The sequence below is a fragment of the Ochotona princeps genome, chromosome 31 (assembly GCF_030435755.1).
Source record: "Ochotona princeps isolate mOchPri1 chromosome 31, mOchPri1.hap1, whole genome shotgun sequence".
Lineage (NCBI taxonomy): Eukaryota > Metazoa > Chordata > Mammalia > Lagomorpha > Ochotonidae > Ochotona > Ochotona princeps.
Genome location: NC_080862.1, coordinates 1764898 through 1908110, shown reverse-complemented (window position 1 = coordinate 1908110; position 143213 = coordinate 1764898). Strand labels below are relative to the sequence as shown.

Genomic DNA, 143213 nt, shown 5'->3' with positions numbered 1-143213 from the left:
ATAACAGCTCAACATAAATACTCTTCAATCTACTGAAATGATTTCAATTAAATAAGACTGGCTTTCGAAAAGCACTTAAATGTACTGACATTGAAAGGAGAAAAAAAGTCTTTTCATTTCACTGTTAAAATCCCTCCGTTTATGTCCTGCCCACATAATTTCTGACTAATAACAGCCTATTTCACTCAATGCCAGTCAAGAATACAGGGCGCTGTAATCCACATGTGTGTTATTTTGTTGCACATGCTTGCAAGCTATAATTAGCAGATCTCTTCTCCAAACTTCAAGTCAAACATTTTTTTAGACTTTTTTCTTACTTACAGAAAATTCAAGAGCAAGCTACTTGGGAAAATATTTTTTAATTGTATGAAGAACAAATCGTGTTCTATCTTCTATCGCAATCTTATTTTGAACGCATCATTACATTTGCTAATTTTTTAAAACCATGATGAAAAACGTGTGATTTGAAGCTGAGAATAAACTCATCATGATACAAGCATCAAAGAAAAACACATCAAAGAACAGTTCAATAAGGGCGGGGGGGAGTGAATAAAAACTCCCTAAAAATAACTCATTAGATTCAAGCATTTGAAAATCATTGGTAACCTTGCAAGTGTTGTTTCGTTCCTGATAGATCTGGACGCACACTGCCGCGTGTTGAGAACATCACAGCACCTCCAAGTCGTAGATTAATTAGTGTGAAGTACGTGTACAAGTACTAACTTAGAAATATGGCTAGGAGAAAAGCAGCTTGTCAAACAACATGAATAGTTTGAGTTCATATTTGCAAGGGTCAAAATATCAGTGTACAGAAATGTCTACCAATACAAGTAGATAACCTGATTCATTCATTCGTAACTGCAGGATTGCTAACAGGATACCTACCCTATCACAGACCCTCTGGGGCCCGAGACCACATGCTTTCCGTCCACCTCTGCTTGCAGCACAGACCATCCCACCCAAGCCCCAACTCATGCTGATCATATTCCACCACAAGGACATCTTTTACCCTGCCCAGAGTCTTTAAGGGAATCTATTTAGCCTTGCAAACAAGAGAATCCTCAACCAATGCAGGATAAGACCCACGCCACTCTGCAGTTTGAACCGACAACTCCGGTTCTGTATGATGCTCCAGTGTACTCAGCATAAATATGCCATTGTAATCACTGTAGGTGTGTAAATCAGTGTCATTAAGTACATCCACAATGTTAGGTAACAATCACCATTATGAATTTCCATAACTTTTAAAAACATGTATTTACTGTTTTTATTGGAAAGTCAGATTTACAGAGAGAAGGAGAAACAAAGATCCTCTGTCTACTGGTTCACTCCCCAAATAGCCACAATGGCCGGAGGTGAGCTGATCTGAAACTCCCACCTTCCCAATCTCCCTCCTCCCATTGATGTTCTGTATATTATTACAATAGTCTAGTCCTTCAGCAACAGTCATGAATCCATCATTCTGCTATTTAAGTGTGTCATGACATTGTAGATATAGGTAAGCCAATCCCAAAAGGACAAATATCCTATGTTCTCTTTGATAAAAGGCAACCTCCATGAATAATACAAGATCAATAGATGTATAGGTAATCATGCATGCACACAAAGTCATCTGGAGGAACTAGAAACTATCATATCAATAAGCAAAGTTACATTGCAGCATGCATCTCTACTTCCGAATCAAAGATGGACTCCCAATGAAGCTGTTAAATACATCTTGGCAATAGGACCCCAGGCTTTCTGCCATTGCTAAAACATTCTTAAACAACAAAAACAAAGTGGAAGGCATCACATACTGGACTTCAAGATGTGCTAAAGGGCAACTGTAATCAAAACAACCTGACACTGACACAAAAACAGACAGGAGGATGAATGGAAGAAGCAGAAATTGCAGACATTTACCCCACATCCACAGCCAGCGACTTCCTGATTAGAGAGCTGACACCAAGGAGCAAGGGGCAGTCCCTTCAAGATACGGTGTCGGGAAGATCCAATCGACATGTGCAGAAGTGTGAATCGAGACCCCGATTCTACATCAAGTACCAAAAAGTCACCTGCAAATGGGTCAAAGGTCCAAACTCGCACCGTGATATTCTCACACTCCTGAGGAAGACACAGAACTAGGCAAGGATTTATAAAAGACACCTGAAACACAGCCAAGTGAAGTAAAAATACACCAATGGGATTGCATCAAGCTAAGAAGCTTCTGCACTGCAGAGGAAACATCAACAAAGGAAGAGTCAACAAAAGAGAAGATATTTGCAAATTATGCATCTGATTAAGGATTACTATCCAGGACATATAAAGAACTCAAGAAATTCAAAAGCAACAAAACAAACACTCCAGTTAAGAATAGGGCAAAGGACACGGGCAGGTGATTTGCAAAGGATGAAATACAAATGGTCAAAAAACATTAAAGCAGTGGTCAGTATTACTAGCCATCAGGAAATGCAAATAAAAACCACAATGAAATGTCAGTTCTCCCCAGTTAGAATGGCTATCATCCAAAAATGAAAACCCAGTAAGTGCTAGTAAGGATACGGGGCGGGGTGGGGGGGTACTGCATTAGCACTGTTGGTGAACGCGGAAGCTAGTATAACCATTACGGAAGTATGGAGACTCCCTGAGATCTGAAAACAATCTGCCATATGACTCAGCCATTCCACTCCTGAAAAGTTACTCACAAGAAATGAAATCAGCATATAAGAGAGTCATTTGTGGGTCCAGCACAGTGGCTCAGTGGCTAAACCCTCCCTTTGCAAGTGCCAGGATCCCATGTGAGTGCCAGTCTGTGTCCCAGCTGCTCCATGTCTCATCCAGCTCCCTGCTTGTGGCCTGGTAAAACAGAGGAAAATGGCCCAAAGCCATGGGATCCTAACCCACATGCGAACCTGGAAGAAGGTCCTGGCTCCTGGTTTCGGATTGGCTCAGCTCCGGTCATTGCAAGCCACCCATATCACACACCATTACTAGGTTACATTTGTTCGGTCACTTAAGAATTTGGAGAGCTTCTGATTTCGTTCATAAGCACTAAAAATCAAATAGCCTTGGTCACTTTGGTCACTTTTGTCATGAAAGGTTGAGTCCACTCCACCTTAAATATTGCACCATCTAAGCTGCACCAAACTTCAACCATCAGCAAGCTTTTCTGCTTAAGTATCCTTTCTTCAATCCAATAGGTCGTTTTAGAAATCACTGATTCTGCAAAATTTCTTTTCTTGCCACAGTTCTGAAGCTTTGGCCAAACGCTAAACTTGTGAAAATTTAGCTCTTACCTCACTGGATTGAAGCATTGCCTTGTATCGGTGGCTAGTGGGAGTGAAGAAGAAATGCAGCCAGAAACTAAAGTAGAGACTGTCTGAGAAATAGGATGGACATGTAAAATGATTAAGCAATTGATGTGACTCTAACATTCTAAGAAGGAATCTTGATCGTCACTTTTGTACGCAGGAAATGCTGTCAAAATTCCTTAGTCTTGTTTAACGACACATGGCATGGAACGCTGAACATTTCGGTTTAGAAGAAAATCCACTTAAGGAGAAATGATACGAATGTCCCTCGCATGAACGTAAACGCTACCGTGAAGTGATTTCCAGTGGGCAGAACAGAGGTTTTTCCGAACGTGTGCACCTGTACTTCCAGAGGACCCCAACAGGGACCAATGGGACCGCGGACGGAGAAAGCAGCAGGCCGTGACTGAATGTCACTGATCTGGTGGCTTCTGGACACCGGAGACACTGCAAGGGCAAGCACTATGGAAAATATCTTGGCCTCCTCTTTCCACGCTACTCTTGGCCACTAAACGTGTTCTTGTGGAAGACACGTGCTTGTGGTTAATGACGGAGAAACGGAGTGAGAACACAGTGCAGTCTCCTGCCCCATCCCCACCTACCGTCACTACCAAAGCACGCAGGTGAAAGTCCGCAGCTCGCTCAGATTTCATAAAAGCAGAGATGCCTTTCTGTTAAAAATGGTTACCTTGAGGATTACAGTCAGCCTCCCTTTATTCTGTATGCATTTTTATTGAAATTATTTACACATACCGTAAACAGGCGACTTTTATGGTGATGTAGGTAATCTGAAAATTAAGGAATCCTTTCTAAATCATGATGGATACATTAACAAAAGTTTTATCACCCTGGGTTTCTCGCTAATGTGAAAAGTAGACAAAGGAAGATGGCAGCAAACTCTGGCCAGAACCTCATGGGGAGGCAATGACTCCAGGTGACACCCGGCCTTGGCGATTCCAGGTGACAGCGGCCTTGGTGGCCCTGTAAGGAGTACGCGAGAGGAGGCAATGACTCCAGGAGACACCCGGCCTTGGTGGCCCTGTAAGGAGTACGTGAGGGGAGGCAATGACTCCAGATGACAACTGGCTTTGGTGGCCCTGTAAGGAGTACGCGAGGGGAGGCAATGACTCCAGGTCACAACCGGCTTTGGTGGTCCTGTAAGGAGTACGCGAGGGGAGGCAATGACTCCAGGTCACAACTGGCTTTGGTGGCCCTGTAAGGAGTACGCGAGGGGAGGCAATGACTCCAGGAGACACCCGGCCTTGGTGGCCTTGCAAGGAGTACACGAGGGGAGGCAATGACTCCAGGTCACAACCGGCCTTGGTGGCCTCGTAAGGAGTATGCGAGGGGAGGCAATGACTCCAAGTGACAACCGTCTTTGGCGGCCTTGTAAGGAGTACATATGAATTAGCCCGAAACTCGGGAATGCTTTGCATGCCTCAGCACAAGGAGCCAGGATCCTGGGGTCCTTCAAAATATTTCATATGACCATGATTCCACGCTGGGAAATGAGCAAAGAGGCTACTACAGTTCTCCTCAAATGAAAGATGTCCTTCTGAAGTGGGTTTGCAGCTGCTGTCCTAGCTGACCTCGGGCTACTCCACACTTCTACGAAAAACTCCGACCTGCAGGAACAGATCACTCCCTCTGTTGCATTTCTGAACCATAAAAGCATAGTGGGGGTTGGGGGAGAGCAGCAGGGTGGTATACCAGGCTACTCTGCCTGCAATGCCAGCATCCCATGTGTGCACTGGTTCATGTTCTAGCTGTTCTGCTTCCAGTCCAACTTCCAGCTTATGGCTTGAGAAACCAGTGGTAGATGGCCTCAAATCCTCAGGCCCCTGGACCCATGTGGAAGACTTGGAAGAAACTCCCGGCTCTTGGCTTTGGATTGGTCAGCTCTGGCCGTTGTAGCCATCTGGGGAGTAGTAACCTGCCTTTCAAATAAGATGAATATTTTTTAAAAGTAAATGATCAGACTTGAAATATATTCTTCCTCCTTATATCTTGGTTGATCTGCAATTTCAAATCCACTTATTCTAAAAGAAATTTAACCATCAATATGCTATAAACTGGCATCCCTCCTTAGTCTAGTAGCTGGCTGGAAATAGGAAATAACAAATAGTCAAACAAGGTACCAGTGTGAGTGATGACCGAGTAATCAGATAAACACCCATGGAAGGGTATGGAAATTCTCTGGTTGGTTTCATTTCGACACCAGAATACACAGTCACTAAAAAGGAGGAAGTCCTAAATCATAAAAGACTAACAACATTATAAAAACCTGATTGTCAAGTTTTAAACAATAACTTAGAGCCCAAGTTCCATGAAATTCTTATGTAACTGGTGGGGAAAAAAAAGATTAAGAAAGAAAAGGAGTACAAGAGTGATAAGAGCTACCAAGTATAAATCTAAGAGATGTAATATACATGCAATGGACTCATACTTTGCAACCATTAATTTTATTCCTCCCTCTTCCTATTCCTTTACAGTCTCTTGTACTTGTAAATTCAGAGCTAAAAATTCCTAAGTAAGACTGGCTAAATTCTTACAGCTGCCATTTAATGTAACAAGAATCAATTCCTACAAAGAGAACAGGTCCCTACACAGGGAAGGTAGTAACATTCACCTTCCCAGGGAAGTATGAATCTAACCCAAATTAAACAAGTTAAACAGACTCCAAGGGAAGTATAGGCAGTTGGAAGATTCATAAGGAGACACACAGGAAGGATGGACATAGCTGGTAATTCCTGAGTTAGGCCAAGGTTTGTTCATCTGAAATCCTACAGTAATAAGACTGGAAGACAGGTCAAGAAGCCTGTCTCCTACCAGCCTAGTTCAGATTCTAACCATGAAAGTGGGTCCATGGCAAGAGATAACTGACAGGACTAGTTACAAAGACTAGTTACTGGCAGGACTAGTATAAGACAGGGCTAGTTAGTGACAGGACTAGCCACAAGAACAGGATTAGTTATAAAGACAGGACTAGTCACAAGGCAGGACTAGTAACTGACACGACTAGCTATAAGGACAGGACTAGTTACAAGGACAGGAGTAGTTACTGACAGGACTAGCTACAAAGATAGTCTTCAGAACTAGAGAGAATCTATGTCCCTTCATTTTCATTCTTTTAAATCTCCAGTTCTAAAATTCTGATTCTTGTTTTTGACCATTTCTAAAAAGGCTCAGACCAAACACAAGTTCTGACTCCAGGACACTTCAGCTTGACCTGTTGCCATCAGTCACCTGAGGGCTTACATCTCTTCCCCTCCTCTCCAGATTAGCATTTGATTCTATCCAAAGTGTGTCTGAAATGTTTATTACTCAACCCCTCTGGGCCATTTATGACACATAAAAAAATACAGCCAGGCACAATGAAAGCACTTGACCCAAAACTTCAAGCACAAAAGAAAATGCATCACTTGGTATAATAGCACAAGCAGAGAGAGAACAATCTCTCAGATGAATTCAGCATAGCATGTTGATGATTCAAAATGTTAAAAACAAAATCCAAGCCTTTTCTTGCTTAAACCATAGCTTTTCATAATTTTGCATTACAATTTGCTTCATGCACATGAATGCATAATGTGTTTTCTTCTTAAGATAGGCTGTTATTAGGCAAGATTTATGAAGACAAGATCTGAAAGACTTAAAGGGGGCAGAGTTCACAGAGTTCTCCAGCTGGGTACAGCACCAGCAGCCTTGACCCAACAGAACTGCAAATCCCATCACGACTGGGACACGTCACAGTCCGCCTTTACTGCTACCTTCCTCCCTCTCCTTCTTGGTCCCCCAGATGACGAAAAATTTGGAGTACCCCAGAAATCTTTCCGTAGCTCTCTTTTATTCTTTATGTTTCAGATTTCGTTTAATTGTGAGATTTCTAAATACTAAGTAAATCCTAAAGAATATATCCCAGGACTAAACACTAAATTAAGACTAGTTGAGGCACTCACATTAATGGGGACACACACACACACACACACACACACACACACTTCTCAGTCAGGGTAACTCAGGTTTCAAGCCAACATTTAAAAATCAAGGCAAAGAATTTGGTACAGAAACTTTCATGCAACTTGGGACCCTCGCAGCCCATGTCGGAGTGTCTGGGGTTCAGTCCTGACACTTCACATAGCATCAGCCAGCTCACGTTCACCCCAGGAGACAGCGGGTAAGGGCTCGAGCTCCTGGCTTCCTGCCACCATATGGGAATCCCAAAGTGAGTAGCTTTTACAAGCATTCTTGTAAAAGGCTGCTGCTCACACTCTGACAGGGTCTCCAGGCATGAGGTTTTGTTCTTGAAAATGCTGCATCACAGGGCGCACGCAGCTGATGGTTACTACGTAAAGTCATTCTGTTATCCAAAATTGTTATGCTAGTACACCGGAACACAATATGGTTCCTGTCACTCCTCAAACCCAACAAAATCCAATTTTAAAACTTTTGCAAGGTCAGTACTGTAAATGCACCAGATAAAACCACAGCCTGTGAAGCTGGCATCCCATACAGGCACTTGTTCATTTCCCTGCTGCTCCATTTCCAATCCAGCTCAATGATAATGGCTTGGGAAAAAAACAGCAAAGATGTCCCCAATAGCTGGGCCCCTGAGACCCACATAGGAGACCTGGAAGAAGCTCACAGCCCCTGGCTTCAGCCTGGCCCAGTCCCAACCCCAACTACTGTGGCTATCTGGAGAGTGAACCAGAGGGTAGAATCTGTTTGTCTCTTTCTTTCTCCCTCTCTCTTTGTAATTCAGCCTTTTAAACAAATCTTTTGAAAAATTCTTGCTAACCTAGTGGGTCAAAAATGGCACTTTATTAATATTTTAGTTTGTGTATCTGTGACTCATAAAGCATTACTGCTGGGGCTGGTGCCGTGGCATAGTAGGTTAGGACTCCACCCACATGGGTGCAAGTTCAAATCCCAGATGCTCCATTTCTCAATCAGCTCCCTGCCACTGAGCCTGGAAAAATGCTGGAAGGTGGCCCATGTTCTTGGGACCCTGTACCCACGTGGCCGACTTTTTATAAAGTATTAACTAATTATATTAATTCATATATATTAATATATATTAAACGTATTGACAATGTGGTACGCTTGAGAAAGACATCAAGTTTTCTGGAAACATGGTCAAGATTTTAATAACCTAAACATCTTCATTTTATTCAAGAAGTATGCATAATAATATGTAACTATATATTTAGAAATAAAAAGTATTCTTAAAATTCTGCTCTTAAGATTATAGGTTTCTCTCTTTTTTGTTCTTTCTTCTGCCTTTTTCTTTTTAACAAACCATGACAAAGTAGTTTATGTAATAAAAAGAGTATGCCCACATGGCTATGCACAGCCCAATTAAATAATCACGGGCATAGTCCACACAGACATCATTAGCCAACTTACAATTACCTTAACTAATGACTGACTTAATTTTATTTTGTTAATTTCATGGCTAAGATGACTGATCAGTGATATTCCGCACAGATCAGAATGTTCAAGTGAAAATTTTCCTGTTGTCATGGGCAACTGTTACCGTTTAAGCCGTTGGGAATCTAGCTGACCAGGAACTTGCCTGGTGGCGTCAGTTATAACAGATTTCATCACGTAGAAATTTCACTTGTTGTGATCTTTTTACACAAGTTCAGACTGAAGGAAACACCCATGGGAAGAACTGGTGGGTCTGACTACCTGAACTGGTGGGTCTGACTACCTGAACTGGTGGGTCTGACTACCTGAACTGGTGGGTACGACTACCTGAACTGGTGGGTCTGACTACCTGAATTGGTTGGGTCTGACTACCTGAACTGGTGTATACGACTACCTGAACTGGTGCGTATGACTACCTGAACTGGTGGGTCTGACTACCTGAACTGGTGGGTCTGACTACCTGAACTGGTGGGTACGACTACCTGAACTGGTGGGTCTGACTCGCTGAATTGTGGCATTTCAGCCAACCTGACAACTCCTTCCTTTTCATTTTAGTTAATTAACTACTGTTAACTATTATAGAATGCATTTGCTACATAAATATGTTCTTTTTCAGGGGAAGCATTAACTTTTGGAGAAGATTAAATATTTTCCTTTTGGTTAATAGTTTAAGTTTTCTGAAGGAACATTATCCTGAAAGCATCCTACATACTATATTTTAAAAACTGTAACTCAGGGTAAAAAAAAAAATGAAGAGAGGGCGTGGTGTTGGGTAAGAATAATATAACCACATTTAATGTGTTCTGAAACTAAGGAAAGTTTTAATGTGAATCTTTGGTCCCCAAAAGCTCAGAGGTTGAAGGGAGGGATACCTTAGCTTTCCTCCTTCACAAGATAAATTTATTTGTACTTTCTTAGTGAGGCTTAGTTGGTCATTTCCCTTTGCCAAGTAGGTAACACAGGAGTAAGGCTGTAGTGGGTTAACTTGCCACTTGGAATCTCCGCTCCCTTTCTGAGTACCTAGTTGAGTCTTGGCTAGCTAGCTGCTGGCCCTGTTTCCTGTTAAGGCACACAGGAAGACAGCGATAGACGGTTCAGGCACATCACTGCCGGCCACACGGTAGGCAAGGATGGAGCTCCGGCTCCTGGCTTTGAACTGGACCGCCCGACCACTGCAGATACGCAGGGAACAAACCATCTACTCAAGATTTCCCACTAAATGTGCTTTCATCCATTCCCCACCCACTGACTTTGCTTTTCAAATAAACAAATATTTTTAAAATATTTATTAACAGAAATGTGTAACTTCCCAGGAAACACTGGATGGTGATAACACTCTTCCCCTCCATCCTCTCACGTCTGGAAATCTGAGAATGAGAAGGCTTATCTTTGGCGGTGGTTTCATTTTACTCTGCGTCTTATATGGTAAGTTAAGAAAACACAAATAGAGAGAAGGAACAATTACTTAAGACACTGCTGTGTTACAATATGACTATGTAGACACTGGCATTTAAGAAGGCAATTTTGAACAGCACTGCTCTCAAAGTCACCTTCTAAACATATTATTGGACCAATCAATTAAAAAAAAACACCACTAACTCTTGATTATTTTTCTCTTCGGGGTATTATTTTACCATTTTTTAAAAAGATTTTTTAATTGGAAAGGCAGATTTACAGAAAGAGAGGCAGAGAGAAAGATCTTCTATCTGCTGGCTCACGCCTCAAGCAGATGCAATGGCTGGAGCTGAGCTGATCTGAAGCCAGGAGCCAGCAGCCCCTTCCAGGTGCCCCACATGGATGCAGGGTCCCAAGGCTTTGGACCATCTTCTCGACTGCCTTCCCAGGCTACAGGCAAAGAACTGGATGGGAAGGGGAGCACCTATATGGGATCGTGGTACATGGAAGGCAAGGATTTAGACACTAGGCTACCATGCCGGGTTCCAACTAATTTCTCACTCTGATACACTCTACCAAGTTAATGTCTAGTGCCTAACCAAGGCCTGAGTAGGCACTCAACTAATGATAATAATAACAGCAGCTAGCATGGATTAAGCACTTAACTAAATTCCAGGTTCTGTCCTGGACATTTCAGCTGCACTAAGTCATTTAATCCTCAGGACAGTCCTGTATCTTTGGTGTCATTATTTCTCACTTCAGAGAAGAAGAAACAGAGTTGTAGGATTAAATGGAGGAACACATGCAACTATTATCATTGCTAATGTCATTGTTGTAACTAATATTGCTGGAAGCCCTAGTAAATATGTCCAAGGAAATCAACGGGAAAAAAAGAGGCACGGGAATGGGTTTCCTGGAATTTTCCTTTTTGCAAATCATCTTTGCTACCTACTCCAGCATTCCTTCATTTATAAAAGAATCATAAGGACTGGTATGTGGTGCAAAGATTACGTTGTCACCTGAGATGCCTGTATCCCATATTGCAGCACCTAGTTCAAGTCTCAGCTATTTTTCATCACAATCTCCTGAGTCTCCTGAGAGCGCATGTCTGAGAAAGTAGCAGCTCACGGCTGGAGTGGTTACATCCTGTCACACCCGCAGGAGGCCCAGACTGAGGGCTGAACTCCCCCCCCGCCCCCGCGTCCCGCTCCCACAGACCAGAAGATGGAACAAACTCTCCATCTCTCTTAACTCTGCTTTTCAAATACCACAGAAATAAAGGAGGGCCTGGCGCAGTGGCCTAGCAGCTACAGTCCTCAGCATGTACCTGCCGGGATCCCATATGGGCACTGATTCTAATCCCGGGAGTCCCACTTCCCATCCAGCTCCCTGCTTGTGGCCTGGGAAAGCAGTTGAGGACGGCCCAAAGCCTTGGAACACTGCACCTGCTCGGGAGACCCTGGCACCTGGCTTCAGATCAGTTCAGCTCCGGCCAATGCGGTCACTTGGGAGCGAATCATCTGACGAAAGATCTTCCTCTCTGTCTCTCTTCCTCTGTTTATCTGACTTTTCAATAAAAATAAATAAATCTTTTTAAAAAAGAAATAAAGGAATGTTTCAATTTAAACCATGAACATGCAACACAGAGATCTCAATTCCCTTTACAGAACTGCTACAGTCACTCATGGTAGGCAGGTGTTCATGACGGTAGTGTCTCCACCCGGTGTGTTCAAGCTCCACGGTGCAGTGTCTCAGTGGAACGTGAGATGGGAAGGAACTCAGAAGGTGACAGCACAGTCCTGCCACATGAGCAGATGGGAGAGGATGCAGCGGGGCAGCTTCTAAGGTGGCGCTTCGTAAATATATCTGTATGTCTTAGTCTTCCCCTTGCTAACAACGCCGTACCACAGCCCGGATACATTATAAAGGAGAGAGTTCTTTCTGGGCTCACAGCTCTGGTCAAGGTCAAGGGTTCCTCCTCGCAGTTTCCCAAGGCAGCACACGTAGGGCAGGAGGAGAGGAGCACACTAGAGACCTAGCTATGCTGGGTTTCACTCTGTGTTAACCTGGTCATCACGCACGCGGACTAACACATTCCTAAGGCAGACCCCGGTCATCACGCACGCGGACTAACGCATTCCTAAGGCAGACCCCGGTCATCACGCACGCGGACTAACGCATTCCTAAGGCAGACCCCTAACCACGTCTCACAGTGTTCACCAGGTGCTACAGTTAGTACACCACGTTGGTGGCAGACTTTACAAGTGTTTTGGGGAGGACCAACCACATTCAAACCATTTTATATAACATAGGACTCAGCCAATCTTGTTCAAGAGTCTGGTTTGGTGTATTTGCCATGAGACTGGAAGGCTGAGTTCCCAGCAACCTTTTCAGTGCTGCTGATGCTAGTCCCAAGACCACTGGACAGAAGGAACTCCACAAGGAATCCCAGAGGTAGCTACAACTCTAATATTGAGTCTTGGAGACTTCTGTGTCAAATATGGGAATTAGCAACTCAAATGCATAAAGTGTTTAACCAGAAAAATGAACATAGGGCCTTTCCATTAACCACCACAAAAGGGGAATGATTCTAATGGAAGGTGGCTGATACGAAGGCACAGGTATCTGCTGCCGTGCAGAAAGCAGGGCCCCCATTGCCAAACCTTCTGATTCTTCAGGAGAATCCAGAATCTCAGTTTATGGGTGAAACTCTCCATATTTTCAGACATTATCAGCCAACACAATTTTCAAAAACTCCAACATTCAATCTGGCGCACAAAACGCCAATCAGTGGTTCCACACAGTCTCATTTCTAAGTACAGCACGTGCACACAAGGGACTCAAACCGAGCCCCTGGCTCCTAGCTGCAGCCAGGCACAGCCCCAGCGGCATGGGCATGTGGGGAATGAATCACCAAGTGCAAGGCTCTCTCTCCTTAAAGAAATATTTTTTAAGAAACTAAGAGTTGGATTATAACGTATAGTAGATAAATAATACAGTGATAAAATATACATATAGTCATAAAATCAACAGTACACTTTTACAGACTAGAGGAAATTGGATCCAAGAACACATTTCTCAGAATTCAAACAACTGCATAGTCACCGTGTTCAAAGTGAAGGAGGTCAGGGCTGCGGACACGGGGCTCAGGGTAGGAAGGACGGACAGTGTGAGAGGCAGAGAGAAAAGCCAGCAAGTTCAGATCCCGCCCGGCCCGATGGTCCAGGGACCTCAGACAGGTGGGGTGATGCGGTCAGGGACTTGCCCCATCCCGAACGCAGGACGCGACAGATGAACAAACCGAGACAGCGGGGAAGCAGAGGCGTTCTACTGAACAGAGCGGAGGGACTGGAAGAGCAGAAAGCTCGCGGGGAGACAGCTGGGAGAGGCTTCTGCAGAGCGAAGCTGCCCAAAGGGGGTGGTGGATGCTGCAGACCTTTTGGGACGTTTAAGAAAGGTGTAGTGAGTCAACCCTGCTGTCTTGTCTCCCATTCTTGCCCTGCGGCTGTAACTTGGACAGGTCACAGGAAGACGTTCTGTCGTGGAGCTTGCTGGACAGGGCAAGGTGGCAGCATGTTGGTCTTCACCACATCCTGACTCTGCTTGAAGACCACTCCAGACCCTCGGCCTGGTGGTGGCCTAGAGGCCACGGCTTGCTCTTCTCCCAGCTATCAGTGACATTCTTGATATCTTTTTCATCATCACACTTCAGCTCCGGCTGTTTCCCCAGCTGGGTTAAGAAGACGTACGTTACCCTCGAGGGGCCGTTTGTTCTTTCTAACCGTTTCCCATTTACCATACCTGCTCTGACTCCCTTCTGTGTCCCTTCACTTTTGGGAGGCCTTTGGACAGTAAAGGGCTCTGTGACATGGTGAGTCTCTAAGGGGAAGTAGTGAGATTAAGTGAGCATAAACCTAGGAGCAAAACACACTCAAGGCTAACTTGAAGAACCCACAGCCCTAGTATTCCACTCAAGCAACTGACTGTTCCAAGAAAATGCCAAGATCTCCCACACCAGGAGGTTGATCAGAAGAGCTGGACTACGGAAGAGCCAGACAGTCCCGGGGACACAGTGTTCTCGCAAGAACAAAGGCCTGAATCCCACACACCTTTCTCTCCTTACACCTGCCACTTACTCAAGCTATTAAGGTCTCAGTTTGAAGTGTGAGCAACTGTAAGACTTAACTAAAAGGTGTACTTTGGGAAATAGTTGAGCTGACACATATGCAGAGCACTTTGCAGAGTCCTTGGGATTTGTTTCGTTATACTTTTTTTAGTCTTTTTAAGCTGTTTGTTGGCTATTTATTTGAAAGGTAAAATGACAAAAGGAGGAGAAAATCTTTTATCCCAAATGACTACAGCAATCAGACCCGAGTCATATCAAAGCCAGAAGCCAGGCATCCATCCAGGTCTCCCAGGTGGGCGGCAGGGCCATGATCTTGTGTCCCCCAGGTGCATGGGCGGGGTCCCAGAGCAGAAGCCAGGCATCCATCCTGCAGGAAGCAGGTGTGCTAAATGGATGTCTTAACCCACTATGCCCTAACACCCACAAGCACACGAGCTAAATGTGCTTAAAGCGTATTGGTTGACTGGTCAATGGTTATGGGTTGCAAGTCTGCCATGCTCAATGCGAGGAACAAAATGCAATTTGCCCTCAGCTGAGATCAAATCTTGAGAGGAGTCCAAGAGTTCATTTAATCACCAGACTGGTGGCTCTTCTAGCTACCTGTGTGGCCTAGGCAGATTTAAAGCGCGTTGTGCAAAATAGCTGGTAACCTCGCCTTTGAGATTAGCAATGAATAGGAGCGATACGGCAGTGGTTCTCATGAAATATGGAAACCTAAGACAAATTTCAGCTCAATTTCAGAATCTTCCAAGCGTCGCAACTGTTTCTAGTGATGAGAACAACTTCATCACTGGCCAAGGCTCCCTGAGACAAGCCACGACAAAGCAGACTGCTGACTCGGCGAATGTAGTGGTCCCCACGCTGCGGTAGAATCAGACGCCCTCGGCTCTGTCTCCACATGGAAGAGGCAGATTTCCAAGCCCCACCACAGGTTCTAGCTCAGCTCTGTGGCTGCTCGGCAATCTGTGTTTATTTAATTCAAACACATTTGATATCTGTTGCCTGTGTTGACGAAGTTCCAAGAATCAGTTGGGGTATTTCTCCATACCAAACTGAATTTCAGTATTGAGGAAAAGTAACTTGTAATAAACATGCAAGAGGAAGGTGCTGTGGTGACGCCCTTCTCGGCTATTGAAGCACACAGAGGGTAAGTGACACATTTTCTGATAAAATGACTTTGTCTGAATTAGGCCCTGAGGAACTGACTTGACCTTAGCAGCGCTGTCTAGACCAACTGGCTTTATTTCGGATTGCTGTCACGCGTTCAGGGAGCTTCCCAGTCATCAACGCTTTGAAGTTTCTCTTGTCGAGATCTCAAAGTGAAAACCACTTAAATATATGCAAGATTTTAGAGTTACATTTTAAATACTTATTTAAAAGGTAAAAAATCACTGATTTATTTCTGGATCTTTTCTTTCTCCCTCTCTGTTCTTCGTCCCTATTTACCCCTTATGTTTTTTGTCGCTACAACTGGAGATGCTGGAGCCGTGATCTGCAGGTTATGCAACCTCTCCATCCCCTTCCATGGATGTCTTTTAGACTTTGGAACCTGCAAAACCAAGCCTGGTCAGTTCTGTATTACAGAGGTGCACATAAAAGGTGAGTCTCAGCAGCTGACAGTATATATATAAGCATCCAGGGAAATCTGTGTGAGCAACTATTACAAACCGGATGTGTGCAAAGAAATGTATCAGGACTTCGTTACACAAGAGAAGAGTGACATATGTCACTGTCCCCCTTACAGATGAGAATCTGAGGCACAGAAAGACAAACACAAGGGTATTTCAAAAAGCTCATGGAAATCACATCATATAAAACACTGTGGATGATTTAAAAAAAAATTAGCACAAAATTTTGATTCCATTTTCTGCCAACTTCTTTTGTGTTGTATTTGAAAGGCAGGGAGACAGCCAGACCGATGTTTCCAATTTGCTGGCTTACTTTAAATGCTCACAGCGGTCAGTATGGTTGGAATGAAGCATCAGGAACTCCATCCAGACTTCCTAGAGGCACCTGCTGCCTCCTGGAGAGCACATTACCAAGCTGGACTGGGGAGCTGGGCAGGGCTCAGGCACATTACCAAGCTGGACTGGGGAGCTGGGCAGGGCTCAGGCACATTACCAAGCTGGACTGGGGAGCTGGGCAGGGCAGGCACATTACCAAGCTGGACTGGGGAGCTGGGCAGGGCTCAGGCACATTACCAAGCTGGACTGGGGAGCTGGGCAGGGCTCAGGCACATTACCAAGCTGGACTGGGGAGCTGGGCAGGGCAGGGCAGGCACATTACCAAGCTGGACTGGGGAGCTGGGCAGGGCTCAGGCACATTACCAAGCTGGACTGGGGAGCTGGGCAGGGCTCAGGCACTGCAGCAGGGGACAGGAAAGAGACAAGAAGCTCAGATGGCAAAATGTCCAATGGTTACAACGCCGACGTGGGAGGAGCAGTGTCCTCTCTCAGAAACTTTGCCATTTGACACGAACATGAAACAGAACCGAAGCATGCTTTGGGTAGTTCCTCAGCTTGGAAACCACGGCCATAACGGGCAGCGTGATCCCACGCCACGTGGGGGCTGTATTTTATGCTGTAAAAACACCCCTGGCCAAAACCAACTTCCCAGTGCATCCCACAGGCGACCAGCGGTGGCAGCGCAGCAGCTCTGGGCATCACCTGACATCCTGGAGGTGGACACGCTGACAAACCAGCCCAGGCCGAGAGCTGTTTTCCCGAGTTTCCAACCTTCCTGCGCTGTGCTGCCTTTGAGCGGCTCCTTTCTTCCTCCGCCCACACCGCTGACTCCCAGGGTTGCTGCATCTTCTACAGTGAACGTGTGCCGCTTCTTTAATAGGGGACAAAATGAAGTAAGGCCACGGGCGTGGACGAGCCTCCGTTTCTGAGAACTGTTCCCACAGCCTCATGGTCCCAGCATGGACTCAGTGCTTGGAAAAGCTTACAGCCTGGGCAAAGCCAGGGAACAATTCTGAGGAAGTTCCCAAGTTTCTACACAGGCATCTACCAAATGCATCTCAAAGTTATTTTGCCTAATTTCACGGCTTGTGGATTCCCATGAACTCGAATCACTGACGTGGGAGCTGTAGCAGGCAACACGCTGAGTGCTCCCTTCCTAGCAGGAGACCTGCAGTTCCAGTTGTGTTGGCTTTTCTGGTTTCCTTTTTTGTATGTATTTTCGTTGTTGTGGCTGTTTTTTTTTTTTTTTAAAGATTTTATTATTGTTGGAAAGCCGGATATACAGAGAGGAGGAGAGACAGAGAGGAAGATCTTCCATCCGATGATTCACTCCCCAAGTGAGCCACAACGGGCCGGTGCTGTGCCGATCTGAAGCCGGGAACCAAGAACCTCTTCCGGATCTCCCACGTGGGTGCAGGATCCCAAAGCTTTGGACCGTCCTCGACTGCTTTCCCAGGCCACAAGCAGAGAGCTGGATGGGAAGTGGAGCTGCCGGGATTAGAACCGGCGCCCATATGGGATCCTGGGGCTTTCAAGCTGAGGACTTTAGCCGCTAGGCGGCGCCGCCGGGCTCGTTGTGGCTGTTGTTTAACAACAGTCAAGTCAGGCCAGGTAGCTTGCACCTTCCAAGAGATATTCCCTCTAACTCTTCTCTTTCCTCCAGGTGGCATTCAGTGGTACGCAATTAAAGGCTGCACAGAGAACGTCTCCGAGTGCTTCCAGAGAGCTGTCACGGCTTACGAAATGCGGACCAGTCACTGCTGCAGTCACCCTATGTGCAACTTCTAAGTGTTCCTTGCCCAGACCCTGTGTTCCTGCAGGATGGCTCCTCCACCCAGACCCTGTGTTCCTGCAGGATGGCTCCTCCACCCAGACCCTGTGTTACTGCAGGATGGCTCCTCCATCAACTGACCCTGTGTTACTGCAGGATGGCTCCTCCACCCAGACCCTGTGTTCCTGCAGGATGGCTCCTCCACCCAGACCCTGTGTTACTGCAGGATGGCTCCTCCACCCAGACCCTGTGTTCCTGCAGGATGGCTCCTCCACCCAGACCCTGTGTTCCTGCAGGATGGCTCCTCCACCCAGACCCTGTGTTACTGCAGGATGGCTCCTCCATCAACTGACCCTGTGTTACTGCAGGATGGCTCCTCCACCCAGACCCTGTGCCACTGCAGGATGGCTCCTCCACCCAGACCCTCTGTTCCTGCAGGATGGCTCCTCCATCAACTGACCCTGTGCCACTGCAGGATGGCTCCTCCATCAACTGACCCACTTCAGAACTCTCAGAGGCTTACAGGTCATAGCGGTTATGGTCAAAAATTAACTTTTTTAAAAAATTTTATGATACAGTTCCATAGGCTTTGGGATTACCCTGCCCTCCCCAAGTCCCTTCCCCTCCAGTGAGTTGTACATGTTATTACAGTAGTATAGCACTCTGGACCAGTCCCAAGTCCGTCACTCTACCTAAGTGTATCCTGACATTGTAGGTATGGCCAATGGAAGAGAGCCTGGCATTCTCTTGTTAAGACATACTTAGCAGTTTCATTGGGAGTCCATCTTTGATCTGGATGTAGAGCATACTGCATTGTGTCTTCACATCTGGATATGGCAGTCTCTGCTACACAGTTAATATGTATCCCATTAAATGAAAAGCCATAAAACAAAATCAACAATAGGAAGAAAAATAGGAAATTTACAACAACACAAAGTTAACTAACATGCTACTGAATGACTAACGTGTTGCTGAAGAAATCAAAGGAAAATCAAACACCTCCTGGTAAGTTCAGCTTTCAACGTGTCCAGCTCTTCCACCGTCTACGGGCCACCTCAGGAACATCCCTGCTAAGCCTTCTTTCTCCTCTTTCTACTCGGAGCCTCTGTTTCCCAAACTGATTTCAATGTCACCACACATCTTTTGTAGTCAGTTTATTCCACGTATTTCCATATTCCAAAACATAGGAACCTGAGAGTGTCCATTTGGTGTCCGAAGAAAACGGCTCCTTCTCCTGGGCTGACTTACTTATTTGACGAATACCACAGGTCAACAACAAACCACGAATCAGCCCAGAAGGCTTGTGGGACTGTGAGCCTCAAGTGCACACAGCTGAGGGTGTGAGAGGTCAAGCTGGATTTGTTTTCCTTCCGGATCAGCCCAGTTTTTATATCCCCATACCGTGGCCACACATTAGTGCTTTCCTTGTCTAATCTGGGGAGATTCAACACCCCTAGGTGAGCAGAATAGATTCCAATTCACAAGATACACTGGGCTCAACTAGCCCAGCCTGCTCCCAACCCCAGTGCCCGTGAGTGTCACAGGGCTCCATGGTAGCTCGGCCTATCACTCACTACCTCCAGCTCTCAAGCAAATCAACGGAAACTGCAGTTCCCAGGGGTGGCCCCCACATTCCCCATGGAATCTGCCCCTGGAACTGGTTCTCTCTCTCGTGCTGGTTAGTGTCATGGCCCACACTAACATCGCCCGTCCCCTGTTCTGACTCACTGGTGAGTACTGTGATCTAGCACTGACTTCAGGAAGCTCCACTGAGCGGTGGTCAGCTCAGGTCCCCCACGTGGACGGTACACTGTCCCCAAACAGCCCTGTGACCGCACCCCTCCTGCTCAGCTCAGCCCCCCTGCTTACCTACAAGTGCAGGGGCCTTGTTGACGGGAGCCCTCAGAAGCCTTTCCTGCCACACTCCCCAGAGGTCCTCCCTCCCCTCCCCTTGCCCTCATCAGCCACAGTCCCTGTACCCAGCAGCACAAGGGTTCCCAACCCGACCCAGCAACACGGCGCGTTGGCATGCTAATCCAGGGCTCCCCGCTCCCTGCCCACCCTGGAATCATGCGCGTGGGGAAATCCACAGGCTCACTCTGCCCGCCAGGGTGTGACCCCCAGGACCCTGCCTCCCCATTCCCAAATCCCCCTACAACAAGCCTGTACCCCCAATCGCTAGGAGCCAGCCCAGAGGCAGCCACCAGGGCGGGTAGCAAAAGCAGCCAGTCTGCCCTGGTGGGCAGTGGAAGCCCAACAAATAATTTTCTACCAACTTTTAAGAAAAGCAAGCAGGCTTTTTAAAAGTTAAGAAAAACTATCCTTTTCTTTTCACACAGACCCTACTCCCCATCAGCCACGTTGGTTACCTTGGGTCAGGGAGAGTCACAGAAATTTAGCTTGTTTGTCTTGTTTGTTTGTTTTTCATATTTGTAATGTATCATTATTTACCCAATACCATGGGAGGGGTGGAAAGCAAGATTACAGAACCAGTGATTAATTTCAGTGGCTTCCTGACTCTAACCCACGAGCTCGGGATGCAACGAAGCAGAGCTAGTAGGGCTTGGAAGGGCGGTGGGGTGTGTTACGCTGGCCAGCTGATGACTTGTGCAAGTCACATGGCCTTCTGGCACCTCCTTCTCCTCTCATATAAAATGAAGAAGACTGGATCACACACCCTGTTAGATCCACCCAAGGTCTAACATCCTAGACTCCATACTCACAGGAGTTGGTATTGAACAGACACCTTAAGATAGGCCCTGGCTAGACAATTCAAGCCTGCCTGGACCCAATGATCCGGGAGTGTGCGAGGAGAAACACAGGCCACAGAAGCGACACCTGTCCCAGAAGCCATTTATCTGCAGGACAATCTGACCAAAAAGTCACGTCGGAAGCACAACGAGCCCTCCCAACCGTGGGACCTTCTCTTCCGATGAGCCAGTCTCCCTCTTGGTCTTCCCCCTCTCACTCCTAACTTCGATTTCCGGAAGCCAATCTTCTGCTGCAAGTAGATGAAGCTCACCAACGAATCCCATTTGCTACCTGGCTGAATCACATTTACCAGAACAGCACTGTGTTCCTACTGAGAACACGAAGCCAACCTTCCACTCTGACTCAGACCTGGGAGGAACCTGCACTGCCTCCAGCGCTGAGTGCCTCTGCCATCTGGTGGCCACACACGAGAACTGCACCCAGCATTCCCACCTACACCCAGCAAGGCCAGTGCTCCAGTATTCCGTTTCAGCGTCCTGCATGCAGTAAGTAATGTTATCAAGACACACGCAATAAAACAGTCCTTGCAACCACTAAATACACAGAATCCCGTGCCAAGTTTCATGGAGGGAGACAAAGTGTAAAACTTTAGAACGAGGGCCCGGCGTGCTAGCCTAGCGGCTAAAGTCCTTGCCTTGAACGCGCCAGGATTCCATATGGGCGCTGGTTCTAATCCCAGTAGCCCCGCTTCTCATCCAGCTCCCTGCTTGTGGCCTGGGAGAGCAGTTGAGGGAGGCCCAAAAGACCCTCCACCCAGAAGAGACTGAAGCCCTGAAGCCAGAAGAGACTCCGGGCTTCTGGCTTCACGTCGATTCAGCTCTGGCCACTGTGGTCGCTTGGCGAGGGAATCAAGAGACGGAAGATCTTTCTGTCCATCATCCTCTCTGTATATCTGGCTTTCCAATAAAACTAATAAAATCAATCTTTTAAAAAAATTAAAATTAAAAAAGGAGGGAAGATGACTACTGGGTCCTCGCGAGTTTTCCTGACCCAGTGGGTTCTGCAGCATGGAGTTGGAAACCTGGAGTTCTACATGCCCCGCTGGCACAACAGCTGGATTCCAGCCTGGCCGCACACTAATGTGGGTAAGTTATGTAACTTCTCTTACAGTGTGCCATTCTGAAAATTAAACAAAATATGCTTCATAAAAACCGTCTAGTCCAGTGACCAGCAGGACTGTTCAGATATTGGTGACTTTATTTAGTGTCGCTGGGAGGTGGCTCCAAGTGTCGGGCCCTTTCTTGCTTGCTTTTTACCTCAAGACTAGGCACGCTTGTGTATGCCATGCTTAAATATTAAAACTTCAGATGGACTTCTGCTGGGTGTGTTCTGTGCCTCTCTGTATGGGGCCTGTTAGAGACTCAGCAATGTCTTCACCATATGTATCCCAGAATCGAGGGTTCGCTGGGACATTTAGCACAAGTTTTAGGGCAGATATAATGCATTTCTAGCCCACTATCATCTTTTCTGGGCCTGCCATGCCCTAAAAGTTGCGCATCCAAAATCCAAATTCGTTTTTAAACTCCTGGACAAGCAGGCGAGAGGTTGCTGTCTCCAGCACACTTGCAGCTTTGGGCTCCCCCACCTTCCCCAACACCTCCTGGACCTTCTGCCTTTGGATCCATGTGTCCAGTCAGAGCACCATACTCTTCACTCCTGTCTGTTTCAAAGGCCGTGACAGAGCGTCAGTGACTGGAAGGGACTGGCACTGCATGCTGCAAAAGGCCAAGGAAAACAGAGTCCACGGCCAACACTGTGCATCAGAAATCGGAAGTCAACAAAAGATTGACGCTTGAGCCAGTTCACGGAATGGGTGCCGTTTTCTTGTATTATTGTGAACTCCTGCTGGGACGAAGATGACACAGTGTGACAACTGGGATTCAGGCTGCTGTTTGTGCAAGTCTGTGTAGGCCACCTTTATTCCTGCGCTCCATCTGGGTTTTGTGCAGGCTGCTCAGTTGAATCTATGTGGAATACGATGAGGATCCTGTAAGACTGCGTGCTCAGACCCTGCCTCCAACAGGTGTGAACAGCACCCTACAAAAAGTGGACGAGAAAAATGAAACTCGAGGGAAAGCTTATTTTGGTGTAAAAATTTGAAAGCCATGAATGAGGGGTTTTTATTTTTTTTATATATGTATTTTCCATGAACTTTTTGAAGAGTGTGTTGTGTGGAGACTGGAAGGCTGTGAAACCATGCTTTCAGGGACCCATGTTCCCATGTTTTGGGCCTGAGAATTATTCAAATATAAAAACACACCAACTTGTTGTTCATAATTTTTTTCCCGTTTATAATAAGGATTCATCTGGCCGGCTATGCACCTGTCTCATTTCCAAGAACGCGCTGTTCCAAGCAGCAGCATCACAGGTCCCTGAAGGTCAGTGCGCTTGCATTGACACTCCAGCCCTCCTGCCAGTTATCATGATCACGTCCAGGGCGGTCCGACACTCCAGGGCTGCCACTGGTCTCGGTCACTGTGAAATCTGACGGTCCTCACTGGCACCAGAGGGGTCAGCTCTCCATCACTGCCACCCACAGGACGAGCGCCACCGAGCCTTCCGCATTCCGACAAGCCTCAGTGGCCAAGGCAGCTGCTGGGCCCTTAGCAGAAAGCTAGCCAGCAAAGGGGTCCCATTCTGGCCCGCTCGCCCCTCGCAGAATAGGTGAACACCTATTTCAACAACACTGAGTGTTGAAGCACACGGCCTTGGCAACTGCTCTGCAGGCAATGAGCTGCAGCATAAGAATGTAAGCATTCGATCTCAGGAACCAAAAAAGCCACCTTTTGTCATGGTCACTTGAGGGACAGTCTTTTAAAGGACTCCAGGACAGGGCAGCTGTTCTCATTTGGGAGCAACAGTGGCAGCGTCTGCCAGCCCGGAGCTTCACAGGAGCAGAGCCAGCGGATCCGCACAGCATCTGCCAGCCCGGAGCTTCACAGGAGCAGAGCCAGCGAATCCACACAGTGTCTGCCAGCCCGGAGCTTCACAGGAGGAGAGCCAGCGGATCCGCACAGCGTCTGCCAGCCCGGAGCTTCACAGGAGGAGAGCCAGCGGATCCGCACAGCGTCTGCCAGCCAGGAGCTTCACAGGAGGAGAGCCAGCGGATCCGCACAGCGTCTGCCAGCCCGGAGCTTCACAGGAGGAGAGCCAGCGGATCCGCACAGCGTCTGCCAGCCAGGAGCTTCACAGGAGGAGAGCCAGCGGATCCGCACAGCGTCTGCCAGCCAGGAGCTTCACAGGAGCAGAGCCAGCGGATCCGCACAGCGTCTGCCAGCCCGGAGCTTCACAGGAGCAGAGCCAGTGGATCCGCACAGCGTCTGCCAGCCCGGAGTTGTACAGGAGCAGAGCCAGCGGATCCGCACAGCGTCTGCCAGCCTGGTGCTGATGCTACTGTGGATTGGTACAAGCTGTGTACTCAGCTCTTTGCTGCCCGATCGTTACAGCTGGGCCCGCTCTTGCACACTGCCCTAGGCCTGAGAAACGAGGAGGCCCACCTCGCTCCCACACAGAGAAGGCTCCTCGCTGCCGTGGCCTCCCTGACCTAACTAACTAACTGCGGGCTGACTAACTCCTTCTTTTCCCTCCAAGATGCCAATGCAAAAACCCAGCCAATTCTGCCATCTTTAATATTACCAATGTTCCATGCCACTCAAGTGCTAAGCCTCTGAACCATTCAGCATTCCACGTCTGCCACTGTTCACAAAGCAGCCACTGCGAGAGTCATTAAAGGCTAGAGGTGGACTTGAGCGTGTTTCACATGGCAAGGTGCTTAGTGAAGGAAGACAGAGCTGGGACGTTTCAGGAACAACAAATGGCCTGTGCCGAGGAGGGCTGAGAACAGCACCGGGCCGTGCCGAGGAGGGCTGAGAACAGCACCGTGCCGTGGAGGGCTGAGAACAGCACCGGGCCGTGCCGAGGAGGGCTGAGAACAGCACCGGGCCGTGCCGTGGAGGGCTGAGAACAGCACCGGGCCGTGCCGAGGAGGGCTGAGAACAGCACCGGGCCGTGCCGAGGAGGGCTGAGAACAGCACCGGGCCGTGCCGAGGAGGGCTGAGAACAGCACCGGGCCGTGCCGTGGAGGGCTGAGAACAGCACCGGGCTGTGCCGTGGAGGGCTGAGAACAGCACCGGGCCGAGGAGGGCTGAGAACAGCACCGGGCCGTGGAGGGCTGAGAACAGCACCGGGCTGTGCCGTGGAGGGCTGAGAACAGCACCGGGCCACGCCGTGGAGGGCTGAGAACAGCACCGGGCTGTGCCGAGGAGGGCTGAGAACAGCACCGGGCCGAGGAGGGCTGAGAACAGCACCGGGCCGTGCCGAGGAGGGCTGAGAACAGCACCGGGCTGTGCCGTGGAGGGCTGAGAACAGCACCGGGCCACGCCGTGGAGGGCTGAGAACAGCACCGGGCTGTGCCGAGGAGGGCTGAGAACAGCACCGGGCCGTGCCGAGGAGGGCTGAGAACAGCACCGGGCTGTGCCGTGGAGGGCTGAGAACAGCACCGGGCCACGCCGTGGAGGGCTGAGAACAGCACCGGGCCGAGGAGGGCTGAGAACAGCACCGGGCCGAGGAGGGCTGAGAACAGCACCGGGCCGAGGAGGGCTGAGAACAGCACCGGGCCGTGGAGGGCTGAGAACAGCACCGGGCCGAGGAGGGCTGAGAACAGCACCGGGCCGTGGAGGGCTGAGAACAGCACCGGGCCGAGGAGGGCTGAGAACAGCACCGGGCTGTGCCGTGGAGGGCTGAGAACAGCACCGGGCCGTGCCGAGGAGGGCTGAGAACAGCACCGGGCCGAGGAGGGCTGAGAACAGCACCGGGCCGTGGAGGGCTGAGAACAGCACCGGGCCGTGCCGAGGAGGCATATGAGAGGACTGCTTACTGAAGAGTTAATGGTATGAAGCACAACTAGAAAAAGGAAAGCAAATACTTATTCTTTAAGGGATCCTATGTCATCCGCCGTGAAAGGACTGACTAGTAGAAAAAGAACAGCGATGATCCTTAGTGACACTAAACCAGAGCCGGCAAAGCTGACCATGGCTGTGGCTAGGAAGGGCTTTTCCTCCCCTGGACGCCACCCTTCTCCCACGTGCAATGACCACACGGCCGCCAGAGGGTGCTGTTTGCCTAACTTCGCAGCCTAAGGATGCGGCTGCTGACCAGGAGCTGGACTGGCTCTAAGCTGGTATGGACACCTAATGGAGTGTTAAGCCTGTGATTTCAAAGTGAAATGAAAACATGCTATCTAAAAATTAGGGGAAACAAAAGGGGGTGGAGAGACTGAGGAGGAGGGTGGGCAAGAGGGAGGTGTCACTCCCAGGTCTCAAGTATGAAATACGTCAAAATCCACGCCCCGCGGCGCGCAGCCTGCGCTCGGCTCCCACTTCCCCAGCCCAGGTCTTCCAGGAGGACACACATCTCCTGGAAACGGGTTTTACTTCCAGATCAAGACTCTAGACAGAAGATGAGAACGCCACGCACATAGACGCACGACGACCCTGAGTTCCACGCAGGCAGCATGCGGAGCCCTCGGAGCCTTACAGCTTTGTGTGCACGGGAGCCTAAGGACGTCGGAAACGAAGCAGAGGCGAGCGCCCAGCCCTGCGCGGAGCAGCACCACGCACCTCACCGGCCTCACTCACTCGTTCTCGCGCAGCTCCATTTACCGAGGGAACTCTTAATCATTTATTATCTCTAACATTGCTACGGCTTCTCCTGATAATTCACGGGCTCGCTAAATACCGGCTTCTTCCTCCTTATCGCGACACTGTCTTCCTCGATTCATTATCTTGCCAGAGATGATGAAATAGGTGTAGGAACCTGTGCTTAACCACCAGCACTACGTCTGCTTCAGTCATGACTACAAGGTTTTCTCGTTTGTTCGTCTGGCCCCAGGTAGTCCCTGATCCCCCCGTGACCCTCATGGAGCTAAATTAAGCTTCCATACTGCTTCCCTGCTCTCCTTGTGGTCTACATCCCACAGCTGGGAACCACGCGCACGTCCCTCCTCTTCCCACAGGCCTCTGCTCCTTGGAACTCAGACCACAGCGGGGACGGAGGGAAGTGGGGAGGGTGAGAGCTGAGCAAAGCCCAGAGCCCGCGGGGCTTCTGTGGACGCAGCCTGGATCCTTTCCTCGTCTCAATGTTGAGTGTATTTTTATTGGAAAGTCAGGTTTAGCGAGAAGGAGAGACAAAGAGCGATCTTCCATCTGCTGGTTCACTCCCCAAGTGACCACAATGGCCGGAGCTGAGCCGATCCGAAGCCAGGAGCCAGGAGCTTCTTCCGGGTCTTCCATGCGGGTGCAGGGTCCCAAAGCTTTGGGCCGTCCTCGACTGCTTTCCCAGGATACAAGCAGAGAGCTGGGAGGGAAGTGAGCAGCCAGGACACGAACCAGCACCCATATGAGGTCCTGGTACTTTCAGGGGGAGGATTTAGCCGCTAGGCCACGGCGCCGGGCCCCAGCTTGGGTTCCTGATAAAGCAGATCAGGGCGGAGGTGACCAGGGCTGAGCAGGGGCCCTGAGTCTTCTCTGCGCTGCCCTGCCATGGCTCAGGGTAAAGCGCTGTGCTAATCCTCCGCAGGAAATGCTACAAATGAAGGCTGGTAGTCCAAACAGCTGCACGGACTGTGAGAACAGGAGCAGATGACGGAAACCAAGATGGAGAGACAAAGACTCTTCTAGAAAGATGATCTCTCACCACACACACACTCCCACACGCACCTCCCAGCTTCCTTGTCCTGGGACTCCAAGCCTCTGAAGGCTGACTCACCACCCAAGCCCTAAATAAACTACTTGACCCAGTTCCGAAGATTACTTTTAGCTTCAGTCGCTCACAGATTATTCCTTTATATGTTCAGAGTCTACCACGCTGACTAATGGACCAAACTCATTCTTACTGACACCAAATATAGGAACATCAACTTCATGCAGCAAAGATCATGGGATCTAGGGCCTAACTCGGGGCCTCTGAGTCTTCACCCAGGGGCCACCCACTGCAAATGCTTCCTCCTTCCCGGAGCAGGTCAGAGACACGAAAACAATAACACAATCCACATGCAATAGTTGCTTCCCAGCCCCTCCAGGAAGTCAATCTCTTCTGAATACCATGAAGAGCAGGGTCTTCCTGGGCAAGTCCAACTCCAAAGACAAAGCCAGCTTCTAAAAAATTACACTGGGACCTCACAATAGTCGAGTGAGAGAAAGGAGTTTCATTTACACCTGCGGACACCGGGGACCAGGCGGGGAGGTCACGACCTGTGATCACACAGCACAAGCCAGAACTGGATAGGCAAGGGCCTTCTCACCTGTGGGCTGGTCGCTGACAAGCACATACAGGCAGTGTTGGCCAAACAATTACGGTTAGCACTCTCAACATCCCCATGAGGTTATGCTGAAATTTACATTTGCCCGTAGGAAACACAGCTTTATGATAAAGTAAAAGGGTTATTGGGCTTTTTTCCAAATAAAGGAAAAACTGGAAGAAAGATGAGGTCAGGAACTAAAAGCAATTATCCAAGCCAGAGCTCGTCAAGTTCCCTCCGTTCCCCTTAGGGCGCACTGCCCGCTTCCAGCCGCCGAAGCTTGTGCAAAGCCTCAAGCAGAGTGGGGGACACACACCAAGCAGCCCAGAGGAAACGCAGGAAACAGAAGACGACATTTCTGAAGAATTACCAAAACTACTTTCAGCAAGACAGAAGATATAAACAGGATATTATGAAAGAGTGCATCTAGAATAGCAGGAGCTCTTTAAAATACAAAGCATGACTGGCAAAGTTAAAAATTCAATACAAGGGCTGGGCAATGAAAATTCAGTAAATCTTCAGAACACGAGACACTGAAAAAATAGGTAACCACAAGAGGCAATGGCGGGAGACTTGCAAGAGAATGTCTCCCAAGGGATTAAACAGTAGTTTTGGAAAAACTAAGCATAAAAGAGACAGATTTATTATTCTACTATTATTGTTACATTATAGAAATATTATTCTATTATTCTACAAATACAAATATTATTCTATCATTACTATTTCAGAACTAACAACAACAAAAGGGAAAGATTCCAGAATGGAAGGACACGAGGCTGCAGCCTGAGAGCTCGCCCAGCGGAATCCACCTGAAGCCCAGGAAGACGGTACACATGCAGTACAGCCAACAACACTCTGGACAAAAGGGGCCAAAAGCCTCCGAGTAAAGCAAACCGGGTCACAGAAGGGCAGAGTAACAACACGCGATTGACAGCCAACAGCGCACCGAGAGGCCTGGAGAGCCTTCGAAGCGTACTCTGCATTCAATTACAAATCGAAGCGAAGATAAAGACACAAGGACCCCGGTGGCCTGCCTCGTGTGGCTTTCCACACACAGCCAACTCCATAAACACATACAGGCTTCACGCCTCAGTCAAGTATCAAGAATAAAGAGGGTAGGGTCAATCTAGAGTTCGGGCGCCGTTGGCGATAGCTGCACTCCACTTCGGAGCAGGTGAGTCTGAGCCTCTGCTCTGCGTGCATTCCCGCCTGCTGCCAAGGAACCCTGGGAGGCAGCAGGTGGGAGCGCGAGCGCTGGGGTTCGGCCAGCCGTGTGAGACACGCATCACTCCTGGCTCACGCCTGACCCAGGCCTAGCTGTCGCAGGCGTCTGGACAGACGGGTGGATGGGCAAGAGCTTTTTATCATTCTCTCTCTCTCTGCTTTTTCAAATACATAAAAAGACTTTTGCTTGTTTTGAAATTAATTTTTAAAATATTTATTTATTTTTTATTGGAAAATCAGGCATACAGAGAGAAGGAGAGACAGAAAGATCTTCCATCCAGTGATTCACTCCCAAAGCGGCCGCAACGGCCAGAGCTGAGCTGATCCGAATCCAGGAGCCAGGAGCTCCCATGCGGGTGCAAGGACCCAAGGCTTTAGGTCATCCTCAACTGCCCTCCCAGGCCACAAGCAGGGAACTGGATGGGAAGCGGGACTGTCGGGATTAGAACCAGTGCCCATATGGGATCCTGACACATGAAAGGCGAGGACTTTAGCCACTAGACTACCGTGCCGGGCCCAACAAATACTTTTAAAAGTTAAAATACAGAAGTGGATTTTTAAAAATTAGTAAAGCCATTGCAAATTATATTGTAATAACGTAGGGGAAAACGGTGGGGGGGAAAGGGGAGAGGAAATCCCTCAGCCTATGGAACTGCATCATGAAAAATAAAAATTGAAAAAAAAAGTATATTTGTAGAGACATTGAAGAGTATATTTCAGCAAAATAAAGGAATTATAACAACCTTAACAAAACAGCCTGAAATACAGAAGACAGAAACCCTACACACGATGACAGCAGACTGAGTCTGAGCAGCCGCAGACGGGACCAAGAAAGGGATGAGAACAGCGCTCAGCCCAGGACCACGCGCTCAGCTCAGGACCACGCGCTCAGCCCAGGACCACGGTCAGCCCAGGACCAGGTGGTCAGCCCAGGACCACGGTCAGCCCAGGACCAGGTGGTCAGCCCAGGACCACGGTCAGCCCAGGACCAGGTGGTCAGCCCAGGACCACGGTCAGCCCAGGACCACGGTCAGCCCAGGACCAGGTGGTCAGCCCAGGACCATGGTCAGCCCAGGACCACAGTCAGCCCAGGACCACGGTCAGCCCAGGACCAGGTGGTCAGCCCAGGACCATGGTCAGCCCAGGACCACGGTCAGCCCAGGACCAGGTGGTCAGCCCAGGACCATGGTCAGCCCAGGACCACGGTCAGCCCAGGACCATGGTCAGCCCAGGACCATGCGCTCAGTGAGGCCTCTGCCTTCTCGGAGAAACACCGAGCAGGACTGCCAGGAGCAAGACCCACCAAGGTGACAGTAAAAGCGATTTCTGAGACGGCAGAACACAAGGAAATTAGAGATGGGTAGGGGGAAGAAACACGGAGATGAGGTATAATGAAGTCTAATCAGAGTGGGTGGGGGACGAAGATGGAGATAAAACTCTGACAAAAATAAAGTATAAGGCAAAGGAAGAGACTCCAGGAGCCTTCAGGTGGGCAGGGAGAAGACCGCAGAAACACTGAAGGACCTAGAGTTTGTCAAGCAGACATACCCAGTTTTAAGGGTTAAAAGGAAAGTAACTTTCATACTGTCTTTGAAATACATGCTGCACTTCCGGTCAGAACTGCTGCTAATAATGCAAGCAGAAGAAATAATCGGAAAGTACCACTCTGCAACCCTTAGTAAGAATTACCCTAAGACGCCAAGGTCATTCCGTGGCTTCCTGATGCGCAGCTGAATATCTGCCAAGTTACAAAGTGTCAGCCCACAGGTTACTTGTGACTCACAGGAAGGAAAACCCAACATTACAATGAGGGCATCAGGATGACTTCATCTAAACTCAGTGACAAACACCAGCCTCACTCTTAGAAACGGACTGAGACACTGTAACCTCCCCAGGTGCAGCAATGTCTAGGACGGTTCTCACCGACGAAGGCTAACCGGAACCAAATGAAGCAGAGGAGACACAGGGCTTGGCAGAGCAACCTGACACCACAAGGAAGCAATCAGACAGTTCCAGAATCCGGGACCTTCTACAAGGCAGCTGGGCCGGCACCTACAACTAGAAACGTCACACAAAAGCAAGCAGGGCGAGGCATTCCAGATTTCAAAAAGGCTTAGGAGACGCAAGGGCTGACGACCAGAAACAACGAACAGATCAAGACTGGATCTTAGTTCAAACAGAAAAGCAGCAAGAGGTATTTTTAGAAACTCAAAAATGTGAATACTAATTGGGAACCAAATAATGCTAAGGAATTAATGCTATTATGATCACCATCATATATATATACGTGTATCACACATATATCAGATATATAATATAGATCACATATATATTACAAATATATAGAAATTTCCCTTTTTGTTGTTGGAACATGTAAACAACGCATCATATACTGCCATAAAAATAAACCTGTCTGTGCTGACACGGAACTACTCTCCCAGATACTGTCACACGTGGAAAGAATAAGCCGACCTGCACACATCACTCCAGCTCTGCAAGCGAGCACGCTCCACCCTGCTACATAGCGGAAGCTAGTCTATGTGGCTTCCAATCGCACATTTTCAATGGGACCCCTTGGAGGAAAGCTCCTGCTTGCCTTACTGTGGGGGTCACCACGGGCAGGCCGGGTGGTCTTTGGACCATTATCTTACAGGTTCCACTCTGGAAGGATATCTGACCACCCCGTCAGTTGTAGGCGTTGAGGTATTTGGCCAGAACAGTAAGGCAGGATTTTGAAATTCTGATACGATGAGTTATTCAGATGCTCCGTCCTGTATTTAATCCACTGCTCGTGAGCATTTTAAGCAGCTTACAAAGGACATCAGAAGGATGGGAACACAACAGCACAGAGCACAATGTTTCAAATGACTGACAATCCTCCCCTGACCAACACGCTGGGTCTCCTTGGTTGATTCACGGAGCAGCATCAGCCAAGCCACCTTCAGTCTTGGTTAACACTGCCTAGTCACTCACCCTAAGATCAGATCCCCCAGCCTGTGGCTTTAAAGTGATGGCTGAGTAATGGCTGGCAACTCCCCATCTCTCCCTTTTGGATGGACTTTGGTGCACTCTGCTAAGTGACTCTGGTTTCCATTTCCCTAGCACGTATTTCTTTCTTTCCTGAGTGCCCTCTAGATTTGCTTGTTTTGATAGTAAGTGACTTAGTACCACTTACAGGAATCTGTTTCTCCCTGCTACAGATTCTCCTTATCTCCCTTGGATTTATTAGGCTGCATTTGACCTCCTGTCATTGACAGAAGACGGGTGAGGTATTTTGCTACATATAGGAAGAAAGCAGGCAGTTTTATCACAAGCTCTAAGAAGTAAGGAAGAATGAGAGGACCTTCTTAAGAGCTTCAATTACCCAAATGCGTTGGTGCAGAATGTGGGCCTCTGAACACACAAAATATTCAAAGCAAACCAAGGTTTTAATAAATAGAGGGATGATGTTGTGACACGGTGAGTTAAGCCACAGCTTGGGACACTCACACCGCACAGTGGAGCTCCTGGAATCAAGCCCTGTCAGACATGTGCACAAGGGAGGCTGCGCGGAACGTCCCAGTGCCTGGGCCCCAGACATGTGCACGCTGGGAGGCTGCGCAGAACGTCCCAGTGCCGGGGTCCCAGACATGTGCACGCTGGGAGCCTGCACGGAACGTCCAAGTGCCTGGGCCCCTGCTATTTAACATAGCACAGAAGTGCAAGTCAGAACATAACTTCTTAGGAACATATTTTCTTCCTCTTCACACACAAAGGCAATTTTGAGAAACGCCTCTGTCTATTACAGCAGCACCCAGTGGCCTCAGAAGGCTACAGGGAAAGGCGCTACATTCACAACGTCAAAACACTGATTCCTCGTTTTGAAAGAGTTCCGGTAGCTTCTAGACATCCGTTAGAGCCACATTATGATGTCCTGACCCCCCCTGAACTCATCCGAACCTCTGGAGGCAGAGTCGTGGACTGAGATTAGAAAGGTCACCCAGCGGGTTTCAATAAGCAGCCGTGACCGGGAACTACTGATCTGGAGGCCGACGTCATACTGTAGCAGGTTAAACCACAGCCTGCCACACCTGGCATCCCAAATGGACGTGAGTTTGAATTCCGGCTGTTCCACTTCAGATCCAGCTTCCTGATAATGCATCGGAGAAAAAACCCAGTCTCTCCCCCTCTCTCTCTGCTTCTCAACTAAATATATCTTTTTAAAATACAGCTGCTCATCTGGTCCTCAAACCGTCATGAATCATCAGTCACCATGCAGAAACACACTGATACCCCCCGGAGTGTGTTCCAGAACCCCCACATCTGCCTTCTAAGCAAGTCCCCAGATGCTGACACTGCTGACAACATGAGAACCGCTTTAGACCAACTATTGCTTTATACATGGAAAAACTGCAGGCCAGAGCCCTGAACTGATTTATGGAGACACAGAGTCAGTGACAAAGTTGTAGTTAAACCAGGCTGTAAAATAACCTTGCTCTCATTTGATACAGTAGAAGCCGGATATTGCTGAATGTTAATGAAACCACAAGAAGGAACCACTTTCCCCGAGCAACAATAACAAAAGATGTCTGAGGAGCCATGCAGGTGAGTCTTTTGTTTGGAACTCCATTTGCAAAACCTTAACTATCCTGAGGACAGTAAACAGAGGCACACACTGCAGGATTGGGGAGCAGAGGTGGCGGGGTTCCTTCCAGCACGGACATGCTGGCCTCTGCTAAGGAAGAGGCGCCTGCCCTCCAACACTACTCTCCACCCCCAAAGGCTCATGCATTGCCGCCGGCCTGGGACATGGGGTCACAAAGGAGCCCATCTGGAGACACCTCGACCAACTGTTCATCCGTTTCTTCCATGGCTCTCAGGGTACAAGACTTGCTCTATCTCACTGTGTTTCCCTGTATCTCCCCAAGCCGACCAACATTCACCCCTTACAATAGGATTTTCCTCAAATATGGCCAGCTTGACTTCACCAGTTGTGGCTCACACCTGGTGTTTAGACAACACGGTGCGTAAATGCCTAAAGCCCAACAGCTGTCGGGCTGGCAGGGAGCCCATCCTACCAGCTGTGCTGCAGTATGGACTGAGCTTGGGCATGACTCAGCACCTACAGAATATCTCTGTCTCTCTGCTTTTTTTCTTTTATCAAAAAGATTTATTTATTTTATTGGAAAGGCAGATGTACAGAGGAGAGACAGAGAGGAAGATCTTCCGTCCGATGATTCACTCCCCAAATGGCCGCAACAGCCGGTGCTGCGCCAAACCGAAGCCAGGAGCCTGGAACTTCTTTTTGGGTCTCCCATGTGGGTGCAGTGTCCCAAGGCTTTGGGCCGTCCTCGACTGCTTTCCCAGGCCACAAGCAGGGAGCTGGATGGGAAGTGGAGCTGCCTGGACTACAGCTGATGCTCCTATGGGATCCCAGCATGTGCAAGGCGAGGACTTTAGCTGCTAGGCTATCATGCCGGGCCCAAGGCCTGATCCTTTTTTCAGTAGATCCCAACCATTTCCAGACCCAGAATCCATTTTTAACAGCAAAAACAGTAACAACACTACAACAAATTAGACCATCAGTATGAACTGAGGAACTCCATTATTTCAGAAACACTGTAACTCAGAAACAATTCTTTTAAAGCCTTATTTTTATTGGAAAGGCAGATTTACAAAGAGAAGGAGACGGAGAGAAAGATCTTCCGTGAGCTGATTCACAACCTAAGTAGTCACAATGGCCATAGTTGAGCTGATCCAAAGCCACGAGCCAGGAGTTTCTTCTGGGTTCCCACCATGTGGGTGCAGGGTCCCAAGGCTTTGGGCCGTCCTCAACTGCTTTCCCAGGTCACAAGCAGGGAGCTGGATGGGAAGTGGAGCAGCTGGGACGTGAACCGGCCCCCATGTGGGATCACAGCACAAGCCAAGGGAGGACTTTAGCCACTAAGCTAACCATGCCAGGCACCAGAAATAATTTTAATTGAATTTTGCTTAACTAGTCACATGCAGCGTCAACAGAAACAAACAAGAGTATACTAATGCTAAGGGCCTGTGTGGATTCACCAGCACAGTGGCTCCAGAGCTCAAACATTCTCAAAAGCTTTTTATCATCTTGCTATAATAGTGAGCAATAAAAAGAGGACAAAACTACTACTTAAAGTTCAATTCCATGATGTCCTTAGTCATTTGTGTAGTCAGTACCTTGCAAAGAACATGGTTTACAGTTTGTAGTTACAGGGAAACCGTACTTGATAAGTGGATCTAGAAAAAGAGGATATTATTGCTGGAAAAACACAGAAAAATTGACTGGTTGGATGTCTGGCCAATATGTTATGAAGCTATTTTGTGGATTCCTGTTTGGTTTCCCAGGGCCTGTTACAGCTGTACCTGGCCGTGTCACTGCGTGTCTCCAACACAAACCTTCTATGGACTGCAAATGACCCAGCAGTGACAACTCCTTCCTCTGGGATTTCCATTTGCAGTAGGATATCCTCTCAAACGTATAGTCAGTGGTACAGCATCATTCATTACTGCCTCCAATGTATAACTCAGTTATTTAACAGAATATCTGAGAAGTCCTACGTCTACTGCCAAAAAAACAAGACTCCAAAATTGGTTCCAAATTATTTGTAAGAAACACTTGTTTCATTAAGCCTCATTTTTCTCACTGTCCACTGCCAGCCACTCACTGCACCTGCCTAGGTCAGCTGGCAGCCACAACTGCTGAAAACGTGAGAAACAGAGGAGAAATCATAAATAATATGTAACTGCTCAGCTGCATTTTGAAATAGTCTACTTAGTATATCTTGAGGTGAATATAATAAATACATTATTCTTCCTAAATTTCTACATTTTGTGGGAACTACAATATATTTTTTCCAAGAATAACAATTGGATCTACTGCTTTAAAATTTAGATTAATTCTGAAAACACATGTCGCCTGCTATTTGAAAGGCTGAATAACACAGCGCGTACACTCTCTTGTTCCCTGAGTCCTGTGGACATGCTGTGATATCCGCTGACTGGAGACATCTTTTCCAACCTCAGCTGTCCTGGCAGCTTCCTCAGGGGAAATTCATTTCCTAAATCATTGTTCCCAAATCCCCATGATTTTTCTTTCTTTGTAGTAAAAGAAAGAATTCTTACAAACTGAAGGAAATATATGCCACAAATAGCCAGTGACTGAAGAATGGAATGAAACTGAACAATGGAGTAAAGTCACACCCAACACTCAAAACTTTCCATTCATAATTTAAATATATAAATTCACGTTCAGTGGCTAGGACTTTCTTCTTCAAATCACTTTCTTTTGGTTCATTAATGTTAAAATATGCATTTTTGATCCTTTGATGCACTGAAGTTTCTTTAAAAATATTTCTCAGTATGTATGCGGCACCAAGTATGATCTGCAATTTGGTCTTTGCTTTAACAAGAAACGAAGGTAGTTTGTAATCACCACTGTTTTTCTAAAACAGAGCTTACTATTGATTACACCACTGGTTTGCCAATGGTGTTGCTGAAGGGTTTGGGCCTCATATTAACGACAGCCAACAGTGTATCCCATTTCTGCACTGTTGGGGTTTGCCTCTCCTCTTCAGTATGATGGGAACTGTATACTTCCTTTCTTTTTCCTCCAAGCAGGAAGAGTCTCCATCTACCTGCTCCCTACGCCCACAATATCTCTTAGGATAAGTTGTAAGAAAACATCCGATTGAAAAATTAAGATTCTATCAAGAGCGGAGCCCCTGCTCTGCCCAGAGTTATCTTGACAGTGAATGCACAATACAGAAGCTCTGCCCACACTCTACAAAGGCACATTTACAGTAATATCACAAAGGTAATGGACCTTCCCTTGGAACTGGTGAAAAACAGTAGCAGTGCCCAGCGCTATGGCTGAGTGGCTAAACCCTCACCTTACAAGCACTGGAATCCCATGTGGGCACTGGTTCGTGTCCCGGCTGTCCCCATTCCCATCCAGCTCCCTGCTTGTGGCCTGGGAAAGCTGTAGAGGATGGCCCAAAGCCCTGGGACCCTTCTCCCGTGTGGGAAACCAGAAGAAGCTCCTGGCTCCTGGCTCCTGGCTTCATACTGACTCAGCTCCAGCCATTGTGGCTACATGCAAAGTGAACCAGCAGATGGAAGATCTTTCTCTCTATCTCTCCTTCTCTGTAGATCTGCCTTTCCAGTAAGAAATAAATAAACCTTAAAAATAAAAGCAGTGGTAAGATTCTAACAAATAATTATGCCTCCCCACTTACTTCAGATGTCCACCGTTTCATTTAAAGGCAGAGATTTAACAACATATCATTCCTTTTAATTACCATTACTTTCCTTGAGGTAGAAATTACATACAACAGAACAAGCAAATCTTCAGCATTGAAAGTGTTTCCGTGCTTCCGTTATGGTCACTGTGGTAGGACAGTGTTCCTCCGACTCAACAGCACATCTTACCGTGAGCGCTGATGCCGGGCAATTCTGATGGCAACATGAATTACTCTGAATTATTTTTGAACTACATGAAAACACATTCATCAAGTATATAATCTATTGTGTCTTGATTTATTTGCTTATTGTATCTGTGAGCTTCATCCATAATCAAAATTAAATTTTTAAAAGGTTACAGTGCTTACAGAAACTTTTTTATTTAAAGATTCATTTTATTTTTATTGCAAAGTCAGATACACAGAGAGGAGGAGAGACAGAGAGGACCTTCCCGCCATCGATTCACTCCAAAGCCAGGAGCCCAGAGCCTCTTAAATGAGGCTCCCACGCGGGTGCAGGGTCCCAAGGCTTTGGGCCGTCCTCGACTGCTTTCCCAGGCCACAAGCAGGGAGCTGGATGGGAAGCGGGGCTGCCAGGACTAGAACCAACGCCCATACGGGATCCCGGCTTGTGCAAGGTGAAGACTTTTGCCGCTAAGCTACTACACCAGGTCTATTACAGAAACTTTTAAACCGAGTTTTGATGAAATGTTATCACTTAGCCACTGAACAATTACATACTATTTGTATTTTTATAACCAGTTTTAACCCGATCTTATTAATATCAATTAAGTATGAACTGTATTTCCGATGGCAGACAATCCATTTCCTTTGTAAGGAAACATATTCTAAATAATACTAGCCTTTTTTAAGACATAGAAGTAAGGGTACTTGTGAGCCAGCGGACTCAAAGCCCTCATGGGAACGCCTGCACCCTGTGTTGGGCTGCCAGCTGGAGGTTTGCTCACTGTTGCTGACCCGGCGTCCTGACGTTGCCCCTGAAATGCCAGTGGATGACGACCCAAGCATCTGGGCCCCTGCCAACCACCAGGCCGACCAGGACGGAACTCTGGGCTTCTGGGTTTGGCTTAGCCCAGCCCAGACTGCTGCAGGCATTTGGGGAATAAACGGGCGGAAGGAAGATCTCTATCACTCTTCCCTTCAAATAAACAAACAATTCTTATACAATGCACATAGGAATAAGGATATAAACTTACATGATTTTGTGCAGTGACATCAGGTTGAAACCCTGACGCTTTAAATATTTTAACAAGTTCCGCAAATGAAGTCTTAGGGACATGATTTTTTCCCATTTGCATATTGGACGATAAGACTGTGGGTCTGACTGGTACCACTGAGTACCTTCCTTCCCTAACATATTCCCTTGATCACATAAAGGGTTGCCTGTGAAAATTCTGGAAACCGGTCCCCTACTGTTCACTACTGACAAATCTTCAAAAGGCGGTGACAAAAAATTCCATGCCACAACTGCCATGAGGGATCTCTGTAATATTTTTTATTTTAGAAAATAGATTGTGGAACATGGTAATCACTTAGTACAGGAATAACAATGTAAGAAAAGGCGAAGACCTAGAAAGAAGAAAGCGAAGGATGGACAGAGATGAGTTAATATTGGTATAAATTTCACTTAATTAAGAACAAGAAGCTTAGGAGCATGAAACCTTCGTAACTTTGTGTAAGAGTGGCTAATAAAACTGTGCAGGCCTTATATCTAAACATACTGACTTTGTATCTCAAGTTTACTATTTATTGTGTTTTTTACTTTAGTCTCTTAACTTTCCCGAAGTTCAGAATAGCTACGTGACAAAATGGCACTTACAGAACCTTACTACTTACCTCACGTGATATTTAAACTGTAACACAAGCAGCACAAATACATTCAACAATCTTCCTTTTCTCTCCCTAAGAACTGTTACTGTATTAGGAGATAATCACTACAACTTACCTTGACAACACAGCAACTATAAATCCAGAACTGCTTGCCAACAAGTACGTATTTTCTTTTCATTATGCAAGTGGGTCTCACAACCAAAATGCCGTTCCCTAGTTAGAAAGATGACAGTCTGTGTAACAGGCGTGTATCAGCAACAGGAAGGTAAGGAAGGGGATTTGAACTCGGTGCATCAGCAACTGAGAACAGTTACAGCATCCTTCAATAAAGGGACTCAGGAGGCCCACAGAAAAAGCAAGCTCCAAGTTGTCCAAGAAGACGAGACGAAAGGAAAGGGTGGGAAGGCGAGTGCCGCAGAGTCCTGAGATGGCACGGGCGGTGGAGCTCTGCAGTCGGCGGCTCGGTGCGCAGGCGCTCCCCGACCGATGACTGGACTGATCACTTCTCCGCTGCAGCTGACTCACTCCAGGTACGCCGTCAGCACCCCACAGTGAGCACCCCACAGAATGGCAATGCTCACTAACTACAGAATGGGAAACAGTTTACAGTGGGACCTGGACACGGCAAGGTCACCTGGCCGCCACCTGGCCTCCAGCATGCCCTTTCTTTGACCATCCTCCAGCATACCCTTTCTTTGACCATCCTCAGCTTTCCTTTTGTGGTTCCCTCAGTCTTCAGCTCTCTCAGACCACCTGATGAGACTCACGGCTGTAGATAGCGTCAAAGTGAGGGCGAGGGCCAGCTGCTGCTGGGGTACCCACATCCCACAGGGTCCCACTGCAAGTCCCAGTGACTTTGCTTCCAGTTGCTTCCTGCTAACGCACCTAGCAAGCTTGCAGATAAATGCCTGTCCACGTGACAGGCCCAGATGGAGTTTCAGCCTCCCAGCTTTGACCTGCTTCAAGGAGTGCTTTTACAGACTAGGGAAGGAGCCAGCAGATTAAAGATATCTCAGTCTCCTGTCCTTCCCTCCCTCCCTCCTCCTGTCGCTCCCTTCCTTTCAAGTAGGTAAACAAGCAAAATCTTAAAAACTATCATATATACCAGGAGTATACCAGGAGAAGCTGGTATACTCTGGGAAACAACTGTAACACAAAATACACACTGCCTGCCCGCCCGGGACAGTGAACAGCGGCAAGCCAATGACAGACTGGATTTTACCTGACGGCACTTTCCAAACTGCAGCATAGCAAAAGGAAGCCGAAGCAGAAAGCAGTAGTCCAGCTGAATGGAGAAAACAGAGAGCAGAGTTAGGGGCAGCAGAGGGTCAGTGCTGCAGCGGGGTCCACAGTCAGATCCGAAGCTACACTTGTGCGGGGCCACATTCTACTTCTCCCATGCAATGCTGTGAAATCCCACAGAGCTGGAGCAATCCTGGAGTCTGGGCTCAGCCCGAGTAGATACACATGATCACCTGTGGCATTAAGACTCCAGCAGAGCGGTGAGGGTCACAGACTGAGCCAGAACCCTCAGGAGTCAGGCCTGGGGTCACCTCAGGCGGTTTCCCAGGGGACTTCCTAACTGGACCACTGGAGTCAAAACTCTGGCCACAGGGGAAAAGTCCCAGGATGTGTGGTTTGACCTTGGAGTGCATGTGTCAGGACTGGGCCTTCCTCGGTTGCTGATGCCTGTGCAGTGGACAGCATGTCCACAGGCACATGGGGGACACTACAACCACCTCACTGAGGCGTGCAGAGGACGCCAAGTATCACATCAGAGGATGCAGGGAACAGATGTGACACTTCTCTGGCCAAGTCTTGCCAGCAAGTGTCTGGGTAAGTGGCCCCTATAAGGTGGACTACGTCAGCCAATGAACCTTGCAGTAAACAAACTATCAACACCTCAGAATTACTGAAAGCACTTAAGCAATCCCCACAGGACATTCTTCCCCACATCTGGGACCCTAGGGTGACATCAAGTGGCCGTGTCCTATTCCCAGGCACTGATGTAGCTTGGCTACTGGCAGGGATCAATTCCACTTCCTTCCCCCACCAGCTAACAGGAGGAAAAAAAAAATTAGAAGCATTTGTCTCCACCCTCCCCACCCTAATCAGTGGTCCACATGGCGTGCACCTTTCTCAACTACATAAACATCAGCAATAAAGAGCCTGGTGCTACAGCTCAGTGGCTAAATCCTCACCTTCCAAGTCCCACAATCCCATGTGGGTGCCACTTAGTGTTCTGGCTGCTCCGCACCCCCCATCCAGCACCCTCCTGTGGCCTGGGAAGGCAGTAGAGGATGGCTCAAAGCCCTGGGACCCTGCACCCATGTGGGAGATCTGGAAGAAGTTCCCAGCTTTGCATTGGCTCAGCTCCGGAAACTGCAGCAGCTTGCGGAATGAACCAGTGGTTGGAAAACCTCTTTTTCAGCCTTCCCAATAAAATAAATTAATAAAAGGTAAAATCATTATTTAAAAAAAAAGATTCCAGAGGAATAAACAAAACAAACAAAAGGAATAAAGACAACACTCTAGGGGACAGGATTAAAATACTCTAGGAATGAGAAATGAAAACGGGTTTTCTAGCAAAGCTTCAACTCTTGTCCTGACAAGATCAAGGTCATTGACATCTACTGAACTTTTAGACGATCCCTTGATAATACATCAACATGATCTAGAACGTATTAGATGAACAAAGCAGGAGAAAATGGTCAATAGCACAGCATTTAAGTAGTCAACAAAAGTAGACAAAATGAGTAAGGGCTTCAAAATAGCTATACACGCCTGCAACTGGCTCTTTTTAAAAAAGAATCCCATCTTGGCACTGCCAAATTCACCATCTTCAATTGAGACTAACAATTTTCCAAGCATGTTTACAGAATTAACAGATTCTGGGACTCAGAAAGCCTTGCACAGGATACATGAGAGAGTCACACCCAACAGATCACAGAGCACGACAGGTGCCTTGGATGCCCGTGTCCCACACTGGATGTCTGAAACCCAGCCCTGCTTCCTGTTGACACACACTGACAGGACGTGGGTGATGACTCCAAGTCTAGGCCTGCCCCCAACACGGGAGCTGGGAGCTGCTGGCTCATCCTGACCCAAGCCCGGCCATCACAGGCATCTGAAGACTGAATCGAGAGATGGAAGAGCGCTCTCTCCCTCCGCCTCTCACACAAACAAACGAATCTGAAAGAAATTAGAGGCAAATGGTTGAAACCCAGCGAAAAGCCTTGAGAGCAGGTTGCACATGCCAACCTTCCACAGCCTCTCCAACACAGACTGTCACGGTCCGAGTGAACACTGCTGTGGTCTTGCTTAGAAGCCACACAATGGCCATTTCCTTTGTCGGGAATATCCTTTCAAATTCCACCCTATGGTCCTTACACAGGTATCACTTTCTCACTAGAAACATCATTTAAAAACCATCCCCTACTGCCTACCCACCATCACAGCCTGCCTACCCGTCACAGCTCACCCACGCTCGCAGACTTCCGATCTTCATACTGTGCCTTATCTTACACCGTAACACCTTTAACTTATTACAGCTATTGCTCATTGCCTGTTTCTACCCATCCAAGCGACATCTGTTTTGTTCCTTACTGCACCCAAATACCTTAAACAGTGCAGGGCACGTCCGTCTCTCTCCATGAACCTGCCATCCCAAGAATGCTCTATTTGCTAATCCTCCACTTTCAAGTGCCAGGATCCCGTACGGGTGCCTTTCCGTATCCCGAGTGCCCCACTGCCCATCCAGCTCCCTGCCTGTGGCCTGCGGAAGCCGTGGAGGACGGCCCAAAGCCTTGGGACCTTGCGCCCACATGGGAGACGTGGAGAAAGTTCCTGGTTCCTGGCTTTGGATTGGCTCAGCTCCAGCTACTGCAGCCATTTGAAAAGCAAACCAGTAGATAATCTTTGTCTACTCTCTCAATAAATTCGCCTTTCAAATAAAAACGTTTTAAAAAGTACAGTACACACATGGGTGCTTGGTGATTACTGAATAAAGCGATTATGACTATTTTCCAGGGCTTTTTAGTAAACAAACCCATGTGCATCATGTCCCTCTGGCAGCTTTGTCTACCTTCCCGAGGGCCTCTGCCATGAGGCACAGCGATACCCACCGCAGCGCGATCCCAGTCCCGGTCCTGTCACCGACCAGCCGGAGGACCGAGCAGCAGTTCAGCTGTTTTCTACTTTGGTAATCTAACTGGCTGATGAAGGAGGTTAATGGACATAAAAGGCTTAGAACCTACAAGGGCACTACCCAACTGATGTTTCAAAGACTTATTTTTATTGGAAAGGCAGATATACAGAAAGCAGAGACAAAGAGGAAGATCTTCCGTCCGATGGTTCACTCCTGAAGCGGCCACAACAGCTGGAGCTGCGCCAATCCGAAGCCAGGAACCAGGAGCCTCTTCCGGGTCTCCACACGGGTACAGGGTCCCAAGGCGTTGGGCCCGCCCTAACTGGTTTCCCAGGCCACAAGCAGGGAGCTGGATGGGAAACATGGCCGCTGGAACCAGAACCGGCACCCCATATTGGATCCGAGCACATGCAAGGTGAGGACACTAAGCTGCTAGGCTACCACATTGGGCCCTAATCCAAATTCTTTGGCAGAATGCATGTAAACACAATGCTGTCTCAGCACAGCCATATCCAGGTAACTGTCAATGAGGAAATTAAAAAAAAAAATCTCACAGCAGACTCCCTCACATGGCTTCTACCCCTAGAGTGTCAAGAAAGGCTGTGGGAAGGACAGAATGGATTCTGTATTCTGGTACTTGAAGAGAAGCAGATGGGACTGGCTGTTTGCCGCATGTGACTAATTGTATTTGTTGCAGCTATGATCAGAATCACCTGAGCAGCTGGAGAAATTCTGGCCTAGAATTCAGAACAAATGAGTTATAATACCCAAGGAATGAAAATATTCTTAGGAGCACCTTTTATGAATTTTGTAAGAATTTTGTAACGTGTATAGTAAAATAAAGGAATATTTAAGAACAATGATGCCTTTTGAAATCCCACCAAATATCAAATATTAGAAAAACAAATCACTACATTAAGCTTTCACTACTACAGATTAAACAATTTTATTCCAATTCATTTTAGCTCTGATTTTTTTTTAATTTCTTTACTTCTATTGGAAAGTCAGATTTACAGAGAGGAAGATCTTCCATCTGATGATTCACTCCTTAAGCAGCCGCAATGGCTGGAGTTGATTCAACCTGAAGCCAGGAGCCAGGAGCTTCTTCCAGGTCTCCCACACGGGTGCAGGGTCCCAAGGCTTTGGGTCGTCCTCGACTGCTTTCCCAGGTCACAAGCCTGGAGCTGGATGGGGGGGTGGGGCCACTGGGACTAGAACCGGCACCCATATGGGATCCCGGCACGTTCAAGGCGAGGACTTTGGCCACCAGGCTACTACACCGGTGGCTCTGATTTTAAAAGCGTAGTGTAAGGGTGGGTACTGAGGTTCAGTGGCTTAGGCCACCACCTGACACACACAGAGCCCCTATCAGAGTGCCTGGTTTGAATCCCAGCCCATCCACACTCATGATGAAGCTTCCTGCTCACGTCCGCCCTGGGAAGCAGCATGTGGCATGGTCCCTCCACCCCCACTGGGTGGAACTGTGGGCTCCGGGCCTTGGACTAAGGCCATCCGACCCGAGTGGGCACTTGAGGAGTGAATCAGAAAGTGCAAGATGTCACCTCTGCTACTGTGACTTTCAAAGAATACAACGTAAGTGACCCTTTAAAAAATAGCTTATAAATGATACATTGCTAAAGAAATGTATCAAATGATACATTGCTAAAGAAATGTATCGATCTGTGAAGGCACGAAGGTAGATGTTGTCAACAACAGACCTTGGAAAACTTCCTCAACCCTGGACCAATGCTAGTTCTTTAATAACGCAAGCTCAACAGTCTACAGAGCTAAATATGTGCAAAAGCAGCCACACGATGTGTGTAAAAGAAACTTTCAGGAGGATCAAAGCTTAAACTACTGAGCCTTCTACATCACAAACGTGGTAAATATCTCCTTTTTGTCCTCACTTTCATTAACAGCTTGGATTTTGAGTACTCTTTCAGAAGAGAGGTTTATTTATTTGCTTATTTATTTATTTGAAAGGCAAAATGACATACAGTGATAGAAAGTGAGAGTGATGGAGAGTGAGAATTTTTTAGACTCCAGTTCATTCTACAACACTCTCAGCAGCCAGGGGTAGGCGAGGCCGGCTTCTCCCTGGATTCCCACGCGATGGCTGCAGCTCAGCGCCCGGACCAGCACCCACTGTCTCCCATGGACATCAGGAGCTCAAGCACCCCAGGCCACTGCAGCATCTGACGTGCACACCAAGAAGGCCAGCTTCACTTGTTGCTCCAGCATGTGTGCCCGCTGGGTGCCCTCTCCAGCATGTGTGCCTGCTGGGTGCCCTCTCCAGCATGTGTGCCCGCTGGGTGCCCTCTCCAGCATGTCTGCCCGCTGGGTGCCCTCTCCAGCATGTGTGCCCACTGGGTGCCTTCTCCAGCATGTGTGCCCGCTGGGTGCCTTCTGCTTCTTCATTATTCCCAAGCAAGACTTTGGACGCCACTGGTATGCTGTTGTCGTCAAATGCCTACGTGATGCGCCTAGGAAAGCAGCAGAAGGTGGTCCAAGTTTTGGGCACCTCCACTAGGAGCCGCAGGCCCTAAGCTTGCACACGGCACAGCCCCTGCACATGCAGCCATCTGTGCACTGAACCACCAGACAGAAAACTTCTCTGTGTTTCTCCTTCTTTCTCTGTAATTCTGCCTTTCAAATAAACAAATATATGCTTAAAAAAACCCAAAAAATCAAAAATTCATTAAGCATTTCTAAAACATTATTACATCTAAGAAAAATTATTTCCTAATATCATTATTAGTAAACAGGGTAATAAAAATCAGTAAGATTGAGATACTGTTGACTCAAGTCCCACTGTCAGCTGTCAGTCTGACACCAAGCACCAGAGGCAGGCAGAGCCCTGCCGCAGCGCACCGACCGTGGCGAAGGCAGAGGACAGCCACTCTGCAAAGTCACACAGCACACCGGAAAACGGAAGCATCCCACATCAGAAACGTGCCTACGTATCAAAGGCCGTTACTGTCTGTGGCAGGACAACTTGAAATAACTCCACATTATACAGGATAGGTATGGACCAATACACAGAGGACAGAATGGATCAACTGTATAACCCTTATCACGACACAAAACGATCTATACATTCTCCAGCAATGAACACAAGATATACTAAGTAGATGGCATAGTAAACCTGCTCAAAATTACTGCCATTTGCTGTCAGGTGACTCAGCAAATTTAAATTACTGCCATTTGCTGTCAGGTGACTCAGCAAATTTAAATACATAAATGCATGTGTATGTCCACTCATCTATGAAGACATACAGAAACCACGGTAACATGTCAGACATGTCAGCAGTGACGGGGACCCCGGGGGACAAGTGTGCACAGCATCCTTGTACTATCTGGCTACTTCTGTGCAAGCTTAAGATTTCAAACGGAAATGAGAGGAGTTCAGAAATAACACAAAGCTGTTATAGAATTTAGATACAAACATGAGAAGCAGAATAAAGTGAGGACAGTGCCAATCATGCGAAGATGGATAAACCGGGAAAAGGAAAGCTCCCCTGGGGCTGTAACCTCATCTTCCCATGAAGGGGTGACTTTCCTTTACAATTATTTATCAAACTATGCATACAAACTCAACGGATTTTCTCCTGTATGTATCCTTTGCAAGAGAAAAAGATAAGAAAAGAAGGAGTACGGTATCAAAAAAAATGGGATACATTTGTTTAACTTCTTAAAAATTTTTAATTAAAAGGCAGAGTAGAGTATGCAATCTCCCACCCACTGGCTCATGCGCCAGAGGCCTGCAGCAACATGCAGGGGCTGGGCCAGGCTGAAGCCAGGAGCCAGGAGCTCCCTCCAGATCTTCCACACGAGTGACCAACAGCTGGGCCATCTTCACTGCTTTTCCCGGGCCGTTAACAGGGGGCTGAACCCAAAATGGAGCAGTAGGGACACAAACCAGCAACCACATGGGATGCTGGCATGACATGCCATGATGCCAGCCCCTGTTGAGTATTATGATAGAAAGATAAACTGCTTGGCAACAAGCCAATGCTGGCAGGAGTGCTGTGCCGCAGGACGACCTACCTGAGCTCCGTCTAGCACCAGCACTTCCCACAGACCCATTTCTGACGCTAAGGGGAGGGTGTCAGCTCATCTTTACATGAGGTAGTTCTTAAATCATCAATTTGAAATACTGTTCAATTAGATATTAGGAAGTTCCACGAACTGCAATGTGATACCCCACTTCTCAATGTGGGGCATATTACAGTATATTCAACTTAAAATTTATTATAAGAAAACTCTGAAACTTTAATAATTATTCACACATCATACACAACTCATACTATTCTGTACAAACACTTCCAGTTTACTACAACTTTCCCCACCCTCATTGGGTTTTCAAAGCATCCTCTGTGAGATCAAGAAAGTCAAAAGCTGGCCAGCCTTTCGTGGTGTTCAACTGACTTTTAATGACGTTCTACTCCTCCACTGCCTTGTTCATCTTCTGTGTCATCCAAGTCAAGATCAAAGTCTAAATCACCATCACTCTCCTCAGGTCTGCAAGTTCCTCTACAGTCGGAACCATCAATGTTTTCTGACTTCTCAAGTTCTTTGTTAAACCTAAAGACAGAAGGAAAAAAGTAGTTTTTTGCCAGGCTTTATCTCTACAAATTCAAGACCTTTTTTACTACATTTCATTATTAACAGGAGCCCAGTGACAAAACACCCTCAAGGACAAATTTATTAAAGATCTAACCAATTATATACATAATCTAATTGTCACTAAAGTAAGTCCAAAGAAATACATGATGTGTGTTCTTAAACAGCTGTTACAAGGGCTGGTACAGTAGCCTCATGGGTGCCAGTTCAAGTCCTGGCTGCTTCATTCCCTTTCCAGCTCCCTGCTCGTGATCTGGGAGAGCAGTCGAGGACGGCCCAAAGCCTTGGGATCCTGCACCCATGTGGGAGGCCCAAAAGAAGCTCCTGGCTTCAGATCAGCTCAGCCCCAGCCACTGTGGCCACTTTGGGGGTGAACCAGCAGAAGGAAGATCTTTCTCTCTGTCTCTCCTCTGTAAATCTGACTTTCCAATAAAAATAACATAAATCTCTTTAAAAAAAAAAAGGCTGATATGATTCTTCTGTAATGAAAGTCAACTTCTTAAAAATATTTTACCACTTTAAAATACACTTTTTATTGTAATGATAGAAAAATTTCAAATAATTGTTTTTCCTTTCAAGAGAAAAAAGTAAACACTAATGTGATATACTGCTACTTACGAATAGAATTACTGACTGTCTCATTAAAAGAAAATTCATCTATCAATCACTAATAGTAAAACTAAAAAGTAACTGGCAATACTCACGGAATAATAATATCTTCTTTCTTTCCACATTTTGCACAAACTTCAAGTTCACAGGCGCATTGTCTACATATAATGTGATAAGAATCTTTCACTGTCTTTTGTAAACACTTAACACTAAAAAAATGGAAAACAAAACCAATGATTAATTTTTATTAACTAAGATCAACTTGATGAGAAAAGGAGTTTGGCTAAGTCATAGCTAAAAAGTCTAAAATCAGAACTTTGAGATTTCATTCTCTGGTATTACGTCTAATGTCACTTAAAATTAATTACATAGCATTTTCACATAACAACAAAGAACTATAAAATAATAGCACCTGAAAAATAAGATTAAGAATGCTTATCACAAGATATAAATCAATTAGGTTTCTATACACTTATTAACAACTCCTACAAGCATAAAATACTTGAGAATAAATTCAAGAAAAGAAGTACAAGACCAAACACACTGAAAACCTATAAAACACAGTTGAAAAAAACTGAAGTTCGTACTTTATGGCAAAACACTCCATGCTACAGGATGACCCCAATGATAAGGCGCAGCACTGCCCAAGCACAACCCCTACCAACACTACAAGCGCATCCTGGAGAGCTGATTCCAGGGGCCCAGGACAAAGCATTCTTGAAAATGAGAGGATTCAAACTTCCCAATTACACTTATCCAGAATGTATAGTATGGATATCCAAAAACATACGGATCAACAGGAGAAGAATGACGATTCTGAAATACACCATTACATTTCGGTCAACAGATACTTTCTCAAAGGTTTATGCAGAGGGCAAGCACCTGGGAGCACTGAGCCCCGCTGCTGCCTGCAGCTGGGAGCACTGAGCCCGGCCGCTGCCAGCACCTGGGAGCACTGAGCCCGGCCGCTGGCTGCACCAGGGAGCACTGAGCCCCACTGCTGCCTGCAGCTGGGAGCACTGAGCCCGGCTGCTGCCAGCACCTGGGAGCACTGAGCCCGGCCGCTGGCTGCACCAGGGAGCACTGAGCCCGGCCGCTGCCAGCACCTGGGAGCACTGAGCCCGGCCGCTGCCTGCACCGGGGAGCACTGAGCCCGGCCGCTGGCTGCACCGGGGAGCACTGAGCCCGGCTGCTGCCAGCACCGGGGAGCACTGAGCCCGGCTGCTATCTGCAGTGCAGTGTCCCACCTGGGGCTGCCAATCCTGGCTGTTCGGCCTCCAATTCAATTCCCTGCTAAGGTACCTGCAAGAGCACTGGGACACGGCCCACATGTCTGGGCTCGCTCTCTTATATTTTGGCCTGCTAAATAAATAAAGCTTAAAAAAAATTGTTTGTTAGAATGGATGCTACACACAGAGGAGAAACACACACAGGCTTCGTCTTCCGGTCTGCCAGCCCAAATGCCGTTAGCAGAAGAACCAGGAGCCGACTCTGCAGTCTGTGTTCCCACATGCGTGCAGGGACCAAGGCTCCCAGCCACACTCTGCTGTGCTCCCAGGAGCACTAGCAGGGAACTACGCAGACGGGAAACAAAGCAGGCAGGACTCCAACCAGCACTCCCTCGTGCAGGACGCCATGGGATGCTGTGACTGCAGGTGGCTACTAATTCACTGTGCCACGTTTGCCCTAGTCAACTGACTTTTTGATGAAGATGGCAAGACAGTTCAATAGAGAAAAAATTACTTTTCCAACAAAAAAATATTGAAATGGGTATCTTTATGCAAAGAAGTGAAGGTGGGCTCCTAATTCACAGAACACACAAATATGAAAATGAATAAAATATTGAAGTAAAAAAGCTAAAACTGAGGATTTTTACAAATAATTTTTTAAAATCGTTACAAATAAATGGAATAAATCTTTGAGCTAGACAAGGCATTCTTATAAACAAGAATTATAATAAAAGAGAGATAAACTGTACTTCAAAGTTCTGCAAACTTCTTAACATAAAATACTGGCACATCAGCATGAACCAAGTCAGTGACACTAAATTATACAGCAATCACCGTGTCCATCGCCCCCCATCTCACAGCTGAAAACAAACACTTTGTAATGATATCAATGTTTGTGATTACTAACAAAACTTCTGGTACTGAACATTAAATATATCAATATTTAATCAACATCAATATTTAATCTGCATAAAAGGGAGTAAAATTTCTTCCCTAGCCTTTTGAGACCTCCCACTGGTCTTGACATAAAACAGATGAACGTTTCCTGGAAATCAAATTTACTCTGCTACAACTTTCCTGGCCTCATCTTCTTTCCTGGTTACTCCTCTCTCACCTTTCCCATGCTGGGCTTCACTGTCCGCAGGTGAGGAGTCGGTGCCTTTGTAAACAGTGACCTGTGCTGTGTGGTTCTCCACCCTTGACGTATAAACAACAGAAACTCAACATGGGCAGTTTCGGAAAGTCACTTCCTGCAATGGCTTTTAAATAACCTGGTTCACCAGAATATTCTACAACCATAGCAGAGGATGACATCATATGCTATCTATAAAATGCTTTTAAAGAGAGACTCTCTGCAAATCCCAAGTGAATCCTTAGAGCCCAGGAAACTGCAACTCCTTGCATCTCTGGAAGCAGTGCAAGAAGCCAGAGCTTATAGTGCTACTTCTCATCGTGTTAGCACTCCAAATCAGAGTCCTCCCAAAAGGAATACAAAAGATTTATGCCTGACCAAGAACAGCCTAGGACGCAGAAATTGTTCAACATTTTAGCTTAGGTAATTTAAACTTAAAGCTTGCTGTACCGATGTGAAAAAAAACAAAAGTAGCTTTCAAACACAGGTGAGGAACTGTTGGAACTAACAAAATCTGTCAACTTTCACCTTTAGAAGCAAAACAAAGATTCTGGAGAAAATCAGACAAACTAGGAGTTGCTATCACTACAAGGTTCATAAAGAGCTCTGACTGGAACTGAACTCCAAGACATTCCAATGCCAGGGGAATGTAGTGACACGACTCTCCCATCAATGATTAACCTTTAAAACCTCAGTCTGTTCCAAGAAAAGCAGGAAGGGAAAAGTGCAACCAACAAGGCCATCACGTATGGCCCCACAGTGGCACACAGTGGGACTACCGCAGGCAGTCTCCAGGCTGTCACACATGGCTCTACACTGGCACGCACAGTGGGGTTGCAGAAGGGTGTCTCTAGGCTGTCACACATGGCCCTACGCTGGCACGCACAGTGGGGCTGCAGAAGGGTGTCTCTAGGCTGTCACACACGGCCCTACACTGGTGCACACAGAAGGGCAGGCTCTAACACTGCTGATTTTGTTCAAGCAAAATGGTAACTCAGTGGTTTCATCTAATAAAGGTAGAAACCCAGGTACTAAACCAAAATTCTAAGTCTTGCTATCCTTCCACTGAACACATATTCAAAGCAGACCAAGCCCTCCTTTTGATGAGCAACTCGGATGACCATTTACAGATCATCAAGGTTATATAACAGAGCAAACGAGCGAAGGACAATTGATGACGTGACAGAGGCTAGGCTGTGTAAGCGCCTCTGATCATCTACACCGTGTAGGGAGGGAGGCATGGGCGTTCTGGTCAGTTTGCCTTTTCTGCTGCATCCTCCGGGGGCTTCCTATAAACACTGCGCACACAAACACCTTTAACCTTTCACTGGTGTCATTTTTTAGCCTCTTTCGTGCCCCTCTCATTATTCCTCTGCAGTCTCACCTTGTGTTCTCTTGGTCTGCTTCCTTTGTAGTTACAGGTAATAGTTCTAACAAGCTGCCAGAGTTCTCTGAGGACTCAATACGGGCACGGGTGTATTCATCTTACTCCAGGCTCTTACGCGAGGTAACACTTCCACATGCAGACATGTGTAAGGTGTACAAAGCAATCACAAAATGTATTCAAAAACTGAGAAAGTGAACACACACATAAGCAAGAGCCTGGAGAGCTGAGCATCTGTTATGAAAGGGCAGTGGTTCAGAGGACTGTCTGACGGGAAGAGAAAGAGACGACCCGCAGAGAAAGGTCTCCCCATTTGTTGACTTTTTTAATGTGACAGGGAGTAGTGTCTCCATATGCAAAGTTAACTGGGAATACTTGCACAAATTCCACACGGGCCTTAACACCCATATTTTAAGGGTGCACCACTTCGGTCCTGGAAGAAGCAGGTGCATCCTGGCAAAAGAAGCATCTTGATTGACATGCAGAGGGACGGCATTACAGCATGGGTTTGCAGATCTTTTAGCTCATGCAGTCCTAAACTAGTTACATATTTGTTAGGTTTTAAACACAAAGTTCTTGCGTTGTTACAGCTAACTTCCACAGCCAAGCCCTCTTTTCACGATAAATCTACCACAAGCCAAAATTCCAGTCGCAGCAAGGTGCTTAGTAGGCCCTTTATTCCGGCAGGGTGGGAACGGAAGCAGAGGTGGAGCGGGGAAAACTAGAACAGCCATGGCAGCAGAATGGGGGCTGCCAGGGTAGGGGAAGGAGGAAGGATGGAGGGTGGGAGAGAGGCAGGAGAGGAGGAGGGGAAGGGGAGGGGAGGGGGCACACGTGGAGGCTCCTTTTCACAACACAGGTGAGCCTGCAAGGTGGGGGAGGAGCTGTGGGCGGGGTCCCGAGGGATTGGTGACTGAGGTTATCTGAGCCACAGGTAGGTGGGTGAGGACTATGCTCACAATACTAACAGTATTCACGACTCAGAAAGGATCACAGACTGTGGGCTGGCACGGTAGCTCAACAGGTGAATCCCACACCTGAAAGCCACCAGCATCCTACATGAGCACTTGCTTGTGTTCCGGCTGCACCATGTCCCATCCAGCTCTGCTCATGGCCTGGTGGGATGGTCAAGTCCTTGGGACCTTGTGCCCATGTGGGAGACCCGGAAGAAGCTCCTGGCTTCAGATCAGCTCAGCTCAGCTCCAGCCACTGTGGCCACTTGGGGAGTGAACCAGTGGATGAAAGATCTCTCTTTCGCCTCTCTGTAAAATCTGCCTTTCCAATAAGAATAAATAAATATTTTTTTAAAAGACTGTAAACTGTTTGATATCTTATGAAATACAGCACAATGTCTTATACATTAAAAGATGCTACTTAAAATAACTGCAGATCAAAATTAAATAATTGCAGATCAAAATAAAATAGCTGCAGATCAAAGTAAAATAACTGCAGATCAAATCCAGTGTCTTGCCTGTCATGCCTAACAATTCTTCATTTTGCTCAGACATCAAGAGCAATACCTATGGTAACATCTCTCATTATTATCCTAGACTTGTCTTAGAAACACTTTCACTCTTAGTAAAAACAAATTACCTTCACAATTCAGCTCAGATTCTTGATTACTTAAAGTTAAGGAAAATCTGGTTATAAAGCACAAGGTATTTTTTCATTTTACAGAGGAGGTCTCTGTTTTGGTTAACAACGTAGGGATGTTTAAAGTTATCACAGGTGGACTGTCCAGCTTTAGGGATCTGACATTGAAAGTTTGCGTTCCAAATCTGCATCCACGGCTTACTCTCTGCACACAGCGTCAGTCACCAAATTCTTCTAAGGCCAGACACAGCCAAAGGCTCCTAAGGAATCAATCTTCCCCCAGTCCCTTTGCCAAATGAGAACCAACAAGGAGGAGGACTTACACATCCAACCTAACCTGTGCGGGGCTTGCTGCTTCTCCCCTCTGCTCTGCTCGGTCACTGTTAGACACGAGCTAGCCTGCTTTACGGGCAGGAGACAAGAAGTAGTCTAGACACACTAACATAAACACACCTGATTACACATATCTACATTAATACAGGGAGAAGGCAGAAAGAAGTTTCTAGATACCAGCTGCAGCATTTCAGAAAGTGACAGCAAGATACATTTGTTGTTTGATAGCTATAAGCATTTTAAAAAGCAAAGCAGGGTAGCATTCAGCAACAGCAACCTCCATAACTAAGAAAGGTGATATTTGCAAAGTTTAACAAAGCAATAGACACAGGTAAACAGGGAAAAAAGAACTTTGGGCATGAATAATACAATACTCTGAAATCACTGTGAGAAAGTTGGAAAATGGGGTTGTGGAATCCAACAAATTTGCATTTGAATCTTAACTTCATTTGCTTCTGTCTTGCCTAAAACGTTTAATCCCTCTGAACAGAATGAAAGAACTCATTTCATCTGTGGCCTTGTGGGATTTGAGAAAGAGGACAAAGTCATGTAACTTCGTGCTTCTAGTACCTGGGAAAAATACGAAAGTCTAATGAACAGACCTTTGGTATTTAAAAGTTAAGATTACCTCCTTCTTAAAGAAATATACATATTATTTTTATAAGACAGTTTGCTCTTCCAACAATTCAGCTCCACATCCAAAGTCATTTATAATGTTCAAGAATGACTTAAAACTGACCACAATGGTGATTTTCAAAATGTTTTTCAAAAACCAAAAACCAATCACCTGCAAAATAAGGTTTGATACAAGAAGACTTACTGTTTGTCCTGAACCATAATTCGAACCTGAGCCATCTTACCGGAGCCTAGCCCCACAGAGGCCTTCCTCCAGGGAAGCAGCAGGCAATGTCCTCAGATCCTGACAGGAGCCACCCCAGGTGCAGAAATCCTAGCCCAGAGGACGCTGCACGGTCCTAACGTGTCTGTCACCAGGACTGTGCCATTCCACATCTATAAACCCATAAAGCTCAGAGTCCTCGGACGTACCTGCAGTTCTAATAATATTAAAAGGTAATACCAGTAGCACATTGCTTAAGCATCACTCAAAAGCAGTGTGCTCTTCCAAAAGTATTGCTTTATTAGAAAGGTGGAGAGGCAGAGAGGGAGCTCCTCTATTTGCTGGTTCACCTTCTGGGCCGTCCTGGTCCCCTGTGTGATGGCAGCGACCCAGGCACCTGAGCCATCACCTGCCGGCTCCCGGGCACACTCCCAAGGAGCTCAGCCAAAGGCGAAGCAGCCCGACCTTGGAGCAGGCACAGGGAGACAGGACTGAGCAGCCCAGTCTGCAGCTGACCCGGCTGGGCCTCAACACCTGCTTCCTGCACTGCAGAACACGCCTGCTGTGCCGTTTCCTCTCAAAACCGCGTCATTCAGTCCCTTCTAACCAGTGTGTGCAGCTTTCAACTCACTCCACGTGTTACTTAGGCTGGCACATCTAATATCTTCTTTCTAGAGACGGTCTAGGACTGCTTTCAGCAACTGGGAGAAGTCACCACAGAGAACACACCTACAGAATCAGCAGCGTGTCGCCTCATTGACAAGGGGAGACAGGAAATGCTACCTTCCAAGTACAATGTTTGCTTCCTGTAGTTGAAATAAGTGAACGTGAAGAGACTGGATGGCAACTCTCTTGATTCAGCTTTGACAGGTTCAGCATGTCAGTTTCCTTTTCTTCCAACTGACAATATTTTCAATTTACAATGGGTTGAACTGGAGATGACTCTTTGATAAGTTGAGGAGCACCTGTAAATTTTCTATATAGATTTTAACAAAGGACAGATTTGATGTACAAATGATTAGCTTGAACACTGTGAACGTCCAAGTAAGTTATGCCTCCAGTTGTATCCACAGACTCCGAGACCTCCTAATGCTGGTCCCGTCTTAAGCCACAAGGTGGAAGGGTGCCTCCCGCAGCACTGCAATCCTGGACTGGTGTCTGACTGTCCGGCTGCCAGGTGCTGGCAGCTCACGTGCTCAGGACAATCCAAAATCACAATGCTTGGGGCCAAGCAAGCGACTCTGCGAAGCCTGAACACGCTACTAACACAGTCTCCCAGGCACGCTGAAGACGTTAAGCTGAAGCGACACGAGAAACGGAGACCAGAAAGACTCTAAGAGCTTCCCCTGCAGCCGGCCACGAGATCCAAGAGGGACCGGTGTCTTACCTCTGAAGATGTCTGGACAGTGAGCAGGATCAACTGTGAAAGACTTTCTCCTGAAGCACACAGCCCCTGTCGAGTGGCTTCCCAGGATCTCACGGGCTAGGCTTTGTTTCATGTCAGCTGGGCTTTGTTGTCAGGTCATTGTTTAGGCTTTAATGTCTTGTCTGGATTTTGCTATTTATATATATTGTATTTCCTTCATTTTGTATTTCCAGCTATATCACTGCTAAGGTAAGAGCTGAACTCACCATTTTTTAGGTTTCGACAGTGGTTTGTATTTGCTGTATTTCACACGCCATTCAAGAACTTCTTTACACCGCTGACACACTCCCTCATGAAGCTTTGCATTAATTTTCTTAAAAATAAACAGAAAAACAAATTGAGATTTTTACCCCAAGTCCATATGGCAAATCCTATAAAAAGAGAAACGGTAAATTTTAAAAAACATAATAACCTAATTTTACTCTGTATAACATTCTGAAACATTGCGTATTTTTATGCACATCAATCGGTTGGTTCTTTTTACAAAGACAATGGATCTTAAATGGGAGTAGCTCAGAATCATCTGGAAATTTCTGAACGGCCTGGCAGGTATTCGCTGAGCAGGTTCTCCTCACTGCCCCTGATGTCTGCTCGTACTGACCCGCAGACGGACGGTACAGTGAAGATACGGGCATTTTATGAAGCATAAATTATGCCTCAACAAAATAAATCCTAGTTCATATTTTAAAGACTAGAGTTTTAATCACTCAAATCACAACAGCGAGCTGGCATTACACTGAGAAATGAGTCGTGAAGTGGCAGTGGCCAGGGAGCAGCTGGGACAGGAAAGCTGCAGACAGACTGCCAGGGCGCAGTCGGAGCCGCGTTCCCTCCACGGCTCAGGCCCCGGCTCAGGCCCAGCCCTCGCATTCCCTCCATGGCTCAGGCCCCGGCTCAGGCCCCGGCTCAGGCCACGGCTCAGGCCACGGCTCAGGCCCCGGCTCAGGCCACGGCTCAGGCCCAGCCCTCGGATCCCCTCCACGGCTCAGGCCACGGCTCAGGCCCCGGCTCAGGCCACGGCTCAGGCCACGGCTCAGGCCACGGCTCAGGCCCAGCCCTCGGATCCCTCCACGGCTCAGGCCCCGGCTCAGGCCCCGGCTCAGGCCCCGGCTCAGGCCCAGCCCTCGGATCCCTCCACGGCTCAGGCCCCGGCTCAGGCCCCGGCTCAGGCCCAGCCCTCGCATTCTCACGCTTCACAACATTTCCCCTGCTAATCTGAAAACACGTATCTCCACGTGAGTAGCCCAGTGAGGGAAGGGCTTGATGAGGAGAAAAGTATTTTTGTCCAAATTTTCTTTTCAAAAGAAAACTGGGAAAAGAGAAGAATAGAAAAAAAAACGTCAGTGGTCCCAAGTCTCTGGAAGAGCTTTCAACTCTAACATGTTCCTCCTGTCAGGGCTTAGCGCACCTGCTGTCCGAGCGCTCTGACAACTGTCCACTTTGTCGCTTAGCCCACCTGCTGTCCGAGCGCTCTGACAACTGTCCACTTTGTCGCTTAGCCCACCTGCTCTCCGAACGCTCTGACAACTGTCCACTTTGTCGCTTAGCCCACCTGCTCTCCAAATGCTGTGACAACTGTCCACTTTGTCTTGGCACTGGAAGCTTGCTCTGTGCCCATGGTGGGAAAAGCAAATAGAGGACATTTTGAATTTTCTTTGCTTCTTTTGTTTCCTTGTTAGAATTTCTCAGGGGAGAAAGAAACATGTCACAAAGACACAGATTCGGTGACGTAAGGGCACAATGTATAGTCTAGATGATCAGAAACAGCAGGGCTTCTGAAAAGTCTTCTACTCTGTAAGTTCTAAACAAGGCAAAATGCTTCGACAAAACACTTATTTAATGAAGACTATTTCAAGGGTATTTTCAAACCCATAAATTAAGCTGTGAATATATTATGTTTGAGTTTAACTCTGTGGTGAAAAATATATTCAGCTACTTATGAATAATGCATGAGAAAATTCCTTTCTTCCTGACATCCAGAGTCTTGCTTAAAGTGACTTCTGAACGCAACTCAGTTCCCTTCTGTCGCTGACCCACTGTCCGGCCTGAAGGAACGCTCACCTCCACTCCAAATCCCGCGCCCTGGCTTGGCCCTGCGTCATCACACACACACACAGCGGCAGGTGTCACCCCATCACCTGTTCCCAGCATCCTCCTCGGCCTATCGAGACTCACTGCCCTGGCTTGGCCCTGCGTCATCACACACACACAGCGGCAGGTGTCACCCCATCACCTGTTCCCAGCATCCTCCTCGGCCTACGGAGACTCACTCACAGAGGTGACTTCTGCTTCCTTCACTCCAGCAGTCAGAGGAATGAACGACTGAACTCGGATTACAGGAGGGATGTACAGAAACTTTCCAAATGGAATATTCTTTTATTACCTGCAATTCTGCTACTTTGAAAACAGGGTGCTTGTTAATTAGGAGGCATTACTTGGTTTCCTGTCTGTTGCTGTATCCACTTTCTGACCAGTTTATCTTGACTGACAAAGCTGTGCATAGTTTAGCCACTGGGTTTTTCCCGGGAGCTCGACAGCAGGACAAAGCAGTCTCTGTGGGAACCTGTCCTGGGAGCTGTGAGGCAGTATGAATGCAGATGTTGTATGGCGTTCACACAACTGACAGACACTACTCCTCAGGGCCAACTTCAACTCTGATTTTTATGTGTTAAGAAAGGAACGAGGTAAGGCTTCGAATAATAGTACTTTCACTTAAAAATACACACGAAAAGGAAGAAAAGCATACACTTGGTTTGGTCATAGCTGGCAAACTACAAGTTAAGTTCGAGAGATGTAAGGAAAGCAAGGTCAACTTTCTTTCTAGGAACCATTCCCCAGAGGGAGAGAGATGCAATCTTACCTCCAACCTAAGTTCTCAATGACCTTGGCCTTGGCGGTTACTGTCAGCATACCCCTCATGCCGGAGACCAGAGGTTATGAAGGTTAAGATTCAAGTCACACACAACATGTGAAATCAAAACTCAATTTACAAATATAAAAACCTCTAAGGAGTATTTTGTTCAACTACCAACTTTCTAAATTTCTTAAACAGGGTTAAAAAAAATTCTGTGGAAGATTCTATCAAATTTAGGATTCAGCTAAAACAGAAACCCAGATTTATTCAGTGAATGATTTTTAAGCCAGAATTAAACTTTAGACACATCAAAAAACACTTCCTCTTGGTTTTAAATCTTAGTCACCATTAATTCATTAACATATTTTAGCATTTCAGCTTGCCCCAAGCCTTCTGCCGTCAGTCAACAGTACATATTCCGTAAAGTAATACAGCCATTCCAAAGAGACTAGCTGTGGGCTGAACTTTCTAGAAGGTGACAAGAGTAATTGTAAACATAACACCTGTCTCCAAGTACTGCTGCCGATTATTACTACCAGAAAACACCGACACTGCCTTAGTACTCATGCTAGAAACTTTTCTTCTACTTAGTAACACTCACCATGTGCTGAAATACAGACTTCTCTGACTTAACCACAGTTCTGCCGCTATACCTTACAAAATGAAAAATAACCTCCTAGTGTCGCTGAATGCTGGCAGTCCATACACGTGCTCCCAGCTACTCCCACAATGCCCCTAAGAGCCATCAGCATTGGTAGGCTGGCACCTTCCTCTTGAGACAGGAGTAGCCCTCCTGCTTCCATGGCCTACTTCCTGAATGTTTTTGAAACTACCAAGCCAACTGTCTTAGAGAATATTCCACATTTTGAATCTCTGTGCTATTCTCATACTGTAATTTCCTGCCTCCCTGTATCTTCCATCCAAGTGTCTGTGGCTGGTACTCTCTGAGGTGCTGCTCCTGCTGCGTGCTTTATTCCATAACACACTGGTCCCTCAGTCAGTCATGCTAAATGTGCTTGATGGGACCGATCACTTGGTTAAGGTGACACAGATCTCTTCAGTTATAAAGACAACAACACTCTGAGGAGGTCATGCCAACACACAATGCCACAACATTCTCCAACATGGCTTTAGCACTCACAATCCTCGACAGAGCATTTTACTAAGGGATACAGAACACTACCTTTAACTCCATTCTTTCTTCAACAACAGACAAATTAATTCAGTTACAAGGTAAAAGACACAAAATAAAATTCATCCATTTTAGGTATGCAGTTCTAGGAAACTGACAAAATATACACTATTTCCCTCACTCCATGATGCTCCCACATGCCGTCAGTTGCCAATCTCATCTAATAATGCTCCCCTCACATTCACTCTGAGTCTACTAGTGCAGTTTTTTCTTACAGGTTTATTTAATTACTTCAAAGGCAGAATGACGGAGTGGGGAGACAGACAGAGGTATCCTCCATCAGACTGTCCCTCCACAAACAGCCAGGTCTGGGAACTAAGAAACCCATCTGGGTCTCATTACTAAGTGTTAGGGGATTAAATATTCGACTATTCCCACTGGCTTCCCAGGCACCCACGTGGTGGCAGAATTAGCCGGAAGCAGTACAGCCAAGACTTGAACCAGCAATGCAATATGCAATGCAGACACTGTAAGCACCAGATGTCATACAGCCATCTAAGGGGCTCATTCCTTTTTACTGGTGAATGATATTCCACTGTATGGCCGCAGTTATTCAAGCATGTTTTTGCAATGTTTCTGGTTTGGGGTGCCAGAGTTTTTTTATTTCTCTGGGGTTAATACCCAGGAACAGTGCTGCTGGTTTGTTTTATAACTTCATGTTTAATTCTTATAAGAAACTAAGTTTTTCAAAGTAGCTGTCCATTCGGCAGTTCCCACCAAACTATGTACAAAATTCAGTTTTTTGGTATCCTTTCTAGGACTTGAAATCCTGCTTGTATGCTCATTTTAGTTATCTGAAAAGGTACAGAGTTGTCTCATGATGCTTGAAATTCACATTACCTAATAATTAAAAACACTGACCATCTTTTCATTTGCTAACTTGTCATCATGTATTTTTTTTTCAAGTATCAGTTCCAATCCTTTGCTCATTTTTACAAAATTACGACACATGAGCTTAGCTTACTTACCATGGATACTACACTTTACATCTCCATATTTCTTTTTTTTTAAAGGCAGAGACACAAAAAGAGCTCCCATCACCAGCTTACTCCTCAAACGCCTGCAACAGTGAGGACTTGGCCAGGCGGAAGGCAGGGACCCAGAATTCAATTCGGCCAACCACAGCGGTGGCAGAAACCCACCACCTCAGCCATCTCCTGCCACTCTGCAGGGGCACCACAGCAGGAAGCTGGCACTGTAAGCAGGGCGGGGGCTCAAGGTTTACCTATAGAATGAGATAAGGGAATTTTACTCTCTGAAGTCTAGTCCATCTTCCTCCCATTTACTCTAAATCTAGAGTCCCTGAAACATCACAAACTGCAAGAAAATATCTACTAGAAACACTCAAAATGTTCCACAAATACCTACAGCACAGCTCTTTCCAGTCAAGAAACAGTACTTGATTCCCTCCTCCCACTGGGTTACTGCTCAAATCTTTCAACAATCACATCTTCACCAACAAGCTGAATACACCATGAGTCCCGACCTCCCTGTTCTGCGCACACGCACAGCGGCTCCAGCTACAAGCCACGCACCGACACAACGAGTCCCGAGCTCCCTGCTCTGCACACACGCACAGCGGCTCCAGCTACAAGCCACGCACCAACACGAGTCCCGACCTCCCTGTTCTGCACACACGCACAGCGGCTCCAGCTACAAGCCACGCACCAACACGAGTCCCGACCTCCCTGTTCTGCGCACACGCACAGCGGCTCCAGCTACAAGCCACGCACCGACACAAGTCCCAAGCTCCCTGCTCTGCGCACACGCACAGCGGCTCCAGCTACAAGCCACGCACCGACAGGACTCCGCAGATGAGCAACCATCCAGGCGGCCAGGGGCAAAGGGAACGTAGACGTGTCAGAAACACGCAGGGGCAGGGAGGAAACCTACTCTACCAACTCAACTTGTCCATGTAGTTTATCTTTTTTCTTAATTAAGAAAAATCACATTAAGCTGATACTGTGCATTTTAACGAATAAGTATTTCGAAGCATTCTAGTAAACACAGCACTAATCTCATGAAATTCAAAAAAATCTAGTCAGAATATGATCAAATAATTTCAGTATGAAAACTTCAATTTTGTACATTCTTTTGTTCTGAGAATGTGTTACAAATACTGAAACATATTTTTAAGAAAGGACTCATAACGTGAAACACCCACAATAAATTCTCGCAATATTTAGATTTTTTGTTTGTTTATCTGCCTCTAGAGTTTTTGTCCTCTACGGGTGCCAGTGCAAGTCCCAACAGATCCACGTCCAATTCCACTCCCTGCTAATGTGCCTGGGAAAGCAGCAGGGGAGGCCAAGTCACCCACACAGAAGTAATTCCAGTTTCCCAATTTTGTCCTGGCTCATTTCTGGCCTCAGCAGCCATTTGGGGAGCGAACCAGCATGTGGAAGGTCTCTCTCACCAGCGTACCTCTGCCTTACAAACACACACACACACACACACACACACACAACAATGCACAAACCTAGGGAGAGGTATATGCTCAGAAAATACACATTTCTTTTAAATTTCAATAATATATAAAAACTGTTCCTTTAAGCTATATTCTCACTCTTGTTTTATCATAAAATCTTTCTTATACACTGTGCACCCAAAAAACATAAATCATTCTTTTAAACGCATGTTTCTTTATTTTAAAAAATCATTTACTTATTTAAAGGACAATTACAGCAAGGAGGAGAAATAGAAAAATATCTTCCAGTTGCTGGCTCACTGTTCGAATGGCCACAATAGCCAGGGCTGGACCAGGCCAAACCCAGGGGCCTGGGACTTCTTCCAGCCAAGCCCTTGGGCCATCTTGTGCTGCTTTCCAAGGCACATTATCTGACAGCCAGATGAGAAGTGGATCAGCTGGGTCTCCAAGAGGACCCAAATGGGATGCTTGCATTGCAGGCAGCAGCTTTACTCCCAATGCTACAACGCCTGCCTCCAAATGCATCTATGTCTTAAGTTACATAAAACAGCTACAAACTGAAGTTACATAATACTAGCTTTCAGAGTGTTTCCTAAATCATACAGAAGACAGAAGTACACAGGTATTACAATACTAGATTTTATACTTGTCCATGAACCTTTGCTGGTACATTCACTTTTTCATATGTAATTAGTCAGAATTGGCCAGGCAAGGCAGCAGCCAGTAACTTCCTCTGGGATTCCTATCCAGCAGAAAGGCCCAGTGACTGGGCCATCCTGTGCAGCTTCCCCATCTTCTCCTGCTGTTCTGTTGTGGAACTACCACAAGTGGAGCAAATAAGGCCCAGCGTGATGGCTCAGTGGCTAAATCCTTGCCTCGCATGCACCGGGATCCCATACGGCACTAGTTCATGTCCCCGCTGCTCCACTTCCCATCCAGCTCCTTGCCTGTGGTCTGGGAAAGCAGCCGAGGATGGCGTAATACCTTGGGACCCAGAAAAAACTCCTGACTCCTGGTTTGGTTCAGTTCAGGTCTGGTCATTGCAACCATTTGGGGAGTGAACCAGCAGATGGAAAATCTTTCTATCTCCTCTGTAAATCTGCCTTTCTAATAGAAATAAATCTTTTTTTGTTTCGATTTAATTTTACTTACTTAAAAATTTTTTTTTTCCTGGATGATATTTGCATAGTTAATCAGGATGGGAAGGACGGAGGATCAGGGAAAAGTGGGTGTGATCATTCTTTCCACATTTTCTATTTCTTCTTCCTGTTTCTGGGAAAAGCCATACCCAACCTGTACCCAGGGATGGGGAAAGGCCACCCGAGATCAACCCACATTCCCCATGTAGTGCACGCTCCAAGGGTTCTGCTCAAGTGGTTTCCATAGTTCTGAAATGCTATGAATCTCACCAATCCAAGGATGAGGAAACCCTTCCAATGTCTACCAGCTGACACAGTCGACCTTACAGTCTCCATTTGTCCAGATTTTTGCTGTCATCATCTGGCTAGGATAGTTGTCTAATTTGTTCTGTTCTCCCTCCTCTGCTATGCTCCCAGATGGCCTCCGCAGGTAACAATGAGCGGCCATATCTTCCGTATTCATCATGGCCTGCCGGTCACTGCTCCATCTTCTCCACTTAGTTCTTACAGGCAGGCCGAGGGCCCGGACTCGGCAATCCAGGCCCCGCTGGACCACCCAGTCCCCGGGGCTACCATAGCTCGCCTCACCTTGGCATCTACCAATGGAGCTGCAGTCTGGCTCAGTCCAGCCTGCTCTCAGTCTCAGCTCCTGCTGGTGGACGATGCAGCCTTGCCTGGGCCAGCGAGCCCCCAGTCCCAGCCTTAATGCTGAGTGGCTGGTGTTGCAGTCCAACTTGGCTGTCCTGCACCCCATTCTGATTTTCAGACCTGCCAGTGGGTGTTACGAACTGGCCTAGCCCCAAACCTGACTCACATATATGCCGGCAGTACCATAACCAGCCTGGTCTGGGATGCTTCTTGCCCTGGTTCTCGCACTCACCTGCAGGGACTGTATCCCAAAAAAGGAATTCCCCAAGCTCCTCTATCAGGTCTCCTCCCAACAGTAGACGGTGCACACACCAGTGGGTCCTTGGCCCAGGTTGACTTGGTCTACCTCTTGTCCTGGCAGGAACAGTGCCATTGCCCAGCTGACCTATACCCATTCTGGTTGTTACACTGGGTGTTACAGCCTAGCCACACCTGGTCCACACCCAGACACAGCTCTCACATGGTTCGGCAGGAGCCGAGACCTAGCCCAGGCTGTTCTACACGCACCATGGCTCTCACGATTACCAGTGAATGCTGGAGTCCAGCCCAGTGAGGGACTGCCAAGACCCAGTCCACACCCATGCTGAGGGAAAGGACAGCCATATCCAGCTCAAACCACCGCCCCCCATTCTGGCTCCTGCTCCCACCAGTGGGAACCCCAACCCGGCTGGGGTGTCCCCTCAGCTCCCCAACCACAGATTTTGCACAGGTCAATGGGGACTGCAGTTCCACAGGGGTGAGCCCACATACAACCTCCCCATATTCTGCCCCCAGAGCTGATTCATTCACATGCTGGTCAGTCAGGGCCAGCCTAGCACTACCCAACCCTTGTCCCGAATCTCACTGGTGGGAACTGTGATCTAACAGACACCTTCAAAGATAGTTTCTGTTGACTCACCTCTTCTCCACTGAACGGGGCACTATCTCCTGTTTCTCGTCTGTCTGTGACTTTCACTGAAACCGGGACCTCTGACACTAACTTGTGGTAACACTCTGAAAGTCAAGTTCTTCCCTCCCGGCAGGGCTTGCTGTGTTCTGGCTTTGTTCTTGTTGTTCCTATTGCGGGCTGCTACAATGATACATATATACTTCACAACAACCTAGGGACCGACAGGAAAAGGTCTCTGACAAGGTGAGTCAGGAATCTCGAAGAGCTCTTATTTAAGAAGTGTTCCTGAGGATATCACTCGCGCATGCTCACTCTGTACAGCCCCTGACTTCAGTCCTGACACTGGCTTATCTGTTTCCTCACAGCCAGAAAAAGAATTTATACAATCAATGTATGGCCTCTGTTCCATTTCTGAAATGTAGACAGTCTAGAAACATTAAGGGGTAGGGAACTACTACTTCTTCAAGTTCTCCAGCTTCTTGACCCTTCAAATGTCACACCAAACCTCACTTAAGGAACCCCAAATCAGGAAGAAACTAGTTAAATGGGCAGTTTCCACATCAATGAAAGTTTTCTACCTGCCTGTACCGTTCACATGCCCACATCCTCAACACACGCAGAAGAGGATGTCTCAGCCCTAAAAGGGGAGCAGATTATCACACATTATCACACATTATCACAGAGCCGAGAGTGACAGCTCTGTGTCTGTGGGTTTCCCTCTGAGGAGCAGTCTGCGCTCCTCACCACTCAGCGCCCTGCGTGGCTGTTTATGATGCCCAGCAATGTCCTTCTGCTTACTCAGAGTCCTCGGACGTCACACGCGTGAAACACAGCTGTCCTTTGATCAGGTATACAGAACAATTGTTTACACAGTACAGATTAAATGCGCTTCTGCTTTTATTATAAAAATAACAGAAATCAAATAATTTGTACACAAAGGCTATTATCATAAATGTATAAACTACGTGCCTAATCTTTTATAGGAATCCTCCCTGTAATGTTTGCTACATTCCTGTGGCCAGAGGCAGACATAATTATCCTCAATTTGTGGAACAGAAACCTGAGGCCTGGAAAATTAAGTGTTTTGCTTGAGGACACAAAATTAATCCAGAACAACAGAGGCAAAGTGCATGAAAAGACGCCTTTCAGGTGAAGGCATCATTAAATCCTAAGTGGGAAACATTCTCCAACAGCTTTCAGGACCCGCCAGGTACAAACTGGCAGAGTATCGTTCCTGTTTGGATGGTGTCGTGCCTTTCCATTCGGATTCTGGCACTGGATTGTAACACTGTGCTGCCTTGTTCCTAGGTAATCCTCCAGTACACAGCATTGTAAGACCTGATTAACAAGCACAAAGCAGAATTCCAAAGTTAGAAGAATTCACTTAGAAAAGAAAAAATGATCTTTGTTACACAAAGCCTGAAGAGGAAGATTTACTTTGGTACCATGAATGTGTTTTTCATTGCTTCTCAACACCTTGTGATCCAAACACTGAAGGGAAGTCATGAGCCATGGGCCAAGCCCTGAGAGCTCGCCCGTGGGATGTGAAAGAGGTCGCTCGGGCAGCAGCTGCAGAGTCACGAGGCGGCACCTGCGCTTCAGAGGCACTCGTGGAACCTTAGTCACGGTGTGAGAGCTTGTCCAACCAGCAGGACACGCCCCAAGTCCATGGTCTTAGAAGAGACAAGCTACTGACGCACCACTGTTCAACATGTAACAGACAAAAGGCAAGAATGACATTTGTTTCCTAATAACAAATTTTAAAAATGTATTGATTTAACTCTTTCAAACATAATGCATAGTAACATCCACAAATCAAAGCATTTTTATCATTTAAAATAAGTCTATGTTATAAGTCAATGACTTTGAAAGCATACATGACAGGACAATTTTCATGGAGCTAGTTAACTACTTCAAAGATAATTGTCTTGCTTTGGTCATATTAACATGTCAAAAGAATTATCCATTTACACTGACAATGGATTCAAGAGTCAAAACAAAGAAAAAATTAATTTGTAACATGATGTGTTTAGTTCAAAGCTCAATAGTCACACAATTTACCTAACTTCAGAGCTTTTCTTACTTGAAAGTATTTCCTGATTCAAAAGAGAAACAGTACAAATACATCTTCAATTTCATGTATTTCTTTGAGAGGTAGAGAGAGAAGAGAAAGACAGCTCTCTCCCACTGCTCCGCTACCCGAGTACCTACGACATCCGGCCTATAGGGCTGAACCTGGATGAGAAGCACGGCCAAGCCTCTGGCCCCGAGCGCAGCTCCTCGGGCTCCCGTGCCCTCCCCACCCACTGCCTTCCAAGGTCTGCACTCGCAGGAAGCTGGAGATGACAGCCACACACTCCCACAGAACAGACACCCCAATGTGGAGCACCGGCACTTCACCACTAGGCTAGCACTCGGTACATTTCTGATAACAAAAGTATAAAAAGCTAGGAGATAGATGAAAATTTTGAATGAAGAACACAAACCACCTGTGGCAAAATACAATACTACTCCATTTTACCGCCGTAGGTTTGCTAAAATCTGAGTTTGTCCTAGAATTCCTCCTTTATTCTCAGGCTTTCCCATAATGGAATCCCAGCAGAAACTGGCATTGTTTTTATTGTTATTCTAACTTATACAGAGTTGACGTTACCTGAGCAAGGTTATAAGAAGGGTGACTCAGCCACCAGTGCTGCTCTGACTCCAAGTTCAGAACTCCTTCCAACAATATCAAACTATGTTAGACGTCAGCACAGTATGTATGACAAGCAGCTCTTTGCTGTCTGAAGGACCAACTCCAGCAGCATGAGCTGTATGCTTTTAGTACTACCCTAGGCATCTCTGAGATCTGGCCATCTCTAACGCACAGGCCCTTCCTCACGCCAGAGTGAAGAGCAGCCAATGCATTTTTAGAGTGGAAGGTGTGTTTAAAACAAGGACCAGGGGCAGATACTTGGCACAGCAGTTAAGATGCTGCTTGGTCGTCCAGCTTCTCATAAGTCTGGGTTCCACTTGTGGTTCTAGCTAGCAGTTCCTGTGGGAGACAGCGGACCACAGGTTACTCAAGCACTTGGGTTTCTGCCACCACCACCTACATAGGACACCCAGACTGAGAACCAGCTTCCAGCTGCAGCCTGGCCCAGCGACAACCACTGCAGGCATTCGGAGACAACGAATGCTTCACGCTGCGCCTCTCCCCAATAAAAATGAAATTTGATCAAAATACCATTGGGACAATAAGACTGTCGTCCAGCCCACCAGCGCACAAGCCGTCCTCACACTGGAGGATCTGGGCTTCACCCCTGGCTCCCTGCTCTCTCCTGCCTGGTGACAGAGCAACCCTGGGAGCCAGCACTGCTGCTCAGGGGAGGCCTGGCTGTGCATCCATCTCCCAGTCCAGCCTGCCCCAGGTACTGGGGTATGCGAGGAGCAAATCAGTAGTTGCCAGCTGTTTCTCTCTCACTCTCCTTCTCAAACAAAAACTAACAGTTGCATACTTGTAAAGGCTGTTCTTGACAGAAAGGCAGCCTCCTGGTTGGGGAGACAGAGTCCCCAGTCCACCACCGGAGATGAACGAAGAAGACCACAGAGCAGCGGGTCGGCTGCTGGAGGCCCTCCATTTGCTGCTCCTGCGAGATTTCCTGTGCTGTCCTAACTGATCAAAGTAACAAGAAGTCCAAGCACCCTGGGGAAAGTCCCTGGTGTCCTTATTGAGTCTTGATTGAAACTTTCCAGCAATTAACTTATCAAAAGCATCCCTCTCCTGGACAACCACCCCTTTTTACAGCCTGTAATTCCTGGGCAGTCCGTCGGTAAGGACTCTCGCTCCTACAGGAACTTCGGTCAGAACCTCCAGGAGACTTTTCTTCCATTTTTGCTGTAACTTCAGTGTCTTCTTTCAATAAACCACTTCTGCATACCACACTCTGCTCCTTGGCTGTGGGACATAAATCCAGCAGAGAAGGCAAGGGGTGGTAACCACAGACTCCTGCAACACTGGGACAAACTGTTAAAGTAATTAAATATCAGCTGGCCAGTGTCCTCAAACGGGCCCAACTGTAGATACAGGGCTAACCGACTGTCTTGCATATTCAACCCAATAGGATTAAGTGTCAGGTGATGTATCTTTGGTACTCAGGACAAATTTGTAAAGGTCTCAGAGAATGAAAAATGTATTTTATGTTTCCACAATGATTGTTAATGTTGAAAAATGAATTCTTCCAAAGGTTTCAGCTGAAAATCTACAGTGAAGGAGCTGCTGTTGTGGTCAGCATACAGAGCTGCTTCCTCTGACACCAGCATCCCACAGGGGCGCTGGTTCAAGACCCAGCTGCTCGGCTTCCCATCCAGCTCCTGGCTAACACGCCTGTGGAAGCAGCGCAGAGTGCCTACGTGCGTGCACCCCTGCACCCACGGCAGAGACACGGAAGTTGCCCTAAACTCCTGGCTCCAGCGTGGTCCAGCTCCAGCCAAGGCAACCACTGGGGACTGAGCCAGCAAAAGATCGGTCTCTTCCTCACCCAGGGCAACTCTAAATAAATAAATTTTAAAAAATAAAAAAAAAATTTCAGTGAGGCACAGGCTTAATTTAAAACCATTTCTCTTCCTTCATATTCCCTGACAGTTCAAGCAGTCAGACAGTAAAACTGCAAGTGATGTTCAGCTACAAGAACAAGAAACACACTGTGGATAACGCACAGCCACCATCCTCCTTCCTTTGCTGAAATGCTTGTGGCTGGATAAGGGACAGAGACTAGGATCGCCCAGTTGCTGTCACAGAGAGGAGAAACGGCATGCTTTTAATGGTAGTGGATAGAAGTAACAGTGTCGTACAACTTCTTAGTACTTGCACAATTCATTTCAGATCCTTAATTGCTTTTGGTGACAAGCTTTGTCTTGTAAGAATGTCTTCGTAAAATGGCTGGTTCTCCTGAGTGCTTCCTGGAGAGCAGGGCTCTCCCCAACAGACTGTGACTCAGGCCAGCTCGAGGAGGTCGCTGTCACTCCGCCATCGCCCGGCAGACAGCACACTGGCCACTCAGACTCAAGCCTTTAGGTGTCTATCACCCCCAATGAGAAAAGACCTGTAGCTTACAAAGAATCTCAAAATTTGGCTAACACATGGAACTATGAATCTGAATTTTTTCTTCTAAAATACTGTGTATCATCATCGTGTTATTTTCCACTGCTTTAAGTTCCTGCCGAGGTCTTAGCTCACCCTTTTCTCGTCTACCACACGTCTTCCACTCTGAAATACGTCCTGAAACACATACCATTTCTTCACAAATCTGCAGCCCGGATGAGTCTTGTACTTTGGAACAGAACCACAGCCTACCTGCGCAAGGGTCCAGTTACTTGATCCACCCCATCTGGTTTTCACAGGAACAGACAAGCACCCTAATATCCACAAGACCGTGCCTGCTCCAATGGGTGCTTTGCCTTTTTTTCTAGAAGCTGCTAGGAATTTCTATCACTACAGTACAAAAATACGATCACGAGATGTCCATATGATGTCTGATGGTCTAAGATTTTCTTCTTAGAAATTTTTTAAAAAATTTTTCTCATTTCTACCTAATCTTTACATTACTGCAATTAGCATTGCAGCTCTGAAGAAACATTAAAGGGCCCAGCATGAAAGTTCAGTGGCTAAACCCTTACCTGGCAACCACCAGGATCCAATATGCACATTAGTTCAAGTCCCAGCTGCTCCACTTCCCATCCAGCTCCCTGCTTGCGGCCTGGGAAAGCAGTTGAGGACAGCCCAAAGCCTTGGGACCCTGTGCCCACAGGGATACACAGAAAAGGTTCCTGGCTCCTGGCTTCGGATCGACACAGCACCGGCCATTGCGGTCACTTAGGAAGTGAATCAACAGATGGAAGATCTTCCTCTCTGTCTCTCCTCCTCTCTGTATATCTGACTTTGTAATAAAATAAATACATAAATAAATAAATAAATCTTAAAAAAAAAAAGAAGGAAACCATGTAAGTGGATGATAGTCTTTTTTTTTTAATTTCACATGTGCAGTGTTAGCGGCAATAAGAAAGTCTTGGGTCTGAGTCCAGCAGTAGACTCCCAAGGTGGTGCTTCTACATGCTGAGAGGTCAAGTATCAAGCGATTAACAAGCGCGATGACAGGAACTGTGGAAAGGCAGAGAGCCAAGGACTAACAAGGGTTAATTAGATGGTTAGTACGGATCTGGAAGATAGTAGGCTGACAACAGGTTCCAAAAGAGCTAGTTTTTCAGGGAGGAGCAATGAACTAACGCACCAGAGGGAAGGGGGTTCTACAGGAGGAAGGAGTCGGGTGGCCTCAGGAAGACTGGGATGAAAGCACAGGGTCCCTGTGTGACTGTGGAGAACAGGGGGCCCAGAGGAGTCAGAGCAGAAAACTGCAACTGTGTCTTCCACACTTCTGGAAGGGCCTGGGGAGGGAGAGCCTAAAGGCTCTGGAACAAGGAATCAGGTGTTCAAGCCTGGCGGGGAAATGACCGCCCAGCGATGACAGCAGACAACCAAGGGCTCCAGAGAAGCCAAGAGAACAGCTCAGCATCTTTCCAAGAAAGAAAAACTACCCAGATGAATGAGCCTTAGACAAATCTGGGGATCCGAAAGCAATGCTCAATGCATGTCAGCGACCGGGAAGAGCTAAGGAAGACATGGCAGCATGGCAGCTATCCCATTATCCCCTTCTCTCATTTCGCCCTTTCACAGAAGTCAGTGGTGTCAAACAGGACCCCACAATGGGGGCGGCAGGAGGACAGGCAGGCTTGTCCCTGCACAGGCCTGTGAGGCCACAGGAACACTTCCGCAGGGCAGAGCGCTGCCTTCAAACAACAAACGCCAAAGCTCGCTCTCTTTCCCTCCCTCCTGACTTCCCAATAGATAAATCTTAAAAAAAAAAAAACTAGGAGGAGGAGGTGGAGGAGGGGATGAGAAGATGGAAGTAACGTGGAGGGGCTGACGTGAGACCACAAGCTGGACTACCACTCACGATCCTGCCACCCTACATGGGCGCTGGCTCAGGTCCGGGCTGGTCCACCTCGGGTCTAGTCCCCTCTCAAAGCACTTGGCCTCTGTCATCCACAAGATGGAGTCCCAGCCCCTGGCCCGCACGGCCCAACCCCAGCTGCCGCAGCCTTGCAGGGAGTAAACCAGGCCATGCAGGAGCTCTCCTTGTCTCTCCCTCTAACTTTACCTTTTAAATAAACACATCATCTTTTTAAAATAGTTTACAACATACAAACTTTAAAACGCTGTAACAGGCACACACGGAGGGTGAAGAGCATCCCTCAGGAGGATGTTGATCAGGCAGACTATTCACGTGTGTGTCAGTCGCCTTGACAACTGCAGCAGGAGGCTGAAGGCCGACCCCTGCAACATCACCCCACAGTACCTGGAAACACATTTCCCAAACTGGAAAAAGAGCAAAAGAAATGATTTCTACAGAACTCAAAGGATCTCTAAACTGCCAGCAGTGGTGAGTGTGAAACAAACTAAGGGATTCCACATCTGCCTAACTGCTTGGGTCAAGAACTAAGCATTCCCTGAGTCAGAACATTCCATGGCTGGCATTTCATCACTCACACTGAGATTCCTCACACCAGGAATTACCTGGGCCACTCCAGGACTGTGGCCTAAAGCTCAACCTTTCTAGGAGGGCCGAGATGGGACCAAGACATCATAATATCCGATTGTAACCCTCACTAACAGCTAATTTTATCCATGTATTTGATGGTATCTGACATCACAGCTAACTAACTTAGAGTAACAGCTCTCTACTGGAGTGAAAACAGGAAAAATCAGTAGCCAGCTCAGCAACTTCAGCACAAAATCCATGACGCAGGACATTCTGTACACGTCTTTCTGAGCAACAAACTCGATGTTACAACTAGAGTTGGCAGAGAAAGGCTTACTTTGGAAAAGATCTAAACACGTGAACAGAATTATATCTACTTGTGGCTAGCTACAGTATCCTTTAAGATAGATGTATGTATTTATTTATTTCAAAGGAAAGAAAGAGGGAGACAGAGATCTTCCACCTGCTGGGTCACCCCCCCCACGCCCACAGCCAGAGGCTCCATCCGGTCTCCCAGCCCAGCAGCAGGGAGCTAAGTCAGGAACAGAGCCTGTGGGAGTTGAACTGGTGCTACGTGGGCTTCCAGAGTTGCTGCAGGTGACTGCAACCCACTACACCGAAATACCAGCCCAGCCAGCCTGTATCTGCTAGACTGCTATCATAACTCTACCACATTTCTGGCCGTTGCAGTCACTCGGGGAGTGTATCATCAGGCAGACTATCTTCCTCTCTCTCTGTCTCTCTATATATCTGCCTTTCCAATATAAATAAATAAATCTTAAAAAAAAAAAAAAAGAAGCAGAAGAAAGCTTTTTGCCATCACAGTGGTTAATTCTTCCTTCTGCTGGATTACTTAGTGGTGGCAACATTCACATCACTGCGTGTACTTGCCTTAAATGTACAATCCAGTTTCCACGTTTCTGAGATTCATTCATTCCAACTAGTTTTTTAAAAGTTTTGTTTGTTTTGTTTTTAATTTGAAAGGCAGAGAGAGATAATATATCATCCAGTTTTCATCCCAGTCGCCTCCAAGAGCCAGGCTGAAGCCAGCAGCCTTAATCTCCATCCAAGTGTGCCACGTGACGATGAGCACTCGAGTGGGGCACATCCAAGTGTGCCACGTGGCGACGAGCACTCGAGCAGGAGGCACAGGAGCTGAGTCAGAAGGGGAGTACCAGGATTCCAACAGCACCGACACGAGGGGTGCTGACGTCACAGCGGCACTGAGCTCCCTAGGCCAGTGTCTGCTCCGAGCTCACTTCTTAACAGTAACATTCCATCCTATGCGTCTGTCATGACCCACTGCGATACTCTCCCACCAACGAATATTTCTTTTTCCCCTCTTTTTCTGATTATTGTAAACACAAAACTCTATTCTTCATAAAATTCATACTTAGCCTTAATTGAAGCAGCTTTCTGCCTCAGTCTAAGAGTCCGGCCCACACGTGCAGGACATGACACCCCTGGCATCCCGCCTCATGAGACACGCCAGAAGACAGCACCCACCAGCAGTGCCAAGGGAACTCACTCCTTCACCCTGAGCTGGTGCCAAACTGCTTCTGTCACATATAAAACTACAACGTCTTTATGACACAAACAATGGACGACTTTTTATTTCCCTGTCTTCTGTGGGCTCCCAGAACACAGCCTCCACCTGCTTAGCTGACAGTCACGTATAATTCTATAACTCTGCGCACCTCATTCAATGCTAAGCCCTAATTTCCTGGTACACAAAATGAGATAATTACAGCATCTCCTTTAAGGTTATTTTAAAGACCAAATTAAGTCATGTACTTCAAGGATTTGTAGCACCTAACACACATTTAAGTACACCAACATTAGCTATCATAAATAAAACTCCATTTCCAAAACTATTCCAAGAAAAAGAGCCAGACTGTATTTCTTAGGTCAAGGGCATCTCAATGTGTCATCATCAGTGACCCCTGCACAGTGACACGTAGGAAGTAATACTTCCAAAATAACTTGAAGAGGAAATTTACTCCTGCACTTGCAAGAAGATGGAACAACTTAGGGATTCTAACACAGAGCATGTAGGAGGCCTGTGACACAGTGGATAAAACCACAGCTCAAAGCACCAGCGTCCATCTGGACACAGAAGCATGTTCCAGCTGGTCCATCCCAATCCAGCTCCCTGCTTAACAGTCAAGGAAAAAAGCAGCCCCTCACGGGGGGTGTCAGGGAAGTGCCTGTGGGCAGCGTGGAGCAGATCTGCTATTGCAGCCACCAGCGCAGTGACCCGGCACATGGGATGGGTTGCTGGATCTCTCTCTCCTTCTTATCCTTTCAAATAAATAAACTTTAAAAAAAGAAATAGGATTTAGGAAACTCTAGTAGAAGCAATGCTAATTGTACATATAGAACAGTATTCCTCAGAGCCATCTTTCAGCTCGCAGACAAGGCTTCACAAAGCAGCCTCCCCGCAAAGGTACGCAAGCTCTCCTGGGAGCTGCTCAGCCAACTCCCTTGTCCCCTTCATACGGGTGCTGTGAGCAAGCTTCAAAGATGACACGAAAATGCCTGTCAGTTTTCCCACCCAACGGCATGCTTCAAGGTAGCCTGTGACTCTCTGTGTCCACGTTTGTGCTTTTATTTATTCATTTGAAAGGTACAGTGAGAAGGGAGACACACGTTTCATATCCACTGGCCGACTCCGCCAAAGGCTGAAATGGCCAGGGCCGGGCCACCCCGAAGCCAAGGACTTGGAATGGAGCCCGGGTCTGCAGCCTGGGTGCAGGAGCCCCCGGCGCGGGCCATTACTCTGCCTGGCCTTGCAAGGAAGCTGGCTGAGGACTGCAGGCCAGAACGCAGTGTGTGCCACCCCGCTTATCCACCAGCGTCCGTCAAGCACATGCAGACGGTCACTTATGCAGGTGTCGTGTAAACAGCTGTAAGTATGAGAGAAATGACAGGAAGAAAGGAGCTCCTGCAAGCTCCCCTCGTGGTCGGTCGGCACGCGTGGGGGCAGGTGCAGGGAACCGGCGCACGACTCCGGGGCCGCCGGCTCTCTACACAGCCCCCACTTCCCTCCTGAAGAAAGACCTCGCCGTGCAAAATAGACAAAAACCATCTTCCAAAAGGAGAAACCCCGTGACGCTGCTGGGCGCGTCACCGTCCCCATCCTCCCCACACACCTCCTCTGGAAGTTCCCCAGGAGAAAGACACGGTCGAGCCGGAGGAACGGGTCAAGGCGAGAGGCGGACCCCGGGCTGCCCCGGCCCACACCCGCGAGCTCCCCGAGCGAGGCGCGACAGCCGGCCGCCTCCCTACCTTGGTCTGAACGCTCTTATCATGTCTGTCGTTCTTGAAGGCAAACACGTTCTGGTACTTCTGCGACCTGGAACGAGCCACGTTGCCTTTCTGGGAGCTCATCTCCGGAAACCCCGCGCCGCCTCACGCCCGCTGACCCGGAAGCGACTGAGGCAGCCGCGCGGGGCCCCGCCCCCGGCCCGCCCACGTGACCACGCCTGGCGCCCGGACGGCCAGGGCGGCCCGACGCGGGGTTGGCGGGCGCCCGGCCGCAAAGTGGCCGTCCTCGCCGCAGCACGCGGCCCCGCGCGGCCCCCTCACCGCCAAGCCCCGGCGCCGCACGCAGCCTCGGCCTCCAGCCGGGGAGGACCAAGCCGGCTGTCTTCGCCATGACCGTGCCCCCCGATTGGTCCGAACGGGGCCGTCCATCACCGCGCAGGAGGCGGGGATCCCTCGCTCCTATTGGCTGCCCTTTTCCGCAATCCCCGCCTCCCGCCGAGGCCGTGAGGCCGCGCCCGGCGCTGGGCGGCCCGTGATTGGCGGGCGGCGCGGCCGGGTCCCGCCCCCCGCCCGCTCCCCCGGCCGTGAGGAACCCGGGTCAGCCTGGACGGCGTCCTGCAGTCCGAGTGACCGGCTCGCGGCTCGGCGGCGCCCCGCGGGAGCAGCCACCCGGCCGGCCGGCCGACTGAGGGAGGGAGGGACGGAGCCGGCCGCGCGCGCGAGCAGCGTCCCCGAGCGGGAGGCGGCCACGGCGGCGCGGGGCGCGAGGCCCGGGAGCAGGCGGCCGCCTCGGCGCCTCCCGCCGGGGGCCGTTAGTCAGCGGCGGCGGGGCGCCCGCGGGGAGCGGCGGGACGCGCGTGGCGAGCGGCGGGGCGCCCGTGGGGAGCCGCGGGCCGGCGCCCGGCCACCCCCCAGCACCACCCTCCCGGCCGCGGCCGGGCCGGCCAGGACGACGCGGCGGCCGAGCTGTCCTCCCGGGGCAGGTGCGTGCGCGGCGGGGGGAGGGGAGCGCGGGAGGCGCCTTTGTTGTCGGGGACCGGGCGTCCCGCACGGGGCTCTGGGCCGCGGGGCAGCGTGCGGGGCCGAGGGACCCTGCGCGGGGCCGTCCTCCTCGCCCCCCCACCCCACGACGGATGGGGTCAGCGGCCCCTGGGCGTGCTCGGCCGGCCGCGATCTGGGATGGCTCCTCCTGACCCCTTCTGCGAACTCCGGCCCCGGATCGTTGGCAATCGGTTTTAAACTGGGACATCGCAGAGGGGCGGGGGGGCATTCATTTTTTTTTTTTCCTCTTCCAGATCTATGGGGTTTTGAGCCAGGGTGAGATCGCTGCTCGCGGCAGCACAGAATTTTTTTTTTTTTTTTTTTTAAAGAGATCCATAATACAAGGCAGTGTGAGATTGGGTAGGCGAAGGATGGATAACGGAATAGAGAAGGTCACCTCTAAATCTCGGCCGGCTCCTTCAGCAAGGGGCTCCTGTTTAGTAGTTGACTGTAGAACGCCTGATCCATAAGGTGATTCATTGATCAACAAGGAGGGATTGTGGACGTGTTGTGTCAGGAGGGGGTGGGTACGGGTAGGGATGGCATGCATTAACACCCCAGCGGGGAGGCGTCGCAGCCACGGGAGCCCGACACCCTGGCTCTGGCCAGGCACAGGCAACCCAGTGTTTTTTACAGCCGTGCGGGTCGCCGCTCTGCTGCGGGACTGTCAACTTCTTCTTTGGGAAATCTTTGCCTCGCGAGCAGGGGCAGCGGCCTCACCTGAAGGCGTGACGATAATCCTGTGCCACCTCTCCAAAGCCACCAAGTGTGGTCGCCTCCCTCGAGGTGGGGTCCGGGTGGGGGTAGCACCTTCACCCCACTGTGACCTCTGCTGCTCCGGGGTGAAGGTCAGCGGGCCAGCACAGGATTGGCTTTGGAGCGGGCCAGTAGGCAGCTGTAAAGCTGTGCCTGTGCAGGACTCTAGTTGGAATGTAGCCTGATTGGGAGGACCTTTACCCATTTGGAAATGTCTGCAATGTTTCTGGTTCCTGGGCCACAGGGCCATTACAGCCTCGTGTCACAGGCATGCTCCAGGAGCTTACTGAGCGCAGGAACAAGCCATGAGTCTGGGATGTGGTCACCGAGTCGCTCTGCCACTCCAGGCTGAGTCAGTTCTCCATCTGTGCCACCTGCCAGCTCAGAACAGGAAGCAGCAGCAGCGCGCTGCCCTGGAGTCCACTGGTAGCGTGTGTGTGTGTGTGTGTGTGTGTGTGTGTGTTTTGCTGCTGTGAATTTGGGTTTGTTGAGGAGGAGTTTACATCCAGAGGCAGTGAGAAACGGGGCTCACTGTCCTTAGGCCGTCGTGTAAGAAGCAGTGACTCAAGCATTCCGTCCATATCAGAGCGTTGCTGTAACTCGATGGTCAGTGACCAGAGATGTGAGTTTCTGGGCCTGGGTGGCTTGTTCACTGGTGGATTTTCTTTCTAATCGAGCCTAGGGTTTGCTCTTCACTCTGAAAATCGCTCCTAGCTGTCTCCTGTGCTCGAAGTACTTGCGTACATTGGCCCTGGGCCTCCCAGACCAGCCCTGCAAGCTGGAGAGGAAAGGGGATTGGGATGGGCCTTTTGCAGATGAAATCAAATCCTGGCTAAAGCGGAACAGTTCACCTGGTTCAAGCAGGATGAGACTGACCTCTGTCTTCGCAGCTTCTAGTCCTGAACCCTTCCCCGGGAAGATGTGTTTCCCCAAACACCTGGCAATAGCTAGGAATTTTCAGTGAATCCCCAGAGAGAGAGAAATAATATAGAAGTGTAAGAATTGACAGTATAGGATTTAATAATGCTATTCATCTGCCCACCACCTAATAGGCTACAAGTCGGTATGAGGCTGCCTAAGTGCTTTTTAGATTTTATTTTTATTGAAAAGACAGATCTACACACAGGGAGAAGGAGAGACAGAGGGAAAGATCTTCCGTCCGCTGGTTCACTCCCCAGACGGCCACAGTGGCTGGAGCTGAGCAGAGCCAGAGCCAGGAGCCCTGAACCTCTTCTTCCTGTGCAGGTGTAGAGCCTCGGCCCATCCTCCACTGCTTTCCCAGGTCACAAGCTTGGAGCTGGAAGGGAAGTGGAGCAGCTGGGTCACAAACCGGTGCCCCATTGGGATCCCAGGCATGCTAGAGGAAGATTTAGCCGCTAGGCTACTGTGCCAGGCCCCGCCTCCACTTGTTAAGCTGGAAATTGACATGCATCCTTCCTGTTTATATTTAATTATATATTTTTGTATTCCTGTACATTTTATAGCTTTGTTTCAATTGTTTAAAACTTCCTGGACTAGCTCTCTTTGTTCAGCTTGGCCATTTTGTCTGCGTTGATTTGGATGGCTCTGAGGTGCTTGTGAGCGCTGCGTAGCACGTGCCACGTTGTGTGACTGTCTCAGCTTCTGTTGCTGATAGCTGCCTGAACAGTGCTTCGGGAGTATTCTTAGTAGTCATGGGGTGCACAGTAACAGCCCAACCAGTGGCAGCCTGCGTCTGCAGTGACCGCTCGTGGCTCAGGTGCGCCGAGGGACGTGTCCTGATGTGTGACTGCTGGGTTTATTAGAGTGCACGTGCAATGTGGCTTGAGCCCACGTTCAATTTTTATAGGAAATATTTTAGTGTCTGCGATACTGCTGTGAAATAAGATTTTTCAATAATAAACATAGCCATATTTTGAGGAAAACAATGCTTCTTTCCCAAAATAAAAAGTAATTTATGACAAAGTAGTGTGTTTACTGTCTGTCCACTTGTGATGCACAGCTCTCCAGTCTGCGACATCAGAATACTTGAGAGCTGCTCAGAGGTGAGCTAGGAGGCCAGGTGGTCTGTGCCTATCAAAGGAGCGCTGCTGGAGGACAGTGATCAAATGCCCTGCTCCAGGGGGCTTAACGCTGCGACTCCAGCGGCAGCCAGTGCAGATGGAAAGATGCGGACTGAATCGGCCATTCAGCCACCAATAACAGCATTGTTGGTGGGGAAAAGTGATTTTTTTTTTTGGAATAGCAAGCTATTCTCTGTAAAGTGTGAATAGGAAGAAAAAGCAGTCTTCCTTTTTGACACAGTGGGCGCATTCAAAACAAACCAGGGTACTCAGAAGACTTTGGCCACAGGGCATCTTCCTCTGAATGCAGGAAGAGTGCCTGGCATTTCTGGTATCTATTTGGTAGTGCCTGCCATAAGTTACAACAGCCAAAAGACATCATGGAGGACATTGCTATGGAATAGACACCTGCTGGTTTCCCTTTCCCAGCCTTGCTCGCTCTGCCTTCTCCGGAGTGTGAATGGTACCCTACTGTGGTGTTCATTGGCAAGTCCTGATGACCCCTGGGGTTGAGAACAACTTCTTCACCTCTCCAGTTCCTTGTCTCTGATTCGCTTGCTTAGCTTTGGAATAGCTCTCATTGATTAGGAAATGTTTTTTGTATGTTTTGGATAACAATATTTGATCGGTGTTAAGCATGTTGTCTTCCGGTATTCGGTGTGCCTTTTTATTTTAGACGACTAGAAGTTGTACATTTTAATGTCAGATTTCTTTGCTTTTCCCGTGTAGATCTTAAATTTGCACATAGATTTTTGTGTGAAGAGGTGCTTGTGAATCTAAATGTGTTCAATAAAAGTAACTGCTGAAATTTCCATTTTTCTTAATATTCTCTGAATGATAGTAGTTGTGTTTCAGTCTTAGTATCTTTATGGCAAAATTAAAATTTGACAAGTCTGTCATTTCAACGTTTTTTTAAACTGGTTTGAAATCCATAAAGCCTGAGAACTGTTGCTTTAAAGTGCAAGTTGCTTCCTGAATGCTCCAACATCCGAAACATTTTTATTTCGGTTTTTGGATGAAGGCTGCTCAGCTGGTAAAGCATGTACAGATATTCCAAACTCTGGAAGGTGTGGGCTGCTGAGGTGTGGGATGCTCTGGCCTCCCGTCTCCGGTTTATCAGCCCAGGAGTCGGGGCAGGAGCAGCACCACAGACCAGAGCTTTCTGGAGCTTTTCATTACTTTTCTTTCTTTTTTTTTTTTTTAAGATTTTTTTATTATTATTGGAAAGCCGGATATACAGAGAGGAGGAGAGACAGAGATCTTCCGTCCGATGATTCACTCCCCAAGTGAGCCGCAACGGCCAATGCGCGCCGATCCGAAGCCAGGAACCAGGAACCTCCTCCAGGTCTCCCACGCGGGTGCAGGGTCCCAAAGCCTTGGGCCGTCCTCGACTGCCCTCCCAGGCCACAAGCAGGGAGCTGGATGGGAAGTGACCAGAACCAGAACCAGCGCCCACATGGGATCCCGGGGCTTTCAAGGCGAGGACTTAGCCGCTAGGCCACGCCGCCGGGCCCCTCATTACTTTTCAAATGACACCCATGATTGCACAGAATAGAGTTTCAGAATAAATGTAAATATGTGAGTGTAATTTGAGTCACATTGAGGGTCTGTCTTGTTTTCTTAGAAAGTAAAAGCGAGAATGCTAAGCAAGTTGTTACATACAGCTGAAGAGGAAAGCAGTGCAGGCACTTAACCCAGTGCCGCAGTCCTACACCCTACACCGGAGTGTGGTGATTCCGTGAGAAGCTTCTGGCTCCTGGATCTGGCCTTCTGTTAACACAGGCTCTGAGGAGCAACAGCTACGGCTGCGGCAGCTGACTTCTTCCCAAACACCTGTCGGCATCATCTGGGGATGGACCAGCTGTTGAGGCCTTCTCTGTATGTCTCTCTGACTCTCAAATAATAGGAAGGAGAATCTACCAGTGTTTACTGGGGGTGTGAGGTTGGGGGTGGAGCAAGAAGGAGAATTCATCTATAAGCATAACAAAACAAGCAAAATCTCTAAACTTCCCTAAAGCTTATTCTGAGAACCAGGGACGCTGTGCGCCAGAAATGGAGTGTTTACAGTGTGCATAAAGGAACTGCCTGCGGTGCTGGAAACGCTTTTGCACACTGCTTTGTGTCTTTCCTGCTCTGCTGCAGGTCCAGCCACCTGCTAATGGCCTGGGGAAATGGTTTGTTTGTTTTTTCACACTGTTAGATAGCTGAGAGGGATGCATGCCACGTGGGCCTCTGGTGAGGGGGAGGAGGTTCGGGTACTGGGGAAGGGTGGGACAAATGTTTCAGGTGTTTTTGTTCTGAGTCCGTAGCAGGGTGGCTGCTCCCTGCTGTCAGACTACAGCAGCCCTGGGGCTGGTCCTCTGATGACCCTTAGTTGTGTGACTTAAGTGGTTTTGATGGTTCTGAGAAATTGTTGGTTCCTTTCCTTCCTGCCCGTTTCTCAGTGCTGTCACTTTATTGTCCGTGTTTGTAACGGTTAATGATTATATGTGTCACTGCTTGATGAACGTTTGTCTCTCCCATTCTGAAATATTGATGGGAAGAACTAGTTGGGACAGCAGCACATTTGGTTAACATCCTTCGGCACCCTCTAAACTTCCCAAGTGAAACTTAACTTATGCAGATTTGTTGGTGTTTTGTGTTAAATAACGTGTTTAGGCTAGAACTCTGTATTGAGTTACAGTGCTCCATCAATCCCCTTCATCTTTGAGGAAGCCGAGGGGCGGGAATCCTCGTACCCTTGGATGAGTTGAGGTGCTAAGTCACATAAAAGGCCACAGGAAAATTGGGATGAAACCTGGTTTCTTTTTTTTTTCTCTTTTTTTTTTAATTTATTTTATTGTATTGTTGTTGACAATGGTTACATAGTTAATTACGGTTTAAAAAAAGGTTCGGGGGAGGGTATAGGGAAGTGGGTAATACTATTATGTCCATATTGTTTCCTTCATGTATCCAAGGGAAAGGGGGATATTGAGAGAGAAGCCTCACCCGGTTTCCCGCCCACCCCAAGTCCCGGATGTGGGACATGCTCTGAGATATTTGCTCAAGTGGTTTTAATAGTTCTCCAGTTATGAATCGCTGCCAGTTTCGCTCAGTGAGGTCGTCCACTGATTCATATAGTCCATCATAAAGTCTTCATTTGCCCCATATTTCGCTGCCAACAATATACAGCTGAGATGGTTGATTGACCTGTTCTGTCTTCTGTCTATTCTTGGTTAGAGTTCTGAGTCCAGCAGTTCGATTGGGGAGATCTCCAAAGAAACTTTGAGGTCTTCCCAGACTAGATTCTTGTATGTTCTAGAAAGCACAGGACCCGGCACAGTCCATCACCCTGATCAGCTGGTGGTTTCAATTGCTGGGTTGGTTCTGTTTTCATTCCCGAGTTGCACTGGAACCAATGGGTGTTGCAGTCCAGTCTGGTTCTGCCCAGCACGTACTCGGCCCTCACACTGGGTATTAAAGCTTAGTTCCATCTAACCAACTCAACTATCCAGCCCTCACGGATGTTGTTGAGTGCTTCTCTGTCTAGCCACACCAGCCCCCATCCTAGTTTTCATGCCCTCCTGTGGGAGTAGTGACCCAAGAAGGGGGAACCCACTTTTTCCCTCCCAAGTCTCTCTCACTCCCGGAAACCTGATTTCTTTATTTGGCAGTATTTTTTTTTTAATTGTCTCTCCAATGCCAAACAGAAACGTAACTTGTTAGCTCGCGGGTGTAAGTCATTCTCCATGAGACTTCCCTCAGCTGCTGGAAGTGTTACCAGGGTTGACCATCCAGCTAGACGTCTTTCTGCTTGAAACACTGCATGCAGCTCAGGAAATTCTGTCTGTCTGTCTTGCAATATTTAAAATTTATCCTGAGGATAAGGTGACATTTGAAAATAGGATTAGGAAAATAAGTACAATGTATGTTTAATTTAAATCAGGATATGAAGGAGGGAGATTGAAATAACCTCTTTAAGCAAGTCTATTCCAAGTTCAGCAAAACTGAGGTAGAATAATGATGCCTCCAAGAGCGAAGTGGAAGACTCCATCCCTGTATCAGTTGCAACAAATTTGCTTGCATTTTTAAAGATAAAATTCCTGCTTTATAATGTATAGGGCTATAGGTAGTACCTGTCATTGGGGGCATTTGCTGCACCTGGGGGATTTTTTTTGTAATATTAATCTTTCCCACTAATATACCCTGCAAGAAATTGCATCACCTCAGAAATCAACCCCACAACCTCAGTTGAACAGGGGAAAATGGTCAGTTTTGCCAACACAAAATTCAGATTTTCCTTCAGAGTAATTAATAAGCACTCAGCTCTTCTAAATTGACCTCCCAAACTTGTTAGTTGGGAGGCAGGTCACTTTTGCCCTGCCACCCCAACCACATGACCTATTATTTATTAAAGAGTTCTCTTATTTGAAACAAACCAGAGTTTGCTTAGGACTTACTCTAGCTCTGTGTTTCCCGGGTGTCTTTTGTTTGTTTTTAAGATTTATTTCTTTGTTTAAAAGTCAGTTACATTTGGGTTTGTTCCTTTGTGAAGTGTTTGCCCATTTCCCGTGCCCATTTCTTGAGTGGCTTGTTTGTTTTGGTGTTTTGGCTGTTTTGTAGTTCTTTGTATATTCTGGAGATCAGCCCTCTATCGCCTACGTAGTGCGCAAAGATCTTCTCCCATTCTGTGGGTTGCTTTTTTACTTTATTGATTGTTTCCCTTGCTCTACAGAAGCTTCTTAGTTTGATGAGGTCCCATTTGTCTATTCTGGTCTCGATTTCTACTGCTTTTGGAGTCCTTCTTAGGAAGTAAGGACCTACCCCTAGATCTTGCAGAGTATTTCCAACATTTTCTTCCAAAAGTTTAAAGGTTTCTGGATGTAGGTTTAGATCTTTTATCCATTTAGATTTGATCTTGGTGTATGCTGAGAGATGTGGGTCTATCTTTTTGTTTCTACAGGCTATCAACCAGTTGTCCCAACAGCATTTATTGAACAGACCTTCCCATTTGCCTGGATTGTCGTTTGTCTTTTTGTCAAAGATTATTTGGCTGTATCTGTGTGGGTTCCCATCTGGTGTTTGTATTCTGCTCCATTGATCTTCCTCTCTATCTTTGTGCCAGTACCAGGCTGTTTTGATAACCACTGCCCTATAGTATGTCCAGAGGTCTGGGACTGTGACTCTTAACATATTGGTTACTCATTACTATGTCAATTAATTCCATGGTGATGGAAATTTTCGCTGATGGTATGTTCGAGCTTTTGATTGACTGGGATGATACTCTGCTGGCTCTGTTTTCAGACCAGAGAGGGTATACCTAAGAAGCTGATGAACTTGACTGGACAACAAGATGCTGGACTCTATGTTTGGTATATGCTTGCAATGGGGGATTCTCAACTGAACTTAAACTATGGTTATGCAACAAGGTGGAGGAATCCACCATGGTGGGGAGGGGTGGGGAGAACCCAAGTACCTATGAAACTGTGTCACATAATACAATGTAATTAATGAATTAATAAAATAAAAAAAATTAATAAAAAAAAAAAGAAAGAAAAACTATCCATGCATTTAAAAAAAAAAAAAGTCAGTTACAAAGAGAAAAGGTCTTGCACTCGCTGGTCCGTTGCCCGTATGCCCACACCAGCAGGGGCTGCACAGGACCGAGCCAGGAGCCGCTTCTGATCTCCCACATGGGTGCAGGGCTTGAAACACCTGGGCCGTCTTCTGCATCTTTCCCAGGCACATTAACAGGGAATTAGGTTGAAATAGCCAGGAACCGAACCAGTGCCCCTATCGCTCCTAGCTAAGTTACAGTACCAGCCCTCATCCATATGGCCTTTTAGAAGAAACAGGATTTTCCTGCTTTGTCAGGAAATGTTCTTGATTTAACTGTTTGGCTGGGCAGGGTGGAATGCAGGCCTGAGATGGAGTGGAAATGAGCCCATCATGCTTGCACTGACCGGCAGGTACCACCTGGACCCCACCTACACACGTCACAGGCAGGCCAGAGGACACCCTGGGCCGGAAGCCTTTGGCCCACCCCTTGCGTGGCATACAAAATCCCAGTGCCGCATCCCACGAGTGGCCATTTCCTCCACACCATCATCACACCAGGGGCTTGGCAAGCTCTCCCCTGACTTTAAACTGCCTGAGCTGAGTCTCTCAAGTGTTTCCGAGCACCCTCAAACCTAACACTAACTTGGTATATTAAAAAACTAGCATGACTTGTAATTGAGGAGTCGATATGTTACCTCGTCAGTGTTCATTAACTGCAACAAATCTCCACCTAACAAATGAATAATTTGTACACATGATAATTATCCTCCACTAAATGGTCTGTTTGTTTAACTGCCTTTCTTTCAGGTTTTAAGTGTGTGAGAAGGTAGGTCTCTCCGTGTATTTAAGTGCAAGGCAAATAAAAGCACCTTATTGATGACCATCATTTCCTGACAGACGAGCCTTAAGCTACGTTAGTGTGGGAGATTCTGGCTCAGATAGCAAACAGAAAAGCCTTCTGTTCTCTGCTCTGTCAGGTTATTTCCTTCACTCACTGTGTAATAGTTGTTATTGACCAGACGGTGTACTGATGACTTTGGGCAACCCGGGCGAACCCTACAGGTGGACACATGGCAGGGGTCACAGTTTGCAGCTGTAGACAAGAACCGTGTGCTAGGGGGTAGGTCTGAAAGCGTGGCAGTTGGGGCTGTAGTAGCACATTAGAGGAAGCGCAGCATGTGTGCAAACTCACGGGAACACGCCGTGCTGTTCAGGTGCTGCACGGTGGCCTGACGCGGTCACGAGGGGAGTGTCAGGGACGGGTGGGAGCAGATTGCGCAGTTAAACTCCTGGTTGGCCATAGGTTTTGAAGCATCCTGCCTGTGTGATACTGTTTTTACCAGTACTCCCAAATGGTTTACATTCTTTCCCCATCTAGAGAGGCCATTAAATGTGTTATATTCTCATGTTTTTGAAAGAACTGTGGTCTCTATAGAAGCTGTATCTACTTATAGAAGAGTATTGGTGGATTTGTTTATTATTACTGAGAAAGGCGAGGTCTTCTCTACACTACTTGATTCCCACAGAGCTAACCAGAGGCTGGCCAGGGCCCTCGCGGGAGCCCAGGCCACCACCCAGGCTGCCATGTGGAAGGCAGGGACACCAGGGCCAGGAAGCTGGGACAGCGAGCAGAGCTGAGGCTTGGATCGGCAGCGTTGGGTACCGTAGGCTGCCCGAGAAGCCCAGACCGCTGGCCGGCAGGAGGGAGGCCGGGTCGTGTTGCTGAAAAAGCTGTGCCTCTCGTGGGGCAGTCTGTTCTCGGTAACATGGAGGAAGTTGCAGGCATAAGGTTCATCTGAGCAGAACATCAGGTGCCAATGCCTAGACTCTTGCTTCTTACATTACTTTTTCTTTATTTCATAAAAATGAACTATTGTGAAATAAGGCTTTGAAAGGTAGAATTTTATATGACATGAAAAAAATCAGGGAATAGATGTAAGATTTCTTTGGCAGTTTTACATATCTGTTGCCCCAAGTATTGATTTTAAACTGGAGGATGTGGTTAGTATGGTTTGTAATGTAAAGGAAATGAAGGGCATTTGTTTTCTGTTATATTTGTGTTTGACACAGCTCTGTTGTGGCAGGTTGAAATGTGTGTGTGAATCGCAAAGCTGTGGCTCGGTCTTCAGCACTCATGCTGGTGCCGTCCCTGCTCCCCGTTGACTCCGACAGCAGCTGCGCAACGGCAGGCTCCGTCCTGGGCCTCGAGACCCGCCGGGCTTGTCTGCGGTTGACGGGTCTGCTTGGAGGGTTCCACCTGTGAAATCTCAGCCTTTCTCATTTTCTTTCCACTTAGGCACCTTTACCTGAGTTCCTTCTCACTCTCATGCTTCACATGATATTTTCCTAGCCTACAGGGTATTCCTCGGGGAGGGGAGATTATCTTTTTCTCCTCATAATAGATTTATTTTATTTTTGATGATGTTTACATGATTGAGAAGGATGCATGCCTGTGAGAACTGCCGATTAGGATGGGAGGGGTCCAGGAATGGGGCAAAGTGGATGAGACCACTGCTTCCAGTCTCCTTTCTGTTCTTGTTTCTGGGGAGAGAGGAGAGAGAGAGGAGGAGAGGGCCACTCCCAGCAGCCTGCCCGGACCAGTACCTGAAGATATGGGATGGACATTCAGTGTCATCCTAGGGTTCCCGATGTGGGGCGTGTTCCGAGCACTGCTCAAGTACTTTCAATAGTTCTGAGATGTTGTTGATTTCATTGCTCCAAGGATGAGGAAATCCCTCCAAGGTCCCTTGGCTGATATAGTCCCCCGAGTCTTGATTTACCCAGATACCTGCTGTCGAAGCTTGGCCAAGAATGCTATCCATTTTGTTTTGCTCTGCGTGGTATTAGCTGTCCTCTGCAGGCTTAGTGATCTCTTGTGTCCCCCATGTGTGTGTCGGCGTGCTGTGCACTGCCCTGGCTTCGGCAACCAGGGAGGCCGCTTCTCACACATGCGCTCATGTTCCGACCACAGATCCTGTGGTTTTCCCCTGATGGCCATTTTGAATCCAGCGGTCCAATTGAGGGGGGCATTCTTCAAAGAAACTTCACCAGAGATGACCCCAAACCCGACTCCCGTGTGTGACAGCCATGTGAGGTCTGGGTCGGTCCGTCATCTGCATCAGCCTGTACACACATTAATGGTTGAAGCCACCTAGTCAGTTCTGTCCCCAGCCCCTCTCATACGCAAGCCAGTGGATACTGTGGTCCGGCCCAACCCTGCCCACCACACGTGCGGCCCAGCCCGAGCCCGGGTTCCCGCGCATGCTGGTATGTGCAGCAGACTGGTCAGGTCTGTCCTGCACCCCGTTCGGCTTTTGTACACAGCAGTGGGCGTTAGAGCCTAGCTCAGCCTGACACCACTGTCCAGCCCATACTTATGCCAGTGGCTGTGACCACCTGTCCAGCCAGGCCTGCCCCCAGCCCTGGTTCTCATGCTCACGGTGGGAACTGCAGCCCATCAGTGGGGTGTCCACAGTTTCCCTATTAGGCCCAGTCCCAGTCCTGGATCTTGCACTTTATAGGTGGTATTGCGGTCTGGCCTAGCAGAACTTGCCTGCAGTCCTGGCATTTGCCAGATGATGCTGTGGCAAAGCCCAAAAGGCCTGCACCTACTCTGGCTCATATATGCCTTAGTGGATACAGTCACTTGGACCAGCCTGGCTCTCCCTCTAACCCAGTTAACATGCAGGCCAGTGGGTGATGTAGCCCTGCCCAGCCCGCCCCCACCCCCAGAGCTGACTGAGCCACGTGTGTGTGCCTGCAGGTGCTAACCTGGCCTGGGATGGGCTGCTCCCAGCCTCAGCCCTTGCGCTCACCAAGAGGACGGCATCCTGACAGGAGTTCCCCAAGCTCCTCTGTAAGGGCATCTCCCAGTCAGATCTCAATGAACACTGGCGGGTTCTTGGCCCACCTCCTGTCCTGGCAGGTGAAGCGGCCTTTCCCAACCAGAGAATTAGTATCTAACTCGAAACTTTTAGCTGTTTTTAGTCTTTCCTAGCTGTTGATCTGATTGTCTGACTTCTGAAGCAGTCCTGTTAGGATTTAAGATGAAAAAAAAAGTCCTTTATAAAAAACTTTAAACGTTTTGTTATGATATGCTCTATCAGCTTCCAGTTCACCAAGCATGTGGGTACAGGGTTTTGAAAAGAAACAGATCGACCTGATTGAATGGCTTACTCAAGATCTGAAAGGGTTAATGCCATGTCCCCACTGAAACATCAAGATTGTTCTGTGAGGTATTCTTACAGCTCTTGTAATGCATCGCTGAAGCAAATGTGTGCAAAAAGCAAACTTTCCCTGTCTGGAGAAGAACTAGTGAAATGTTGGCCTGTTGCGGACAGGAAAGCTGGTAGAGGTATTACACCCACGTGCTAAGTGCTGGTTTGCTATCATCAAAAGCTGATGTTTCATCAAACTTTACTACAGATAAGTTTGGGGGAAAGGAAAGCGGCCGGCCGCCAGAGGAAAAGGAAGTGGTAGGCATGTCAGCTGATGCATTAACCGGACTGCACCCCATTAGGAAGGATTAATTCTGGTAGGTCACGCCATCTGTGAAGAGAGCTAAGGAATATTGTGGTTCGTGAGGCTGTAAATGTCATAGTGCCACCGCATCCTACTGTAAGGGAATGCGCAGAGAGAGGAACATAGTCAGCAAACAGTGTCTTCTTCGCAAAATGACTCATTTTGTGAAGATGGTGGATGCCTCCTGAAGCAGCTGGAGCATTTGGGGTCATTTGAAGCAGGGACACAGCAACGGAAGGGGTTCCTTACTGTGTCCTGCTGCTTTCTGGAAGCCATCAGGTAAACACTGCCAAACATTCTTCAGCTTTTTTATAACTAAAAACTAGAACTTAACCAACTTTTCCTTTATCCTGTTATTTAAGAAGATGAGAGGTAACTTAGTCCTGTGTACTTATGAAGGTCTGTCCTTGTGTTCTGGAGGAAGAAAAAAAAAAAAAAGATTGATTTGTTGTTACTGGAAAAGCAGGTTTGGAGAGAAAAGAAGAGACTGAGAGAAAGATCTTCTATCCACTGGTTCACTCTCCAGTTGGCCATAATGGGCTGAACTGAGCCAATCCAAAGCCAGGAGCTTCTTCCAGGTCTCCCACGCGGGTGCAGGGTCCCCAGGCTTTGGGCCGTCCTCGACTGCTCTCCCAGTCCACAAGCAGGGAGCTGGATGGGAAGTGGAGCTGCTGGGACACGAACCAGCACACATGGGTGCTAGCACTGTCAGCCGAAGATTAGCCAGCTGAGAGCATTGCACATTTCTGACCCAGCCACACTTGGTGAGACCATCTGGGGAGAGAACCAGCAGGTGGAAGATCGCTTCTATCCCTCTGCCTTCCAAAGAAGTTCTTTGGAAAAAAAAAAAAAAAAACAAAGAGGGTGATGTTTAGGCAGAGCCCAGATTATCAGGTGCATTTCTTTGTGGCGACTCTGGAGATGGGCATCTCTAGCACGACTGGGAGTGTGAGAGCTGGAGATCCTGGGCTGCCTGCCTGGAGCCTGCGGTACTGCAGCTGCTCTGGACCAGGTGAGCAATAAGCTGCAGGCGTCAGTCACAAGATTTCCTGGTTAGAGCTACTGCTGTCACTCATTTCCAGACTATTAACCAATTCTGCAGGGAGTTGATTAAATAGTACCTAGCTGAGAATCGTCCAGAGAAGCGTGTCAAAAGTCAGATCTGAGAGTGATGGACAGTGCTGTCCTGAGCTACTTGGAGCAGAGGATGCTCATAAGAGACATTTCAGTAGCATGAGGATAGTCACATGGCTAGGGGACTCCATCTGGTCTTCAGCTTGCCCTAACTTGACAAATAAAGGTAATGTAACTTTCTGTACCACGAAGATCTGTCAGGGATTATATCCTGCTTCGGCTGCCTCCAGCTTCAATTTCAGTTATCCCAAACTCAAAGCTACTAAGAGGCAGGAGGAGTAACACTGAGAACGCCTCCTAAATTGTCCCTTGATTAAGCTGGGTGGAGCTGAGCGTCCCCACACTGATATTCTGTAAGTGGCGATAAGAATCTTGAGACAGATAATTGGTACTAGACATGTACACATTTGGCTGGGACACAGGCCTTAGGCATGGCAGTGCTGGTCTAGTCACAGTTCTTAAGGGTTTATAATTTCGTGATTTTCAGATCTGAGAAAACCTACCTGATGGCCACCTGTGAAACCATGAGTGCAACACTGAGTTGCTGTATTGCTGCTAGATAGGGGATAGAGCTTTGAAGCCGTATGTAACCAAGGGGCTGATGGTTGTGCGCAGACAGCCCCAGTGCTCCAGAGGAGAGTAGGTGGTGCTCCCTAAAGCTCTCCCTGGACATTTGGGGCAGAGTTCCAGTGGCACTTACCCAGAGCTTGCCCACCCGCTGCTGCTTGTTGATGATAGCTGGTTGGGTCATGGTGAATTGTAGTCTTACTGTGAGCACTGCCCGTTGGATTATCACACAGTATCAAAGATACTAAAGGTAGCCAATTATGTATGGTTTACAACTATTTCAATTGCCTAAGAACAAAGAAGCATTGTAATTATTTGATAAAAACTTTTTGTTTGGCTTAATTTTACATTTATTTGAACTGTTTTAAATTTGCTACTCAAAGAAATGTCTGAATTTCGACTAATAGTTTCATAGTGTTTTTTATGACTCATAAATCCAGATTGCTGGGTACCGATAATAAGGATTGTGTTCATCATCTGTAATCCATAAATTCTCTGTAACCTGGATTACTTTAATTATACACTGCGTAGGTGGAGATTGCTCGTACAGTATGGGACATATTGATTAGTCACCTGTAAGGTTCCCCAGGAACATACCATCTTTATGAATGAGAGTCTTATGTTTTTGTATGGAGTGTTTCTAGGTCAAGGTGATAGAATAGTGGTGTATGAACTTGGAGGTGGGGAGTGCCAGTGCTGTTTGGTGCTGACTGATGATGAATTCGTGGAAGGACGTGTGTGTGTCGTCGGCTTGTGCTCAGCAGTGTGGAGAGGTGGAGCTAAACACGTGGAGCTCAAGTGCGCTTTCCAGGAGCCAACAGCTTTGTGGGAATCTGGTTTTGGTACATGCGAAGACTACAGCCTGCCCTACTGCTCAGTCCAGAAAGCAGTAGGGGTTAGCACAAGTACTGTGTTCCTGGCAGCCATACAGGAGGCCAGGTGAAGTGCCAGGCTGCTCTGCGCTGCCTGGCACAACAGTGGCTGTCAGTGGAGGAGCGGACCTGCAGATGGAAGCTGTCTCTATAACTCAGACTTTCAAACAAACGAGCCTTCTAGTCTCCTTTAGCTCTGTGTGCTCCTTTATCAGTGCTCACAGACAAACCATCATAAACTGTGTGCTCTGACGGAGTGCAGGGAAGGAAGGAGCTCTAGCTGTAAAACTGGTATGGAGGGTTCTAGATTGCACTTGTCCCCTAAGTGTCGGCTTCATTTGAACAGAGCCCAGTATATGACTTCCAGCAGAGTTGAATTTTTCTGACAAAGTCACCTGGATTTCATGCCCATTACCTCAAGCATTTTGGATGTTCTGTCTTTAAAACTGAAGAATGTTTTGCCAAAGTGAATGTTCAGCTTCTGTAAACACCAAATGCTGCCCTTTAGGTAGGACTTTTTGAAGACCGTAGTGGGATTTCACATGCGGTGTCCTTTGATCAACATAATATGCTGGTTACATGCTGGGTCCTAGGGTGACAGTGGGCCCTCATGGGTCCTCAGAAACTACTGGATGAGCTTAGTTCCTCTTGTTTCTGTGGTGACCGGCTGCTGAGCGGTTCTGTGAGGGTACAGCAAAAGGACTGTAGAGAGTGGAACTCAAAGGTGTTTGGGGATGGGCTTTATGATGCAGGTGAAGCATTTGCCGGGGATAGCCGCACCCAGTAGCAGAGTCCCAGTCCGCATGTGAGCTGCTCTCCACGTCTCCTCAAGCGGCCTGCTGATGCACCTAAGCAGCAGCAAATGCCGGCTCACGTACAGGAGTCCTGGCTCCCCCCTGGCCGAGCCAGCGCTGTGGGTGGCCATTGAGCCAGCAGAGCCCACTGACGGCCTGCAGTGGCTGAGTTAGGATCGTGTGCTTTGTCTACCACTGCCTCGTCTGTATGAATTTCTGTTCAAGTTAACTTGCTGAGTTGCTTTGAGGATTAGGCAGGTAGTGTACATGAGCATTGTGCCCAGTACTTTAGAAATGCTACAGTGACTCTTGTTCAAGCCCTGGCTTCTCCATGGATTAGGAATATTTTCATGGAGTTGTGCAGAAACTGCAAACTACATTAAAGATAATTTGATATAGGGATTCTGTGCAAAGGTTAGACCAGCTGAAAACCCCAGCATCCCATATTGGAATGTCTGTTCTAATCCCACTTCCCCCTCTAACCCGGCTCCCTGCTGCCAGGAAGCCTGGCGAGGGGGTCACTGGCAGCAGAAGACTGGACCGGCTTTCAGCCTGCTGGCTACAGTCTGTGCCCGTCATGAGTGCTGCAGGGCAGGAAAGGGGAGCGGAATTGTTTGCTAAATGTCGAAGTGTGTCATGGACTATTTGAATCTGTATACTGATTTGGAGTATTTTGCCTTACCCAGGTTTGACATATTTGTAGAAAGACGCCAGAAATCTATTTGAGAAGGTATTTAAGATAACAGTGGACATTGGCCATGTCTTTGTTTATGTTGTATGGGAACAGAATCCACCTTCAGTTATCAAAACTTTCACTCTCTCCTTTTGTTTTCCAGAAGATGAATAATCTTTCATTTAGTGAACTGTGTTGCCTCTTCTGCTGTCCACCTTGCCCAGGGAAAATTGCTTCAAAATTAGCGTTTTTACCACCTGATCCGACTTACACGCTGATGTGCGATGAAAGCGGCAGCCGCTGGACCTTACACCTCTCTGAGCGAGCGGACTGGCAGTACTCCTCCAGGGAAAAGGATGCTATTGAGTGTTTCATGACTAGAACCAGTAAAGGCAACAGGATCGCCTGCATGTTTGTGCGTTGCTCACCCAGTGCCAGATACACCTTGCTCTTCTCACATGGAAATGCTGTAGATCTGGGCCAGATGAGCAGCTTTTACATAGGCCTGGGGTCCCGGATTAACTGTAACATATTCTCCTACGATTACTCTGGGTACGGCGCGAGCTCGGGAAAGCCAACAGAGAAGAACCTCTATGCGGACATCGAGGCTGCTTGGCTTGCTCTCAGGACAAGGTAAGTCATGCTGGCCTAAAATCACCCTGTGCCAGAATACAGTGAAAGCTGCTTGGGTTTACATAGGCTTTAATCTGCTACGTAGAAATTATATCTGCCAAAATATGTATACTTAAGAAGAGTAAAGCTTTCAGTTTGTGATTTTTGAGTCCTGTGTGATAGAGAAGAGTACATGTTTCTGCTTCTATGTTAGTGCATGTGTATGCGTGTTCTCCTAACTTTAATCCAGTGGCAAATGATTTTATAACTTTCTTATTACTGGGGATGTATAAAGGTTTACTCAAAGTTGGAAGGTTTCAAAAGCATGAGGTGAAACAAACCATTCATTTGGTCACTAATCGTTTAAGAGCCTGGATTGATTTTGATTAAAATAAGCATTGTATGTGGTTGTTTTGTATTTTTATATAATTGTTTCTTGGTAGATACAGCTTACATATACTTTACTGAAACTATTTTTAATGTATCTTATTTACTTTATATTCTAGGCTGCTAAACTTGAAATAAGGTCAAATTGGTTTGCTTTATTAGGATAATAAAATAATCTGATTTCAAGGGGTGCTAAGACAAAATAGCCTGTAGTTAGTGCTTCTAACAGCACAGAAGTATAACTGTTCAAATAACATGATCAATTCCATGTTCTGTGTCTGAAAAATAATCTTCCCTTGTAGATGGTCAGTTTTTCTACTTGCATGTTTGTCTCGTCAGATCTCAGTTTTCAGGAAACTGTCCTAAATCATTTTGAGCACATTTGATGACCTGTAGCAGAGGAGAAGCAAAGCAGAATAGGCGCATCCCTAATCTTAGTCCTCGGGTTCAGTCCTAGCCCTGCCAACCCATCCTCTGTCCTGGTGGTCCCAGCCCGTGGAGGCCTGGGCCTGCCAACCTGTCCTCTGTCCTGGTGGTCCCAGCCCGTGGAGGCCTAGCCCTGCCAACCTGTCTTCTGTCCTGGTGATCCCAGCACATGGAGGCCTGGGCCTGCCAACCTGTCCTCTGTCCTGGTGGTCCCAGCACATGGAGGCCTAGCCCTGCCAACCCATCCTCTGTCCTGGTGGTCCCAGCACGTGGAGGCCTAGGCCTGCCAACCTGTCTTCTGTCCTGGTGATCCCAGCACGTGGAGGCCTGGGCCTGCCAACCTGTCCTCTGTCCTGGTGGTCCCAGCCCGTGGAGGCCTAGCCCTGCCAACCTGTCTTCTGTCCTGGTGGTCCCAGCCCGTGAAGGCCTAGCCCTGCCAACCTGTCTTCTGTCCTGGTGGTCCCAGCCCGTGGAAGCCTAGGCCTGCCAACCTGTCCTCTGTCCTGGTGGTCCCAGCCCGTGGAGGCCTAGCCCTGCCAACCTGTCTTCTGTCCTGGTGGTCCCAGCCCGTGAAGGCCTAGCCCTGCCAACCTGTCTTCTGTCCTGGTGGTCCCAGCCCGTGGAAGCCTAGGCCTGCCAACCTGTCCTCTGTCCTGGTGGTCCCAGCTCGTGGAGGCCTAGGCAGCCAGTGGTACTGCCTGCATTTTCTGAGCCTTTGTCTCCATAAGAAGATTGGATTAAATGATCTCCAAAGTCCTGCCCAGTTCTGCAGTTATGTTGTCATATAAAATATGTGCAGCTAGAACATGGCTTTTACTTCATTTGCCTAATGAAAGTTAGGACTTCAGAATAAGAAAGGGCGGTAACTCTATTTGAATGATCTATCTTATAGGAAAATTGACTATCTAATAAATTCAGTTTCTGAGTCATTTAAAAAATTTTAATTTTTGCATTTTATTTGAAAGACAAAGAAACAGATCTTTGATCCACCCGTTCATTTCCCAGTGCCTACAACAGCCAGGTCTGTACCAGGGCTAGCCACGCCCCCGGGCTCCAGCACTTGCCATCATGTGCTGCCTCCCAGGACACACATGCCAACGAAGCAGGAGTCGGGGACAGACTGGCTGGCACTGGTTCTCTGCAAGCATCCCGAGATGCCACCTAAACCAGTATACCGGGTGGCCTGCCCCAGGTTCTCAGAAAATAACACGCCCGTCATGTTCACTCTCCAGCCTTCAACCACAGTCCCCAAGTTCTTTATCTGTGTTCTGTAATGGAGAAAATACTGGACTAGGAGACAGTATGGCTAGGTTGTAATTATATGTCTGTCATTAGCTTACTACTGTGACTTTGAACATGTACTAGATTAGATGATCTCTAAAGTCCTTTCTAACTTAGCCTGTTTTGAATTGTTACTGCTTGGAGTCCTCTGCTGCGGCTCATCTCGAGTCCTGCCCCCCTCCCCGCGGCCTGTGGTGGTCGCCAGCGGAGTGGCCGCTCTTCCAGCAGCAGTCACGCAGCCCAAAGAGTTGTTCTGATGCTGCCAATTTCCATTCTGCAAATCTCATTTCTATGAATTCTGTACAGTTTGACTTTTTAAAATAAAAAGGTTGGGACAAGTATGTGAAGCATCAGTTAAATTGCAGCTTGGGTCATCCACATCCCATCTTCCTGTACCTGGTTGCCATTTCAGTGGTCCTGCCTGTGGCCTGTTGATGTTCACCTTAGCAGGTAGCAGGTGCTGGCCCAAGGAGTGTGGAAACTACCATCCAACTGCTTGATTACCTGGCCCAGCCCTTACTGTTCTATGTTGACTCTTTAAAAAAAAGACTTTATTAATTTTTTTTTACTAGGAAGTCAGATTTATAGAGAGGAGAGACAAAGATCTTCCATCTGTTGGTTCACTCCTCAGGTGGCTGCAAGTAGATACGTTTGAGGAGTGAAGCAGCAGATGGGTGGTGGTTCATATACTCCTCTCTTTGTTTCTCTGTCTCCCTCAGCTTATTCCCTCTTCTCTCCCACCATCTCTTTGAAATCTGTAATTAAATTTGGAACTTAGTAATATAATACGCTTCAAGTTTATTCAATAATATGTTAAATTGAATTACTATACATAACAAATCACTTAATAAATGTATCTCTTAAGACTGAAATTTCTGGGACTGGCATTGAAGTGTAGTGAGGTTAAGCTGCTGCCTGCAGTGTCTGCGTTCTGTATAGTCTCCAGTCTGGTCCCAGCTGCTCCACCTCCAGTCCAGCTTCCTGCTAATGCACCTGACTCCTGGTGTGGTCTGCCCCCACGTCCACAGGGGAGACCCAGGGGCGGCTCCTGGCTCCTGGCCCAGTCTTGGCTGTTGCTGCCATTGGGATCTTTTCAGCAGATGGAAGAGTTCTCTCCCTTTATTCTCTCTCTCTATAAGTCTCTGTAACTCTTTTTCAAATACTTAGGTCTTTTTAAAAAAAAAAGTGTTTTAGAAGACCTGAGCAACTATTTTTCCAGAAGATGAAAAAGATTTTTGTAAGTTGAAAACAAATCATATTGTAGCATTGAAAATGATGATGATAATTCAGAAACAAATTCTTCAAGTATGCATCCACTGATACTGCCTTACACTAACTCACTCTAAGATCCGGTCTTTAGCAATGACGCCACGTTTCCTGCTTGCCCAGTTGTGTTTTGCCTTGTGGGTTCTGCAGGTACGGCATTCGCCCGGAGAATGTGATCATATACGGCCAGAGCATAGGGACCGTGCCGTCCGTGGACCTGGCCGCTCGCTACGAGAGCGCGGCTGTCATCCTTCACTCGCCCTTGACCTCAGGGATGCGCGTGGCTTTTCCTGACACCAAGAAGACGTACTGTTTCGATGCATTCCCAAAGTAAGTAGCATTATTCAAAGCAACTTAATAGAGTTTTCTTTCTATCACTTAAGGCATTTTTAATACTGTTCCCTGAGCCATGGGTTTGCATTGCACATATATTCTCATGCAGAAATTATGAAAAGCTTAAGTTAAAGAAGGTGTTGGCAGGTGAGCAGTCAGGAGGCTGAAATCTTTGTGCAAAAGTCGTGCAGATGCCAACCACCAAGGGCTAGTACCACCGGCGGCAGAAATAACATCAGAAACAAAGAGATTAGCTTAAGAAATAAAACTGGCAAACTCGAGTGTCAGACTGGATGTTGGGTGCCAAGGAGAACTTGAGTGTGACTCCCATGTGCGGCTTGGGCTGCTAAAGGATGATGAGCCCGTTCAGTGAGGGAGAAAAACAGAAAAATCCCGACTCGCATCTGCCTCGTGCTTTCTCAGCGCAGATCCGTGGAGTGTATTGTCACTGTCAAGTCTGCGGACGCAGTGTTGGGTGGGTTCGCCAGAAGGCCACTGCTGCCCTTCATGCCCTCCGGATCGCAGGAAGCCCTCCGCGCCCTCCTGAAGGAGCGGGGTGCCCGTTTTCCTTCAGTCCCTCCTTTCCGAGTTGGCAACGGCACAAAGATTTTTTGTTGAATGACAGACCAAAAGCCAGCTTGGTCTTTAAGAACAGCAAGAATTCTGTTGTGGGATGTGTGGGTTCAAGTCCTTGTCTCCGATACAGGAAGAACTTCAAGGACAAGATATGGGTAGAGGTCAGCAGGGAAGTAAGATTTATTTCTATGCCAAATAGCAGTGCCCACCGACGGAGTGTGAGCGCGCTCAGAGCTGTGTTCCCCAAGGTGCTGAGGGCAGGTGCCGAGGCCGGGGCGGGGACTGCTCCGCGTTCCTTGGAGTGACGTTAGAGCAGCGGAAATCCTCACAGGCCTCTGCATGCGGTGTCCTTTAGCCAGAATGGGCGCTAAGGAGTGAAACCGTGGAGGCTGCGTTGCCGCTCCATGGAAGTCTGCCTGGGACCGTGCGGGCAGGGCTGTGGGCAGTCTCGGCTCTGCCTTGGCAGCTACTCCCGACCTGTTAATTGTGAAAAAAAAAAAGAAGAATGTGTTTCATCAAATGGAGACGTTTAGGGAAGCGTACAGAAGGCGGCATATGACTGTACCGCTGGAATCGGCTGTGGCTTTATTTTTGCTTTAGGTACAGTGGCCATTTTCAGTTCCAACAGAGAATGCTGTGCAACATTTTGTCTAATAACCAAATACAAATCTTCAAGATTTTATTCTTACTTTGTGCTTATAATGTCCTAACTCTCAGGATTTTGATGTGTATGTAATTGTTGCTTGGGTTACTTGTTTGGGTAGTTTCTGTCCCCTCCGGGTCCGCTTGGGGACTGTGCTGGTAGGCTTCGCTCGGTCGGGACCCCCACGTTGCTGCACTGGCTCGGGTTCCCTGGGCACCTTCCGGCTGAGGCAGACCTGGGAGGCCAGATGGAGGTTCCACTTAACAGATTTGACATTGCTGGCATTTCACAAATGAACCACAAATGGTAATTCTGTCCTTTTGTCTGCCTTCAATTTAAGTAAAAAATAATTCTAAGAATGTTTTGATCTGCATTTTAGAGTGGAAAACTAAAGACTTTGTACAACCCTGCATTGAGGAGGGTGGGGCTTACCCGGCAGCATCCTGTTCACTAAGTAGGTCAGGTGTTTTCCTGGTGCTCACAGTGTGTCTCCTACATCTCTGCTAATCCTACCTGCATCTAAAGAACTCCCACCGTGGGGTGAGGCAATTACTAAGCTACAGTAAAGAGACGGGAGATGGTGTGCCAGAGGGGCCTGTTGTTTTGTGTTGTGTTGTGCTGTAAGATTTATTTTATTCTACTGGAAGCAAAATTACAGAGAAAAGAGGAGACAGAAAGATTTTCCATCCACTGGCTCACTCCCCAGATGGCTGCAATGACTGAAACTGAGACAATGTGAGGCCAGGAGCTAAGAGCCATCCTCCACTGCTCTCCCAAGTTATAAGCAAAGAGCTTGGTGGAGAGTAGAACAGGCAGGACATGAACCAGCGCCCATATGGGATATCTGCACTTGAGCAGAGGGTTAGCTGACTGGGCCATCATGCCAGCCTCAGTGTGGCCTATTAAAAGGACTTGGAACAGATCGCATATGTTTCAGCCACCAGCCTGCACCCTCACAGAATTCCCTGGCCACCTTGGATTAAATCGCATTGATTTTTCAGGTTATTTTCAATTTACTTAAAAAAGATGAAGAGGAAGAATAGAAAGTGATGAAGTCAGCACAGACTTGACCTTGTGCGAAACCTGTGTTCTCTGTGCTGTCAACATGCTGAAAGGTGCATGTGGCACTGAGCGCACATCCCAAACGGAGTGCCCAAAGGGAACGTTCTAGACAGTCGTAACGGCAGAACTTACTAGGGAACGTTCTAAACAGTCGTAACAGCAGAACTTACTAGGGAATGTTCTAGACAGTCGTAACGGCAGAACTTGCTCAGAATCCAAAAGACGGCCTTGTTCTTCTACTTCTCCTTCTCCTTTTTAAGATGTATTTATTTTTATTGGAAAGTCAGATTTACAGAGAGAAGCAGAGACAGAGAAAAGTCTTCCATCCACTGGTTCACTCCCGAAGTGGCCACAACAGTTGGAGCTGAGCTGACCGGAAGCCAGGCGCCGGAGCCTCCTGGGGGTCTCCCACATGGGTGCAGGGTCCAGGGCAGCCTTCCTTTGGAAGCGGATTTAGGTGGTTCTGTTTTAGTGTTGTGCCCAGGACAGCACAGTAGGTTTGCGTGTCTGTGTAAGCCGCGTGTTGATTGCTCTTTCCTTCGGCTCACCCTGCAGCATTGACAAGATCTCGCAGATCACCTCCCCGGTGCTCATCATCCACGGGACGGAGGACGAGGTCATCGACTTCTCGCACGGCCTCGCCCTCTTTGAGCGCTGCCAGCGGCCTGTGGAGCCGCTCTGGGTCGAAGGCGCAGGCCACAACGATGTGGAACTTTACGGACAGTACCTTGAAAGGTTGAAACAGTTTGTGTCACAGGAACTGGTCAATTTGTAAGATGCTCTGTACATTTGCATACTGATGTTTCTTTTCTTGCTGAACTGCACTGTTTGGTAAATAACGTAAAACCTGAAGGTTTTGTTTGCAAATCATATCAGCTGCCTTTATAAATGTACAGGTAATGATTTGTTAACAGACTTAATGAAGGTTTTAATTACCAAAACTAGAAACTGGAAATAACAATATCATGCAGTCAGGCTATAATTTATATTTTTTCTGTGAATTTTTTTTAAACATCAAGATAAGTACTGTATGAAATTTTAATTAATTCTATAAAATCAAATGCTGTAAAAGTATTGCCAAATGCTTTTGCATATCAAAAAATTTATAAGTATTTTTAAGACATCTCAATGTGCTAAATCTTATCCTGGTATATATATGTGTAATATTCTTTCCAGAAAAAAAATGTATATCAAGTAATTCAAGTACTCAGAATAGAATATAGAAAGAAATGAAAACATTCAAGTTAGAGTTGACCTAAACCCTGTTGTACAGGGATAGTTATAAATGGTTATTTTATTGTAAAATACGTTCGATTTTCTGTATTCTCTGGTTATCATACATTTATCCTTTGAGAAAAAATGACGTAAGTCTTAATTTGATCCCATCTGTTAATTTACCAGCTCGTTACCTTGTAAATGAGAAGTCAAGATAGCACCGAATCTTCACTAGTTTGGATTGCTAAGTTTGGTACTGTGAGGCAACTAGCATTCTCATTTAGGGCTTGAATGATTTTGTATGCAATGTTGGTTTCAATTTTAACTGATCCTGTAGGGTTGTAGTACTGTTCATGATGTGCAAACCGGGAGGCCCATTCGTCACTTCAAGCCACAGCCTGACTGACTGTTTGGTCCCTTCTCACTTTGGCTGTTTTTAAGAATAGGACCTGCTGCTTTGAATGACCATGGATTCGCTCTTAGATAAAAAGGAGATAAGAAAACATTCAATTCATAACTTTTATATTAACCATAACTATTATATTATAGTAAAAAATAAAGCTCACATACCAAAACTAAGTTGCCTTCCCTTGAATGAATTCTGCCTGACTAAAACAGTGAAAGAAAAATAAAAATAAAATTAACAGTATGTAGTCTAATTTGTAAATGAATGTGGATATATTTTACGGCCTTACGTAATTATAATTGTTCTGCTTGTTCTGTGGTTATGTCTAAGACTATAGAATATGATTTTCTTCAAAGTATATCAAGTATTGTGAATGCTTTGGTTCAGATGTGTCAAATTAACAGTAAAGCAACAAATACAACACTCGGCTTGTGTGTTTGCCTTCTTGCGCCCTCCCACCCCTCACCAGGAGGGAAGACAATTCCTAGTGATATCGGTTCATCACTTGGGAGAGTTTTCTGAGATTGCCCTGCGTGTTGTCTGTGATGCAATGAGTTCACAGGGCCAGTTCCATGATTGTGTGCTAAGCCTCTGCCTAGGGTGCCAGCATCTCCCGTGGGCAGCTGCTCCACTTCTGATCAGAGGGTGGCACCCACATGGAAGTGCCAGGCTTCCAGCTTTGGGTCTGCTCAGCTCGCCGAGTGAACCAGCAGACAGAAAGCTTTCTGTCTCTGCTTCTCTAACTACTGCCTTTCAAGTGAAAATAAAATAAATCTCGACTTCTAAGATTATTACATCCAAGGACAGATAAAGGACAAGGAACCTGTAATGTATTTTTAGCCTGCCCTTTTGCGGTAATAAGAATTAGCAACAGACGGCCTCTGAATTGTGTAAAACTTCTGTTTTAGCAAGTGGAATGAATCATACAGTGTCTGAAACTTACCCTCATAAGTACCAAGACTTAAAGTATTATGTACACAGGACTTATCACAGTTATAAATGTTACAGATCAACGCGGCAGTGTTATTACTCTGCCATCTCTAATTGATTTCTTAGTCCATTATAGCTTTGCTTATTTATGCTATTAATGGTTATTATCACCTTACTTATGCTATTACTAGCAAAAAAGATACTACAGATCTGTTGCAAGTCCAACTATATTCTCTGCAGTTGCTTTTTCAATTAAGGAAAAACAAGCATTTATAGTTACATAATTGTGTTTGTTGATATAACGTGTTCCTGTAGATCTGTGTTACCTTGGTTTCAACCTAAGGAACTTCCTGCAATATTATTATAAGTGCTGGCAACAAATTCTCCCAGTTTTTGTTCACTTTGAGAAGTATTTGCCTTCATTTTGCAAGGCATCTTTGCTGGCCTGGGATTCCAAGTTGTCAGTTTTTTTTCCTAGAGCACTTTGAATATGTTTTTTTTTTTAAATAACCGATAATCGATCATCGATAGTAACGGTGACGTCACCCAGCGCTGCCCTTTAACTCCTTGTTTACCCTCATTGGGACCAAACGAGCCCAAGGCCCGGATTCCGCTTTTTTTTTTTTTAAAGATTTATTCATTTTATTACAGCCAGATATACACAGAGGAGGAGAGACAGAGAGGAAGATCTTCCGTCCGATGATTCACTCCCCAAGTGAGCCGCAACGGGCCAGTGCACGCTGATCTGAAGCCAGGAGCCAGGAACCTTTTCCGGGTCTCCCACACAGGTGCAGTGTCCCAATGCGTTGGGCCATCCTCAACTGCTCTCCCAGGCCACAAGCAGGGAGCTGGATGGGAAGTGGAGCTGCCGGGATTAGAACCGGCGCCCATATGGGGTCCCGGGGCTTTCAAGGCGAGGACTTTAGCCGCTAGGCCACGCCACTGGGCCCATGAATGTGTTTTTTTCCACTGCCTCTGGCTTCCACTGACTGATGAAAAGTCGGATGCCAGACTTACCAAGGTTTCCTTGGAAGTGACTAATTTTTGTGCTGATTTCAACATCCCTCTTTGACTTTGACTCCCAGCATTTATAGAATTGAGTGACTGCCTGCATTTGTCCTTGCAGTTGAGCTTCCTGCATGTATAGATTTTTTTTTTTCAGTAAATTTGGGCAGTTTCCTGCCATTACTCTTTCAATTATATCTTTTCTGTTTGCTGCCAGTGCTCAGCTCAACCACCTACAGAATTCCATCCATTTTTTTAATGTATCCCAGGCTGGTTTGCTTTTGGGGTTCTTTTGTGTGCTTCCCAATTTTCCCTTGTTATTCTTTCACACTGTTAGCTACTTGCTTAAGTGTCTTCTTAACTTGCTATTTCTGTGTTTCTACTTAGATGATCTAAGAACCCATATAACTGAATTCATTAAATTATGTCTCAATTAAGAGAAAGACGGCTCTGCCTAAAGTGCTGAATGCCCATGAGCTACAGCCAGTCGCCACCAAGGCTGCCCCCGCCCTGAGGTAAGCAGTTAACTGGGTTCTGTTCAGCCAATGGGAATCTCTAGGATTGGGTGCTAGGAGCCCGCTCCTGTCATGACTGTTTTTGTTATTTATCTTGCGGTTACAAAGAAAATATTTGTTATATTTAAGGTACGGGTCAATATACCAATCCCAGGCTTTGCTAACATTGGAACAGTGTTCCTAAAAGACTTGTTAGCTCTGACTGTGGACAAGTGAGAATCATATGAGAGTGGGACAAAAGAAAAGTTTGCTAATGGGAACCAAAAAAGATAGAAGGAAGAAGAGCTGATGTTGCATAACACCATGAGATGACTGTAGTGAGTTCAGGATAACCTATCCTGTGTTCTGTGAACAGACAGGTTGATGACCAGGAGAGGGAACCGCGGCTCTGAATTGGTCATATACACCAAGGAGAGACATACCGTGCCCCATAAAAATGTACAGCTGTTAGATTCAGTGAAAGCTTACCTTGCTGTTTAATTGTGGGCCTTTCACCTAGCAGTGGAGACACTCCATCCATGGTCGAATCTGCACTCAGTTCCCGAGTCTAGTTTCCTGCTGAAGTAGACCCTGGGAAACAATGGTACTGCTCCAGTAATTCTCGCTGTTCATGGGGGAGGACTGGCTTCCGCCCCATCCCAGACCCAGCCAGCTCTGACAGTCAACTCTGTCACGTACTGTCTCTCTGCCCTCAAATTACAAAATAATAACATATATTAAACATTGATTTATTTGAAAGATTTATAGAGAAAGAAGGAGAGATCTTCCAACTGCTGGTTCGCTCTCCCAAACAGCTGGGCTGGGCCAGAATGAAGCTAGAAGCCATAAGCAAACACTGGGCCACGTGCTGCTGCTTCTGGGGCACTTATCAGGGAGCCAGGTGGGAAGTGAATCAGAACTCAAATCGGCGCTGGTATGGGATGCCGTACTGCATGTGGTGACTTAATGTGCTATGCCACAATGTCATCCCCTTAATTTTTTTTTTTTTTTTAAGTTTAAGGTAGAGGGACAGGCATCGTGGTGCAGTGGGTTAAGCTTGTACACCTGCATCCCATAACATAGTCCTGGTTCAAGCCCCAGCTACTCCACACTTCCAGTCCAGCCTTCTTCCAGTGGACCTGGGAGACAAGAAATGGTAGTCCAAATTCTTGGATTCATGCCTCCCACAAGGAAATGTAAGAAGAGTTCCTGGCTCTTCACTTCGGCTGGCCTAGCTCTTTGGGAAGTGCACCAACAAATGGGAAATGGATCTCTCTCTCAGTCTCTCTTTCTTCCCCCCGCACCTTTCCTTCTCTCTCTCTCCCTCCCTCTCTCTCGCTGTCTCTTCATACAATGAACACAAATAAGCCTTAAAAATAGATAAATAAAAGCCATCGCTGAGCTGATGGATTTGAGAGTGTTTTTTTTTTCAGAAGCAGCAATGCAGCTGAGCAGTTAGAAACATCAGGGAGTATGAAGTAGAATTGAGAGTGATCTTGAAAATAAAGAGGTTCAAGAAGACCAGAAAGAAAGAATTGAAAGAAGTAAGATGGGTTTAGGCCTAAAAAATCCTTCCAGCTAAATGCATCTAATCAAGACAAAGGATTGGAGTGTTGTCTATTTAAAAAAAAATGATTTTGGATTCATAGTGAATTTGAATACAGATACCATGAAATGGGTTTTAGAATGCTGGAAACAGGCTGTGTTGGTTTGACAGTAACTTAGAATTAATCTTGCCTCTATAGTGTCATTTAAATCCCAATATTTTTGTCACATTTAGTCTTTGCTTTTTTTTCAGTCGTTTTTTATATCTGAATCATTTTTTGTCTCTTATTATCACTAGTATCCAGCCAATCAAAGCCAGAGGCTGGGAGTTCAACCCAGGTCCCACTTGGGTGTCAGAGCCCCAGCTGCTGGCTCCCCGGGTGTGCATGGACAGGAAGCTAGAGTTTGGAGCAGAGCAGGACAGGAACCCCATGATTCCAGTGTGGGAGGTGAGCACTCTAACTCCCCACCAGGAGCCTGCCCTGGGCTCTGCATTTCTGTGACTCAGAGAAGTCAGGTTCTGCCCAGGAGATAGAGGCAAAGACCAATGAAAGGCCACGGAGGGAACCTGACAGCGCTGTCGTAGTTACACTGACCTTTCCGGTCCTGTCTGGGTTTGTCCCCAAGTCATGTACTCAGAGCCTCAGTCTAAGAGGAGAAGCATTACTGTGTACTCTGCCCTTTAGTCTTGCAGTTGGAGCTAGTTCCCCCAGCAAGGAGGGCCGCTCAGGCTTGTGAAGAAGGCAGCTCCCTGGAGACACAGCTGGAGCCCCAGAAGGCACACGCTGTGCTCACCCTTCCCTCTGCTTCCTTTTCCTTGGTAACAGACGGCTTTCTGACAGTTGAGTCTATGTGCCAGAGGTAGCACGTCCTGGTTGTTGTTCATTGGCGGTGTTGCTAAGATAGCCTGGTAGTCCCGATGCGGCACTGGGCTTTCCTTGGCATCTTGATGGCAGAGCGGCAGAGCAGCCGCGTGCGAGGAGAGGTTTGCCTGAGCGCAGTTCAGTGTAGATCCTGGTTTACTCCCCAGGTGGCCCCAGTGGCCAGAGCTGAGCTGATCTGAAGCCAGGAGCCAAGGAGTCAGGAACTTTTTTCGGGTCTCCCATGTGGGTGCAGCACCCCAAGGCTCTGGGCCACCCTCTGCTGCTTTCCCAGACCACAGGCAGGGAGCTAGATGGGAAGTGGAACAGTCAGGACACAAACTGGCGCTCATATGGGATCCCCATACTTGCAGGGTGAGGATTTAACCACTGAGCTATCATACCAGGCTCCCCAAATAAGGATCTTTTAAAGAATTTGAAAAGTATGTGAAATTGGAGCCAGTGTTACGGCACAGTGGGTAAATCCCCTGACTGTGATGCTGGCATCTCATATTGGGACAGTGGTTTACCTCCCAGTTGCTCCACTTCTGATCCTGCTTCCTGCAGATGTGTCTGAGAAACAAATGATGACTCATGGAGGAGACCCAGATGGAGCCCTGGGCACCTGGCTTCAGCCTGGCTCACCCTTGGCCACCGGGCCCATTTGAGGAGTAAGCCAGGGCGTGAAAGGTCTCTCTCGAGTCTGTGTGTGTTACTCACCTTTGAAATTAAAAAAAAAAAAAAAAAATGTATTTCCTGAAAATATTCATGTACATAAGAGATTACTTATGTTCTGTGGGGGTACATGTGCCTAGCAATGCAGAGTACCAGGCTATGTATTGCTTTTTGCTAATTTACAGGGAGTTTTTTTACCCTGATAATGTGCCAGGTCACCAGTGAATTAGCAGACACTCTGAGTGTGTGGAACTCTGATTAAAGCTGGTCCATGTCTTAGTTTGGCTGTGTTATATGGCTGGTAAAATTGAAAGCAACCAAGGTTTCAGCCTGCAGCGTGGTGCTTCGCAGGGAAGTGGGCACAGCTGAGCGAAACACAGCCATCAAGAGCAAATGCGCTGCTTGTCTGGGTGCCCCTGCCCTGCCCCCGGCGTGTCCCGGACGCCCCTGCCCTGCCCCCGGTGTGTCCCGGGCCCCTGCACTGCTCCCAGTGTGTCCCGGACGCCCCTGCCCTGCCCCCAGCGTGTCCCGGACGCCCCTGCCCTGCCCCCGGCGTGTCCCGGGCCCCTGCACTGCTCCCAGTGTGTCCCGTTGTCCCCATACATGCTGTCTTTGTGTTCTCAGATGTGTGAGTTCAGCTGGAAAGACAGTGGACGACACTACCCCAGTGAGCTGAGTGTCATCTTAGGGGCTCAGAGAAGATCTGTCTGGAGTGATGTAGTTTAACACTGCTTACTTTTCCTCACCAAAACCAAAAACCTAAATGCATCTTTTCTACCATGATGCTTCTCCATTAGTGAATGAATGATTGAAATTTAATTTGTTAGAGGTGTAATATGTAACTGCAAGAACTTAACAAGTGATTAGCATGGTCATGAATGATAATATTTCAAAATATAAGTCCTTTAATTTCTTAGAATACTGTATTTGCCTTGTATGACAAGACCGTAAGGCACTGTGCACCCTGGCCAACCCCTGGCCGGGCCGTGTCATGTTTGCTCATTCTGTAGAGGTGACCGTGTCCTCCTTCACATTAACACGGATTCACCGACACAGAGGGAAGCGCTATCCAACCCGGAAGTTCAACCGTGCAGGACAGTCCTTTCCAGCAGCTGTCCGGAGAGACGGTCTTTGAGCTTTCTGAAACACAAGCTAGTAGGGAATTCCTGCCTCTGCCTCCTGGATTCCCTCCGGACTCCTCGGACAGGGCCGCATTAAACAGGCTCACCTCACCAGCTCTGGGAGAAGCTGGTTAACCTTGGCTCAGGCTCTACTTCCAGGAGACTCTCAACAGATCCTGTCATTGCTCAAAACGTGTTTGTATACATGCTGTCAGAGCGAGCACTCGGCACGGCTCTGCAGCTGAGTCCCTGCGTCGTGAAATACTCAGTACTGGGCCCATCAAGGTGGCCCAGGGCTAAGCCTCGCCTTACACGCACCAGAAGCCCCTCTGAGTACTGGTTTGTGTCCTGGCTGCTCCACTTCCCATCCAGCTCCCTGCTTGTGGCCTGGGAAAGCAGTTGAGGACAGCCCAAAGCCTTGGGACCCTGCACCTGTGTGGGAGACCCGGAAGAGGCTCCTGGCTTCAGATCAGCTCAGCTCAGCTCCAGCCTTTGCAGCCACTTGGGGACTAAGATCTTTCTCTATCTCTCCTTTGCTCTGTAAATCTGCCTTTCCAATAAAAATAAATCATAAATATAAATGTGTGTGTGTTCAGCACTGCAGGGAAAGAACCACAGGCTCTCGGTATAATGGAAAGAGACGATGAAAGAAGAAACACATGGATTGTAATTCAGCCTTGACCACTTCCATGTCCTTGAATTGTGCGGGCAGGAGTCCTACCCTAACTACATTACCTACTGAGTCTTTACAAAGAACTAATAAAAGAATGCAGTGACAGCCCTTCAATGCATGGGTGGTGCCTGTGTAGACGGAGGGTTGGATGGCTAAAGAAACAGAGCATTTGCTGTAATACTGACCTGGCTAAGCTCCAGGATACCTGGTGGAGCTGGAGGGAGCAGGGAGGCTGCTTGCCTGACGTCTAACTGCGTAAAACCAACAAGATCGGTCTGTTTCGTCATTTTCCAAGGAATATCCTTAGGGAAGATTAAGTTACATGTCAGTTTTCTTGGATGAGGTACTTTTGCCCTAAATTACCACTCTCTTTTTTTCTTTTTTAAAGATTTTCTATTTTACTTGAAAGGCAGAATTACAAAGAGAGAGGGAGGGAGGGAGGTACAGAGATCTTCCACCTGCTGCTGCACACCTCAGATGGGCCAGAGTCAAAGCCGGGAACTTTGGAGGCTCCCACATGGGTACAGTCCCCGAGCACTTGTGCCATTCACTGCTGCTCTCCCAGGCACATGAGCAGTGAGCAGGACCAGAAGTAGAGCAGCAGAACGCTAACTGGCGCGCATTTGAATGCCAGCTTGCAGGGGGCTTACCAATCACTCCACCATGCCTGCCCGAGATCACTCCATTTTCGACAAGAAGAGCAGGTGGTTGCGGAGCCCGGCTGCACCACGACTGCAGAAGAAATCGGGGTGGGGAGTGGAGCGGCTCTGCTGCACCTTCCCTTAGAAGGTTTCCCCTTTCTGTCATGTGTGTGACCCCTGTGGCTTAGTCAGCTGTTTACATGCCTGCTAAGAAAGGACTGTGCTTTTGCCTAAGAACAAAAAAGGAAACTTTCGTGCTGCTGAAGTAACTTAATTTGTACACAGGAAGTTTGGGCTTAGGTTATACGCTATCTGCTATGGCTCTTCATCCCCCTCTTCCTTCCACATATGAGACCATGTGCTTTTTTCAGAGACTGAGTTTTACTCACCTCTGCCTTTCTTCCTCCTAGCCCCTCTTCCTGCTTTTGAATCCTATTCAGAACCTTCCCAACAAAGGATAATCTCTTAGAAAATAGGCAGTGGCTACTAAGTAATCCATGCTTATCGTCTGCTGCTGAAAGGCAAAATATCTGCTCCCCGGAGCTTACTAACTGATGAAGAGGGCCAGCCTGCCCAGCACGGCCGGACTGGGTAAGAGGGCTGGTTGGATGGAGTTAGAGGGCCAGCCTGCCCAGCACGGCCCGGCTGGGTGAAGAGGGCTGGTTGGATGGAGTTAGAGGGCCAGCCTGCCCAGCACGGCCGGACTGGGTAAGAGGGCTGGTTGGATGGAGTTAGAGGGCCAGCCTGCCCAGCACGGCCCGACTGGGTGAAGAGGGCTGGTTGGATGGAGTAAGAGGGCCAGCCTGCCCAGCACGGCCCGACTGGGTGAAGAGGGCTGGTTGGATGGAGTTAGAGGGCCAGCCTGCCCAGCACGGCCCGGCTGGGTGAAGAGGGCTGGTTGGATGGAGTAAGAGGGCCAGCCTGCCCAGCACGGCCCGACTGGGTGAAGAGGGCTGGTTGGATGCTGTTTGCGTTGACGGAGGGCATTGCCCCTCCCCTGTCAGCGAGGCCTCAGAGGCACGTGGGCGGCACAGTGCCAAGCCTCAGGCCTCTTGGTGAGTGAAGTCAGAGGGCAGGCAAGGACATTGCCTTTTCACTGGCATGTGCAGTATGACATTGAGTTACATAAAAATTTTAATTCAAACATGATTAGCCAAGCTTAAGCCTTAGCATTTTAAACTACCACTTCAGAGAACTAAGACGCTGAGGAAGACCGAACACATGATCCAGTTCACGTCCAAGTGTTGGCTGCAGCCTAATCAGATCCAGGTCACAGTGCCTCAGAGGAGGCCAAAACCTTTCTCGCATTGTCTTCTTTGAGCAAGATGAGAATCTGAGCCCAGGGCATTTGCACATTCCCTGGGGATTACAGACCGCACAGAAAATTCCTGTGTTCCAATGGAGTGTGGGGTGGGGCACAGTAGGGAACTTCACAGGAACACCACATGGCGACACCCACTTGGATGGCAAGGACGCACAGAGCTCTAAAAGGCACAGCAGCAGCCCTGACTTGGGGGTGGCGAGAGGTCCCCGGGCTCCTGCCTTCCTGCTCGGGAGATCCTGGCTGGGGAGAGGGTCGGGTGAGCTGGGCCTCCTGAAGAGCAATCCCAGAGGCAGCACAGAGCCTTGGTTGAAGTGTTTCACCAGAGTAAGGAGTGGACTTCTGTGGTTAGGGGAGGGGAAAAAAGTCAAAGACACGATCCCAAAGCTATCCAAGCTCTGGCTGCTGAAATTACGACAAAAGAGCAAAGATTCAGTCGGCTTTGAAAACACAACTTCTAGCAAACGGCTTGGCTGTATTCCCCTTCCCAAATCTTCAGTTTTCTCAAGAAAAGGAACTTCGTGTGCCCGAAACATCATAGTAGACACGAAGATTTTTTAAAAAGATTTGTTTATTTTTATTAGAAAGTCAGAAATAGAGAGAGGAAGATCTCCCATCCGATGATTCACTCCCCAAGCGGCCTCAACCGCCGGAGCTGCGCCAACCCAAAGTCAGGAACCTCCTCCAGGTCTCCCACGCAGGTGCGGGGTCCCAAGGCTTCGAGCCGTCCTCCACTGCTCTCCCAGGTCACAGGCAGGGAGCTGGATGGGAAGTGGGGCCGCTAGGATTACAACCAGTTCCCGTATGGAATCCCGGCATGTGCAAGGTGAGCACTTCAGCCACTAGGTTACTGCGCCGGGCCCAACACAAAGATTTTTGTCACAATGAGGAAAAACTTGGAAGAAGCATGCTATTCACAACTATGTGTTAAACATTGATGAAAACAGAGTTTTGACAAGAACTGGGGAGAGTGTTGTAGTGTAGCAGGTTAAGCTGCCTCTGGGGACGCCCTAATCCATGTCAGAGTGCCTAGTTGGAATCTGTCCTGCTCTCGCTGAGCTAACCTCTGAGGAAGGCTTCCCGAGGCAGTGCAGGTTGGCCCCTTGCTGGGAGTACCGGATGGAGTTTTCAGGCTCCTGGCTCCGGTTCCACACTGACTGTCGTGGACATTTGAGGAATGAACTGGCTGATGGAAAAATCATTCCTTTTCCATGTCCCGTTTCTGTCACTCTGCCAACTAGATAAAAATAAGCGGTTTTTAAAAGAAGATTTATTCTGGAACACTGTTCTGACTTACAGTCTATTTCATTCAACAGGATTTTTTTAATTGTGACTAAACAAAGCCAAGTGATGTCCCCCCTAAATTCATAGCTTAAAGTCTCAGAATGCAAAGTTGCTGTGCTTTACAGGAGAGCGAAGCGTAAGGACGCCGAGGGGCGACGGCTGCAGGCTGCTCGGGGGGCAGTCCAGCGCAAGCCCTCCACACCGTCATTTTGTGAATCCCTTTGTTTTTGTGATTTATTGTTTTATTTATTTGAAAGAGAAAGAGGGAGAGAGAGAACTCTTCCTTCTGCTGGCTCACTCCCCAAAATGCCTGCCAGAGCTGGGGCTGGGCCAGGCTGAAGCCAGGAGCCAGGAGCCAGGAGCCAGGAGCCGCATCCCGACCTCACACAGAGCGGTGGGACTCGGTCACGTGCTGCTGCTTCCGGCATGGGCTCGGTCCGAGGCAGCAGCGCCTGCCTGCGCTGGAACCATCCTTCTCGCAGTGGGCGTGGCTCCTGCACACCAGCAGCCCACCCAGGAGTTCACCCACAGCTCCTGTTCTTTCCCGAGACCTCGGGGTGGCACTCCTCTGTGGTTGGGTGGCTTTTTTCTGATTGTATGGTTTCATTCTGGATTTTAATTTGGTTCGTGTATCTGCTATTTGCTGACAATTTCAGTCTGGGTTTTTCATTTGTTTCAAGGTTTTTGCTGTTGTTGAAGCAGTTTCTTTTTTCTTAAAGATTCGTGTGTTTATTTCAAAGGCAGACTTACAGAGAGGAAGAGACGGACAGCGTCGCTCTGCTGACTCACTCCCCACATGGCTGCCATGGCCAGAGGTGGGCCAGGCGAGAACTAGGAGCTTAGCCCAGGTCTTGTCCATAGGTGCAGCTGTCCAACCACTTGGGCTGTCTTCCACTGTTTTGGTTGCATTAGCAAGGAACTGGATCAGTAGTGGAGCAGGGTCTGGCATAGTAGCCTTGTGGTTAAATCCTCACTTTGCATGCACCACACTCCCATGTGAACACTGGCTTGAATCCTGGCTGCTTCACTTCCCTTCCAGCTCTCTGCTTGTGGCCTGAGAAAGCAACAGAGGATGGCCCAAAAACTTGGAACCCTGCACCCGCAGGGGAGACCCTGAGGAAGCTCCTGGCTCCTGGCTCCATATTAGCTTAGCTCTGGCCATCATGGTCACTTTGGGAGTGAACCAGCGGGCAGAAGATCTTTCTCTCTGCCTCTCCTTTTCTCTGTACATCTACTTTTCCAATAAACAAATCTTTAAAGAAAAAAATGGAGCACTCCATAAACCCAGCGGCTATATGGAATGCCCATATCACAGGTGTTGGCTCAAACACTGCATCACGGCCGCGCCCCACCCCCATCCTCCAGGGGCTAACCATTCTGATGATGAAGCCTTTCAGATCCTTGCCAGGTAATCCCAGCATCTGTATAACCTGGGTGCTGCTGTTTGTGGATTGTCTTTTCATTTAAGATTTTCATTCTTCATAATATGAATGCTCTTCAGTTGTGTCTTGAACATTTTTTGCTGTTATGTTACCATGTTTTATTTCGAGTTGCTTCAGCAGGCACACCAGTTGGGGAAGGAGGGTGGGAAGCCGTATTACTGCAGGAAGCGTGGAAGTCTGGGTTTTTCTGCTTGGCCTCTGTTCAACCCGGAGGGTGGGAGTTGGTGCTAACCCCTGCCACCATCAAGCCTCTGCTGACACTGTGGGCAGCTAGCAAGCCTGCCTATCACTGGAGGCATGAAGAGCCCCCACTCCGCCTTCTCTTGGGAGGGGCTTTCATTGCTACTGGGTAGGGGTGCAAGTTCTACCCCTCCACGTGTCCTGGGTGACACAGGGGACCGAAGTTGGGAGGGGGTGTCCCCCCTTTTCCAGGTGGTGATGAAAGCTCCCGGGACCCAATCTGACCTTTTTCTAACATCAGGAGGGTCAAGGCATTAGTGTTTCAGCATCTAGTGGACATCTGCGCTCTGTGGCTGTGTGTTGGGGAGAGAAGAAATTAGTCCCGTTTACATAGTTCACTCATGCTCTCCACAGCCCAGGGCAGGCTCTTCGTGCCCTTGAACCTGTCCTGCTGGCTCCCTCTCCCAACAGCAATCGGGGCTGCCGCTGCACAAAAGCATCCAGCCAACGGGACAAAAGAGAGCTCGGATTCAGCCCAAGTCCTGCCTGCCTAGTCGCGTACCCAGGGGGTTGCAGCACCCAGAGGGGTCCTTTCTCAGATGTGCACAAAGGCTCCCTATAACTGGTCAGCTGGGCCTGGACCTAACAATAGCAGTATTGCAGCATCGCAGAAGAAACACTCTCTTGTGTTCCATAAACTCATTATACTTGAATGTTCAGTTGATGCTCATGTGTAATTTATATCATCACTTCAAAATTTATTTACACATTGTCAGGCCTCTTAAAATGAGCTCCAAATCAGTTTGACTCTTTGAAGGTATTTTTCCATTATCTTCCTAGGACAACACTTTCTCATCACTGGAGGTTATTAATTAGCTCTGTGGACAACACAGGCTTTCTGATACGCACAATTCCCTGCCCTTTCGTTGTGAACAATCCCTTCCTGCCCCGCACCCTCACACCAGTGAGTCCTTCCAAAGCAGCTGGGAAGAAAAGGCCGTGTGTGAGCGTCTGCTCAGTAAACCCGACGTGAGAGCTTCAAGCACAGAGCTAACATGGTGTTAGGAGAGTTACTGTGCTGCTTTACTTGTCCAGTTACAGCCAATTCATGGATTCTCCTCTCCTCAAAGCGACAGCTTGGGTCCACGTGGTGGTGGAACCCTCCTTGAAGTAAGAGCTTGTATCCATGTGGTGTGGTGTTAAGTAGCTCATTTAGCTCTGACTTGGAATGCCCTGCAAGATCCCAATGGGAAGTGAACCAGTGGATGGAAGATCTTTGTCTCTCCTTCTCTCTGTAAATCTGCCTTTCCCATAAATAAATAAGTAAATAAATACATAAATCTTTTTTAAATGGATGCCATATTGAAAGCAAATTCATATGCGTATTGCTCTGAAAGGCAGAGTTCAGGAGAGACAGATCTGTCATCCTCTGGTTTGCTCCTCCAGTGAGCGCAGCGCGGGAATAGGCCGGCCGAGTCCAGAAGCTTAAAGCCCAGCTGAGCCTCCGGAGGGGTTGCTGACGTATAGCCTTCTGCTCTTTGCCCAGATGCATTGCTAGGGAGGTGGACAGGAAGTAGCACAGGCGGGACTTGAACCCGCACTCAATGAGCTGCCAGGATCACAGGTGACTCAAGCTGCCATGCCAAAACACCAATTCAGACAGGGACCCCGTCAACCAAAACTTGAGCGAGGCTGTTCCGAGTTCCTCACTACGCTCAATTTGGGGCGTCCTTCGGTGTCAGGCGGACGACTGGTTCCTGTCCCAGCTGCTCCACTTCCCATCCCGCTCCCTGCCTGTGACCTGGGAGAATAGCGGAGGACGGCCCAAGCCCTTGGATCCTGGGAGACCTGGAAGAGGCTTCTGGCTTCTGACTTCGGATCAGCCTAGCTGCAGCTGTTGCATCACTTGGGGAATGAGCAAGCATGTGTCATGATCTGCTACTTCCCGGCCACGTGAGCAGCTGTGCTTCCTGCAGCAAGAATCCAGTTCCACCAAGACCTCTTACCCTTTGTGTTTCTCTATAATGTTCCATCCACTCACCCCTCACTGTATTTCAATGTAGTTCAATCTTTTTTTTCTCTTTCATATTGAAAATGATCTCCCATCTTCTAATCTCACTCCCTTCTTTTTGAGATTTATTTATTTTTGTAAGAAAGATTCACAAAGAGAAGGAAAGACAGAGAAAGATCTTCCATATGCTGGTTTACTCCCCAGATGGCTGGCAATAGCTGGAACTGAGCCAAATAGAAATAGGGGCCAGAAACTTTGTCTGGGTCTCTCCCACATAAATGTAGGATCCCAGGGACTTGGGCCATCCTCCCACTGCTTTCCCAGGTCATAAGCAGGGAGCTGGAGGGGAAATGGAGCAGCCAGGACAGGAACTTGTGCTTATATGGGATACCAGCACTTGCAGGTGAAGGAGTAGCCTGTTGAGCCATGGCATTGGACCTGAGCTCCACTTTTATAGCAGCAAAGAATTTCACAAATAGCCATACCCCTTTTGCTAAGCATAATTATGCCAAAAAAGGCTCTTTTTGAAAATCCACTGATAATGAAGTCCATTTTAGAGACTTCCTATAGCTTTTCTTTCAGTGTGGGGCATGGGAAGTATGAATGTTTTAGTATCTGTTCATCAACAATCCATCCCGGGGCTTGCCCTGTAGTGCAGTCCTACATGGCAGTAATTCCAGATGTTCCACTTCCAATCCAGCCCCATGCTGATGTGCCCGGGAAGCAGCAGACAGATCACCGCTGGATCCTTGCCACTGCTGTGGGGGGCGAGGCTGAGCCTTCCGCACTCCTGGCTGAGCCATTTGAGCAGTGAGCCAGCTCTCTCTGTTTGCCCACCCTTCCCCTCCCCACCCCCGCACCACAGCACCCAACAGACCTTCCCAGACTCCAGGATTCCTCTGCTGTGCAATTGTAGGCAACCTGAGTCAGTTTCACCAAAAATCTCTTACCTTTCTGTTTCTCTTTGTAATTTTCCATCCACTCATGCTTTAGTTTTTTTGTTTTTGTTTTTGTTTTTTAAGATGGGAGGTCAATTTCAATATGAAGGAGGGAGGGGAGCGAAGGGAAGGAGAAGAGAGAAAATTTAAAAATAAACTGTGTCCCCACACTGTTCTGGGGAAGGTTATTTTGAAAAGTAGATTAAATCTCAGAACTTGGCTCACATACCCTCTAAATGCTTGTTAGTAGCCTACATTTCTAGCTTGCCGTCACTAGGTTTCGCTTATAATAAGACATAGTTTTCAAATATCTACTTTAGAAATACTCATTCAATGTGAGAATTTTTTAAAAATACAGTAAAATCAAATTCTAGTCCTTGCTGTACCATGTGCCGTGACAGCTTGGCTTGGGCACTCGGCTCAGACCGTTATTGTTACATCTGTAAAACAAAGAGGCTAAAGCAGGTGTTCCGGTAACGGGATACTTAGTAATCTTACAGTTCTAGGTCAAACAGTTGTAGACTTTTTTGTTTGATTTGTTTTGTTTTTGAAAGATCTACTTATCTGAAAGGTAGAGTGAGAGTGAGAGAGAGAGAGAGAGAGAGAGAGAGACCGACCTACCATCTTCTGATTTACTCCCCCAGTGACCACAACAGCCAGGGCTGATCCAGGCACAAGTCAGGAGCCAGAAACTCCAGCTGGGATTCCCGTGTGGGTGGCAGAAATCCAAGCTCTTAGGCTAGCATCCACCGTGTCCCAGGCGCATTGGCAGGAGCCAGATCAGTAACAGGGTGTGTGCGTTGCCAGGCACTGTAGCCCAGTGTGGGATACAACCGTCCCAAGTGCAGCTGATCTCTGACCTTATGAAAGCATGGCTGGGGCCATGTCTTTTCCCTAGCCCCACGTGTCCCTGTCTGTTTCCCTTAGCACACGTGTCCTTACCCTTTATCCAAAGGAACTCGCTGAGTAAAGGGAGTGATCCTGACAGTATGGTCTAGAAGGAAATCTTGTTACTACATGAACGTGACACCCCTCAGCCCCCCCACACTCCTACCCCTTAGGGTAGAGTCCACCAGCCCCAGTCGTCTGTGAGAGCTTTGTCCTAGCTCCTCCGGGAGCCCGGGAATTTAGCACCAGCTGCTCAGCTCCTCTTTGCATCTTGCAATAAATGCCCACTTCTCTCCATCACACTAAGTTGGTGATGGGCTTTCTGCATGTCAAGTGAGTGGAGAGTTTGAGGGTTTTATAACAATGCCTCCAGCCAGTTTTGGGGTGTTTTTGGCAGATAAGCAACGGCTTAGCCTACTGTGGCACAATGCCTGCCCCTTGGGATATTCGTAAGTCTCACATCTTTGATAATGCCTCATTTTCAGATGAAGAACCTGGGTATGAAATGAATTAAATGACTTGCCCAAACTCACAAAGCTAAAGCTCATGTTTTTAGCTCAATAAGATCTTCTCCTTTCAGGGGACCCAGGGAAGAAATCCTCTCTGTGCGCGTAAAGATAACAGCTTCCGTAAAGCATGAGTCGCAGACCTTAGAGTCCCTTGGGAAGGCGCTGGGCCCCTTGATGCTTGGCAATGATTCTCAGGGAGATCTTCCCAGAGCAGAAACATTAGCAACACCTGGCAACTTGCTAGGAACGCCAGCCCCAGACCACCGTGGACACCGCAGCAGAAACTCGCCACGGGGTCCTGCAAGCTGTGTTTCCACGAGCCCTCCCGTGATTCTGACTCATGCCCTGCTTCCCAAGCCACTCAACTAAAGTGACCTTGAACAAGGCGCTCAGCTCTGAGCTCCACTTGGCAGCTCCAAACTCCCGATTCTGCTATGACCTCACATCTGAATTATTAATAAGAGGAAAGGTTAGACTTGTGTCCCTCGTTGTGGGAACAGACACCCAACGGAGTGAAGGAGAAAGCCGCTAAGAGCGAGGGGACACCTTCCACACAGCCCGCAGTGAATCCGAGCACCAGGTCTGCATGTGGCACCCGTGATGGCCCAGATCAGAACAGCTCTTCTGCAGCCACTCTGAGTGCCACTAGCTCCTCGGGAATTTACAAATGGATTCGGCAACTTGAAGCCAAACTCAAAGGTAGAAGCAATGAAATGTGTGTTCTGGGGCTTGCTGAAACTGCATCGCCACACATTAACGCTCTGCTGGGACACCGGCATCCCATGTGGGAATGCTGGTTCAAGTCCCGCCTGCTCCCTGGGGATGCAGGCAGCAGATGATGCTCCTGCCACGCACGTGGGAGGCCCAGGTGGAGCCCCAGGGGCCTGTCTTCAGCCCGGCCCGTTTTATCGGGATACACAGAAGCAGATCTTGCACAAGGAATGGTGCAGACAAATGACGTCAGAACCAGCTTCCGCTGGCTTGAGCAGCTGCCTGGGCATTAGTCCACAACCCTGTGGGTTGTTCAAACTAGTCCTTGCCTAAGGACAGGCTGGGAGGTGGTTTTTCCTGTTACACCCACCTCCCCTAAGCCTGGGAAACCTCATTTTTAGAGGCACTTCCACATTTCAAGACCCAAAGCAATACAGATTTAATGTAGAATGACAGGCAACCCTCTGACATGCAGGCAGAGCGGCCCCTGCCTAGCGCCGCCCAGAGCAGTTAGACAGAGCCCCAGTGAGCGAGGCCTCCTTAAAACCGATCTCTGAAGATGCCAAACATCCAAAAGGACAGGATTTCTCTCCAAAAACTATCTGTTTCTGCTCTCGGCAGTCAGAGCTGAGGGAGGGAGCATTAACTGTCTGAATTCAGGGTTACACAGGGTGAGAAGGGTGCACCCATGAATGCAGAACCAGGAGACTGCGGCTGCTGCCCTTGGCCTTGACATTTGCCTTCTCCGTGACCGTGACCATTTCAAGCCTTTCGTTTGAGGTTTGCTTTTTTCTTTCTCTCCCTGTGGTCAGAGAATTTTTATTTGCAGAGTGAACAGGTGACTGCGGAAAGAAAAGGGAAGGGCACAGAACCTCCTGGGGGAGGGCTGCAGAGACAGACACTCTGGCTTCAGCTTTTTCAAGTGGAAATGGAAACAGAGGAACTAAATACTATCCAAATTTCCTCCTGGTTCTAAAAATGTTCCTGATGTTGTCTCAGAAAAAAAAAAAAGGAATTTTTAAGTGGCAGGCTTTCACAGGGGCTAGTCTTTAAAATCACATTAAATAGTTTTCAAAAATATAGATCTCCTATTTTTCTCGGCTGCTTTGCGGATGTAGTCTTGGAAACTAACTTTCTTCTGGCAAATTATGTCCATCAGATTTAACTTGAGCATCAGTAAATGCTGCCACCAGGGGGCGCCCGGGAGATGCTTATTTTTCATCTTTGTGTTTACATTTTGAATATCAGAAGGAAGTAAAAATGGAAAGCCATTTCCATTATCTAATTTTACTTCAGGTCATTTAGGATAAATCTGTGATTGAAAGTATCTCCTAGCCTTTGATATTTTAGGTTGAATTTTTTTCTGTTTGAATAAGAGTTGCATCCATTAACATGTATATAATCCACACTATTACAACCATGACATATAAAATGAATGTAATCTTCAGTTTTCAAACCAAGGTGGGAAGTTTGGAGACTGGCAAGATATCTCCGAGTGTAAGTGTATGCTAAAACAATCCTTTAATCCAGAGTTCTTTATTCCCCTTGTCTCTAGAAAGAGTGGGTTACACTTGCTAGTTAAAAACAAAACAAACGCCTGCCTGCAGCATGGCTCCCCTCAAAGCACCTTTCTTCTCCCTGCGTGTAGGATAAAGTTAATAAGAGAACTAGCCTTAGAGGGCTGCTGCGGGGATTGGACAGCTTAGGTTAGTGCCACAGGGTCATTGGGTTCAATAGCTTAGCATATAATTAGCATCCAACATATGTAAATTATTTATGCTCTTTTTTTACCGTTTATTTTTAGTTGAAAGGCAGAGTTACAGAGAGAAGGAGAGACAGAGGAAGAGAAATCTTCCATCCACTGGTTCACCGAGTCCTGGAGCCATCATGCTGCACAGACTCGCAGAGTGTGCGTTAGAAAGAGGCTGTTAGTGAAGGCAGAGGCAGACCCTCTGATCCGGGACGCAGGTGGTCCAGGCTGCACCTTAACCGCTGCATCGGACGCAGGTGGTCCAGGCCGCACCTTAACCGCTGCATCGGACGCAGGTGGTCCAGGCCGCACCTTAACCGCTGCATCGGGCGCAGGTGGTCCAGGCCGCACCTTAACCGCTGCATCGGACGCAGGTGGTCCAGGCACCTTAACCGCTGCATCGGACGCAGGTGGTCCAGGCCGCACCTTAACCGCTGCATCGGACGCAGGTGGTCCAGGCCGCACCTTAACCGCTGCATCGGACGCAGGTGGTCCAGGCCGCATCTTATCCTATCGCTGCATCGGACGCAGCATTTGACTTCAAACGCTGATAAATCTTTTTGAAAGCCTCCCTGCGCTCGTGAAATACAAACCTGATTATGTTTCTCCACCAGTGAAACCCCTTCAGTGACAATAGGTGACATATTCTTAAAGGATTCAAAAATTACTCCTGCATATGTAGACAGTCGGATCTAGTGGGGCAAATTGTTAACAATAATGAAATGGCAGATAGATGTTCCAGCAGGTTTGCTTTTCCTTTTCATTGTATCTATTTGAAAGGCCAGGTGACAGCGAGAGAGATCTGCCATCTACCGGTTTACTTCCCAAATGGTCCCAACAGCTAGGACTGGACCAGGGCGAAGCCAGGAGCTGGAATTCCATCTGGGCCCCGCACACGGGTGGCTGGGGCACACTTGGCACTCACTTGCTACCTCTTACGTGCGTTAACAGGAACCCTGAGCAGCCAGGACTCAAATCCAGCTCCAGCATAGGGGATGCGCTGCAGTACCCACCCCTAGTCTTCGTTGAGGATTACAACTTCCGCCAACAAAATGCCGTCCTGACTTTTTTTTTTTTTTTTGCAAAGCCCTGCCTTCTGCACAGCCAGGAGACTGTAGGTGCAGTTCACCCCTCACCCCCAACTCGGGACGTCAGGCTCCAGCCGCACACCCTCGCACTGGCTGCGCTGCAGGTGCAATGCTATGGCCCGCTCCTCCTTGTTTATTTGCAAAAGTCTTATTCCTCCCTTATTGCTTGGAGGATAATTCCTCCTGTGTTACGTGACTGGGTGAACTGCTCGCTTCCTCTGTAGCTGCCGTGTCCCTCATTCTGACCCTTGTCCCGTTTTCTCAAAGAGCAGGGTAACTCCATTTCCTCTTCAAAAGCCCCAAGTTGTGCAGCAGAAAGTCCACTCTGCCTTACCCGCTGTTGTGCCACCAGAGCCGGATATGCTGGCTCCTGTCCGCTCGTGTTGGACAGTCCGTTTTTATTTGCTGACCTCGACACGGAATGGGTTGCCGCTTCCTGCTGTTCCCAGCTGTGGCCTGGCTGCTCTGCCTAGCTTTGTTTTGCTTTGCTTTTAACTTTTTCCCTCTGCGGAGGAAGTGAGCTGCCACCGAGGAGGAAGGAGCTGAAAGCCAGTGGTCAGCTCCCGCGCTCAGCCCGCAGTCGCCCGCCAGGGACTTCCTCCCTCTTCCCGTAAGTCGGTGTGTTACAGCCAAGGGACTTAGCACTGGAACGCCCACACTTGCACAACTGTAGAAAGGGTACACTTTATGCCAGCAGCTTCTGTAACACACGTATTTTCTGTTGCATTTTTTTAGACCTCTTATTTGGACACACTGTTTGGTCAAATCCTTTGTGCTAATTTGTCAAAATTCATCACGTGTTAATAGAAACTAGAAAGTTTTTCTTCTTTAAAAATCTGCTAATGGGGTGGGCATGATGGCATAGCCGATTAAACTGCCACCTGCAACCTGCTTCCTGTTAGTGTTTCTTCAAGTCCCAGTTGCTTCACTTCCTGCTACTGTGCTGGGAAAGCAAAAGAAGTCCCGAGTGCCTGGTCCCCTGAGCCTGTCAGGGAGACACGGACAAGCCCCTAGCTCCTGCCCTGAACCCACCTGTGCCTGGTCCCCTGAGCCTGTCGGGGAGACACGGACAAGCCCCTAGCTTCTGCCCTGAACCAGCCTAGCCCAGCTGTTGCAGACGTTTGGGGAAATGCAGCAGCAGATGGAACGTTTCTCTCTCTCTCTCTCTCTCTCTCTCTCTCTTTCTTTCTCTCTCCCTCTGTCTCTGTTTCTCTGTGTATGACTCTCTCTCTGCCTCTCTCTGTCTCTGTCTGTCTCTCTCTATCTCTCTCTTTGCGTATGTGTGTCTCCCTTTCTCTGTAACTCCTTCAAATAAATAAAAAGTAAACTTTAAAGAAAAATTCACCCCCCCCTTTATTTTGAATTTGAGAAGCAGTCAAGCACACACCCCATCCGCTGGCCCACCCCCCAGTTGCTGACAATAGCTTGGCAGGACTGAAGCAAGGGGCAATGACTCACAGGCTCACCCCCACCGTCAAGTGCCAGGATCCCAAGGGGCACCAGTTCGTGTCCCAACTGCTCCACTTCCCTTCCAGCTCCCTGCCCGAGGCCTGGGAAAGCAGTCCAGTACGGCCCAAAGCTGTGGGAGCCTGCACTCACATGGGAGACCCTGAAGAAGCTCCTGGCTCCTGGCTTTGGATCAGCTCAGCTCTGGCTATTGTGGCCACCTGGGGAGTGAACCAGTAGATGGAAGATCTTTCTCTCTGTCTCTTCTCTCTATAAATCTGACTTTCCAATAAAAATAAATAAATCTTTTAAAAAACAAAGAAAGGACTGAAGCCAGAACCAGGAATTCCCTGTGGGTCAGTGGTCGTCAGAAGCCACATCGTTGAGTCCTCATCACATGCCACTCCTGGAATCTGCCTTGGGGGTGAGCAGAGGCAGGAGCCGCCCCCAGTGCTCAGATATGGGGCGTGAACATCTGAACTGGCAACCTAGCCACTAGACTAAATGTAGAGTTACATAACACAAAGACCAGTGGGCCACACTTCCGGTGAATGTGTGTCCCTTTGGATTCTTATATTTTTCATTCTATAGAGATTTTAAAGTTGGATAATCTTAGCACTCTTTTAACAGATCCAAGTTTTCAAGGCTTCAATGTTTTATTGTGTAGTTATTTATTTATTTGAAAGGCAGGGTGAAATGGATCTTCCATCTGCGAGGTTCAGTCCTCAGACGGTGCAGTGGCTGGGTAGGGCAGGCACAAGCCCAGAGCGTTGAGTCTGGAGTTCCATCTGTTGCACCGCACGGCTGGCAGAGATCCAAGTACGTGTGCCCTCTTCTGCACCGCGGTGCCAAGGTCCCAAGCGCATGAACAGGAAGCTAGGTGGGAGGCAGAGTGTCTGGGACTTAAACCAGCACTCTGTGGGATGCTGGGTCCATCCTTGCCTGTTTTTACTGTTGTTCAAGAGGATCTATTTTGTGGGTTAATAAATGATGATTCAGCAAGCATCACGGACCATGGAGGGTCTTATCTTTCTTATTCAACATTGCGCCAGTGCCTTGGGCAGTGCTTGGCCCAAAATAAGAATTAAGAAAGCATTTGGCAAACAGACATGTGTAAATGAAGTCAAGGGCCTAGACACATTGAAGCAAGCAGAAAAGAGAATCCTGAGCTGCAGTTCGGGGAGCCCCAGTTATTCCAAAGCACCGCTCGATGCTTCCTCTTGTCTGTAAACATCTTCCGCTGCACCTCGCCAAGGCCTTGCCATCAGGCGGAACGACGCCAGAATAAGAGGTGCTGGCAGTATTTTCCGCTCCCTTCATTGCCTGTCATTGTCCATGATGGCATTTTGAGCCGGGGCTTTTTCTGTGGTCATTTTACTGTAATAAAGCACGAGTTCCTCCCAGCCATCCTCTTTCTCATTGGTTCTTTTTTTTTTTTTTTTTTAAAGATTTATTCATTTTATTACAGCCAGATATACACAGAGAAGGAGAGACAGAGAAGAAGATCATCCGTCCCATGATTCACTCCCCAAGTGAGCCGCAACGGGCCGGTGTGCGCCGATCCGAAGCCGGGAACCAGGAACCTCTTCCAGGTCTCCCACGCGGGTGCAGTGTCCCAAAGCTTTGGGCCGTCCTCAACTGCTTTCCCAGGCCACAAGCAGGGAGCTGGATGGGAAGTGGAGCTGCCGGGATTAGAACCGGCGCCCATATGGGATTCCGGGGCTTTCAAGGCGAGGACTTTAGCTGCTAGGCCACGCCACCGGGCCCTCTCATTGGTTCTTTAGCAACGCAGTCCAGTTTCCTGGATCCACCCGTGACAGGGAAATGACACAGTAGATAGTAGCACCTGCCGGCCACCAGAGTCACGCCACACTGATCTTCGGGGTCATACACCGTGACTTGATTCATATTTTAAGTGACTTGCAGTTACTTTCCCGCAGACACATCTGGCTTTCACGGTGGGTTCGTGTTCACTTGCTCGGCAGTCAAGCTCCAGAGACTTGATCTATCGTGTGGCTCCGAGTTCCTAAGACTCTTGCTCCCTTTGCTTCTCTCGGCTGTGGAATTAGCAAACGACAATGTTGGGACAAGGGGAAAGAGAAACTTTCCGATTTACTGTCTAACTCAGCACAGCAGGTTGCCTAGACATTCTCAGCATGATCTAGAGAGGAAAGAAGATGCTCCCAGGACTCCTTGGGCTTGACCGCGCTGGCAGCAGCGCAGACTGTGCCGCGGGATGAAGTCATTTTCTGGTTTGGTCCGATCCGCTCCGTGGGGACAGTGCAGTCAGGGTTTAGCAACAAGACCTGGGAGCCGGCCAGCTGCTGCATCTGCTCCGACTCCAAGTGGGCTGGAAAACCGCTTCGGAAGAAAGCCAGGCGGGGAGCGAAGCAGAACCCAAGAACTCTCCCAAAGGCCACAAGGGACGAGTCCACTGATGACAAGCAGACTGGGTTCAGACAAAGCTGTTCTAGAACTGCTTTCCTCATCTTTCTCTGTTAGGTTTCGCTCTCTTTTCTGAGTGGGACTCAGAACACAAAAATTATAATCCGAAGGAAATTGTATTTGGAAAAGCTTATGTGTTGCTTGCAATACTTGGGCTGAATCTTACAGTGCTTTGAAAACAGTGGGTACTCGACACATCTGAGTGAATTACATAGTGGACTTTTTATCTCCAAATATGTGACTGTATCATCTTATAGGAAGTATTTATTTAGAGATTTATTTATCTTTTTAAAGATTTCTTTATTTTTATTGGAAAGGCAGATTCCACAGAGAAAAGGAGAGACAGAGAGGAAGATGTTTCATCCATTGATTCACTCCTTAAGCAGCCGCAACGGCTGGAGCTGCACCAATCCAAAACCAGGAACCCGGAGCCTCTTCTGGGTCTCCCACATGGGTGCAGAGTCCCAAGGCTTTGGGCCGTCCTCCACTGCTTTCTCAGTCAACAAGCAGGGAGCTGGATGGGAAGTGGAGCTGCCAGGACATGAACCAGCACCCATATGAGATCCTGGCACATGCAAGGCAAGGACTTACCCACTAGGCTATCATGCCAGGACCTATTTTTTGCATTTTAAGAATTTGGTTTTTTTGGCACTAAGATTTTCTACCGGAGGATGGTTAACAAGGCAGAGGGTGTAGTTTGCTGGAAGAATAACTTCCATGTTCTGTTGCACAGTAGGACCATAGCCGAGGCTGATCATAACTAGTGGTGTATTTAGAAGACTTTCAGTTTTTCACACCAACATAAAGTAACCTTTTGAAAAAAAAATATAAAAAGGAAAAGTTAGAGAGTTGGTTGTTGGTAGTGGAGAGACCATTTACCTGTTGGTTGGCTCCCGCATGGCCTGCGTGGCTGGGGCTGGGCCAGGCGGAAGTCAGGAGCCTGGAGTTCCACCTGGGGTTTTCACGTGGGCGGCAGGGCCCAGGCACGTTAGCAGGGAGCTGGGTCGGAACTGGAGGAAAAGGGACTCAAGCCAATGTTCGTGGCAGCTTAACCTGTTGTGCCACCTACTGGCCATGAAGTTTTGAAGATCCACACATATGTGTAATAAAATGTTGCATCCTATCCCGTAAGTATATTCAATTACTGTGTCAATTAACCATAAAAACATTTTTAAAAAATGGATCTTGGGGCCAGTGCCACATGCAGCAACCTAAGCTTCTGGTTGCATCACCAACATCCCATAAGGGCGCCGGTTCTAGTCCAGGCTGCTCTGCTTCCAACCCAGCTTCGTGCTAACGGCCAGGGCAAGCGGCAGAGGACAGCCTGGGTCCTTGATCCCCTGCACCCACGTGGGAGAACTTGGAGAAACTCGTCTGAGCTGCCGGCTCCAGGACAGCCCGGCTTTGGCTGCGGCACCCACTGAGGGACACGACAGCCTTGTCTCTTTCTCCCTCTCTCTGTGGCTCTGCCTCTCAAATTAAAATAAATAAATAAATAAAATAGAGGTTTGCTGTCAACAAAAGTTTGGGAAACCATGGCTGACTAACTGGCCTGGCTTCAACCTCCAACCCCTCAATTCCCTGACCCTGTAGTTCAGGCCCATTGCCCTCAGCCTCCCAGATTTCCACCTGCTGTCCGGATGCAGCTAGCTAATTCACGGGAGAGCTGGGAAAACTGAGTGACCCTTGAACTCATGGGAACCACCTGAGAAACTTCAACTGCCTTCCTTCAAGTCTGTGAAATCTCATCCCTAAGATCTCACTTGATGTACTTCAGGAAATTGACTCACTATGGTAGTACCCAGGAAGTAGGTTCTGTTATTATTCTTATTTTATAGCAATGTTGTTGTGGTAGTAGAAATTAAGAAGATGTAGATAACTTTCCAAGGTTACCTAGTTAGAAAATGGTGTAGGTGCGGTTGAAGTGTGATTCTCTGAACAGCTAGTTTGGCCTTTGAGCACACACTGCTTAAATGACCGTGGGATAAGAAACCTAATGTCCAGCTTTGGTGGACAATGTTCTCTGAAGCAGATGGCATGAATTACGCACGTCAGAGCCGCAGGCTTGTCAGGGATGCGCAGGGTGCGCCGGCGGGCGGGCAGTGTGATTCATACACGGCTTCTCCTCGCCGGGGAAAGAGGCCGTTTGGACCTTCCTGCTGCCTGAATGCGGATTGCCTTACATCACTGTAGAGCATTATAAAGGCTTAGAAGGCTGCAAGCAACCCTGTGACTTCTTCCACCACCCCCATTCCCTGCCCCCAGCCCCAGTATTTTATCAAAGACCTGAAATCCAGAGGAGGCGGGGAGCGTGGCAGGTCCAAACAGCCGAGCTCTGGCACTCTGGGCCTCTCCCCACTTGGCTGACTTAGGGAAGTCTTGGCTTCGCAAAGGACTACGGCTTCCTGACAGTGTATTCAGGGTGCTCGAAAATCCGTCTCCTGCCTGGTCGAGATACTCAGGCCTCTGGTTGAAGCCATCTGCATTCTTGCCCATTATTCACTCTTGGAACAGGCTGGGGGCATGGCAGGAAGTGCCAGCTGGCACAACTCAGCAGCTCCTCTGGGAGAGGACTCATTTTGCCTGGCCTCGGAGAACTCACTTGCCTTTTCCAGCTGTGTCTGCATCAGTGTGGCTGGATGGACAAGGGCTTAGTGGCCGTTTCGCCATCTGCCTGTTCAGTGGGGAACTGGCCTTCCTGCTGTTGTAACCGGGTTTGGGCAGGCTCGGTGGCCCGGAGCCAGGGCACCCGGGTGCTCCGTAGAGAGCTTGCTGCTGAAGGGGACAGGGCTGGGAGCTCCAGAGGCAGTGTGCAAAAATTCGAGAGTATCCTTCCAAGCCAGGCATGTAATGAATATATAATTGAATAGAAATAGGAATCTTTTTAAAAATGTGAATGATTTCTGCACTGAGTTTGTGTAGTAAAAGCCGAAGCAAAGCTTCTGGTATATGTGGAACTGGGTTGTGCAGAGCGACCCAGGAATGAGCAAAACCGAGCCGGGCCAGGTCTCCTCACTCCTCGTGTGGCCAGATCTTTCTGTCTGGACTGCTGCAAACACACCAAAAAGCTCCTGGGCTTATTTTGCCGGCACCCTCTAGACACCGGCCCCCGGGAGAGCCACAGAACTGCTGTAGCAGCCAGCTCCCACTGGCTGGGCTCGTCCCTGTGGGAGGTGGGCCAAGGCCGTGGTGGGTCAAGGCCGTGGTGGGCCAAGGCCGTGGTGGGCCAAGGCCGTGGTGGGCCAAGGCCGTGGTGGGCCAAGGCCGTGGCCCTCCGCTCAACATGCACTTGGTACCCTCTGCTGGCGAGTGAAGACATTTCCTGGAAGGCAATGGAGAAGCTGGTTCAATGCTGGCTTTAGGATTTGTCTGTTAGACAACAGTAAGACAGGGTTTTGCTTATTGGCTTTTTATAAGCTTTGAGTTAAAGGTACAAAGTGGTATTATTTTTAAAAAAAGCAAAGCAATTTATTTAGTGATGTGGGTTTCTGTGGCCATATAACATGGTTTACACGAATTTACTTCACATACTGTTCAGCATTTTATTCTTCAAAAATTTTTTTAATATTGGAGGAATTAGGAATGACAGAATTTACGTAGGAAGTTTAATGCCAATCGGAAATTTTTCAAAAGAATTTGTGTGTTGTTCGAATAAAGTATATTTACACCTATATTTGGGGAATGAACACAAGTTATTAAATAAAAATAAAAGCACATTTTAACAAGGATGTATTTATTTTATCTGAAAGTGAGAGTTGTGGCGTGGTGTGGGGAGAGACAGGGATTTTCCAGAAGTTGGTTCAGTGCCCAAACAATGGCCAGAGCTAGGAGCCTCCTTCTTTCCTGCCGTTACGCTCTGCTACAGCTCGGGGTTGTGCACTGGGGATTACACGTTCAAAGCATTTCACGGCTTTGACTCTCAGCTCTGAAGTGACATCTCTCACAGACGGGGAAACGGAAATATTCCACGCAGACTTGACTCCCCCCGCCAAGACTGTGCGCAGCAGACGCCGGCACTCCAGCATCTCTTACTTTCTTCCCAAGTCTATTACATTCTGTAAACTTGCTGCATTCTTTTACCTTAAATTATTTTTATTTTTGATGATTTGAGCCTCACAACCTTTTCCATTGTACACAGAATGGCATCCCCTGTGGCACTGGTGGGGGTCTGAGCCATGAAAGCCACCCTGTTCCTGCGCCCACCTGCTTGGGCCCTGCCACTCTGCTGCTCATGGTTGAGTCAAGCAAATCCGCAGGACGGGCGGTTCCACGCCTGGGTCCCCGTGAACTCCCCTTCCCGCCAGGCCACGGTGGAGCTCTGGCTGCCAGCTGCAGGTATCTGCTCACTGCACCTGCTCCCTCTCTCTCTGCTGCCTCCCCATGCCCGTGAGTCTCCAGGTGGCCCTCTGCCATGGCCTGTCCTCTCCCATCTCCTGGGATCACAGCCGTTCTGTTTTACCCTGGCTTATGATTCTCCTTCTGGTGTCCTCACCAATTCTGTCATCTCGTTTCCCCAGTATGCTCTTTAAGAAAGGTTTGTTTATTTATTTGAAAGCAGAATAGGGCCCGGTGGCGTGGCCTAGCGGCTGAAGTCCTCACCTTGAACGCCCCGGGATCCCATATGGGCGCCAGTTCTAATCCCGGCAGCTCCACTTCCCATCCAGCTCCCTGCTTGTGGCCTAGGAAAAGCAGTCGAGGATGGCCCAAAGCCTTGGGACCCTGCATCCATGTGGGAGACCTGGAGGAGGTTCCTGGTTCCCGGCTTTGGATCGGCACAGCACTGGCCGTTGTGGCTCACTTGGGGAGTGAATCATTGGATGGAAGATCTTCCTCTCTGTCTTTCCTCCTCTCTGTATATCCGGCTTTGCAATAAAATAAATAAATCTTAAAAAAAAAAAGAAAGAAAAGCAGAATAGAATAAAAGAGGGAGAGAGAGAGAGAGAGAGAGAGAGAGAGAGGGACAGAGATCTTCCATCCACTGGTTCATCCCTTAGATTGGCACAACGACCTATACTGCCCAGGCACAAGCCAAGAATTTCATCAGACTCCCACAGTGATGGAGAAGCTCAGCTGTTTGGGCCGTGGTCTACTGCCTTTCTGGGCCCACCGGCAGAGAGCTGGATGAGAAATGGAGCAGCCAGGACTCCAGCTGACATGCCAGGGTCACAGACGATGGCTCAGCTCTCTGGAACACAGCACCTGCCCCCTGTACCAATATGCTTAACATGGTTAGTCCAAGTATAAATATGACAGTTTTCAGGATTATTTCTCAGGAGTCTTGAAAGGAGAAAGGGTGGAAAGCAGAGAACGAGAGAGAATCTTCCACCCGCTGGCTCATTCCTCAGCTGGCTACGCTGGCTGGAGCTGGGCTGGTCCAAAGCCAGGAGCCTCTCCTGCTGGGTCATCGTGTGCTGCTTTCCCCAACACATTAACGGGGAGCTGGATTGGAAGTGGGGCGGCCAGGACTCAAACCCGTGTCATTATGGGATGCTTGTGACTCAGGCAGTGGCTTAACTTGCTGTGCCACAGCCCCAGTCCTGTAATGAATACTATTCTTATCTAGAACGTTCATTAAACTGATGGGTGTTTGGGGAATGTCACATTCTACTTCAGTTTTGTTGAACTCATTCTGGAATGCAGGAAGCATGGACCCTCCAAGGCAGTTGGTCAGGCAGTTCATGAGTATTTGCTGGCACATGGGATTCTTATCTCAGCCTTCAAGTAGGTTGCCCTGTTCTAGAAGGTTCTGCAAACCAGCATCTCCAAGAACACAGAGTTACTGAGTGGTAGACGCATGTGGGGCTGGCGCAGATCCGTACAGCATCTTCAGCCTCGCGGCCCCAAATTTTGTGACTCCAAAAGTTGAGCTCTTTTTACACACTTACAGTCTTGTCAGTTCTTTAACAAGTACTCTGGCTGCTCCCAGGGATGTGTAACCAACCCTCAGCAAGTCCTACCTGGCGCACGTGCTGGTCTGCCCAGGTCACAGGGAAACACAGCAGACGAAAGTCAATCCAAACTCATGATGTTCTTCTTGGCGACTTCACCTCAAAGGAATCGGCCTCAGCAGAACTTAGATAGATTGGGACCGCCTGTTGCACAATTCCTTCCCATCCTCCCTTCACCATGGCAACCACGAAGCCAAGCAAGCAAACGCTCACTGGGGAAGAAGACAAGAAACGGGCACCAAGTCAGCATCCATTCTCAGGTCCAAAGCTGTGTCGTGGCTCTCAGCTGGGGTTCCGCCTTCCTGTTTGCTGGCATCTCAGGACCTTCTGCCCTTGTGTAGTCCCTGACGGGCCCCAGGGCTCCCAGAGTTTGGAGCCAAAGGGACTAGCCAGGATTTTGCATGTCTTTTCCAACAGCTGGTCTCCATGGATGAAAACACTGTCAGCGTTACTTCAATGCTACCAGTCAGGAAAGGGGCATTGGAAGAACACATGTTTGGCTTAGTAGTTAAGATACCAAAAAAAAGTCAGGTCCCTCCTGAGCGGTCCAGGGTCCCCATCCTGGCACCACTCCAGATTCCAGCTTCTGCCGCAAGTGCGCATTGGGAAGCAGTGGCGATGGCTCAAGTGGGTAGATCCATGCCACTCTTGTGGGAGCTCTGGACTGGATCCCTGCCTTCTGTCACCTGGCCTTGGTCTGGCCCAGCTCAGGTGAGATCCTAACGTCCTGCAGAACCACTGCTGGTGGAGGGATCTGTGGGGCCGCAAGGCTGAAGATGCTGTACGGATCTGCGCCAGCCCCACCAGGAGAACACCAGCACTTGAGGGACTGGGGAGCAAGGCCGCATCCCCTCCAACGCGGAAGTGTGTGGCTTTGAACAGAACTCCTGCCACACTGCAGGGCGCTGGCAGAGATGCAACACCCCCCAGTGGTCAGCAAGGGATGGTGCAATGAAACTTTCATCCAAGCTGGGCAGTTCAGCCAAGTCATGTTGTAAGGAAGCAGTGAGGACAGAAGCGAGCCATAGCAAAACAAAGGAGCTACATTCAAGGGCTGAATACAGGCAGGACTGGCAGGTGCAGGGAAGCTGCAGGACCAGTGGTTGCCCAGATGCCCGAGGTGCCCAGGCAGTGGTTCTCCCGTGTTCACCCACTGTGCACGCCTGTGACTGCGTGGAGCCATTCTGTAGGACCCACAAAGGACACACCGCAAAGCCTCAGCTTGCTTTGCACAGGAGTTTACCTAGTATTTGAATGCAAGCTGGATGTGAAGGGCATCTGGTTAACGTCCCCTCTGACGCAGCCTCGAGGGACTGTGGCAGGACAAAGTCTTCCCAGTGGACAGAGTTTTGCAAAGCGTCCTTGGTCACCCATGCTGTGTAGAAAGAGAACGGCAAGCGGCCTAGCTAATTAGCCAGGGGTTTGGCAGGCAAAGGAGTAGAATCTGGGTAGAAGCAAACACAGACCTAGAGGGCTGGGCCAGAAGCACTTGAAGGACTCCTAGGAGACTCACTGCAAAGCAGGCAGAGAGAGTGACCTGGCCAGCGCCTGTGGTCAGCCACCTCCGAACTGACCCTGTGGACACAGCAGCCATGGGAGGAAGGCAGGCAGGGAAGGGCTGTGTGGAGTCCTGCTTATTAAGACTGCCATTGTAAGACTGCCAACTGCCCCAGCGAAGTGGGCTACCCAGGGTCCCTTTCATCCCAGAAGTGCCAGCGAGTCAGTCTTAGGAATACTCACGTATTGTGGGTGTGGGTTTGTCTGCATTCTGAGGACATAGCAAGTGGCTTTCTGGGTGCGCACTTAACGGAGCCCTTACCTGGATTCAATACCTGGTCCCGGCTCTGGACTGCCTCCCGGCTAAGGAAGGGCGAGTAGTGGTTGGTCCCTGCCACCCACGTGGGAGGAGTGCATTGAGGGCCTGGTCCACAGCCACAGCACCTCCAGCGCTTGTTGCATTTGGGGAACAGAAAACAAAGCAGAAAGTGGGAGTGCTCTGAGTCTCTTAAATAAACAAAAACAAACCAAAACCAAACATAAAATGCTCTTTTCCTGGCTTGGGATTCCAGGTGAGTTTGCATTAGACCAGGACCTACCATGTTACAGCCCAGGAGATGCGAGAGGAAGCCACCCAAAAGCCATCACCCTGAGAGTGTGTGACGGCCCTGGGAAGGCACGGCTCTGGAGCCAGCTCACAGGTGGCACAGTGAGGATGAGATCTCCCATGGGACTTCCTTCCATGCAACTCGGCACCGTGCCATCTGCCTGACCACATGGTAGCAATGCTGCTTGTACCAGAGCAGCACGGCCTTGTTGGACCCTGGGCAGCCTTTGTGATACCCAGGACACGGGCCAAGTCAGGTGTGCAATGTGTTGCTTTCAGAACCCAGAGGCCCAGTGGATATTGTGCTGATATGGGGAAATCAGGCAGGGAGTTATGTAGAAATAGATGAGCTGGGATTTTTGCTGGCATCATACGGTAACTTTATTCCATTGCCTGTCCATCTAATGACATACTCACCTGCCCAGGGTGCACTTGTGTGTCAACCAGGACCAGAAAGGACACACCATATGGCCACATGGAAGTTAAACTGCCCACATGGAAGCATTATAAAAAAAAATCCGCCAAAGTTTCACACCTGCTAAGGCCCCAGCCCTTTTGTTTATTCATATAAGACCATCCCCTACTTCATAAACAAGGCTCAGGATGAGCCTCTTGGATGGTTGGCTCTCTCTCTCTGGTCTTGTTCATGTCTCTTCAGCCCACTCGGGAGGGGGTCTCTCTCCGTATGTGGTGGCACATACTCCCAGGGATCCATGTTCAGTCTCTCTTTAAATAAATCTCTTCCCGGTGCACTCTGTGGACGCCTCTGCTGAGGCCCCCGTTAGTGCCCTTGGAGGGAGACCCTGGCAGGCTCCTTACTGTGCTTGGGCTCTTAGCAACTCCACAGATATATAGAAGTCTGAATTGTTGCGGGGTTTCTCTCTGGCCTCTGGAATGTCTTCATCTTCAGTGTGCTACCCACTTCTTGCTCTGCAAGCCCAACTCACACAATGTCCTCAGTGTGCTGGGCATGCGTGATGTCTTCCCAGATGGCCCTGGCTTTTCTCTGGACTCTATTATGACAGGCAGCTGAAAGTTAATATGCCCTGGGGGACAAACTGGAGATGTATAGGACTATCTATGACATGGGACTTTCAACTGTTTCAGGCCCGCCTCTCCCGATGGTGGTAGGAAAGAACGTTTGCAGACATCAGTGGCCTCGTACTGCGTGCCTGAGGCCATCTCAGACCCTGCACGCAGGTGTCAGACCCACACCATCTGCCAGGATTAGGCCTCTGCTTGTTGCAGCTTGCTCAGCTGCTCCCTGACATGAAGCTTTCCCATTGTTGCCTTTCTCTAACGTGCCGTATTTTTCTTTGGGGGTGCTTACTGCCATGTGAGATTATGTCATAAATCATTTCTTTGTTTATCGCCCACCTCCCCCACCTCAACAAAACAGCAAGTGCCCCGTGGCGGTCTATTTGTCTATTTTGTTCGTTGTTAGAGTGCGAGCTCCCAGAACAAGGCCTGGAATATACTACAATTCTGTATAGATGCTTGCATAAATGAATGCGTCTTTGGTTTTTCAAGTTCTCTCTGTAAGGGATTATGGACTCTTGCCCTCCTTTTCTCGGTTGGAGCGGTGGTAGATTATTATTATTGTTTTATTTTCTGAAAGGCGTGTCTCCCTTGTGAGAGATGCAGAGAGAGATGCATTGGGCCTGCCTACCTCCTCCATGCCAGTCCAGGAGATTGCCCTGTGACCCAGCGGACTAAGAACGTCCACGGCAGCCCCTGCCTAAACACCACTCTGTGATTGGATTAAGCTCCCATCCTCTCAGAGCCATTGATTTATGTCTTTGGAGTATGAAATCTGTCTGGAGTTTGGGAGTCTAACTTAAGAAGATCAGCATTAATTCCCTCATGTCACCTGTTTCTTGGTCCGTGTTTAAATGTCCCCATTCCACTCCTGTATTGATGTATTGATTTAAATTTCATCAGAATCCAATGTGAGACCACATCTTGGGTTTGATCATTGTACATCTAATCTTTCATTTAGCTTTATTTTTGGTGATGTTTATATAGTTGGCAAGGACACAGGCTCATGTGAAGCACAGATTAGGGTGGAGAGGGTCGACATATGGGGGAAGGAGGGTGGGACAAACGCTTTCATTTTCCTTCTATACTGGTGGGCAGGGTGTGGGGCGGCGGGGGTCGGAGGCAGAGGGAAGGGAATGTGGAGCGGGGAAAGAATGGCTCCGAGTTGGCAAACTCCATCAGAACCTGGTTTGGGGGATGCCATTTGATGTCACTTTAGAAACCCCAATGTGGAGGAAAATGTTTTGAGGGTATGGATTGATCGGTTTTGGTCCTGAGACACTGTGGAGTAAGTGTCTTATAATCTAGAAAAATTATGTTTTTGCTGTGTTGGAAGTGTTGATAAGGTGTTTAATAAGGCTACCTCTTTATGTAGGAAACAGGGCTAATTTATGCAACAATATTTAATTTCAAACTTCACAGCAGGAGCTGGCATTTGGCACAGTGGAGTAAGTCACTGCTTGTGGTGTTGGTATCCATGTCAGAGTATTAGTTCAGTATCATTGTGTCCATTCCAGCTTCCTGATAAAGGACCTGGGTAGCTCTAGGATGATAGCCCCAGAACTTGGGACCCGAAACCACCCAGATTTCCTGGCTGCTGGCTTTGGCCAGGCCCAGCCCAGCTGCTCCAGGCATCTGGGGAGTGAATCAAGAATGGCGGTTGCAGGAACAGAAGAGAACCAATTAATGCAAGATGTCTCTCTGTTTCTACTCTCTCTGACTGTCTGCCTTTCAAATCAATCAATAAAACAAATCTGTGAAAAGACTGGGCAGGGGAAGACAGTCCTGTTAGGGCCTGCTAATTCCCTGTCGCCTCTCAAAACCCAAACCTCAAAACAAGTAGATGGTATCGGCTTAAAAAGCAAAGCTGGGGATAAGGTGGTCTCCCCACCTCCCAGGTGGGGCTGTGTCCTGGGTGAGCAGCCGCCAGGCAGGCCCTGACAGGAAGGGCGCTGCAGCAGGCAGAGGGTCGAGACATCATGCTGGTATGTAACATCTTGGCACAAACAACCTGCTGGCCCACCTCCGCCCTTTCCCTGCTCTGTGCGTCAGTGCCCCGCAGCACACACCCAGAGCCGCTGTTACTTCCTGTGTAGCAGAAAATACAAGAAAGGATGAAGGATGACAGAGTGTCCTGTCACACTGGCGACATCCAGGGGCTGGCTGTAGGAGACAGCTCCCAGGTCTGCCCTGCCTCGGACAATGATGTGCCATTTGCCGGAGCAGCCCTCTCTCGCAGGGATGGGCCGTCTCCCCGCTTGAAGACTCCAGTCCTTTGTGGGTATTTCCTTCTTCCCCATTCTGAACTGGCTTCTCAGAGTGTCACTGCTGGATTTCTTCATCTGTTCACACCTTACAGACATCGTGGGCCCATGGGACCCAACTGCCAAAGACACTGACACCAACAGCCAGCCAACAACTAGGCGTGCTGCACAGCAAGGCCTAGAGCCAGCTGGTGAACTGGTTAAGAGCCAGGCTCCGCTGGGTCAGATGTGTGGTACCAACTTGCTTTGTAATCTTGCACAAATTACTCAGCTGCCGCCTTGGGTCCCTCAGCTGTTAGATGTGGCCAATAATCCTTCCTTCCCCTTGGTGTGTGGAGCCTGTGAGATACACGCTGCCATGCCCGGCCCATCGCAGCGAGTGTCACATGAGTATAAGAGCTGCTGCTTGCACGGAGCTGTCCATGTGCTTTGTTAATACCTCCAGGGATGGAGAACTCCCCAGCTCACCAGCAAGCCTTTATTCCTTGGTCAATGCCATCCGCCCTGCTCAGCTGCTTGTGTTGTGTGGTGGAGAGGAAGAAAGGAAGCGTGTTGCCAAGAATATTTTACATAATGTTTTGCTGGCCTGTTATAACTGTGTGGAATGATGTTATTTTATTGCTGAACATGTGCCAAAAAGAGCATGGTGGGTTCAGGAAATTTGTCCAGTCAAACAAAGAGTAATGGTTGCATCAAGATGTGGACTTTGACTGGTTTGGAGCGCCAACAACTTCAAGCCCTGGAAGACAGCCGCTGCCTTTCTACCTACTGAGCCTTCAGTTCTAGCGGTCGGCGCATGGGAAGCGCTCAAATTGTAAGAATCGTCAGTTTTATACCACAATGTAGGACTCCCCCAAAATTTCTTTAATTATTTGAGAGAGAGAGAGAGGGGGAGAGATGACATTTGCTGGTTTATTCCCCAAATTCTGGGGCCAGCTTAGGCTTATTCCAAAACTTGGAAGCAGAAAATGCAATCTAGATCTTGCATGTGAATGGTGGGAAGTGGATTACTTGAGCCATGAGCAACTTTCCCCTGGGATGAGCATCTCCAAGAAGCTGGAATCGGGAGCCTGAGGCGGAACTCAGCCGCTGCGACATGCTGCACCTGTGTTATGTAGGACAAATACTCACCCAGGAAATGTTCTTGGTCATTCTTGGGCTTAGGTGCCAGCCGCAAAGCAGAATCACTTTTTTAAAAAGGTTTGTTTATTTTTATTGGAAACGTAGATACAGAGAGAAGGAAAGACAGAGAGAAAGATCTTCCATCCACTGGTTCACTCCTTCAAGTGGCCACAATGGCCGGAAATGAGCAGATCTGAAGCCAGGAGCCTGGAGCTTCTTCTGGGTCTCCCACGAGGGTGCAGAGTCCCAAGGCTGTGGACAATCCTCAACTGCTTTCCCAGGCCACAGGCAGGGAGCTGGATGGGAAGTGGAACAGCCGGGGATTCAGCCACTGAGCCATTACCCTTGGCCCTAGCAGAATTAACTTACATAAAGATCGTTGAATTGGCCTCAAAAGAATAAAATTATTAGGGCTGTGCAACTTAAAGGTTTTTATGTAAGTTTTGCAGAAGTCAGATGGGGGTCAGAACAGGAGATCACTTTTTTTCATTTCTGGTTTTGAATAAGAAAAAAAAGAAGTTAAAGGAAGTTAAAGGCATACAATCTCACAAAATGTAGAAGTTAGAAAAAAAAAAAGTTCTCTTTTCCCTGAAAATACTGGGTCAGAGTTGTAGCTGGGCTGGAATTGCTTCCATCATAGTTCAAAGCGAGAGTCCCGAGAGATCAACAGGAAACACGCAGCCTTCATAACCAGCCGATCGAGTGTGAGAACAAGGTTGGTTGGGTGGAAAGAAGTGAAGAAAGAAAAGACAGTTTTGTAGACCCGCAGCGGGGCCGCAGTGCCGAAAGGTCACACTAACATTGTGTAATGTTATTGCACCGGGCCAGCAGGGAGGAATTCCTCTAAGATCCGACATTATGGGGAGGAAGCTGAAGAGTCTGTGGACGCCTTCCAAGGGTGGGTCGCCTGGGATCTTCCCCGTCCCTACACGCCCACCAGGTGTAACAGGAGCAAGCAGAAGCTGGAAAAAGCACCTGTGCAGACCATCTAGGAAGAAACACTGAAAGAATTAAATTCTAGCAGTCTCAGGGTGGGGTGGGTGGGCAGAGAGGGGACAGTGCGAGATAGGCAAGCGACATTCTGCCGCAAGTGGATTGAAAATGGAAGGCAAGCAGAGGCCCTGGCAGCGCTGGGCAGAGGTGCACACTGCTGGCCTTGGGAAAGGCTCTGGTTCTCCTGCCTTCATCATTCGCTGAGCAGGTGGCACTCAGTAAATACTGCGCTAAGCCCTAAGCATTTCAGAATGCATATAGTTGCGTTTTGAATGTCCAGGTGTCCATTCTGTCCACCCTGGGAGAGTGGGCAGGATGAGAACCATCCGGGGTGAAGTGGGAGGGAGGACCACCACGTTGCTGTGGTGGGAGCAGTGGCAGGTGTGCACTCAGGTGTGACAGTGGGATGTTTCACAGAGGGATGGCATGCAGTCCGGTCCACAGCAGGTGGAGTGGCAGATCTGGTGGTGGCTGAGGCCACAGGGCTACAAGATGTGCCAGATTGGCATCTCAGAGAGGTAGGACAAAGAGGCACACACAGAAGTTTGAAAGAATAAGCCATGTTTGGAATGTGGCTGCTGTTTCGCGCCACTGATAAAAAGTGCCAGCTTGCTGTAGGCTGTGCTTCCCGTCCCTGGAAGCTGACTTAAAGATCCCGAGTCAGCCGGCCATGGAGGGATAAAGAAAAGAAAACCAGAGGTACCAACGATGTCATTTGCCAAACACAGTCGATGATAACTCCACCTGAGCCCTTACAGCATGGCCAGATTTAATTCTCGCAGTGCCTCTGGTCTGGGTACTATTATCACCCCCATTCAGAAACAAAAACCCCCAGGCATGGAGAGCCTTCACATGAGGTTGTATAAGCTGGCCAGCTACGGCCCCAGCCTTGACCCAGGGCAGGCTGATGGGAAGGCCTCACCTCTTGGCCAGAATGTTATCCTGGGCGGATGCCCAGTCCCCATGCCACAGGCTTGGGGACTTTCTCTCCTCTTTGGAAAATGGCACGTCCAGGGAGGTGACGCATACTGTCAGCGTCACGGAAGTGAAATGCCCACATCTGTCTGCACTCAGGAAGGGCTTAGTGAACAGAGGGCACTGCTGGCAGCCAACCCTTCCGGAGGCACCTCAGTTGCATTCACCTTGGCCAAGGTCATGCCATCACCCAGGGTGGACCACAGCCAGCGACAGAGATTCAGGAGCTGCGGGGAGGTTCGACTGTCAGGCCCAACTAGACTGAAGCACCGCAGTGGCGCCAGGGTCTTCCTGGGGTCTCGGCCGGCTGCTCCATTGGTGCCTGGCGTCCCGTGGGCTTCCGGCCGCTCCCTCCGTGTGGGCCCCAGGGGCATTCCTTGCTGCACATCCTGCTGTCTGTCTCACAGCCTGCTGCCCTGGGAACCCAGTCTGTGACCTCAGTCCCAGACTCACTGAATCTCCTTCCTAATTTCCTTTCACATCAGTTTCCGTTGATCTCTCATCTTCCAGATGTAGCTAAGAACAAAAGTTTATTAAATTCCCAGAGCTAGATTCTACAATCAATTTCCTTTTTGTGTTATTGTTAATTTTTTTTTAAAGAGCATTTTGGGTTTCCCAAGAAAATGAGCAGGTTTGCAAAGTTTTCTTGTCCCACGGCCTATTAACATCAATCTCGTTTGATAACAGGTGTCAAGAGTGGAAGTTAGATCCCTAAAGACAAAACTCATTAAAATTGTCTATTGAACTTTGTAAATGCTACTTTTCCCCTAAATTTAGTTATCTGAAAGAGAAGAGAACCGGCATGGAAAGGGGAGAGGAACGCAGAGACAAACGTGTTCTCCACTGGTCTGCTCTGCACGGTTGGCCGGGCTGCAGCCTGGACCCCAGAACTGAATCTGGGTTTCCACAGGTGGGAGGGGCAGGATCCTGCACTCTTTTTTTTTTTTTTTTTAAAGATTTATTATTATTGGAAAGCCAGATATACACAGAGGAGGAGAGACAGAGAGGAAGATCTTCCGTCTGATGTTTCACTCCTCAAGTGAGCCACAACGGGCCAGTGCGCGCCGATCTGATGCCAGGACCAGGAACCTCTCCCGGGTCTCCCACATGGGTGCAGGGTCCCAAAGCTTTGGGCCGTCCTCGACTGCTTTCCCAGGCCACAAGCAGGGAGCTGGATGGGAAGTGGAGCTGCCGGGATTAGAACTGGCGCCCATATGGGATCCGGGGCGTTCAAGGCGAGGACTTTAGCCGCTAGGCCACGCCACTGGGCCCGGATCCTGCACTCTTCATCCACCCTGGGCAGCCTCCAAGGTTCCGGGCCGGCAGGAAGCCGGACTGGAAGCAGAGCACCAACTTGATTCTAAACGGGCTGTCTCCTGGCCTGAGACACAGTGAGCCATCTAAAACGGGCACAGTAATTAGGTGGATTTAAATATATAATGCATTCTAACTCCAGGCAAGGTGCCTGGTACTTAAGACAGGATCCCGGAAATGGCACACATTTTATACAGAGTTGGCACGAGACGCCGGGAATGTTGGTTTCCTATGGTTGCTATAACCCATTACCATAAATAGAATAACGGAAACTTACTCTCACACTTCCAGAGGCCGAAAGACCAAGCTCCCCTTGACTGGATCAACATTGAAGTTGCGGGGGTTGGCGAGCTAAGGGGCTTGCTGCCGCACTGGCACCCCATCTCAGAATGCTGGTTTAAGTCTCCCAGCCGCTCTGCTTTTCCGTGCAGCTCCTTGCTCACGTGCCTGAAAAAGGAGCAGAAGGTTGCCCAAGGACTTGGGTCGCCGGCAGCCCTGTGAGAGACCCGGGACGGAACTGTGGTCTCCAGGCTTCAGCCTGGACCAGCCTCAGTCACGGCTATCATCTGAAGAATGAGCCACAGATGGAAACTGCCCCTTCTCTTCTGCTACTCTCCCCTTCAGACCGGTAAACCAACCAAGAAAATCAAGCTTCCTGGGGAGAATCCTTTTCGGTCCCTCCCCTCTT

General features: G+C 48.2%; 3 protein-coding genes across 6 annotated transcripts; 2 read left to right on the top strand and 1 right to left on the bottom strand.

Annotated features, from left to right (window-relative positions):
• The first annotated feature begins 15689 nt into the window (after window positions 1-15689).
• C31H9orf57 (chromosome 31 C9orf57 homolog) lies at window positions 15690-18002 on the top strand. Its single transcript, XM_058657299.1, has 2 exons — window positions 15690-15837; window positions 17866-18002. Exons 1-2 carry the CDS (start codon window positions 15690-15692, stop codon window positions 17988-17990), a joined length of 273 nt encoding a protein of 90 aa, XP_058513282.1. The 3' UTR covers window positions 17991-18002.
• Window positions 18003-45985: 27983 nt separating this feature from the next.
• Window positions 45986-77225, bottom strand: C31H9orf85 (chromosome 31 C9orf85 homolog). 4 transcript variants are annotated; one of them, XM_058657328.1, is made up of 6 exons: window positions 76956-77225; window positions 76687-76753; window positions 56878-56984; window positions 48832-48945; window positions 47933-48088; window positions 45986-46150 (listed from the first exon to the last, which is right to left on the bottom strand). In XM_058657328.1, the coding sequence occupies exons 1-5, from the start codon at window positions 77054-77056 to the stop codon at window positions 47935-47937; spliced, it is 543 nt and encodes a 180-aa protein (XP_058513311.1). In that variant the 5' UTR covers window positions 77057-77225; the 3' UTR covers window positions 45986-46150; window positions 47933-47934. The 4 variants fall into 4 exon arrangements, with proteins under 4 accessions (XP_058513311.1, XP_058513310.1, XP_004591902.1 ...); XM_058657327.1 differs by having other exon boundaries at window positions 45986-46146; XM_004591845.3 differs by lacking the exon at window positions 76956-77225 and having other exon boundaries at window positions 45986-46146; window positions 76687-76926.
• A 305-nt stretch (window positions 77226-77530) lies between these two features.
• On the top strand, window positions 77531-102404 carry ABHD17B (abhydrolase domain containing 17B, depalmitoylase). The gene is made up of 4 exons (XM_058657326.1): window positions 77531-77648; window positions 94767-95236; window positions 98726-98905; window positions 101745-102404. Exons 2-4 carry the CDS (start codon window positions 94770-94772, stop codon window positions 101962-101964), a joined length of 867 nt encoding a protein of 288 aa, XP_058513309.1. The 5' UTR covers window positions 77531-77648; window positions 94767-94769; the 3' UTR covers window positions 101965-102404.
• The last annotated feature ends 40809 nt before the right edge of the window (window positions 102405-143213 follow it).

Excerpts from the sequence above, each read along its gene's own strand:
- C31H9orf85 (XM_058657328.1), bottom strand. The coding sequence starts at position 77,056 with ATGGCGAAGACAGCCGGCTTGGTCCTCCCCGGCTGGAGGCCGAGGCTG. Across the intron at positions 76,754-76,955 it reads GCGCGGGGCCGCGTGCTGCG|GTCGCAGAAGTACCAGAACG; the intron begins GCGAGGACGGCC and ends GGCTCGTTCCAG. Across the intron at positions 48,946-56,877 it reads CTGTCGAAACCTAAAAAATG|TGTTAAGTGTTTACAAAAGA; the intron begins GTGAGTTCAGCT and ends CCATTTTTTTAG.
- ABHD17B (XM_058657326.1), top strand. The coding sequence starts at position 94,770 with ATGAATAATCTTTCATTTAGTGAACTGTGTTGCCTCTTCTGCTGTCCA. Across the intron at positions 95,237-98,725 it reads TGGCTTGCTCTCAGGACAAG|GTACGGCATTCGCCCGGAGA; the intron begins GTAAGTCATGCT and ends TGGGTTCTGCAG. Across the intron at positions 98,906-101,744 it reads TGTTTCGATGCATTCCCAAA|CATTGACAAGATCTCGCAGA; the intron begins GTAAGTAGCATT and ends CTCACCCTGCAG.
- C31H9orf57 (XM_058657299.1), top strand. The coding sequence starts at position 15,690 with ATGTTTTTTGTCGCTACAACTGGAGATGCTGGAGCCGTGATCTGCAGG. Across the intron at positions 15,838-17,865 it reads TACAGAGGTGCACATAAAAG|GTGGCATTCAGTGGTACGCA; the intron begins GTGAGTCTCAGC and ends TCTTTCCTCCAG.